This window comes from Schistocerca americana, chromosome 7 (assembly GCF_021461395.2).
Source record: "Schistocerca americana isolate TAMUIC-IGC-003095 chromosome 7, iqSchAmer2.1, whole genome shotgun sequence".
In the NCBI taxonomy this organism is placed as follows: domain Eukaryota; kingdom Metazoa; phylum Arthropoda; class Insecta; order Orthoptera; family Acrididae; genus Schistocerca; species Schistocerca americana.
Genome location: NC_060125.1, coordinates 455,564,279 through 455,708,457, shown reverse-complemented (window position 1 = coordinate 455,708,457; position 144,179 = coordinate 455,564,279). Strand labels below are relative to the sequence as shown.

At 41.8% G+C, this 144,179-nt stretch overlaps 1 protein-coding gene and 1 pseudogene across 1 annotated transcript; one reads left to right on the top strand and one right to left on the bottom strand.

The window, feature by feature from the left end:
* The first annotated feature begins 22,256 nt into the window (after nucleotides 1–22,256).
* LOC124623317 lies at nucleotides 22,257–22,374 on the top strand (annotated as a pseudogene).
* Nucleotides 22,375–38,958: 16,584 nt separating this feature from the next.
* On the bottom strand, nucleotides 38,959–113,073 carry LOC124623005 (myrosinase 1-like). Its single transcript, XM_047148796.1, has 11 exons — nucleotides 112,914–113,073; nucleotides 111,651–111,784; nucleotides 102,635–102,769; nucleotides 101,509–101,631; nucleotides 77,495–77,678; nucleotides 64,395–64,489; nucleotides 57,412–57,556; nucleotides 55,505–55,653; nucleotides 50,801–50,935; nucleotides 45,497–45,603; nucleotides 38,959–39,276 (listed from the first exon to the last, which is right to left on the bottom strand). The coding sequence occupies exons 1-11, from the start codon at nucleotides 113,071–113,073 to the stop codon at nucleotides 39,150–39,152; spliced, it is 1,494 nt and encodes a 497-aa protein (XP_047004752.1). The 3' UTR covers nucleotides 38,959–39,149.
* Between the last annotated feature and the right edge of the window lie 31,106 nt (nucleotides 113,074–144,179).

Here is a 144,179-nt window from a genome sequence, read left to right as displayed (position 1 = left end):
ATGCGTGAAACATTTTATTTCAGACAGCACAAATGTAAATCTTAATACTACGCTATGTATCATCGACAGTTATCTAAATAGCGGATTACGCCGGCGGGAAAAAAATCACAACGCTTAATTATAACTGACGTAAAGTAACGAAACTACCTGTGTCTAAGTAACGTACTTAAGTGATTAAAATTTCAAGATCACAGGTTAATGCACGCACGAGATAAGGCATTCCAATTGTGAATTGGTGGTACATTAATAACCGGTGTGACCGCCAGAATCTTGAATGCAAGCATGCAAACTTGAACGTATTGTGTTGTACAGGTGCCGGATGTCAGTTTGTGGGATGGATTTCCATGGCTGTTGCACTTGGCCGGTCAATACAGGCATTGTCAATGCTGTTTTGGGATGACACTGGAGTCCCATATGTGCTCAACTGGAGACAGATCTAATCACAGAGCAGGCCAACGCAACATGTCGACACTCTGTGAAGCATGATGAGTTACAACAGCGGTGAATGGGCGAGCGACATCCTGTTGAGAAACACCCCTCTTCCGGAATGCTATTCATGAATGGCAACACAACAGTTTGAATCACCTGGCTGACGTACAAATTTTAAATCAGGGTACATGGGATAGCTACGAGAATGCTCCTGCTGACACACGAAATCGCATTCCAGATCGTAACTCCAGATTTGGGTCCAGTGTGTCTCACACACAGCAGATTGGCTGCTAACTCCCAAATGGTCTCCTTCAGCCCAACACACTGTCACGCGGCAGAACCAGCTTTCATAGGAAAACACGATAGTCCTCCACCCCGCTCTCCAACGAGCTCTAGCTTGGCGCCACTGAAATCGCAAAAGTCGGTGGTTTAGGTTCAGTGCAGTACTCGCTACAGGACGTTTTATCAGTGCTGCCCTTGAAGTAAGCGATTTGTAACAGTTTATTATATCACTGCGTTGCCAACTGCTGCTGAAATTGCTGCTGGAGACGCAGTACGATGCGCCAGAGCCATACGCTGAACACAATGGTCTTTGCTCTCGGTAATACCAAGGGGCCGTCCGAAGCCCGGTCTTCTTGCAACTGTACATCCTCTTCACCACACAGTGGTTAGCACACTGGACTCGCATTCGGGAGGACGACGGTTCAATCCCGTCTCCAGCCATCCTGATTTAGGTTTTCCGTGATTTCCCTAAATCGTTTCAGGCAAATGCCAGGATGGTTCCTTTGAAAGGGCACGGACGATTTCCTTCCCAATCCTTCCCTAACCCGAGCTTGCGCTCCGTCTCTAATGACCTCGTTGTCGACGGGACGTTAAACACTAACCACCACCACCATCTTCACCACAGCTACTATCAAACAGGTACAGTAGCTACATTCCTGCCAATCCTTTCTGCAATAACACATAAGTAACATCCAGATCCTAGATCCAGTCTCGTTAAAACTCAGTGAGGTGTTGATAACGGTGTCTTTGTGGCCTTAGAGCCATTCTTGGCTAATGTCAACGCACCACATTCAATTTCCAGGGAAACTAACGCTCACGACCATGACAGCGTGTATTTAAAGCACATCTGATTTGAATCCTTATAGTTGTGCTATTAGCGCCACTCTTATGTGACTAGCATGAAATATGAATAAAGATTATCTTCCTGATATAGACACACGCCTACCAACTTTCGTTTATGGCACACTGATTTGAATCCTCATAGTTGTGCTATTAGCGCCACTCTTATGTGACTAGCATGAAATATGAATAAAGATTATCTTCCTGATATAGACACACGCCTACCAACTTTCGTTTATGGCACACTGATTTGAATCCTCATAGTTGTGCTATTAGCGCCAATCTTATGTGACTAGCATGAAATATGAATAAAGATTATCTTCCTGATGTAGACACACGCCTACCAACTTTCGTTTATGGCACACAAGTGTTCCCTAGTGTTGCGAATTTTTCTTCGCTTTTTTCGTCAGTTTGTGTGCCATACTGTTAAAATTTTACATAATATAATGTAAAAGAGTATAACAGACGAGACAGTGGCATCAGTTAACACGTCTGTGGACTGTCTCTGTGGGATTTTACGAACACCAATGATGGTCTACAGGACGCCCTGGTTCCCTAGCGACGAGGACTATTAATTAACAGCAATCAAAGATGCTATGCCACTGCCTTACTCCATTCCATTTGGCCTCGTATGAAATATATATTTGCGATGGTCAAAAGTTGCCCTTCAGCCCCAAGCACTCAGGCTGCTTTCTGTGTTATGTACTTTAGAAATGTGGATTATGGTCACATATGACGCTATTGGTAATTTGGTTTAACTCAGTTATATCATCTTTTGTGTCACTTCTTAAATAATGGTATCATTTACTCAGTTAATACTAGGCAGAAATCAAATCTGCATGTGGAATGCACTTCCTTGACTCTTGTGCAGAAAGGAGTGCAGTATTCTGCTGCATCCATTTTCAATAAGCTACCACAAGAACTCAAAAATCTTAGCAGTAGCCCAAACGCTTTTAAGTCTAAATTGAAGAGTTTCCTCATGGTTCGCTCCTTCTACTCTGTCGAGGAGCTCCTGGAAGAGCTAAAAAATTAAGCAAATCCCAGTGTTACGTTCTTGATTTTCTTTATTTAAACTAACGACGTGTCGCCTGAATATATTTCTTATATTTCATTTTATCTGTTTCTACAATCTACAACTGAATATGTTTCTTATATTTCATTTTATCTGTTTCTACAATCGTGTTGTAATTTCATGTATTGACTCGTTCCATGACCATGGAGACTTCTCCTTAATGTGGTCCCACGGAACAATAAATAAATAAAAAATAAAATCAACATATCTGTAGTACCAGATGATGTTTTTAAAGATGCGGTGGTTGGAATTCAGAATTTTGTCTCCAAAGTTGTTTACAAATACTTATGAGTTCCAACCAACACACCCTTGAAAATGTCATTTACTTTTGCTGTGGGTTACAAAGACCATATAGCCAACAACGGTTATATAGTGCCAAAAAAAACATAATCGCAAAAAAGAAACAGAATAGCAAGAAATTAGGAAGCGGACATATAAACATTCGTAAAGTGAAATAAAAGTTCGGATAGACAAACAACAGACACACGACGGCAGTGATGACAATGACACTGGAGCAGAATTACAAATAACCACTATACAGCAACACTATGACTAATATGTATATGCTCTTATAGTAAAAGACAAAACATGAAAGGGAAAACATCGTACATCATGCAATAAGTATAAAAATAGCTGAAGAGCAAAATTGCATATAAATTCGTAAAACAATGTGAGAAGTCTAGTATACAGACAGACGTACATATAATGATACCATCACTTTAACCATTAGCACAATAGATGATATTAGTGAGTTAGAGTAGTATTTTAATCATTTTCACGAAAATACGAAGAATTGAGTCCCAAGTAGATGGCAGCATAAACTTTCTAGACCTGACCATTTGAATAGTGAATAATAGACACAAACTTGAAATTTATAGGAAGCGTTCCACAGTACACACTTCTATCGGCAACTCCTTTTCTTGAAACTTACAGAAAATATATACTTACATGACTAAACATCAGATAATCACCTACAATATCCGTCTTGAACATCGAACGCCATTTTATAATAGCGCTTGCCAGGCCCTATTATAAAATTTCTACGACCACGAGCGTAGTAAAAACTGTGCTTTGTTTCATATTACTAGTATTCAGTACGAGAACAAAACCAGTCTTATTTGACGTCAATTTGCATTGGATAAGGTTTCTAATTAAAGTAGACCTTAAACTGAAGAATCTGAATAAATCTGACACGTGCAACAGATTCGTCAATCGACAAAATAAAAACTAGCCTAAAGAGCAACTGGCATTCTAGCTTCCAGAAAAAAATACTGAAATCTGCACTTAGCCTATATTTTGATTTAATCACAGATGGATTACTATTGGTATTTTTAGGTAATTCAGTGATGTGTATCTGTAAATAAATCACAGTTATGAATCAGAGGTGTCTATCGATCCTTTTATTCGTTTCACAGATACATTAACATCGCATGCGTTCCACTCACAATGATAACTTGAACCTGTACCATGAAATAATTCTTAAGATTTCCACTAATTAATCTACTTAATGAGCGCTAACGCTGAAGTGAAACCTAAGCAAGATTTATGGCAGAAGTGGGGTCCATAAAATGGCTGTCGTGTCCTGCATAATTTCTAATGATCAGTGAGTAGAACGAAAATGACTACAACGATGTTTGAACTCCGCTAGCAAACGTCTTTGAAATCTAAATCGATCGACAGTCTAAGATCTGGAAATCGTGAAAAAATTCTCGAAATGAAATGTTATACCGTCACGCATTCCGGCAGCCAACCTCACACCTGCAGCTATGCCGCCCCAGCCGAAGTGCCACATTTGAGACAACAGATCTTAGATCACGTAGCGAAGACGCGACGATCGACTATTTCGCACCATGGCGAGCGCTTCGTTTTCGTCCACAAAGCTTTGAACAAATGAACTCACATCTTTCTTCGCACGGGTCTTATCATACCGTCGCTCAATCACCGTATATCGGCCGCTTTCCGGTGCTGCGACGAGGAAATCATACCATAGAAATCATGGAAAACAGCGAAACTGGAAAGGTCTCTAGCCTCGCCATTCCCCAAGAAGAGCCTTGCAGACGTCATCTGCGGTTACCACACCCTCCGCCAGCCACCAGCCACACTGCCGCCGCAGCAGGTGCTGTTCCGCAATAAGGTAGGGTGCAGGGTTACATAGGAATAATCGACACAACGATCTACTTTGTGTGTGTGTGTGTGTGTGTGTGTGTGTGTGTGTGTGTGTGTGTGTGTGTGCGTGTGTTTTACCGCTGGTTTAAAGTTCATCTCTGAAGCTACCCTCAGTGTCCAGTTATCCCATTTTATTTACAGAACGTACGTTTAATGGGGTGACTAACAAAATGTAGTTCTGTACTCTTAAATGAAGTGTATGTCATATTCTGTGACGTACAAATCTTAACCACAACTGTACTGTCGTAGCAAACTTCTTTGATATGTAAATCTTTTGTGATTTGAGACTCAAAAGTTTATATATTTTTCCCTTACGCAAGGCATCTACAGTCAAGCGTTTATTCATCGTTAGGTAACTCACAAAGTGGTTTCCAGTAGGAAAATTTAGTATTTTCAGAAGCTTATATTTCATACTTTTGGCTGCGGTACATATTGCAGAATCGTTCACTACCTTAGTTTCCATGTCTAAAAATATCTCAAAGCTTTAAAGTTGTTTTTGTTATTTAAACTCGTGTACGTAAGTGTCAAGTTAGTATCTAAGAAATTTGTAAAACTTAATTTCGATATCGAAATATATATATCTCACTGTGGGCCGATATATCTGTTTGAAAATTTTTTGCTGAGAGAAAATACACGGAGCTCACGCCTTACGAGGTCAAATCCACACCAGCCGCCACATCAGACAACTGGTCTGCGAGAAAACAATCCGTTTTCAGTCAACTTTACAAGCCCCATGTGACTGCAAAACAAAATGACTAAGTTTAAAACGTTGGCCCTGAATACTGCTAACCTTTATCTTTACCCTTGTAAACAATCGCTGTACCACAGCTGTTACTGTAGTTACACGGAAATGAACATAAAAATTAATACGCATCTGATAAAACTGCTTGAAAATTCACAAGGTAGTACTTTACTGAAATCTTTTACTGGTATTAAGCCTCGGAACTTAAGCCGATATCATATTCACAAATACACTCTGACAACCATTGCGCCTTACAGTGGACATGAACATTGAGGGTAATTAGATTTACTGGCCTACTTGCGCGCACGGAAAGCTCCTCTGCTGCTATTAGGGAAAATGATGTTCAAATGGTTCAAATGGCTCTGAGCACTATGGGACTTAACAGCTGTGGTCATCAGTCCCCTAGAACTTAGAACTACTTAAACCTAACTAACCTAAGGACATCACACACATCCATGCCCGAGGCAGGATTCGAACCTGCGACTGTAGCAGTCGCACGGTTCCGGACTGCGCGCCTAGAACCGCGAGACCACCGCGGCCGGCTGGGAAAATGATGTGACTCTCAAAAATCTAGTATCATTTGCCGTACTTACGACGTGCAGTGCAAGACGGTATCTTGTCAATTTTCATAAATGCTTCTCAGTATTCAACTGGCAATGTGCAATCTCGTGTGCAAACCGAGTCGTGAAAGTAATTAAAAATGGAGAACTAATCTTAATGACTGAGAAGAATGACTCCAAGTTTAGCTATACTTCATTACGCCGTAACAATAAAACACCTTTTTATAAAATTCTCACACCTAGACAAGTTAGCAAAATGTTTCTTAATAACTCTCCTGTATACAACTGGCTTCCTGGAGACTTGATTCGACTATAAGACAAGACGATATGCTTCATTAGGAAATTTCTTCATCAAACTTCAACCATACGCAGTGTTCTAACAGCGGGAAGATACACAGTTACAAATATAAAAAAAACTTGACTACGTTAGATGTTAACTTTTATCATTCTTCCGTTAGTACAATCCCATTGCTCAATATCGTTCCTCAGAACACACAATTACAGAATCCTTTTATAAGTAACACTGCCCCCACTACAAAGCAGGTCGGCTTCCATCCTTTTTAAACCATGTGCATTGCCAGACTGATCATCATACTCTGTTATTACTACTCTCTGACTTACTCTGACAAATCAAATTTAACTTCTGTGAACAACGTCTTTGGTGTCAAACACACTCTTACAAAGACTATGAAAACCATATTACGGAGGTTGAGTACATTTATTAACATAGCGACTACATTCATAATTATGGCTAAAAATTTCCTGAAAATCGTCGTGGCAAATCACGTAATTCGTGGACAGATGTATGTCCTACAACGACAGTGTGCATGGAACAAACAAAATCAACTTAATGGTGGGCGTACTCTGTTAAGCAATAAACACTTAAGGTGAGGACTGTGAATTGATAACACACAAAGCTGAATTCACACTTCGTTTATCGACGACTGTTATGTCAGTAGCGATTACTGCGAATGGCCAGAAGATAACAGAGTGTAAAGAGCAAGGTTATCAGGTTTCTCTCAGCAACTCACAGATGCTTATACCAGCATGGTATCTTACGTCCGTGGTCACTTTCCATAAAATCTTTCTGGTAATAAGACCGTATTCTCGTAGCTATCGCACTAGCACTTTTTCTCGGAAAAGGAGCTTCCTATATTTTTCGCGTAAAAGTGTTATCAGAAAATCAATAAAGGTGAAAAGAATTGAGAAGAATACATTGCCTTGGCGCTGTTGTGAAACAAAGAAATTGATCTCTACTTCAAGAATTTCAAAGCGGAGCTTGAGAAAAAATTACCGGGGGATGGAGTTGTACATTAGGACACTTCTCAGACTGTCGCTTCCAGCCAGATCTGTGGTATAAGTCAAATGTATTTCATTATTGCATATTTAAATTATGTCATTCCCTTTCTTATGTGCTGCAACTTTTTCCTGAAGTTACGAAACTTACTCCTAAAAATGAAGGTTTTTACAAAAGAATAACATCTTCCAAGCTACGTAAAGGCCATGAACTTAGGAACAAATACTCTATTGACACTTAAGAGCGTTGCAATCGAGAAAATCTTACCAGTACTTTATTTAGTAGTCCATCTCTCACGTTATTATTTCACTACACAACAACAGTCAATAAGTGAAATAAATTCAAGCAAAACTATTATCAAGAACCAGGTTCAAAACATTTAGGAAGTGAAGCTATTCGAAAATAACATCAATGTTCATTTTCGAGACAAGTGAATTAGTCAAATTTAACAAAACTCATTTAATTTGCAAATATCCCATGTTCCACTGAATAAGACATTCTTCTGTTTCAAAGTACAACGACCGACGAAGCATGACATTAGCGTCTACACCAGGGGCAGTCAACTATTTTCACCTAAAGATCACTTTTGTCACTTACGTTGTGTAGCCGCCCTCCGTCGATCTGCTGTCAACGACTTCTCTGACGTACGACATTTATGTTGTTATGTATTGTATATACCTCACTGTTCGTTATATCTGCACCTCAGATGGAGCAGCCAGAAACATCTTTGCTGCAACGGCGACTAAATTTTCATGGTAATTAATGTTAACTTTTCGCTCAGTCGTTCACCCTCCATTCGTTGCTCTGTTACCGAAGACACGATGGTTAATAACGTCTTTGGATCTTATATATTAGTTGCCAATACACACTTAATTATGGAAACCAGTTCATTTTTTATTAACAACTCTCAATAATAATTAAATCATCATGAATGATTGCGTTTTGTATGGAGGGAAAAGGATGGTTGATCCTACTATCATTCTCAGCAATTACGGCAACTAAAAGCTCCGTGATTTTTATAGTTTGTCACTCAAATATATTATAGCAAGGACTATGGTCCATTACTGCAACCTACATCCTCAATTAATTGCTGGATGTGTTCCCATCTCTGTCTTTCTCTCCAATTTTAACCCTCTACAGTTCTTTCTAATACCAAGGAAGTTATTCCCTGAGATCTTAACAGATATCCTATAATTTTCTTCCTTCTTCTTCTTAGTGATTTCCATGTATTCCTTTCCTCTTCGATTCTGCGGAGAATCTCCTCATTCCTTACATTATCAATCCACCTAATTTTCTACATTCTTCTGTGGTACCACATCTCGTATGCTTGTATTGTTTTATTTCTCTTATTCTCCCACAATCCATGTTTCACTACCAAACAATCTGTGGTCCAAACTTACATTCACAGAAATTTCTTGCTCAAATTAAGAAAGCCCGTTTTGCCAGTACTAGTCGGCTTTTTGTGTCATCCTTGTTCCGTCCGTCATAGGTTATTTTGCTAACTAGGTAGCAGAATTCCTTAATTTCATCTACTTCGTAATGACCAATTGTGACGTTAAGTTTCTGGATGCTCTCATTTCTGCTATTTGTCATTACTTGCGTTTTTCTTTGATTTACTCTCATTCCATATTCTGTACTCATTAGACTATTAATTCGGTTCAGACAACCCTGTAACTTTTCTTCACTTTCACAGGGGATAGAGTATTTTGCCTCATTTTGGTGATGTCAAAATACTCTTCCTGACGACTTCCCACAATACAAAAGTGAACATGAACTATTGACGCTAGACAGCGTTACTTGGCTTCGCATATTGCTAGTGGCATTGCTACCAACTAACGAGAGTATACATTCAAGGGGTTCTATATTGGACTTCATTCTTTTTATGTTATGTTTACAGAAATGGCGTATTCTAACGAAGATGTAGTTGGTGCGCTGAATATCATTTATCTTATTGGTTTCGTGATGACACATTCTAAAGAAGAGACAGCTGGTTCGAAAACGGTACTAGCAACGAGTAGCCAGAAGTTACTACAGGCGGAGATATACTGAGATCGTCCATTTCAGGCGCGAAACGTTCCTCTGCGCTTGGAGGGACGAATTCACTATAGCGATCACGTGTAACCGACCCATAATCGTAAAAAACAAGTCAGAAGGGGTGTTTGTATAGGTTCAAATGTTATTGCTGAAATACATGTGTACCACATCTTTCGACACGAAATATATAACAGAATTCCTGGATGTCCGGAAATATCATCCTGTGAGCTAACGAGCATTGCGCTCTCATTTAAATATATGACCGAATGAGTCAGCCTACAGGAATTGTGAAACGAACCCTGTCGTCGAGGACCGCGTGCCACAAAGGTCGCAGATTCACCACGAGATGGGGAAATTCACAGGCGTCTATTGTCTATTGAGGTCTAAGCGCTGTAGTGTGCGAGTGAGACAGACGAGAAGCTACGCCATACGGAAACCCAGTGGAAGCCGTTTGTGGCCGAGGAAACGTAGCAGTGTTAAGCATGACTGACCTAAGATTGACTATAAAGGGAATCATTTATGGAAACTATTTAATTATGTAGAAATGCATGGAATGGAGACACAGTAATTTTAAACTACCATCATCCATAAATTTTCATGGTGATCTCAATGAAACTTGAATATTGATTATATGTATAATAGTTTAGGATTTACTGTTAAAGTGAAATTAACAACAACAAGGACCTGAATGCTAAAGTCTGGACGCTTTGGTCGATCTTAACGATCGATATTTCATATCGAAGAGCATCATTAAAATGGCAAACCTTGTAAATATCAACTCTGTGACTTTATTTGTTTAAAAGATATAGTACATTTAAATTATCGGTATTTTCAGTTAAGCATCAGATCATCATTTCTTCCACACAACACACACTGAACGATGACAGCATGACACCTTATTGAATCATTAGATAATTGAATATTTGTTGTAAAATTTAGTGCATTTACTTTCGTTCTTTATTTATTTATCAGAAAGCACATTGGTGCAAGGCTACTTGGCCTGGCCTCCAAAGGTAAGAAGGAAATCGTATTGGGTTTATGTAAAAGAATTTAACGTTTATTATGTATTGTATATTATTGTTACTTTATGTAAAACGTGAAAGTGGTCAAGTTTGATTATTTAAATATGTTAAAATGTAAAATAATGTAGAATAAGCTGTAGCCAATCAGATGGATGGCTTCAGGAAAGGGAACTGCCCTAGTCAGTTGAGCGAGGATATTCGGCGCGCGGGAAACGCCTGCACGGACGGGCAGAAAGGGACAGGCTTCAAATGGCTCTGAGCACTATGGGACTCAACTGCTGAGGTCATTAGTCCCCTAGAACTTAGAACTAGTTAAACCTAACTAACCTAAGGACAGAACAAACATCCATGCCCGAGGCAGGATTCGAACCTGCGACCGTAGCGGTCTTGCGGTTCCAGACTGCAGCGCCTTTAACCGCACGGCCACTTCGGCCGGCGCAGAAAGGGACAGTTTGGAGACACCAAAGGGTACTACAGCTCGGATGCAGACGCGAAAGCGGACGGTCGGTCTTTAGGCAGCTAGGAAGTGAAACGACTTAGAAAATTTCGCGTTGTATGGCATCGCAGAACTTCGTCTCTGAGCGGTGAGCAGCCGCGCGCACCTGGCATAGTTAACGAGGTGGAGGATCGAACTTGTAATTCACGATGAGATTCTGAATGATCGAACTGTGTCAAATGGACATAAACTCGAGTATAACAGTAAGTCTAAAAACGCCAACTTTCGCTACAAATTTGCTTTCTGAATAAACATTAAACATTATTCTAACCGAATCGCAACTGTGTGGCCTACATCATTTATGGGTCGTTAATATAGTTCCCTATATTATTATTGTTATTATATGTTATGTTAACTTTCTATTTCGCAAACTTGCCGTCCGCAGCTCGTGGTCGTGTGGTAGCGTTCTCGCTTCCCGCGCCCGAGTTCCCGGGTTCGATTCCCGGCGGGGACAGGGATTTTCTCTGCCTCGTGATGACTGGGTGTTGTGTGATGTCCTTAGGTAGGTTAGGTTTAAGTAGTTCTAAGTTCTAGGGGACTGATGACCATAGATGTTAAGTCCTATAGTGCTCAGAGCCAAACTTGCCATCAGCCAGACAATTTAACCAAAAGGTCACAAGTGTCTAATGTAGGGCGTGTAATGCGACACGTGCGGTTCAACCCCTAGACGAGTTTGAGCGAAGACATTTCGACACAGAGGAACCGCACGTGAGCCCAAACATCATCTGGATGTTAGCTCGCAATCTGGAGAATTATTTACATTCGTTTCACTTGTATGATGCCCAAAGCAGAATCATTTCCTCCACCTGATTTCTACACGAAATTCTAGACTTATCGATTATCACACTGCGGACAGACGACGCCTCGGTTAGTTCTAATGACAAGACAAATATCCGCCGTGCTCACATTATTGGTCATCAGAAAACCCATCTCATTTCGACAATGTGTTATTTCAGTCATGATACATAGAAATCTTTGACTAGACCATAGTTAACAAGAGATACAATCACCTATCCTGTAACACAGAAATAGCTCGTTAAGTATAGAGTAAAAATTAAACATACTACAAATCGAGAAAAGTGCGACCATTACGCAGGAAACTTTGACTTGACTACTGAGGCATAGAATTTTCCTTTAGTTATTTATTTGGTAGATGCAAACAATTTAGTAAACAGTTCCAGCTGGTGATACTAGCCAACAGGTAACTATAGACATGCCTCAGAAATAAGATGGATAGATTAAACAATTTTCACTGACGATAAAGTACGATTCGTAAATCGGAAGAATTACATCTGCGTTCTATACCCTTAGATTCTAAAATCAGTTTGGAATAGTGACAGCAACAAGCCCACACGCATTGACAGAACTCAACTCAAGTAGTACCAGGCAAAACCTTCATAAATAACACTTATATATATAAATAACGGGCAATCAGGTTACGGCGTCAAACTAGCCACCAAGCGACACCATGTGACGTGCACACTAATCGGATGCTCTCCGTGATTTCTCGTAAAATCCAGCGACCCACTGACAAACACTTGCTTAGAGAGCGCCGAAAGAAGGATGTAGCGAAGATTACTCTCAGTCGGAAACCCACGGGTATCACCCATCAGAGAGCATCGCGTCCAGTACTGGCGAAGGTCAGGCAGGACTCTAACCCGGCCCCACAATGGATGCAAACTACTTCGAACTTCAGTAACAGAGGACACGCCGAACACAGTGCGTCTTACCGAAGTAGCTTTTAATGAGCAATGTTCACCGCCACGACCAACACTCGGCCCTGCCAAACCCGCAGTGAGCAAAGGCAGAACTCTTCCCAAAGGGCAACAGCAGACGCTTGGCCACAACAGCAAGCCGCCTCACTTGCGCTCTTCGGTCGTGTCTCACTCTCCTCCTGTCCAGGTCGCCACAGTCCTTAACGACCTTCTCCTCTGACCTGCCCTCTACCGGCGACATTAACACTTCATGCGCTCTTGCGGCCAGATTGATTCCAAATCCGCGGGAATTGCTCGAAATTAAACGCAGGCACACGGCACAGGGGACAGATCTGGATACGGGAGCACCTCTACGCAGTTCACAACGGAACGTGGCATTTGAGGACGAGCGTTACATTTTTGAAAAATGGCACAACTTTACTGTCACACGAAAAGTGATATGTGAAGACGTAAGATGTACAAAATGGCTCTAAGCACTATGGGACTTAACATTTGAGGTCATCAGTCCCCTACACTTAGAACTACTTAAACCTAACTAACCTAAGGACATCACACACATCCATACCCGAGGCAGGATTCGAACCTGCGACCGCAGCAGCAGCGCGGTTCCGAACTGAAGCGCCTAGAACGGCTCGGACACAGCGGCCGGCACGTAACATGTCTGTGACGTACAGTTGTGCCGTTAGGGATCCCTCAATCACTAGCAAACGTGATCTAAAGTCATACTCCATGACCCTAAACACAAAGACTCCAGAATTAAACACCTCTGTGCCTCCCCGAAACGCTGGAAGAGTAGGACGTCTCCCCAAGTCGGCGCCATTCTCGCCGACGATGCTCAGCCGGAGAAGGGCACAACCGCCTTTGGTCGCTGAACTCAATGCGACGGCATTCACCAGCACATCGTGCCATTCTCAGCGCAGCCATTAGCGTTAGCGGGAAACTATGGGTGAAACGAGCGTCATGTAAAAGAAATTTGAGGACCTGTTAGACGACGATCAGCCTGGCTTTAGGAAATGCGAAGGTACCAGTGAAGCCGTTTTGAAGTTGCGCTCAATGACGGAAGAAAACCTGAAGAAAAATCAAGACAAATTAATAGGATTTGTCGACCTAGGAAAAGCGTTCGACATTGTCACATGGTGAAAGATTTTCAAAAGTCTAAGAAAAATAGGAGTAAGATATAGGGAAAGGCGGGTAATATACGATATGGACAAAGGCCTAGAGGGAGCAATAAGAGTGGATGCACAGGAACGATGTGGTCTTATGTAGAAGGGTATATGACAGACACGTAGTCTTTCGCGCCTATTGTTCAGTCCATACATCGAAGAAGCAATGATGGATATAAAAGATAGGTAGAAGAGCGGAATTAAAATTCAAGCGAAAGTGTATCAAAGATAATATTCTCTGATGACATTGCTATCCTCAGTACAAGTGACAAATAATCACAGTATCTGTTGAGTGGAATGAACACTTTAATGTATGCAGAATATATATTGAGACTAAATCGAAGAAAGACGAAAGTAGTGAGAAACTAAACGTCAGATTTGGTGATAACGAAGTAGATGAAATTAAGGAATTCTGTTATCTAGGCAGAAAAGTAGTCCAAGAAGGACGGAGGAAGGAGGATATAAAAAGCTGACTAGCACTGGCAAAAAGGGCTTTCCTGACCAAGAGAAATCTACTAGTATCAAATGTAGACCTTACTTTGCAGAATAAATTTCTGATAACGTAAGTTTGGCGGGGAGCTTCGTATGATAACGAAGGGTGGACTGTGGGAAAACCGTAACAGAAAACAATCGAAGAATTTGAGATGTCGTGCTACAGAAGAATGTTGGAAATTAGGTGGGCTGGTAATGAAACGAATGAAATAGAATCAACGACGAAAGTAATATATGGAAAACAGTGAAAAGAAGAAGGGAGAGAATGATAGAACATCTGTTAAGATATCAGGGAATAACCTTTATGGTATTAGCCCGGCTTGAGTAAGATTGGGTATGTCATGCCCGAGGTGTTTTGAAGGGCCGATTATTGAATGTCATAGTGTCCAGTGTCCACACAAATCTTACTGTCACAGCAGCTGGAGGTAAGAAAGAGGGAGGAAGAAGCAGAGTTTAGTTTATTGTTGCCCCAGTGTCAGAGGGAGATACACGTGTTCTAAGGTGGCTAGGGTACGTCACACCCGACCTGTATTACATTTTGAGCTATCAGCGAGTTTGTGAAATATATAGTCATTTACAATATTCTTTGAATGATTTTTAGATTTTGTATTTCTCAAGAAGTCTTATGAAGAAAATGAACGTCGGCTACAAGAACTACTGGAAGAAGTTTTAGAAAACTGTTCAAATGCCAGTTCCTGTGACTCCGAGAGCGAAGAAAGATTGACAAAGTTTCTCAAAGAAGTGAAGAAAGTGTTTAGGTGTAAGAGCATATTTTGCATGATTCGGAAGAGCCAAAATCAGCATTAGCGGCTCCTAGTGAGTGTCTCAAAAAAGTGAAGAAAGTGATTCGGTGCAAGAGGGTATTTTGGATGATTCCGAAGAGCCAAAACCTGTGTTAGCGGCTCCTAGTCAGTCACCTCAGGTACCTGGGATTTTTTATACGTCCAGTGATGGTACAAACCGAAGAAGGACTCTATTACGCTATGTGCTCGTACTCGTTCGGAGAATATTATTACCAATCCTCCAGGCGTAAAAGGTGCTGTAAAACAGTATGATTATATGATAGCGGAACAAACACTGGTAGCAGTTACTTCTGTAAAATATCTGGGAGTATGCGTACGGAACGATTTGAAGTGGAATGATCATATAAAACTAATTGTTGGTAAGGCGGGTACCAGGTTGAGATTCATTGGGAGAGTCCTAAGAAAATGTAGTCCATCAACAAAGGAGGTGGCTTACAAAACACTCGTTCGACCTATACTTGAGTATTGCTCATCAGTGTGGGATCCGTACCAGGTCGGGTTGACGGAGGAGATAGAGAAGATCCAAAGAAGAGCGGCGCGTTTCGTCACAGGGTTATTTGGTAACCGTGATAGCGTTACGGAGATGTTTAATAAACTCAAGTGGCAGACTCTGCAAGAGAGGCGCTATGCATCGCGGTGTAGCTTGCTCGCCAGGTTTCGAGAGGGTGCGTTCCTGGATGAGGTATCGAATATATTGCTTCCCCCTACTTATACCTCCCGAGGAGATCACGAATGTAAAATTAGAGAGATTAGAGCGCGCACGGAGGCTTTCAGACAGTCGTTCTTCCCGCGAACCATACGCGACTGGAACAGGAAAGGGAGGTAATGACAGTGGCACGTAAAGTGCCCTCCGCCACACACCGTTGGGTGGCTTGCGGAGTACTAATGTAGATGTAGATGTAGAATGTAGATGTAGATGTAGATAACAGACAGTATATTGAATACTGTACTTACACATACAAATAATCATATAAGGAATATCAGGGGAAAATATCCAGAAAATAAAGAGCGTTACCGTATGAACAATGCAACTGAGGAGGATTTGAGGGCATTTATGGGACTTTTGTACATGGCAAGCCTAAACCGCTCAAACAGACAAAACTTGAGCGATTTTTGGGGTACAGATGTTACTGGAGTTGAAATCTTTCGGACTACAATGTCACTGCGGAAGTTTTACTTTTTACAAAATTGTTTGAGATTTTATGATAAGAAGGCTGGTATAAGAGTTTTTTGATAATTTTGTTGAAAATATACAACAACACTATATGTCACTTACTATTGATGAGATGCTCTTATCTTTCCAAAGGAGACGTCCTTTCTGTGTACACACGCGAAACATACCAGCGAAATACGACATAAAGATATATGCTCTTTTAGATTCTGTATCCTCAAATTGGAAGAATACTCGAGAAAACAACCACCAGTCTATTACCAGCTTAGTAATAAAATATACGATATTGTAAACCGTTTAGCGGAGCCAATAACGAATACAAGTAGGAATTTGACGTTCGATAATTGGTTTACTAGTTACCCACTTATGATCCATCTCTCGAAAGAACATACATTGACTTCTGTCGGCACAGTCCGTGAAAACGAGAAAAATGTACCTGTTGTTGTTGTTGTGGTCTTCAGTCCAGAGAATGGTTTGATGCAGCTCTCCATGCTACTCTATCCTGTGCAACCTTCTTTATCTTCCAGTACCTACTGCAACCTACAAACTTCTGAATCTGTTTAATGTATTAATCTCTGGGTCTCCCTCTACGATTTTTACCCTCCACGCTGCCCTAAAATACCAAATTGGAGATCCCTTGATACCTCAGAATATGCTCTACCAACCGATCCCTTCTTTTAGTCAAGTTGTGTCACAAATTTCTCTTCTCTCCAATTCTACTCAATACCTCCTGATTAGTTATGTGATCTACCCATGTAATCTTCAGCATTCTTCTGTAGCACCACATTTTGAAAGCTTCTATTCTCTTCTTGCCTAAGCTATTTATCGACCACGTTTCACTTCCATACATGGCTACACTCCTTACAAATACTTTCAGAAACGACTTCCTGACACTTAAATCTACACTCGATGTTAACAAATTTCTCTTCGGCAGAAACGCTTTCCTTGCCATTACCAGTCTACATTTTATATCCCCTCTACTTCGAGCATCATAAGTTATTTTGCTCCCCAAATAGCAAAACTTATTTACTACTTTAAGCGTCTCATTTCCTAATCTAATTCCCACAGCATCACCCGATGTAATTCGAGTACATTAAATTATCCTCATTTTGCTTTTGTCGATGTTCGTCTTATATATTCTTTTCAAGACACTGTCCATTTCGTTCAGCTGCTCTTCCAGGTCCTTTGCGGCCTCTGACAGAATTACAATGTCATCGGTGAACCTCAAGGTTTTTATTTCTTCTCCATGGATTTTAATTCCTACACCGAATTTGTCTTTTGTTTCCATTACTGCTTGCTCAATATACAGATTGAATAACATCGGGGATAGGCTACAACCCTTACTCCCTTCTCAACCATTGCTTCCATGCCCACTCGACTGTTATACTACTCTCATAACTGCCATCTGGTTTCTGTAAAAATTGTAAATAGGCTTTCGCTCCCTGTATTTTACCCCTGCCACATTCAGAATTTGAAAGAGAATATTCCAGTCAACACTGTCAAAAGCTTTCTCTAAGTCTACAAATGCTAGAAACGTAGGTTTGCCTTTCCTTAATCTATTTTCTAAGACAAGTCGAAGGGTCAGAATTGCCTCACGTGTACCAATATTTCTATGGAATCCAAACTGATCTTCCTCGAGTTCGTCTTACCAGTTTTTTTTCATTCGTCTATAAAGAAGTCTGAGGGTATTTCGCCTGTTTTCTATATCTTACTCACTAGATGGTAGAGTTTTGTTAGGCCTGGCTCTCCCAAGGCTGCCAGTAGTTCTAATGGATTGTTGTCTACTCCTGGGTCCTTGTTTCGACTTAGGTCTTTCAGTGCTCTGTCAAACTCTTCACGCAGTATCATACCTACTATTTCATCTGCATCTACAGTCTCTTCCATTTCTATAATATTGTCGTCAATAACTTGTATAGACCCTCTATATACTCCTTCCACCTCTCTGCTTTCCCTTCTTTGCTTAGAACTGGGTTTAAATCTGAGCACTTGATATACATACAAGTGGTTCTCTTTTCTCCAAAGGTCTCTTTAATTTTCCTATAGGCAATATCCATCTTATCCTGTGTGATATGCGAATCTAGAGCCCTACATTTGTCTTCTAGCCATCCCTGCTTATCCATTTTGCACTTCCTTTAGATCTCATTTTTCAGACGTTTGTACTCCTTTTTGACTGCTTCATTTACTGCATTTTTATATTTTCTCCTTTCATCAATTAAATTTAATATCTCTTCTGCTACCCAAGGATTTCTATCAGCCCTCGTCTTTTTACCTATTTGATCCTCTGCTACCTTTACTATTTCACCTCTCAAAGCTACCCATTCTTCTGCTACTTTATTTCTTTCCCCCACTCTTGTCAGTCGTTCCCTAAGGCTCTCCTTGAAGTTCTCTACAACCTTTGGTTCTTTTAGTTTATCCAGGTCCCATCTCCTCAAATTCCCACCTTTTTGCAGTTTCTTCAGTTTTAATATGCCGTTCATAACCAGTAGATTGTGGTCAGAGTCCACATCTGCCCCTGGAAATGTCTTACAATTTAAAACCTGGTTCCTGAATCGCTGTATTACTATTATATAATCTATCTGAGATCTTCCAGTTTCTCCAGGCTTCTTCCATGTATACATGTATATAACCTTCTTTTATGATTCTTGAACTAAGTGTTAGCTATAATTAATTTATGCTCTGTGCAAAATTCTACCAGGCGGCTTCGTCTTTCATTCCTTACTCCCATTCCATATTCACCGACTACGTTTCCTTCTCTTCCTTTTTCTACTATTGAGTTCCAGTCACCCATGACTATTAAATTTTCGTCTCCCTTCACTATCTGAATAATTTCTTTTATCTCATCATACATTTCATCAATTTCTTCGACATCCGCGGAGCTATTTGGCATATAAACCTGTACTTCTGTGGTAAGCGTGGGCTTCATGTCTATCTTGGCCACAATAATGCGTTCACTATGCTGTCTGTAGTAGCTTACCAGCATTCCTATTTTCCTATCCATTATTAAAGCTACTCCTGCATTACCCCTATTTGATTTTGTATTTATAACCCTGTGTTCACCTGACCAGAAGTCTTGTTCTCCCTGGCACCGAACTTCACTAATGTCCACTGTATATAACTTCAACCTATCCATTTCCCTTTTTAAATTTTCTAACCTACCTGCCCGGTTAAGGGATCTGGCATTCCACGTTCCGATCCGTAGAATGCCAGTTGTCTTTCTCCTGATAACAACATCCTCCTTAGTCCACGCCAGAAATCCGAATGGGGGACTATTTTACCTCCGGAATATTTTACCCAAGAGGACGCCATCATTATTTGACCATACAGTAAAGCTGCATGCCCTCGGTAAAAATTACGGCTATAATTTCCCCTTGCTTTCAGCTGTTACAGTACCAGCAGAGCCACGGCCGTTTTGGTTATTGTTACAAGGTCAGATCAGTCAATCATTCATACTGTTGCCCCTGCAACTACTGAGAAGGCTGCTGCCCCTCTTCAGGAACCACACGTTTGTCTGGCCTCTCAACAGATACCCCTCCGTTGTGGTTGCACCTACGGTACGGCTATCTGTATCACTGAGGCACGCGAGCCTACCCACCAACGGAAAGGTCCATGGTTCATGGTTACTACATAAGTATATAGCCCTCGATTTTGGTTCCAGAATGACGTTACATTGATGTCCTGCGTACCAAAAAAGAAGATAAAGTTGTGCTGGCTTGTCAAATTAACACCATGATAAAAAATAGACCAACAGACAGGTGATAAAATAAAACTGGAAATCTTTACTTTTTACAATGCAACTTAACCTGTTTTGATGTCGCAGATGAACTGAGTGCCATTTACTTATGATGTTGCTCACAACAGCAAACGTTTGCCTATGACAATTTTTTATGGTATACTCATTACGGCTGCCATAAATGCCATCAAAGTGTACAGAAAAAATAACAAAGGTGACAAAACAAGCAAGAATCGCGTAGATTTCATTCGTAATTTAGGTTTGATCTGATAAATGACAGTCTTTGCTTTAGACAAGAAATCGTACATCTTCCAAGGGAAATTTGGAAGTGGATAGATGATCTACTGGGTGAAACTTTAACGTCAGCTCCAAAAGAGATGACTGGTAGATATGTCAGGTGTGGTGACTGTACTGAAAAAAAAAGACAGGAAAACAAAACATTGTTGCTCGAAGTGTGAGAAGCGACTATGTATGGAGCACGAGATTTTTATGTTCGGAGAATTTGCTGATTTGTAGGTGTAATGTTGGTGCTGAGCTAACTGATCTCATAATACCTTTTATTTTCTTTTTCTGTTTACAAATAGAAGATAATATCGTTATGTTGATTAATTGTATGAAAAAAATCTTAAACTCCTGAAACTTGCACTTATTCTGACAATATATAGACACAAAATTGTTAACGCTTTCGTGGCCACTTGTTGACGAACTGCCTATTGACTTCTGTCTCGGGTTCTTCGGCCGACGTTCATCTAATGATTTTTCTGACGTTTCGCCAGCACGAGTGGCTGGCATTGTCAAAGCTTCACTCTCCATTGCCGGTGGTGAACTGGAGGCGAGCTCGCGGCCGCAGACTATATGTACCTGGCGCGCCAACGTCCGAGGGCTTTTCCGCGGTCATTTCCGGTGCGGTTCTCCTCTTGCTACCTGCGACGGTCGTTCGCTGCAGTACGAGAAGCCACGATCCGTTTACCTTAAGGCTTTCCTCTTTCTTGTTCAAACTGTTCGCGTGTTTTTGGATTTCTACAGCTTCTCTGAACAAGCGCGTGTGATAGTGCTTCTCTACAGCCAGAACTTCCGTGTCGGCGAATTTTATTACGTGGTCGGTCTCATTCAGTGCGTGCTCTGCCACGGCCGATTTCTCCACCTGCCCCAACCTGCAATGTCGCTTATGCTCTTTGATCCTGGTGTTAATTGATCGTCCAGTCATTCCGACATAAACTTTTCCGCATGTGCATGGTATACGGTATATTCCCGACATTGCAAGTGGGTCTCTTTTCTCCTTCGCCGATCTAAGACACTCTTTGATCTTCCTTGTCGGTTTGAAAATCGTCTTTACGCCGTGTTTGCGCAATATACGGCCGATTCTGTCCGTCACTCTGGGAATGTATGGCAGAAAGGCCGTACCCGACATTTCTTTTTCTGGTTCCTTACTTCGGCGAGTGTTTGGCTCTGTTACACTTTTAATATAATTTTTGGAGTACCCATTGCTCCTCAGGACAGTTTCCAGGTGTTGCATTTCACGTTTGAGGTGTTGAGGCTCACATATTCGTCCTGCTCTCGTTACGAGCGTACTAATCATGCCTCTTTTCTGGCGCGGGTGGTGGTTTGACAGTTTGTGCAGGTATCGGTCCGTGTGTGTCGGTTTTCGATACACGCTGTGTCCCAGGTTTTCGCCGTCCGTTGTGACCAGCACATCTAGAAATGGCAGTTTCTTGTCCATTTCTACTTCCATGGTAAATGTTATGTTGGCATGGAGGCTGTTCAAGTGTCTCAGGAATTCACCGAGCTGTTCTTCACCATGGCCCCACACCACGAAAGTATCATCGACGTACCTGTACCACACCTTAGGTTTGCAAGTCGCCGAGTCAAGTGCCTGTGCTTCGAATTGTTCCATGAACACGTTGGCCACCACTGGACTGAGAGGACTACCCATGGCGACGCCTTCCAGCTGTTCGTAGAAATCGCCATTCCACGTGAAATAGCTCGTGGTGAGACCTGCATGGAAGAGCTTTATGATGTCTTGCGGGAACATGGAACCGATGTGCTCCAGAGCGTCACTGAGTGGCACTTTCGTAAATAACGATACAACATCACAACTGACCAGGATGTCGTTTGGCTCCAATGCACAAATCCCTGGCAATATTGGGTAGGAACTCGGATATGAGCCCAAGAGACTAGTATAATGTATAAGAAGGATAACCTGTCGACCGAAGAAAATATGAGCAGAGCGAACTTACTGAGGGCCAACGGGCTTGCCGCAGTGGTAACACCGGTTCCCATCAGATCACCGAAGTTAAGCGCTGTCGGGCTGGGCTAGCACTTGGATGGATGACCATCCGGTATGCCGAGCGCTGTTGGCAAGCTGGGTGCACTAAGCGCTTCTGAGGCAGACTGAGGAGCCACTTCATTGAGAAGTAGCGGCTCCGGTCTCGGAAACTGACATACGGCCAGGAAAGCGGTGTGCTGACCACATGCCCCTGCGTATCCGCATCCAGTAACGCCTATGGGCTGAGGATGACATGGTGGCCGGTCGGTACCGTTGGGCCTTCATGGCCTGTTCGGGAGGAGTCTAATTTTTTAGTTTAGAACTCATTGAGCACGGAAGTAACCCCATTTTGTTCAAAGATGACGATTGACACTAATAGGAAGCAGTAACTTCCTATCTGGGCTACTATTCCAACGCTATTGAGGCACGTAAACAAGATTAGTAATATTTTGCGACAGCAGTGGATTGTACGACGATATCAGTAAACAGAGGATGTATGTCGATGTAGAAAATTACTCAAGTCATTAATGGTCGTGTGAATGATAAATAGGAAATCTTCTTTTATATACTGTTTCGAACATATAATAAACAGTTTAATCAAATTTTGACCAAATGTTTCTACTCCAATATTTCGTGATCTTCCGAAAGTTAATGACTGTACATATATTTGTAGTGGTGCAAAGCGTACGGCGACAGGAAAAGAAATAATTACTAGACGTAGTGTACTCATCGTTAACTCTCCAATTGCAAATTCCGAATGGCAAAAGTGTAGTTCAAAAATAAAAATGCAGTTGTGCGATACAGAAGATAGTGTCAGCCTATAATATCTCGAGTAAAGGATGTTCGAACCAGAGTCTTGTGGGTCAGCTACTCTGATAGGCAGTGCACAATTGACTACACGGAAATACCTGATGTGTCGCCTAAAAGGTAGGCAGGAACGGTAATTAATATTTCGAAATATTCTGTGCTGGTGATGTTGGAAATCGGTCACAACTGTTAGTAAAAAATTTGGAAATTTGTGATAAATTCCTATGGGACCAAACTGCTGAGGTCTTCAGTCCCTAGGCTTACCCCCTACTTAATCTTACTTAAAGTAACTTACGCAAAGAAGGGAGGACTCGAACCTCCGACGGGGGAGCCGCGCGAACCGTGGCAAGGCGCCCCTGACCGCGCAGCGACACCGCGCGGCAGAAATGTTAGTAATTTCTCTGTGTAACACACATCTGTGTTCATTATTTTATTTAGCTGTCGATACGGTCAGATTCAGACTTACTTCGGCTCAAAAATCATATTGTCTTGTGTATTTTATTACTGTAGTGGAATGCCTTGAGACAATGGACACGTTTGTCATGAGACATACAATACCTAAGTAGCACATTTCTGATATTTGAATGAGTAGTCCCTGCAGTTGTAGAATACGCAAGTGAGCAGGTTTTAAAATTTGATAGTCTGAATGAAAAATAAGTACAGCTATGCAGTTTTTGATATTTAATTTTTCTTTGTATATTCAACTGCCACTCGATTTCGGATTTGCAGCGCAAAAATAAGCACAAAAGATGTTTTAAAACTACGTTATATCCGTGTCCTGCTTCATATAACAAATGCAACAGGAAATACGTATGATGCAAGCGTGCAGAGTAACATTTGAGGTATCTCGCAATATGACGGGCGGCAGCAACGAAGGACCGAGAAACGAGCGTCCGTCGTAATTTTCCGAATGCCGGTGATTTATGGCTGACCTGGCGAGAGGCGCTTCCAGAGGCAGATGCTGCTGTTATTGAAATCGGACTGCGCAAGGAGGGAGACTACCTCCCAGGAGGAGTTTCGGGTGGGGGTGAAGGAAGGCGTGGCGGCGGGAAGGAGGGAGAGGTATAATACCTGGCCTAGGGCGCGACCTGGCCTGGGGGGGGGGGGGGGGGACTGAGACCTGGCCATCTACACACGCAGTATCACTGGTTCCTGGCGAGCTCACGCTAACACCAGCAGATGAAAGTGTCTACTGCGAGAACGTACCGATCCCTTTGCTGCGTCGTCACTCCTTTCTTCGCAGCGCACACTCTGTGATTCCACGTGGTGACCCATACACCACAACCTCCTGGGAATCTATGTTACGGATGCTGCAATTCTTTGAGTTTGGTATACTCTTGAAAGTCTCAGAACGCTATGGACAAAGTTCTTTAAGGCAGTTTTGTGAGAATGTACTAAATTATTATATATTTCGTCTTGTCATACCACACTTTTCTGTCACACATGTGACAGGTAGAAATGATACTATTTTACTCGTTATAGTTAGAGAACACCGCAAGTGTTTTCATAAATTACGCTGTAGGAAGTACTGGAACCAGTCGTAAAATTATATTAATGATTTTATTGCACCGTTAATACTTTCGGGCCCGCTCACATCGTCAGACGGAAGTGTTTATTTCTTGGCAGGTTTTACATTCTTGTCTTCATGAAAAACTCTCCAGGTTTGATTCTCTATTTAGATCCACGGTGACCTACAATTAAAACAAATACGTAAATGTATCTTTTATAAAACGAATGCTGCTCAGATTCCCTCAAACCTGACTCTTTCTGCCTCTGTAGCATATCCCGCCAATCCCGAACAGACTTTTACAAGTAACTGCTACCTTTTGTTATGAAATGAGTCACCGATGGTGATACCTTTCTGCGTATTAGTTGGTAGAGTGTTTGGAATTATTCTCATATCGCCGTAAACTCACAGAATATCCAATTTTTCCTCGTTACCTATACCTCTTAATTCACATACTGTCTCAAGCAAAGACACTGTAACGACTGGCACACACTTCTCCTACGTCGAGAACATATCCGTATGTTGAGCGAAGTTCAAGCATTCAGCAGAGATGAGACTGTGTCTTGCCACTTAACGACGCAGAAACTATTTAGTAAGTAACTGATAATTAAAAGTCAAAATTTCACTGCATACATTAAGAAACGTGTTTTCATGAGCTCATTGTAAGAGCCTTCATATGTAACGAAATTACCTATATTTGTATTTAAAATGCAGTATTTGCTTTAATGTTTCTGAACGTAAGTGATACCAGAGTTACAAAGAGGAGAAAGTAATTCCTCCCAGGTGCTCTCTTATTTACCAGGACTTTTGTTTCTTTGCCTACCAGAGTTCAAGAGGAAAGCGGAGTTCTGCTGCAGCAGAAGTTTGCTGACATGTAAGTGTCTGTGACAACGAAAAGTTAATGCAAATTGCGAAGACAGCGTTACTGTGTGACAATGGCTTGTCGGCACCGTCCTCGAAAGGGAGTCCGACGAAGCAGCATAGATCGGGAGCATTGAGTGATGATTTGTAATAATTTCTGACTGTTGGTGAGAGGTCCCTGCTTGGACCCTCTCATAGAAATAAACTCAGTTTGAGTAGAAAGGGCAATGACAATAATAAAAGTAAACTCAGTGAGCACAGATAATGTAATAGCAAACTCAAGGAAGGCAAAACCAGCGGTCATTTCTTAATGTAACACCTGAAAAAGCCTACAATTCCTGTGTGATTGCACAAATCAATATTCCATGTTGTATGTGTGTGTGTGTGTGTGTGTGTGAGAGAGAGAGAGAGAGAGAGAGAGAGAGAAAGATATTAGCACAATTTCAGTACTGCAGCAATCGATAGCGTCTGCCGGACAGAGATTTAAGGGTGCTCCAAAGAGAGCAATAGCAAGTCGCAACTTCAGGTCTTAGTCAAGCAGAGATGAGTAAGGTTGGCAGCAAGAAGGGAGCTCCTCTTAAGATACTTTGGAGGACATCCGGGGCGAACGAAGAATGCTGGCTGATGTGCTGTTCTACGGGGCTCTGGCAGCGGACTTTATGGTCAATGGACGTGGTAGGTAGCTCCGCTAAGAAAGCGTGGCGTGGTTGGTGAGTTCACGTTAAATGAGCCAGAACGATACTAACTCTTTTATTTCAGCGTTAGGAAATCAGGATAGGTTTTAAATTAAGATGCATGTGTGAAATATTTTACAATCTTTTGAATATTTTAAGATATCGTGTGAAGCTTTGTAATGGTAAATCTCTGTGCTGCACAGGAGCACGATGAAATGGTAAGACACAGCTGGTAAAGCATCTTAAATTAAGATGCGTGTGTGAGATACTATTCGGTTTTGAGATTGGATAGAAAGACACGTGTGACTTATAGGTTCATTGTGCATGAGCGCCCAAGTGCCGAGAACATGGTATGTGTAATGTGTTTCCATGTTTTGTGAAATTGTTATATGTTCTGGGAGTTTTGTATCGTGAAGGAAGGGAATAGTAGTCAGGAATAGTAGTCACGACCCGAGATTTAAATTGAATAGTAGGCTAACAGGTGGACTTGGTGGCCACGTGGTAGACAGAGTGTAGATCCACCGTTTGCTTAATACAGTGAATTAGTTAGGATGGTAGAGAGTTTCTCAGTTTAACTGAGTAAATTATCAGTTGGCTTATAATAGTAAAGCACCCATGAGATTGACATTATTAGTATACTGTAGGGCGATTTTAATAATTATCATGTGGCCAATGTTTACGAAGGTTCCAACTAACACGTGGGTTCGATCTTATACTCCAAGGAATGCCACGTGCCTTGCGTGAATTAGCTTGTCTTATTAGCGTTGTGAGTAGCGAGAGCACTATTCCATTCTTGGACAGTTTCTCTTAGTTAAGCTACACGTGCGGCTCCTAGTCGGCAGTTTGCTTGAGGAACCCTCTTACTGTTCGAGTCTGAAAGGAGTTGGACTGCGAGGTAAAGTACCGCATTGTGCAGAAGGGACAGAGGCTGCACAGGACCAAATTCTGGTCGCTCCGTAGAAAATCCGCCGTCTTGAAGGGTAGCAAAAGAGACCCTCTAAGCGATGTGTAGCGGCTCGTTAGTGTGCGGAGTTTTCGGCCAGACCTCTGCTAATTTGGAATCGCGGAATGCACCTTAGCTCGGAACTTCATAATCAAGTCCCGATAGCGTTCGACTGTGCTGCAGTACTTGTAACTTGTTGCACCATACTAATCGTGATGCATGAAATAAAATCCGATGTGCAATAAATGTTTGACTCCTGCTAGCAAGTATTAGCATGAATGTGAATACATCCAATCCTCATCCATTAACTGAGTAAATTATCCATTGGCTTATAATCGTAAGGCACCAATGAGGTTGACATTATTGTCGAGATGTAAAATGTTGCAAACATCAAAATAAATTAATGTTTAATTCATTGGTTTGCTGTTATTCCAAACAATTAAAAAAGGATCCCATATTTATAATGAGGATGAAAATCAGAGAAGTAATTACCAGAGAAAGAGAGCATAATAAATAAGCTAGAAGCGTTAGATGGAGAAACATTTTATTAACCCTCCACATGACCAAGAACCTTTCTACTTGTTCCATTAACAAAGATATTTCCATGAAACGAACCTTCCCCGTAACAGGAGCCTTTCAAATATGTGCAGGAGTCTTTCAGTGGATCACAGCAAGCAGCGTCATATGAGAAAACGAGTGAGTGTATCCAGGGTTTGGACTACGTCCATTGTTGTAGTCGTGCTCTTTATGATAAGTGACAATCTGCTGCTCGACCAGCACGTCTCATGTTTCATTTTCAGGTTCCTATTTAAGTTCATTTTTTCACTGCCTTCGATGTCATTTGATAAGCGGTCACGTTTACAGCAAGGGAGCTCAGTGATTTCGAAAATAAAGATGTCAATTAATACGAGTCACTAATGCACCACATTTGTATCTAATTGTCTGACATTTTCAGAAGTAGAAAAGTCTCTACAGCAATGTAGGCTTCCAAAACAGAAATTTTAGAGACCAGATCGCAGTAGATACGCAGCTTGGTTACTAGTTGAAGCAAGGTTATTGCCATCTTAAGATCATCGCACATGTGAATTATAAAGTTCCAACGTCTGCCACATTGCTACCTGGCCTTTGAAAACATGGACGTAAACTCACGGAAACGACAGTCCCATGCAACCTCTAAGAATTTTAAAATAAAAGTCGTAGATTTATCATCAAGGCAGAGAGGTGACAAAAACGTCAGATAGAGCACATCAACTACTGTCAGATGTGTGATGTTGATACGGAGCCTAGGCAATAAAACTTCTATTTTGGAAGCCTTAATTTTCTTTTTCTCCGCTAGTTTCGGTAGAAAAATTTGGGAATTGGTTGTGGACATCGTGGAATATTCCCGCTTCAGCTCCTACAGCTTCATGAACTTCTGATAGGTAGCGGCATTTACACGGGTTTCAGAATAGGTCTGTGAAGGAGGCGCGTTCCAAGCAGAGAACGGTCACTCAGTTTCTTTTGGAGGAAAACCAGAGCGTCGCAGATATTCGTAGGCGCTGGCAAAATACACTCCTGGAAATTGAAATAAGAACACCGTGAATTCATTGTCCCAGGAAGGGGAAACTTTATTGACACATTCCTGGGGTCAGGTACATCACATGATCACACTGACAGAACCACAGGCACATAGACACAGGCAACAGAGCATGCACAATGTCGGCACTGGTACAGTGTATATCCACCTTTCGCAGCAATGCAGGCTGCTATTCTCCCATGGAGACGATCGTAGAGATGCTGGATGTAGTCCTGTGGAACGGCTTGCCATGCCATTTCCACCTGGCGCCTCAGTTGGACCAGCGTTCGTGCTGGACGTGCAGACCGCGTGAGACGACGCTTCATCCAGTCCCAAACATGCTCAATGGGGGACAGATCCGGAGATCTTGCTGGCCAGGGTAGTTGACTTACACCTTCTAGAGCACGTTGGGTGGCACGGGATACATGCGGACGTGCATTGTCCTGTTGGAACAGCAAGTTCCCTTGCCGGTCTAGGAATGGTAGAACGATGGGTTCGATGACGGTTTGGATGTACCGTGCACTATTCAGTGTCCCCTCGACGATCACCAGTGGTGTACGGCCAGTGTAGGAGATCGCTCCCCACACCATGATGCCGGGTGTTGGCCCTGTGTGCCTCGGTCGTATGCAGTCCTGATTGTGGCGCTCACCTGCACGGCGCCAAACACGCATACGACCATCATTGGCACCAAGGCAGAAGCGACTCTCATCGCTGAAGACGACACGTCTCCATTCGTCCCTCCATTCACGCCTGTCGCGACGCCACTGGAGGCGGGCTGCACGATGTTGGGGCGTGAGCGGAAGACGGCCTAACGGTGTGCGGGACCGTAGCCCAGCTTCATGGAGACGGTTGCGAATGGTCCTCGCCGATACCCCAGGAGCAACAGTGTCCCTAATTTGCTGGGAAGTGGCGGTGCGCTCCCCTACGGCACTGCGTAGGATCCTACGGTCTTGGCGTGCATCCGTGCGTCGCTGCGGTCCGGTCCCAGGTCGACGGGCACGTGCACCTTCCGCCGACCACTGGCGACAGCATCGATGTACTGTGGAGACCTCACGCCCCACGTGTTGAGCAATTCGGCGGTACGTCCACCCGGCCTCCCGCATGCCCACTATACGCCCTCGCTCAAAGTCCGTCAACTGCACATACGGTTCACGTCCACGCTGTCGCGGCATGCTACCAGTGTTAAAGACTGCAATGGAGCTCCGTATGCCACGGCAAACTGGCTGACACTGACGGCGGCGGTGCACAAATGCTGCGCAGCTAGCGCCATTCGACGGCCAACACCGCGGTTCCTGGTGTGTCCGCTGTGCCGTGCGTGTGATCATTGCTTGTACAGCCCTCTCGCAGTGTCCGGAGCAAGTATGGTGGGTCTGACACACCGGTGTCAATGTGTTCTTTTTTCCATTTCCAGGAGTGTAGTTACGGAGCCCTGGCAGTGAACGAAACAACTGTCAGTCGTTGGGCGGGGGGTCTTCATCATCGTAATAAGGCGCGCAAACTTGTCTGACACCCGAGTGCCGGCAGGTGGCACACAGCTGTGGCCCTGCAATGCTGGAACTTACGGACACTCTCACTCTCTGATTCGAAGGGATAGACGGATCACAGTCAAACACCTCATTGCTAGTGGGGTGACAGTCACCTTACAGTACCATGAGAAATGTGGAAGCTCTACTTCTCCACCGTTGAAGCCAGGCCGCTAACTGAAAATTTACACCGAAACTTCTCATTTGTTAGCAAAGTCACTCAGCAGAGGGGTGGAGCTGAATGCTAATTATCAGAAGATCGTGATGTGGAGTCTAGCCTATTGGCTGGCGAGAAAACTCGACAGCAGAAAGGGGATGTCAGAGTTGTTAAGAGCTGCCTTCTAATACAGATTAATACTGAAAAACTCGGAATTTGTTGGTTTATTTACCGCTGTGGCACTGGCCAGAATACTGCAAAAGCCATCTCATTGGCGCACAGAATCTCGTGCAAACTCAGAAGCGAGACTTAATCTCGAGAACGAGTAGAGAAACACTTCTCCCATGGCAGCCAACGAGAGGTGACTTCTTCCACTGGAGGTGACAACTAAGGGACTTCTTCTTCAGCAGTCAACGAGTGAGGACTTTCAGCTGTACTTCATGGAAGTTTGTGGTAAGGCCTTATGGGACCAAACTGCTGAGGTCGCCGGTCCCTAAGCTTACGCACTATTTCATCTAAGTTAAACTAACTTACGCTAAGGACAACACCCATCCCCGAGGGAGGATTCGAACCTCCGACGGGGGGATCCACGCGGACTGTGACAAGACGCCTAGACCGCGCGGCTACCCCGCGCGGCACAGATCATAGCACCCGCAGTCTTCCGCTCAATGACTTTCAGAATTTGGTGAGATCACGGAGGTTTAGGCAGAAGGGCGACGGGCATAGAGGCGTTTTCACTATTCACCCTCTGATGTAGCATACGTGTTATAATTAAACACCGAGCAGGGTAGCGTAGTGGTTAGTGTACTGGGCTCCCATTCGGGTGAATGATGGTTCAAACCCGCGTCTGGCCATCTTGATTTAGATTTTCGTCATTTCCCAGAATCGAAGGATATGGTCGAATGGTTCCTTTGAAAGGCGCAGCTCCTTTCCTTTTCCATCCTTTCCTAATTCGAGCTGTGCTCCGTCTATAATGACCTCGTTATCGACGGGACGTTAAACGCTTATCTCGTGTTTCTCCCCCTCCTACAATTAAACATTCTTTCGGCGTGATCAAGTAAAAACTGAGTAGGTACGGAGAGAGTGTACTTCTATAGTTAAGTTGTTACTGGACGATTTCACACTATTCCATTGTCTTCCGGTCTCTACGAAGACTATTCTGTCTTTCATGCAGACTGTTTGTTCATTCGGTCTTCGTGGCACTTCAGAATTTTAGTTAGATCTTTAATGTGTGATGTTCACGCAAGTTTTCTGGCAAGGCGCCGGCGATCGGTCGGTGGAGTGCCGTTTCCTGATTTTGGCCTGGAGATTTGCCAAGCTGTGAAGGCCGTGAGCTGCCGCCGAAAACGCGGGTGTCTAGGCTCGCGTAGCATGAGCAGAGTTCAGTTGTGTCTGTGTCTGGAGACAGTGTGGAGGCCTGTTGTAGTGCGTTGCGGACGGCCCCTGCGCTGCTGCTATCTATCGGCCGAGCGGGTTCGTAGGGAGGCGGCAGATGCCGGAACAAGAGGTTGCCGTGCCGTGGCAGTCACGTTGGACTGCCGTTTGAAACTGCACAGACAGAGGCTGTGCGTTAATTTTCTGATCTCGTTACAGGCTGGACTTTATGGTGACCGTGCTGGGCGTCTGATCGTTAAGTAGATTTTGTTATTCCTGTCACCGAGGCACTTGAGCTGTGTTCATTTGGCTGTGAGCTAGGCTGACTGCGTTTGCCCGTTGGCAGTACCTGGTAAATTACCACAAACCTGGTGAACTTTCATACAGTGTGAACCAGATTAACGCGTCGGCACGTCGCAGGTGTTGTAATCCTGTCCGATGAGCGTTCGGATTTGTGTTTTGTAATTATTGTGATACATAAATTTCCTGTTAACTGGAGAGAATAGTGAGCGCTTAAAACTGTCTTGTTGTCTTGCGACGATGTTATTTCGAAACTGTGTGGTCTGATGTATGTCAGTGTCAGTTCACACGTAATCCTTTTCACCGTGCGCATAGGGATTTGTATATTGTTTTGTATCCCACCTGGAAGATGGCGCGTGGATCTGCTTCTGAAAACATAAAGGCTGGACGAATGAAGGAAGCGAGTAGGAGCAGGTGAGCTAAAACACGTCGGTACTGCAAGTAAGTAAAGGGGGTTTACTAGTGTGTAAACATAAGAAATCTTATTACATAACTTTAGGTGAAGAGCACGTAGGTGAGAAGCCTTAGACCAGTCGTGGGTATTGCAAAGTCTTTATTCGAAACGAAGCTTAAGGGAAGTGTCGCGGCCATTGCTCTTGAAGAACTCCGCGAAAGTGGAGCGGCGCTCCTAGAACTGTCCAGCGTCGGCTAGAGGGCGCTGTGGTCGGCGAAGATCTTCCGCTCTCGTAGTGCCAACCTACGCTGTGGCATCGGAAATATGGACACCACATATTGTACTTCTGAAATTATTGTTTCTCATATTTTTGTTCTAGGCCGACGGTTTGCTGGTTATGGTTTCTACATAATCCTGAGTACCGGCTCGTCGGTCGTGCCATTGAATCTGTCTACCTGTATTATGTCTGTTAGTAAAAGGTTTTGGTATGAATCATGGGCAACCAAAGGAGCAGGTTAAAGAGTTGTTACGTTCCTGTACTTGAAACTGAGCCTTGGGTGTTAGACGACTTAGTGTTAAACTGTTCCTTTTGATTTTATAAATGTGTACCGTTGTTTCACCAGCTGAGACAGTCGCGTATACGAACAGTGATCCAATACTGTAAAATATTTTTTTATTCCAATCTTTGATCACAATATCAATTCCTTAGATGATGAACGGTTTCACTCCGTAGTGACCATCCTCAGATGTTTTCTACACAATGTCTTGTAGCGATAAGGCCATATTGACATTGTCAAAACTATATTTATATGTTTTTACGCTTACATGATCAGATCTGAAGGAGTGAATACAGTCTCTTGAAAAGACGTTAAGAGCATTTTTATCAGTTTTTTTTAAATAGATATACTTTCCGTTTCTTTTTGATGGTTGTAGATGTTACGGTATTCAGCCTAATAACAACTGCCTTGTGGTCGCTAATCCCTGTATTCGTCACGATACTCGATATCTGTTGTGGAATGATTTCAAAGGGAGAGTATCAATGGCAAGTGAGTGATATATACCACATAAATTAATAATTGATGATACTGATCCCCCATGGTACACAAAACGGGTCAGATGGATATTGCAGAAACAGCGAAAAAAGAATGCCAAATTTAAAAGAGCGCAAAGTCCTCAAGACTGGCAAAGTTTTACAGAAGTTCGAAATATAGCGCAGACTTCAATGCGAGATGTTTTCCACAACGAAATTCTGTCTCTAAATCTGGCAGAAAACCCAAAGAGATTCGAATGATACATAAAGCACACCAGTGGCAAGACGCAATCAATACCTTCACTGCGCAACAAAAACGGTGCAGTTACTGATGACAGTGCTACTAAAGCAGCGTTATTAAACAGGGTTTTCCGAAACTCCTTCACCAAAGAGGACGAAGTAAATATCCTGAATTCGGATCAGGAACTACTGTCAAGATGAGAAATACAGAAGTAGATATCCTCAGTGTAACAAAGCTGCTTAAATCATTTAATAGAGCCAAGGCCTCCGGTCCAGATTTTATAGCAGTCAGGTTCCACCCAGAGCATGCTGATACAGTAGCCCCATATTTAGCTATGATATACTAACACTCACAGAGAGATCCCTACCTAAAGACTTGAAAATTGGTCAAGTCACGCCAATACCCAAAAACGGAAGTAGGAGCAATCCGCTGAATTACAGGCCCATATCACTAACGTCGATTTGCAGTAGGGTTTTGGAACATATACTGTTTTCGAACATTATGAAGTACCTCGAAGAAAACGATTTATTGACACACTGTCAGCACGGTTTCAGACAACACTGTTATTGTGAAACACAACTAGCTCTTTATACTCATAAAGTAATGAGTGCTATCGACGTGGGATGTCGAATTGATTCCATATTTTCAGATTTCTGGAAGGCTTTCGATACCGTTCTCATAAGCGTCTTCTAACCGAACTGCATGCTATGGAATATCGTCTCAATTGTGCGATTGGATTCGTGATGTTCTCCTTCTAATAATTTTCGGGTATGCAGCCGGATTCCGTCGAAGGGAAATTATTAGAATAAGAAATACGCCGGGAATATTTCAGAAGTCACATCGTGATTTTCTGTCAGAAAGGTCACAGTTCGTAGTAACAGCTGGAAAGTCATCGAATAAAACAGAAGTAATATCAGGCGTTCCCCAAGGAAGTGTCATAGGCCCTCTATTGTTCCTGATCTATATTAACGATGTAAGGAGACAATCTGGGCAGCCGTCTTAGATTGTTTGCAGATGATGCTGTCATTTACCAGCTTGTAAGATCATCAGATGACCAAAACGAATTGCAAAATGATTTAAATAAGATATCTGTATGGTGCGGAAAGTGGAAATTGACCCTGAATAAAGAAAAGTGTGAAATTATTCATACGAGTACTAAAAGAAAATCGCAAAATTTCGAAGTTACACAAATCTGAAGGCTGTAAATTCAGCTAAATACTTAAGGATAACAATTACAAATAACCTACATGGGGACGGTCACATCGATATTGTTGTGGGTAGAGCAAACCAAAGACTGCGATTCACTGGCAGAACACTTAGAAGTTGCAACAGGCCTACTAAAGAGACTGTTTACACCACCCTTGTCCGCCCTATTCTGGAGTATTGCTGTGCGGTGTGGGATCTGTATCAAGTGGGACTGCCGAATCACATCGAAAAAGTACAAAGAAGTGCAGCTCGTTTTGTATTATCGCGATATTAGGGAGATAGTGCCACATATATGATACGTGAACTGGAGTGGCAATCATTTAAACAAGGCGTTTTTCTTCTCATGAAATTTCAGTCAGAAGATTTGTCCTCCGATTGCGAAAACATTCTTTTGGCACCCACCTACATAGGGAGATACGATCATCAATATAAAATAAGAGAAATCAGAGCTCGCATAGAAAAATGTAAGTGCTCGTTTTTTCGAGAGTGGAACAATAGAGTCACAGCTAGAAGATGCTTCATTGACCCTCTGTCAGGCACTTTATTGTGATCAGCAGAGTAATCACGTAAATGTAGATGTGTAGATGCTTACAAAGGCTACCATCAAATAATGTATGACTTTTTTTCGGATCAGTTCTCCTAATTCAAATGTTGGATCTGAATTTCTGTACTTGATTTAGCACACAAACTTTCTGATTTGGTGTCAGAGCCAGCTGTTTCTCTGGTATCACACTCTGAACGCTCCCAGTAAATTATTTATTTTCTAATTTGTCTCATTATTTTTTGCAGTAATGTGCGGAGCAGCATGACTCTGTGGTATCGGAATATTTTTCTCAGGGACACACAAGAAGGTCGTATGTGTAAAATGGGGCAGGTAAAACACAGTAAGGCAGTTGTTGAAACGATCGGCATTGTAAATTGTCGTAGCTGTGTTAGGAAAGAACCAAAGCTCCAGGCTCTAATAGAAAGCACTGAAGCTCAAATAGTTGCAGTAGTAAGAAATACATTGTTTTTTAATCTCTCATGAATGTGGCATTTGAAACTTACAATGTTTTTCATTTGATCTCTTGGAAAGATTTTAACTCTCTAAGACTCATTGAATTGTATAAGAATCGGACTGACGTACTGCGCCAGGTCAGATCATTTAAATGAGCCGAATGTTCATTTTCACTAATTTATTTCAAGAGACGATGAGGAACTATGAGGTTCAGTGATTGTAACATTTAGTAATTCGAGATTATAATATGTTTAAGTTCTGTTTTACGAGTATTTCAACGTTTTACTTAATGTAGAGGGACAGCATTAGTGGCAATGTGAACTTTCAGTTTATTACATGCCGTGTAAGATTTTTAATAACGTTAACAACCGCTAAGTTTTATGTGTTGCTTTTGTATGTCGAAAACTGAACTAGTTCCCTATTCTTAAACTCGCGTATGTCTATGTTGTGAGGTTAACCTAAAGAATGCACGTGGTGCGATTACGTGACGGCCATCCGATAACAGTCGCCAGACCCATCTGAAACCACGTAACTGTATTACATTTAACGGCGGAAGAGACTCGACTTACTAAATAACTGAAAAGAGACTAGCAATCAGACAGATTGTCAGGGGCCGACTGAGATGGGAATCGGAATTCGAATCTTCAGCAGCACCGGTGTCGCCGCTTGTATAGGCTCGCAAGGCGCCCCTCCCACGCGATCTCGCACTGTCCTCCTGACCTCGGCTCCTTCCAGAAGCTGCTGTACTGCTAGTTACGTGGTGCACTCTACACTTATCACGAAGATGCAGTTCCTACCGCTGCCTACCGTCCCTGCTGACATTAGGTTACTCCTTTACTGCCATACCTTGTGCAACATTATGCCCGTAGCTATAATATCACAGTACTTCACGGTACTGATTCGCGACACATACGTGACACTTGATCTCGTCTCGAAAGTGAAGCTAACTGATAAGGGGAAATTCCTTCAAATTTGTTTTTTAAACAGTCACGATAAATTACTCGTGAGCGAGCAATACAGCGAGAACATTACCTGAATATCTTCACATCACTCAAAATCAATTTTCACCAAATCATATTTCCAAACAGCAGCATTCTCTGAATTTGTATGCCTGTGTTCGGTTAGTTAATTTGAAGTCACTCAGCTGTGTAACCAACAACCGACTCCTTCACTTACATCCCACTGAATGCTGCCGGCAAAGACAGTGCTACTGACAACCAAAAATCACATTGCTTGTACTCAGAGCCTGTGCGGCGTAACATATCGACTACTTAAGACCTCTGATTGAAAAATATCCAGTGTCGAATAAAAAGAGAATTCACCTCACCTTCAATGAACACGAAAAAATAAGCTAGGAATCTTACAGAATATTGGGTGAAGTGGATAGTAGTTACTTATTCTGTGGATCCGCTAGAAATTTTTTGACTCTAAAACTTGATGCAGAGAAGAACTTTGTTAAAAATGCAATCAGACGTATATTTAAAGACGCGGAAGTACAGTTTTGACCATAATTCATTGTTTTAAAACCTGTACGTGGCTGGAGGAGCAATCGTAGAATGAAATCTTTTGTAGAAATAGTAAACAGCCAATCAGTCGCAAATTGGAAGGTTCATTAAAACCCTCTTTACCAGGGGCTCAACGCCTATAAAAACGTTTTCTTCAGAATCTATGTATCCGATTTGTTTGTATTTCTCAGCCAGACCATTTTTTCGCATTTTTGATAAAAAACATCTTTTTGAGGAAACTTATCAGTAAGCAGATACCTTGGGAAAGTTTTTGGGGCCGAAAATTTTGGTGCTGGGGAAATTGGGGAAGTTTTTGGTCTACATAGCCCTACTACTAACGCTTCCCTGATATTTTAGTTCAAACACACATAGCTAGTTTTCTAGATATGAACTAGGTGTCACTCTCTCCTCGTATCGATTGATATACCTTTCCTTTTGTTCGAGACATCAGGCTCACTGTCAAGATATCTCTCCGTGACATCACTATGAATTGTACATGCTCACCTCCGACTGTTTGGAATGTCCATCGTCTTTCGTGGTTGTACCTAGTTCTGAGGAGACCGCATGCAGGATTCGTCGTTTTAGTTGAAGCTTGCATTTGATGGATTTTATATTGCAGCAGATGTATTAAGAATGTCTTTTTTTTTTTAAATACGGAGGGTCTCTCGAAAACGTGTATTGGTATCGTTTGCAATAATAAAATGTAATTTAATGACGGATGGGCGGTTAAGGACATTCAGGAAGTCTAGGTAGAAAACCTAGGAACTAATTTTGTGTTCACCGTGGCGTAGTTGATAGATAAGTCGAGCTGCAATGTCTGATATAGGTGATTCGCTAATGAGAAATCAATATAACAATGAAAAAAGCTTGAATAAATCAGATGTGGTGCTCTTAAAGCAGGTTTTTTTTTATTTTTCTAGTCAAGCTAGTGCTTTTATTTACAAATTAAGAATTTTTGTTTATTTAGCAGTGCTATATTTTTTTGATTTGTACCATAATTTTACTGCCCTGAATACATAATTTCACCTCTTCTAGTTCCCAGCACTAATTACAAATAGTAGGTAAGATTATGATATTTTGGGGAAAATTTCCTAAACAGGAAACTGGGGGAATTATTTGTGATATACGGGGGAGATTCGATAACTCTGTTTGGAAATCGCTGATTCAGGAACGAGTGTCTGGTACAGATAGCAACTGTTCCGCTATCAAATAAGAGAAACGCCACAATGGGGACACGCTAAAAGCATGGCGTTGTGCAACATGTACATATTTAAAGTTCTGAGAATATATGTTCCGCCGGAGTGTCAAAGAAATGTCGTGAAATGACCACGACTAGCGGATTAGATTAATTACAGATGATGTGTAGGCTTTCGCCAGTCTCTCCACTAACAAGCATCTTTCGTAGCTACGACAGCAGAAGAGGAACGGATAGTAGTGCCCCGTTGTAACGTAGCTTGCAGAGTATAGATGTAATAATTTTGCTTATTGAACTGAAAAGTATAGGATTTATACTTTCTATTATCCACTCATCTTCAAAAAATGGGAAACATTTTACTCAATTTACTCTAACGTATTTTATGAACAGGAAGAAAAAACACCAGGTCTTGTCAGTGGTGAAGAATTTTTTTTGTTGACGAAAACAGTTATGTAATACTGGTTACCAAAGTGCTTCAGTACTGTTAATTAATATCATATATATAACCAGGTTCTCCTGAGACTCGTGTGTTGTTCAAAATGAAAAATTGGACATAGATGTTTCAAATATTTACCAGAGATGTATTTACAGTTTTAATATTTACTGGAAATATTCTTCTGGTACACTCATGTTCCTGTAAATATTAGCAAGGAAGCTTGTTGATGCTTTGGGTGTCCTCGTCCGTTCAGTGCTGTCGAAATCCACTTGATAAATTCCGAACTTCTGGCTGTAAGAAGAGAACAAATAGTAGCAAATAAAATCCGTCCGGCTAAATATTACAAGAGTTGGTTCATCACGTACAAACACCAGCGATGAAATATCAGTCTGCGTTTTTGTGCAGAATTATTATAAGAGTGTAACTTATGGCAGATGTCTTAAATCACTGGCGATAAAAAAATCGGTCTGTGTTTCTCTGCAGAATTATCGTAAGAGTGTAACTTATGGCAGACGTCATAAATTGACACACAGTGTAAAATAATATGTATTACATTATTATTACTCCGACTTTAAGAAATCCATAACGTCGATCAAGTTCATCATGTTCACTCGCTGTAAGAGTTATTGATCATTTTTTTCCATTTCTTAAAATCAATTAATGCAAACTAACTGAGATCTTGGTTCAGTTACTTACACACCTAAACAAAGATGCAGGTTAGATCGTATTTATATTTTGAAAGCTACATAGAGATTTGTAAACAGATGTTTCCAATAGATGCACATGCGCAGATATATAAGCGGGGAGAAATGGTACCAGCGTTAAATTCGCGTGCCTATCCAGAAACTTACCAAAGGTGTGGCGAGATAGACCTCAGCGAAGTGTGCAAGTACAGAAGGGCGCGAAAAACACGGAAACATATATACATAGAGGATGTTCGGAAATTCCCGTTACCTGCGCGACCGCTACGGTCGCAGGCTCGAATCCTGCCTCGAGCATGGATGTGTGTGATGTCCTTAGGTTAGTTAGGTTTAAGTAGTTCTAAGTTCTAGGGCACTGATGACCTCAGACGTTGAGTCCCATAGTGCTCACAGCCATTTGAACCAACCAAATTCCCGTTACAGTCTTATAGGACTTTTAGTGGGGAGTAAGTAGACAAACTTTTGAATTGGAACAGCTGTCCGTAAAAGTACCGTTTCCATTCTACAACCAGTGTAAAACATGTTGATAACGTGACGACTTTTACAAGTAACTGATTAGGGTTGACCTAGTACATCATTTGTTTTTACGGCTCCATTCATTAAAACCCAAAGGAATTGCTCGTATACTCTCTTCAACGGCATGCAATACAGCCTCTAAGAATTCGGTCTCTCCTTAGAGCACCACAGTCACGCCTACTGACGGTGAAGGTAACCCTTATCGAAGCCGTTGCGTAACTGTCCTGAAACTGGCTTGTGATGGAGTCGGACGTTGTGGACAACGATGTTGGTAAAGGTGACGAGCAGCTTCTCCATTACCGTGAATTTCGCCTTTCGAAAGGACCATGTCGGTGTGTTCCGCAACCGTGTACTCAGCAATGTTGCTCTAGCGTTCGCAGACAAATGAATCAAGCTCGAAGCAGGTCAGAGAGGTAGGATGGACATCAAACGAAATCTGCCGATTTCACGTAACCCCCCCCCCCCTACCATGACTAAACTGTTGCATACCTACCTAGAAATCATGTTTTCAAACGGCTGTAGCAAGGAAATGGTACACTTCGGACATGGGTTCCAATTCAAAATTTTGTGTACTCACAATGAGAATTTCCGAACGCCCTGTACACACCAACTCTCACTCTCTCTCTCTCTCCCTCTCTCTCTCTCTCTCTCTCTCTCTCTCTCTCTCTCTCTCACACACACACACACACACACACATACACATGAAACAGAGACGATTTAAGAGATAACCGGAAGAGATCGATTCTTCTCTGATCAAGAATATCCGGAATTGATCTCTAGATATCACGAGAGGTGGTAAGTATTGTGTTGACGGTAGGCAGGCACACTGAAGCGCCAAAGAAACTGGTATAATATTCAAATACAAAGATACGTAAACAGGCAGAATACGGCGCTGCGGTCGGCAACGCCTATATAAGACAAATGTCTGGCGTAATTGTTAAATCGGTTACTGCTGCTATAAGCAGTTTATCAAGACTTAAGTGAGTTTGAACGCGTTGTTGTAGTCAGCGCTCGAACGATGGGGCACAGCATCTCCGAGGTAACGATCAAACGGGGATATTCCCGAACGCCCAATTCACGAGTGTACCATGAATATCAGGAATACGGTAAAACTTCAATTCTCCGAGTCAGATGCTGCCGGAAAACGATCCTACAAGGTCGGGACCAACGACGCGTGAAGAGAATCGTTCAATGTGACAGAAGTGCAACCCTTCCGCAAATTACTGCATATTTCAGTGCTGGGCTATCAACAAGTGTCAGGGTGCGAACCATTCAGCGAAACATCATCGATACGGGCTTTCGGAGCCGAAGGCATACTCGTGTAATAGTGATGGCTGCACGACACAAAGCTTTACGCCTCGCCTCGGCCCGTGAACACCGACATCGGACTGTTGATGACTGGAAACCTGTCGGGTGGTGGGACGAGACGCGTTTGAAACGGTGGACGTGTACGGGTATGGAAGCAACCTCATGAATCCAAAGGCCCTGCATGTCAGCTGGGGACCGTTCAGGCTGGTCGAGGCTCTATTACGGTGTGCTGTTATGTGCAGTTGGAGTGATATGGGACCCCTGATACGCCCAGATACGACTCTGAGAGGTGAGCATCCTCTCTAATCATCTGATCACTTGCATCCATTCATGTTCATTGTACATTCCGACGGATTTCGGCTAGTCCAGCAGGACAATGCGACACTCCAAAAGTTTAGAATTGTTACAGAGTGGCTCCAGGAACACTCTTCTGAGTTTAAACTCTTTTTCTGGCCACCAAACTCCACAGGCATGAACATTATTGAGCATATATAGGATGCCTTGCAACGTGATCTGCACCTCCTCGTACTCTTATGGATTCATGGACACCCTTGCAGGATTCATGGTGTCATTTCCCTCCAGCACTACTTCAGACATTAGAGGGGTCCATTCCACGTCATTTCCCTCCAGCACTAATTCAGACATTAGACGAGTCCATTCCACGTCGTGTTGCAGCACTTCTGCGTGCTCGCGGGGCCCTGCACGATATTAGGCAGGTGTAATAGTTTTTTTAGCTCTTCAGAATAGTAACAGGAGAATCGGTCAACCAGGAGGCTCCAGTGGCTTCGAATCTAGATTAGTCGCTGGATGTCACCTGAGCGACCAATTCACCGGAACATCTCAGCTATACTAAAGCTATCAAAGTCGAATGTTGGTGATGTGACGGTGAAGTGGAAACGCGAAGGAACAACTGTTAAAATAACGTACAGTACATCTCAAGTGCTGACAAGCAGAGAAATTCGACCACTGCGGTGTGTGGTTGTAAAAATTCGCACGGAATCAGCGGACGCTGCCATCCATGTGCTCCAGAGAGTGTTATCAGCATTCCAGCTTGCACAATGACTATGGGTAATGGAATTAAAAAGAATAGGGTACAGCGGTTGGGCAGCTTTTCACAAGATACGCATTCCTGTCTGCGCTAAGCGACACTTGAGGTGACGCATAGAGCGACGCCACTGGGCAGTGGATGACTGGAAACCAGTGATCAGGAGTGATGAATCACAATATACGTCTCAGCATCCCGATGGAAGGGTTTGGCTTTGGCGAAATCCTGGAGAACCGTATTTAACATCGTGTGAAACGCCAGCAGTGAAGTACGGAGGAGATGGTGTTGCGTTATTGGTGTGTTTCTCGTAGTCAGCTGGTGGTCGTCTTCATGCGCTTAAGAAACTATTTTACTGCGTTGTGTACTGAGTACAGTAGAGGAACAGTTCGGAGAAGATTACGTACGTGTGACAGCGTACTACTTTATAAAACAGAGTCTTTGAGGCAATGATTTTAGGACAGCAAAATTCCTGAAATGGACTACCGTGACCACAGTGGCGACCCGAAACCAATGGAAAACTCTTGATCCATAACAGAGCGTCACTACTTTTTCTGGTTTCGGCTCTCAACGAAGATGGCCAACATAAAGGCGAATGATGGACACACACGATATTAATGCCCTCTAAAGGCTGTCCGGATACATCTGATCAGATAATGTACGCTAACTGCGCTATCCGTAGGTGTTCCTAGGAGAAGAGATACGCGACCGTAATAACAGGCTGTTGAAACAATATAATTTCGTCCAGCGGCTACGGAAAGAAACAACTACTACCGAACAGTCCTGTATATCAAGGTATTGCTACAGCTCTCCCTTACGGTACTGTAGGATGCGAAAGGATAACGAACGGGTGCGAAATATGCTATTTGACAGGCGCCTACCAATTGTTGCCGATTTCAGCCGAATGAGGAGCGTGAAGAATTTATGGCGAAAATACCTATTCATCGTTTCAAATCTTAATAAGAAAGAGTTTCACCAGCCCGGATGTCCGTACGTGTTAAGGAACTTTTTCCGCGACGGGGAGCCTCACCGGCCCCGGATCGAATCCGTTCAGCAAGTTCAAACGAGTAGGAGCGGTGTGCCGCTTTACATAGATGTGTTTTCAGGCGGTTTCCCACAACTCACTAGGTGAATATCGGACTATTACCGAAGTTTCGCCTCATTTACACGATTCACAAACATTTATAAATATTTTGTTCACTTTCGCGTGACTAACGCTGCACGTAGACAGATCGGGATCACATATTCCGTCGTCCTGGGGGCAACGGGTTAGCGACAAGAGGGGCATCTGGCCACCATCTAATCTAACCGTGCCAAATTCGTTAGTAAATATGGCGACCTTATTCAGTATCCCTACCAATATTCAGTAGCTGCGATAACTAATAAGATACAGGTTTTGTTTTACTTTCAAATTTTTTAAAAAATTTATCCAATTTCTGTGATTTATTTACTACAATCATAGATTTCATTTGTTGTGTGTAATATTTTTTTCATGTAACGTGATGTGACTAGGGCCATCAGAGCATCTCCTATTTCGTACCAGGATATTACGCATAGAGTACCTTATTTTACATAATAATTACGCAAGAAGCGTGTACGAGGGTAACGAGTGCCTACAGGGACAATGCTATTCATTATCCTTGGTTTAGTAGATATGTCATTAACTGTTTTCTGAAGCGGAAGGTATTATCCAGTTCTCACTCCAGAATCGGGTCCCTGTTACTGAGAAAGGCTTAGAGAAATTTGCTGAACGATGGAGTGGGACCGAGAGGACTTTGTTCTGATAGGAACGGGTGTTCCTGCCATGTTTTTCAGACAAGAGCGTTGAGATCGAGGACAGAAATTGACGACAGTGTACTCTAGTAAGACAGTTGAGATGGAAATTTCTGTGCTTGTCTGCACTCTTCAAGGATAACTGTGCATATGTTGGTGAAATATGGTCAACGAATCGAACACCACAGATATAAAGGACACTGGCGTTCATAACCAGTTTCAGGAACGGTGAGAAAAGCCTTGTAGGATAACAAAGCTGTAATCAATAATTACAAGTATGTGTTTCATTTTCGGGTCAAGAGGGATGGAGAGATGCTGATACCTTTTTGCACATTTTAGTTACGTGCTCAGTCCAATTTAGATTATCACCTATTAAATACTCCTAGAAGCTTTCGTGAAGGAGAGAAGTCGATATTTTTCCCATTTAGGGATAAAAATTATATGGATTCTCGATAATTTGCGTTAATGAGCGTAGCCTATCAGTAACGCTTGGGTTTTGGGTAGACTGAGCTTTAACCTTATAACCTGCTCCCGTTTTGATAGCCAACGCAGGTCTGTGTTGAGATTCTCAGCAGCTGTCTTGAGGTTTATTGGTTTACATACAAGTGGAGGTCATCAGCGTACGTATGGTATTAGCAGCAGGACAAAACTGACGGTACATCATTGACATTCAACCCTCGTGCCGGAAGTGACGCATTACTGGCGAGACGTCAGGTAAAAGCTAAACCATTGCAATGAACTTGGCGAGAAATTTAAGATGCTAAGTTTGGCAGATAATACCCCGAGGTCAACAGTACCTAAGGCTTTGAAGAAGTCTACGAAATACATGCAGTCGCCTCTGGTGCAGCCATGGCAAACTTCAAGTCATCTGCTACCTTTATTAACGCAAAAGTTGAGCCTGATTGGCATTTGGCATCAGTATAGTTCTCTTTTCAATAATGCTTCATTTTTATTAAACAAATTTACAAAATTGTGAGATTTGCGATGTACAGGCAAAAAAAAAAAAAAAAAAAAAAAAAACAGAAAGGTAATTATATGGGTGTGGGGAGGGGTGTTTGGGATATAGTGGATAGGGGTAGTTGTGCCAGGGTATCAGATCTGTACCTATCGAGTAATAAAGCTAAAAGTTTCTTAATTATATCCGATGCCACATGAAATAACAGCGGCTTACCTGTAACCAGAATTCCATTCGAAGTTATCCAGCAGGCTCCAAGCCGTATATCCTATTACGTTTGCCCCGTCTTCGTTAATAGCTTTCAACAGCTCTGCGAGGTATTGCTGAAAAGATAATGTTGTCTTCAACAATAATTTGCTCTGATCATCAGACTCAAAGCACAATAACGAAACAAGTAACTGATATTTTCTTATTAATGTACGGGTTCCTGGCAAAATGCCATTTTACCAAATTTTGATAAGAACTTAAAATATTCTCTACACTTCTTGCATTTCTTTATCGTAATATTAACCAGTGGTGTAAGCGAGTATAAGCACGACATTGAGCATTATGAGACGTTTCCAGACTTGTATTTTGTCAAAGGTAACAAAACTTTAAGATTCAAATTACAATTAAACCAATACAATGAAATGAATACCCTCAGCTGCGTACAGGCGTTGATATACGTCAACGGGGACGGTTGAAAATGTATGCCCCGACCGGGACCCGAAACCGGGATCTCTTGCTTATATGGCAGACGCTCTATCCACCTTTTTTTTAATTTTTTAAAATCTTTGATCTCATTTAATTCAATGTTGTTCGTTGCAGTTGTTCGGTGCGGTTGTCCCAGGACACGAGTTCAAGTCAGTGTTGAGCCGTTAACTCAGTTTTTATTACAGAGGGCAGCTAACCCTCTGACCGAACACGCTGAACAACCGTGCTGACATCTATCAGAGTCACCGAGGACACAGAGGATAGTGCGACTGCAGGGACTTACCTCTGTCACACCTGCCGTGAGATCGTAATTCCCAACTTATTGTCCCGCACTATATTCGTAGTGCCCCTGCCCATTACACTTATAACTCGCTGCTGTACCGATTCCTGTAAGAGTTCGGGAAATGCGTGTGCATCTGCACAGAAGATAGTGAAATGGCCGGTGAGCCATAACTATATATATGAAGATGGTATCTGTTCTTTCGGACATGTCCCCGTTGACGTATATCAACGCCTGTATGCAACTTAAGGTATTCATTTCGGACATTTCTGAAAGAACAGATACCATCATCATATATAAACCTTAATATTCATTTGCTAAGTGATGGTGGAAGGTCTGGGAACATCACGGATAATCAGAATTGTCACTTAATATATCATGATAAAAAAACATTCTTCATAATGATGCTACAGGCTTTTTACCGTAGCTCCGAAAACAACCTTGTTGCTGTGAAATAGAGCTGGATATTTTAAAATATACATTACTCGTCATCCCTTCGAACTGCAGTGTAAAGAATGATTTCACAATAGTTAATAATTCCCTTGATCACCGTCTAGTACGAAGCAATTATTGTGATATGAAATTAGTTTTTAATGTTTGGACAGTCCACTGGAGATGAGTACGTTATTTTACTGCTGAATATCAGTAATTTGACGGGAGCCTGAAGTATTTTGATGTACAGAAGATAGTGTCGATTTCAGCAACTTGTTATTCATATTCAACAGGCAATATACGTTATCGAGGGTGTGGGAACACCGCTACTGAACACTACACGTACAATGTTCAGTCTGGACTGTCAGCTGAGGAGTACACTGATGCTTACAAACTACAGATCTAGCGATATCTCTTACCAGTAGCACAAGTAGCAAATGTTAGCTTGGGAACATTAATAATCGTCTCTTGGACGTGAATGTTTTAAACAGCATCAGGCTGGTCATCCTATTTGAAACCTACACATTCAAGGACGCAGTAATCCAGAGGTTACATGTCTCAGTCCTATTTGCGTTACGTGTATACCTCAGATTGACGCGCAACTGATAACACGGGATCGTGAAGCAGTCAAACGTTTCGGTAACTTATGAAGTGCGTACAAGACGATTCGCAGCCGTCCTCAGTTTAAAACTGTAGTAATGGATGATAAGAGGGCGCATGCATTAAACGTAAAGTTCTTCCGCTGCCTAACTAAATCAAACAAATACGAATCTATCAAACACACTGGAATTGACTGCTTCTTCCTTATACTGAAAGTAGACAGCCCTTTTATGAAACGATGCAAGGGTAGAAAGAACACAATCCCAATTTTGTTTATAGAATTGTTTTTATCATGTTTATAGAACGTTTAAAATAAGTCTCTCTCCAAATACCAAATATATTCTGAGTTGTCCAATTGGTTAACAATAAATTCTCTTGATCAGCAGCGGGTAGATTTATAACAGGTCAATATACAGATAGTAGTAACGAATACGCTGACAGCAGTAATTTTTAAGGAAGAATAGGGTTTAACGTCCATTCGGCAACAAGGCCATTAGAAATAGAGCACAAGCTTGAACTGAGAGGCGGAAGGATCTCACGCATGTTCTTTGCAAAAATAACCATTCCAGTAATTACTCTCAGCGAGTCATCGAAAAAGCTAAGTTTCGGTTTCCATTGGGATTTCAACAAACTCCCCCAGAATGTATGTCTAGTGACTGCACCACCTCATTCTCAGTTAAACTGAAAAATTAATGCTCTTACAAAAATATAAAATTAATGCTCTTACCGATTAAGCTATCGAGGCCCGTCTCACGACGCTAATTCTCAGCTTTTCTTCCGTCGTTAGCTCTCACCTACCTTCCGTAAATTCTCAAATGGTTCAAATGGCTCTGAGCACTATGGGACTTAATATCTGTGGTCATCAGCCCCTAGAACTTAGAACTACTTAAACCTAACTAACCTAAGGACATCACGCACATCCATGCCCGAGGCATGATTCGAACCTGCGACCGTAGCAGTCGCGCGGTTCCGGACTGAGCGCCTAGAACCGCGAGACCACCGCGGCCGGCTGTAAATTCTCCAGCATATCTATCTCGATTGCACTCCTGGACGTAGGATATTGTAAGGGATCCCCTAGGCCATGCCAAAGCTATGCGGGACAATTTCTGTGAGGTATGGAAGGCAGCGAATACTCTGTTCAGGAAAGATAGGAAAAGGATGTATAAACGTAAAAAGGCCAAGAAAAACCGGAAGACTGCTGCTGTATTACATCACGGTGAGGCAGGAATTCCTAAATCAGATGTAGGATTGTAAGGCACACTCAGGAGCAGATATAGATTCAAATCACAATTCAGTACAGATAAAAAGTAGGCTGAAGTTTAAGAAGCTAATCAGGAAGAATCAACACGCAAAGAATGAGTGAGATACCGAGGTGCTAAGGAATGAAGAGATACGTTTGAAGTTCTCTGAGGCTACAGATAATATGATAATGAACAACTTAAAAGGCAGTTCAGTTCAAGAGGAATGGACGTCTCTAAAAAGGGCAATAACTGAAGTTTGAGATAAAAACGTAGGTACAACGAAGTTAACTGCGAAGAAACCAGGGGTAATGGAAGAAATAGTTCAGTTCTTCGACAGAGGAAGCAATTACAAAAATGTAAATGGAAATTCAGGAACACAGAAATAAAAGTCGCATAGGAAATACATAGTAAGTGAAGGGAAGCTAAGGCAAAGAGGCTGCATGAAAACTATGCAGAAATTAAATAAGGAATGATCATCGGAATGACTGACACAGGATACTGAAAAGTCAAAACAATCTTCGATGAAATTAAAAGCTAAATCTGGAATATTAAGAATGCAGTGGAAGTTTCACTGTTAAATGCAGAGGAGAGAGCGGATAGGTGCAAATGGTACACGAAAGTGCGCTATGTAGGGTTGGAACTGTCTGATGTGATATATAGAAGAAAAATACATAGAAGGGAAAACAGTAGTAGATGGGAAAGGATTTCGGATCTGGTATTAGAATTTAAAAGAGCTTTGGAAGACTTGAAATCAAATTAAACAGAAGGGATGGATAATATTCAATGGGGTGTAAATGGTAGCAAACTGACTGTAAGCTTTCGGAAATCATCCACACAATTCCGAAGTTGCAAGAGGCGAAAATCGCGAGAATTATCGAACATTCAGCTTAACAGCTTAAGAATGTAAGCTGCTGACAAGAATAATGTACAGAAGACTAGAAAAGTAAGTTTTAGATCTATTTGATGACCATGAGGTTGGTAATTTACACCATGTAAAAGAACCTAGAGGGAACATTAAATGTGGAATTTCAAGAACGGGAACTGTTCAGCGGTATGAACGCTCTAATGAGTGTAGGATATGGATTGAAAGTAAATTGAACAAAGAGGAAAGTAATGGAGAAATAGCAGGAATGGAAACAGCGAGAAACGTAACAGCAGAATTGTGGACCGCGAAGTAGACGAAGTTAAGGAATTCTGCTGTCTAGGCAGCAAAATAACCCATGGTGGACGCAGAAAGGAAGACATGAAAAGCTAAATAAGACTGGCAAAAGTGCATTAACAGCCAAGAGGAATCTGCTAGCGTCAAACATCAGCCTTATTTTGAGGAAGAAATTTCTGAGAATGTACGTGCCGAGAACAGCATTGTATGACAGTGAAATATAATCTGTGGAAAAATCGGAACAGAAGAGAATCGAACCATTTGAGATGTGGTACTACACAAAAATATTGATAATTAGGTGGACTGATAAGGTAAGAAATGAGGAGGGTCTCCGGAGACTCGACGAGGATAGGAATATATGGAAAATACTGACAAGGGAAAGGGAAAGGAACGAAAGTTGGATTTAATACCCGGTGACATCGAGGTCATTAGACACGGAGCACAAGCTTGGATTGTGTCAAGGATGGAAAAGGAAATCGACCAGGTCTTTTTGAAGAGACCATCCCCTCATTTGCAAGGGACGATTTAGGGAAATCACGGAAAACCTAAATCTGGATTACCTGACGCAGGTTTGTATCGTCGTCTTCCTGAATGAGAGTCCAGTGTGTTTACCAATGCACAACTCCGCTCAGTGGCAGGAAACAGGGACAGGATGACTGGACATCCGTTAAGACATCAGAGAACAGCTTCTATGGTACTGGAATTAGCTTTAGAGCGTAAAAGCTGTAGAGGAAGATAGAGATTGGAGTACATCCAGTAAATAATTTGTGACGTAGGTTGGCATTGCTCCTTGGAGATGAGGACGTTCGCACGGGAGAGGAATACGTGGCGGGCAGCATCAAACCAGTCAGATATTTCATACTTACAAAAAAAAAAAGGTAGGTATTGGCGGAAGTAAAAGCTGTGAGGAAGACCTGCGAGTGGCGGCATATAGTTTTAATCGACCAGGGAGTTTCGAAATGTCGCACCCCCTGCTGCAGAGATATTTATTATTTAAACATAAAATCATAATGTCTAATTCTGCTTTTAGTTAGCTTCTTTGTTCTTAGAATATCACATTTTTCTCGCAAGGAGATATGAAACGTCGAAGTTACATATGATTAATTCGTACTTACGCCATAATAGCTTATGCGTCCTTCATCGTCGAGTTCTCCCGTATCAGCGTACCCGTTCTCCGCGATAAAGATTGGGTAGTTGGCATATCTCGAGGACACCCAGTTCACAATATTACGGAAACCCCACGGCACAACCTGAAGAAGTAATTAAACAAAAATTATTAGACAAGATTAAACGATGAATGATATGAAATTACTATGACGGTTTAGCCTTTTCCTCACTTGTGTTGCGGTGGAGACGAACGAGGGCTTATGGTACTTATGCCTGGGAGAACAAAGGAAAGGTATAGAAACGTAACTCGAAAGACTTCCGTTATTTGTGGGCACAAGTACCCTGTGCCAGCGGACTAATAGCATAGCTGATTGTGATGCCTATTTGTAGAGGAAAATTTTATTTACATAATGTGAATAGTTAGTGGAAAGAGAAATGGTAATCGTTTACTCGATGCGGATGGTGCTAACAGCTTACAAGCATTACATATCTGTTCGAAGTGCACGTCACTCTCTCAGTGGCATTTGGAGATGTTGTTCACTAAAAGTAGAACACTGTACAGTATTATTCCGACTGGAAATAGTTTCTGTTAGCAGCAGATTTCGAACCAACTTAACTGTGTAGACAACACCACTCATGGATGACCTCAAACAAGGAGCCGCCGTCTAACATTCGTGAAGTTCACGACGTTTCCATATTGGTGACTGTAGTATAACACGAAGAAATGTTCTGCTTTGTGAGCTAATAGGAAAGCTGCTTTTTCATCATCACAGGCTAAAGTGCATCATAGGTGTCTGTCACTGATCAGCCAGAACGTGGTATACAAGCAATGAGGCCTTGGTAGGTCGCTAGAGCGAGCTGGCATCACATCTGCACACATAACTCATCAACTATTTCCCGATAATTCCAGGAAGTGGGTGATGAACTCTGACGCAACGTTCAATCATATCCCAGATGTGTTCCATAGTGTTCAGATCTGGTGAATTAGGGAACCAGTTGCTCATGTCGTGGTGTTAACATAGGCACATGCACGGGTCATCGGCTGCGGAGGCCCGTCCTTAGGAGCGTTCGATGCACTGTGTGTTCAAATACATCTGTTCTCTCCCAAACATTAAAGTTTGATGTTGGTTCCGCCACAGTACGCCGCCTGTCCTGTTTTACCAGTGTGCCAAGCCTACCTCGTCCGACATCTATGATGAGGCGTCTGGACATAGTTTCACCTTGGGTTCGCCACGTGTTGAAGACACTCACCACAGCACTCCTAGTATGCCCTACAAATCGTCCAGTTTCCAAAATGCTCGTGCCGGCCCTTCGGGCCATCAAAATCTGCCCTCAGTAAAACTCAGGTCGCGCGCCTCCTCATTCTACACACGGACAGCATCTCACTGATACTATACGCACCGTCTGTGTGTCTGACGAACAGTCATTCCTCGCCAGGTGACACTGCTATCGCCTGGACGGGCTTTTATCGATAGTAGGTCGGAGGTGAAAATGCTACAAACGACTGTTGCTGTGATGTAATATATTTCATTTGATGAAAAAGGCATAACGTAAAGATATGAAAAGATGACAAAATTGTATATATCTGCTATATGTGTGCAATATCCACGAATACGGCCTTTACACCGGTTCATTTCGTCTCCAGTTTAACGCGAAAAATTCTCTGTGTAGAAGTGTAACAGCATCATGATACCACAGCAGGTTTTTCTTGATAGTATTAGAATTAGGAGCCCTACGGAAAGAGGTCACGGCACAGCAACGACGTTGCCGAAGGGCACACCATCGAATCAACGTCAGCATTGTACAGTGATCAAAATAAATGTTATATTGATCTTTTGGCTACACCAGACATAACAGGAAACAAAATTTGACATCGTTTTGTCGAGTGTAGTTATGAGAAAACAAAAAGAAGAAGGTAAACACACTTCCACTAAGTAAACTTAAACAGATAAAGAAACCTTACGAAAGATTCCATTGCGGACACTACATTTTCTATCAGTGTCAGTTGCATAACACATTGTTTATGATCCAGTTTGCCTTCCTCATAGTTGGAGACACTTTTGATTGTGGTTAGGCATATTCCTTACCAGACTTTCCAGAAGAGTCTGCGGGATATTGTACCATTCCTCTACAGCGCCCCAATGATGCCCTGTAATGTCTCAGACTGGACAAGATTACCATAGACGATTCATCCTTACAACATGACTGACCCACTTTGATGAGGGTTGCACTATACCACACAGTTAGGGTGTAAACGTTATCCTTGTTGCCTCCACACACAAATATCAGTATTTACAGCATGGAGACTAACATAGGTCTCATCAGAAAAGATCTCTGTGTCCCTCTGCTACATAGTCCTGAAAGAGAGGTTTCGTGTCCATGCCCGAACGCGACTGTAGAGGGGGATCCTTGAAAAGTCTTCTGGCAAGTAATTCCTCCTCGTTGCGCTTATTTCGTATCGTTTGTGTCGACATCTGCACTCCTGTAGCTGTTTGGAACTGCCATCATAGATGTGTTGAAGGTTTCTGCCTGTTGTTACACGCAGATATACCTCGTGCACACCTGTTTTTTTTTTAATTTTTTATTTTATTCTGAGGCCACTTCTCTGACAATCCTCACTTGATTCTGTCACTAGATTGTTCCAGATTCTAGAGAAATCACTTTCACTCACAGTAACATTCGATGCTGTTTCCATCTTTCTCATACCCTTATCATACACTATTGCTTTTCGAGCCATCCTGACGCAATACAACCCTTGAAATGACACACAGAACAGGTGCTGCAATGTTTACAGGTGAAACGACTGCACATACTGCCCCCTCATGATAGAAACAAAGTCTGTTTCCGCTGGAACCACATTACAAACAAACCAATTGATTGATATCGTAAATTTTTTCTGGATGAGAACGTCAGTATTAAGGTTTCGGCGATATGCAACATCTATTTTGACCACTTTATTGTTTTCTTACTCTACAACGTTCAAATTTAAAATCTGATCGAGGACAATCTGTCTTTTGGAAACTTCACGTCGTTTCATCGTTCATCAGTCCATTACTCTGCCACATTCGTACAGCGTAAATATACTCCGTAAGGATTGGGACCGAAAGTCATTATTTTTGGTCATCCTACGTTATCATTATTATAAGCCTTAGTACCAGTGTCCACTTAGGAATAGATTTATTTCGTACGACAACGTGCCTTAGTTACATTGGTATGTGAATCAATTGCTTTTGTGCAGAATGCACGCTCTTACGAAGCTTCTTGACGCACGTCGATAGTGTACCCCTACATAATTGAAACCCAAATGCTAGATATTTGCCTTATACAGGGAACACTTTTACCGGTACAAGTTTTAATTTGGCAATATTTTTGATTAAATGACATGTAGCAGTCTAATATAGCACAGTGCTGTTTAAAGTAGAATAGTGTAAGTAGGCTGTTTAGGTTTTTTTATTGATAACGCCACGTAGCGCTCTATATGAAAATCACTGACTGTGCTGTGTGCAGTCTGAGGCTGGTCGGCATTGTTGCAATAGTCGCTATTGTAGTGTTGGGCAGTTGGCTGTTAACAGCGCGTAGCGTTGCGCAGTTGCAGGTGAGCCGCCAGCAGTGGTGGATGTGGGGAGAGAGATGGCGGAATTTTGAGAGCGGACGATCTGCTTGTGCGTCCATCAGAAAGAGTAAATTTGTAATATTGGATATCATGGACTGATATATAAGTATTATGACTTTTGAACACTATTAAGGTGAATACATTGTTTGTTCTCTATCAAAATCTTTCTTTTGCTAACTATGCCTATCAGTAGTTAGTGCCTTCAGTAGTTTGAATCTTTTATTTAGCTGGCAGTAGTGGCGCTCGCTGTATTGCAGTAGTTCGAGTAACGAAGATTTTTGTGAGGTAAGCGATTTGTGAAACGTATAGGTTAATATAGTCAGGGCCATCCTCTTGTAGGGATTATTGAATGGCAGATTGCGTTGCGCTAAAAAATATTGTGTGTCAGTTTAAGCACAATCATGTATAATTTTTCTAAGGGAACGTTTCAATAGTATAACCCAGAATTATTATAATAATACACATTTGTTAGCTATGAATGTTTCTAGGCTCGAATATCGATACTTGATGCCGGCCGCGGTGGTCTAGCGGTTCTGGCGCTGCAGTCCGGAACCGCGGGACTGCTACGGTCACAGGTTCGAATCCTGCCTCGGGCATGGGTGTGTGTGATGTCCTTAGGTTAGTTAGGTTTAAGTAGCTCTAGGTTCTAGGGGACTTATGACCTAAGATGTTGAGTCCCATAGTGCTCAGAGGCATTTGGCATCGATACTTGATAGGCTCTTACGTTTCCATGACATCTTACACTGTCTAGGAAGAGGGTTTACAGCGCCATCATTGAAAGGTAAATAAACAGCACGGAAGATTCATGGCGAGTAGCTATAGAAACCAAGGAGAATAACCACCTCTCACGTATCACTATGTCAAAATTAGATAGCAAAACTACATACATGGAAACACCTTTCCGATACTACTTTCGTGAGAAGAACTTGCGATGGAACGGATACATGAAATGACTGTTAATTAGTGCTGCCTACACACCTGACAATTGCCAGAGCGCAGGTGGGAGCTACCTGCGGAGACTGGAAATCATATTTTCGTTTCGTTTTCTTTTTTTTTTTTGGGTGGGGGGGGGGGGTGAGAGGGTGATTGTGAAACTCACCTTGAGCCAGATGGCGGAGCTGCTGGGCCAGGTGAAGTTGATTATCCGCAGAACACCACAGTCAAGATCCATTGACGGCGAGTGACCCAAAGCTGCAGATATCACTAGCATTGTTGTGTACGAATTCAGCCCGAAGAAATCCGCAGACCCTGCCGGTGAAATGTCAAATTATACAGTTTAAAAATTAGCTCAGTGACCCTTTATTTTAAAATACGTGGTAATGAGTTCAATTATATATGCGTCTTAAGAGTGGTGGCGTATCTGACTTAATGTCAGACGATACGTTAATATACTCCATGTATTTCTTTTCACATGTAGAGGTAGTAATGTAACTGAATGGAACAATATAAAAAGCACAGATCAATGCCACTCAATTGAAGACTGTGGTACCATCTAAGTTTCGTATTTCATTGTTTCAAACTTACAATAGCAATATTAAATGAATGTTGGGAATGTGAAAATCTCAATCAGTTTACTCAATGTTATCTGATAATGTTGTCAGCTTAGTCCGAATGAAAACTAATGCCCAGACTACAATTTCTCACAACACCATACAATAGAGCAATAGTAATAATTAAAGTAATCATTGTAATGCTGTCAAAAACATGCTAGCAATGTGTGTTGTTCAGTAATTCGAATGTTGCAAAGAATCCGACTCAGTGACTTACAGAAGGCGTTTCACAACGTTCCGATGTATAGAGGAATTTATGTCAAACGAATTATCGTCTGGAACTTGTTGCTGTAATTCATGAAACCAATTTTTGTAATCTGTCTTAAGAAAATTCGAAGATTTTTATTGCAAGTTTAACTATGTACAATTCCCACAATACGTAGAGACCTTTTCTAATTGTTATTTATTATATAAGCACTAGTGGTGGTAGCCACAGTAAGGGAGTCTTGGGTTGAATTCCGTGACGTGTAGCCTGTGTGTGTGTCACTGTATCAGTAAATTTGCTAACATACCAAAAGTGAAGCGTTGTACATGACTTAAACATTAACAACCGGTAAAAAACGTTTTAACAATGCCAAAAGAACCAAAGGACTTTTAAGGACAGTCATTTATATGTTTCGGGCATCTGGGCTACAACCATTCATGCAAGGGCAAGACTAAAGTTGAGTATTATTCGATGTATGTGTATGAAGGGTGATGTAGCAATATTTTATGCTGACATACTAAGTGTCGCGAACACTTAGTGCGACAAACTGAGTGTATAGAAACGGGTACCAATGGGTAGAAATCAATATTTCAAGTGGTACAAGCTGTTGAATGAACAGAACGACTCTGGCGCGTGTTTTGTAAGCTGATGAGATTTAATGGTAAGTCATCCGTTATGTGTTTATGGGCCAATTCTTGAGTCAATCAAAGTTTTCAGTTCATCAATAATTGCTGACGAGGGTACAGTACATGTTGCAGCCAACTACATCTGCCTCATTACACCGGGCACCACCTGGCGCTGTGTGGGTTATGGTACTTCTGGTTCCACTAACTGATCGCCCTCACCCACCTTCCCTGATCCACTCGGGGATGGCGAGTGGGAAGAAGGTGCTTGAACAGAAACATTGAATATGTAGTGTAGCGGAATATCATCCTTGGAACGCTCAAAGAATACGCACAGATACGTTATGGGACAGAAGTCATCCTAAGTGGCATGCACTAGACAGGCGAACTCTTATTAATTGAGACACAAAGAATTAAGGACCACAGATATATATCTTAGTAACATCAATGATGCAGAAGCAAATAAAGCAGAGGCAGGCTTGTCATTTTAACATTAAGCGTTCGTAGGTAGACGTAGTGACAAATAAGATAAAAACGTAGAGGACCTCATAGGAGCAAAAGGAAACACGTAGGACGGGACAGAAAAGAGACTGCCTGGTTTCTGCATCCTCTGGTGCAGGTGACTGACCGTTGATCATCCGCTTCTCCTCCTCTGTGAAGCTGGGCAGCCGAGACCTGGGTCGACCCTCGGCTCTGCTGTTGTTGTCCACACGTTCTCGCACCACTGCCGGGTAGTCGCCGTCCACGTATATAGGGTTCGCGTACAGGCCCAGCTGTAAGGTGTGCATAATGCAGCCGCTGCTTAACACAAACTGAAGTATCTTAGTGAAGAGCAGTTGGGAACTGTTATTTTGATCTAGATCCTACGGTTAAATGGTTCAAATGGCTCTAAGCACTATGGGACTTAACATCTGAGGTCATCAGTCCCCTAGACTTAGAAACTACTCAAACCTAACTAACCTAAGGATACCACATACATCCTTCCCCGAGGCAAGATTCGAACCTGCGACCGCAGCAGCAGGGCGGTTCCGGACTGAAGCGCCTAGATCCTATGGTTAATCTGAAGTAATTTCCATTCCCGTCACCTGTCCCCATTTCACTAACAATGCTACATCACAACCCTGTACTGCCTTATGTACATATTTTCAAACCCACCATTAGTGTCTCTCTTTCTTTACCTCTCTCACCTTTCATTCCCTCAAATACAGTTTCTGCTAGTGACTTGTTTCGTAGTCCAAACATATGATAAAAATGGATGTGTTTGTGAGTGTGTGTATGTACGGTGATACTCAAAAGCCGCAGTACACCCTGTTATGTTAAGAAATCTGCAGGAATGGGGGAACCTGAATATTCCAGTAAAGTATGGGTGAGATGGTCTATCTTTTACCATATGTACCGAACATGGCCCCATCTTGAAATCGGCTATCTGGAATCTTTTTCTTAAATGGAAAGGGGCTCGTGTTATATATCAAATAACATCGGCATTTTCTGAGATGTTCATTCTTTTAAACAGATTCGAAGTAGTTGTTATAGTTCAAAAGTTACAACACTTTTTTGTTACAGGTAACTGAAGATGGCTTTGACCAAGGAGTAGACAATTGAGGTCATTTTGTTCTCTGGAGAATGGTAATTCCGAGGCATGGCGGCAGATTTTAACAACCGGCACCCAGAAAGACAACACAGGTGAATAATTCCAAATTCTAAAAAACTGGGACGAGCTGACAAGGCACAGTGTGGCCGCCCAAAAAATGCTGCTAACGAACAACTTAAAGAACGGTTTTGGTGTCTTTCGTGAACAGCCTACACTGCAGCACACGACGTCTGTCAGCATAATGTTGAATCAGCCACTCATCGATCGTACGAATCCTTCGTGCTTATCAGTTCCATCCATTCAAGAATCACCTCCTCCACCACCTAACAGAGAATCACCCGGACAGACGTATGTAGTTTTGCGCTTGGGCCCTAGAGCAAGTTCAACAAGATCCCTCTTTTGTACACGATATCTTGTTCAGTAAGGCAAACGTTTTTGTCAGTGGTGAAGTCAACTGTCACAGTCACAGATACTGGAGTGACCAGAATCCGCACTGGATGGATCCTTCAACGGTAGTTGATGAGGTAAAAGTTATGTTGTGTAGAATATGGGGTACCAGCGAGTTGGACCCATTTTCATTGCCCATAACCTAAATTGTCAACGATACCTGTAAATTCTGCAAGAAACGGTATTTCCGTTAGTTCTGAATGTAGATGGCAGCTTTACCCCTTAATTTCATCAGGATGGGCAACACCATACTACGGAGCAGTTTTTTGTCAGTGGTTAGATGGTAAATTTCTTGTTCACTGGATTGGCCGACGTAGTTCTGTGGAATGCCCACACAGAACATCTGATCTCACACCACTTGGCTTTGGGATCACTTGAAGAACTCGAATGTGCAGAGAAAATAAGAAGCAGACGTCATCACACGTTCTCGAGCAACCTTAAAGAATCGTGTGCCTGCATTTCTGCGGAAACGTTCAGCTAGTGCATGATTATTGGATCCAGCGCCTTCATATGTGCGTTGACCGAGAGTAATTCGATTGAGACCACATTAAATGACTGTCCCTTACGAGAACAGTCCAGCCTGTAATTCCAGCTGGAATGATTTGTTAACTTTTGAATCATAATTGCTACTTCCAATTGGTTTATAGAAATAAAGTTGTCAGAAAATGTTGATGCTACTTAACATATCACAAGAACCCTTTTCAATTAAAAAAAAGACGCATTCAATATGGTCGATTTCTAGACAGCGCCCATTTTCGGTACATGCCGTAAAATATAGACCGCCTCACCCTTACTTTAAATGAATATTTTGACTCACCCTGTACAACCACTTACGTCTAGAAAGAGTCACTGTGAGGTAGGAACCATCTACCTATCAGAGTGGTTGGGGGGGGGGGGGGCGGGGGGGGGAGGTTCGTAATTAAAAAGAAATGTAGTCCACGATGCACGAATACTCAGATTTTATTTATGCAGTATTTGAGAATGACAGCAATAAAGTTTCCAAATCGTTTCAAAGCTTTGCGAAACAGTTTCTCGCTGATAACCCCCAAAAATTATGAATGGATAAATGTTTATCGCTTACTACATTTTCCCCGTTTATGCAACAAATCTACCGCATCAGGCGCCACGTTTAATTATTACTTCTTCGCTACTAACTGTATTCAGAAGTTTGCAGGCAGTATTCATATAAACCAGTTAATATAGTTGCAAAATTATATTATTTTACGACACACACTTCAGGTGAAATGACTCCATAAACACTGAGATGATTAAAAACTGCTGCATGATGTCTAAAGTTTCAATTTATTTCTTTTTTTCTGCTAACTCCATTCGCAACCACATTTCGCATGCATTATCCAAGTATGTCGCTGAATGTACCTACGTAATACAATCTTACGACTCATACTTAAGGAGATGCCACATGATAAAGCTCGAGCTGCGGGAAACGAATCTGGAGGGCGAAATTAGCTAGACATACATATTAAATAAGTGCACAAATATGTGGAATCATATTTAATATATGTGACATGTGCGGATGCGGACAAAGTCGCGGGTAAAATACTCTTCCTAAACTTGTGGATAGATTTCAACCAAACATGGTACACATATTACTTATTCTGTGGTAATAAATAATGTTAGGGTAACAACCAGCAACCCACCATTTCCGTGGGAGGGATAACTGGGACAGAGAAGGGAGCGGAAAGAGATGGAGAGACAGACTGGGGGAATGAGGGCGTGGACACTGATATGGTTGACGAGGAGATAGACACACAGAGACGGAAGGAGGAGATGGAGAGAGAGATGGAAAGGATAAAATGAACAAGGAAACGGAAGAGATGGACAAAGAGAGTGAGAGGAGGAGATGGACTAGTAGAACTGTACTAAATGCATACCCAAGCAATGCTCGGTACTCAGCTAGTAAGGTTTTTCATCAGCATTATGAATTGTATGATTTTTAAATTAGTATGGGTATTATTATTATTGGAATCCTCTATCTCAGCTTTCACATTTACAACAGAGGCGTAAGTAAGGTTCAATAGAGTGTGCTGTGTATAAACGTGAACAGGACATTGGGTCTTTTGCACATTGTTCAGTTTATTCGACATGCCTAGAAAGGTCGTTTCGAACTTAGAATATGCACGCATTGTTACCTGAAGGCAAGCAGGTTGGTGAGCACAGCAAGTTTCCGAATTGGTGTGCACTACAGCAACGTTATACGAACATTCAGTCACTGTTGCGAGACAAAAGCCATAGAAGATTTGCCTCTTGGTGCCCGTGCACAGTCAACAGCTCGCAAGTAGATTCCCGGAGCAGAACGCAACAGAAATGAGCACCATCGTTTTGGAAACAACTGCAACGGTCTTGACGACCCTCGCAGTACACAAGTGATTTCACACGATAAATCCTGTCTCTATATGTCCGTTACCAAAAACGGTACGAATCTCCCAGTAAGGTGGTGCTTGAAGAGCAGGGCTTGGGAACACGTGGAAAAGATCCTGAATCTGTGGCGTCAGGTTCTCTTCACTGATGACAGGGGTATATGCCTGACGCCTGAATACTGCCATAAAAGAGAGAAAGCCACCCCAGTATACCATTGCATGTTCTACGCAAGCAATTCACTATGTTTAGCTCAGAGGTATCTTGGTCATATTTCGGCCCATAATCAAGTGCAGATGTCGAACGATTTCACCACTGTCGACGCTAATTTGAGAGCTGTACAGTATCTACACAGTACCATCGAATCTATTATCCAGCGCGATAGTATTTTGGCGATTGATTGATACTTTAAGATAATACATAAGCACATTGAACCTACTTCATGAACACTTTCCTTTAGCAGACAGTATCAACGTAATTCAATAGCCTGCGGTACTTCCCGCCAAGAACCGGAGTCACCATTTGTGAGACCAACTGAAATTTGCAATACAGCGTTTGCTGGAACGCTCCTGTCACAATAAATGGCCTGACAACGGCCTATGTCTAAGAGGTGGGGAAGCTTCAGTAGCAACTTGTGTACCATTCTGTGGACAACACGCTAAGGAGGATCCAACCAAGTAACAATATTCAAGGTGAGGAAAATGGTATTCAGTTTTACCTAAGTAATTTCCTTATAAGAGATGTACAAAGATGTGGACTTCCGAATACAGAGTGCTTTTTTTGGGGCTGTTGTGTTCTTTCCCTCGTTTCCGTGTCATTCCTCCTAAGACAATGCTCTTTCAACAATGCTTCTGCTTTTCCTGTGCCTTGATCTTGACTTCATCTCAGTGTTTCTGCACTATTCTTTCTTAGTTTCACTACTCGTTTTTCACGTTTACAGCTTCTAAACGTAATTCTTTTAGGATTTATAGAAGAGTTTGTAACAACAACTGTACGTATAATAATTTTTTCTTCTGATTTTCGATAAATTAGTGTAAGCAATGTTTTGATTTCATTTCTTTTTCTTTTCGTGTCATTATGTTAAAGAAACTGTAAGCAACTTTCGATGTGAATATTAATATTTATGTCAAATTTCAAGCAATGCTATAACAGAATTGAAGTGTAACCCATGTTGAAACTATTGTAAGATGTTAAAGTTGTACTTGTGCGTCTGGTCCATACGTAGGCAATGTATTAGGATATGTAGAATGCAAAACCTCGGGTGAATACCCTGTCTGTAGGGGAGCGGTAAAAAGTGGATGGCAGGCGAGCGCGGGAAAATGCACACGGGCGCGTCACGGCATAACGGGCTCAGCAGTAGTAGTCGGAGTTGGGCATCGGTCTGAGAAACACGCTCTGGATCGAGGAGGCTCTCCTGGAAAACGTGATTTCATTGAGCCTCGGATGGGCCGTTTCCGACGAATATACAGCATGGCTATATTCCATAGGCACTAAATGGAAAAGGATTGCGACGCTAAGAAGAAGCAAAGTGCCGATACATCAAGAGCCATAGCTGTGATTGTATGTGTGCTGTGCGCCTCGCCATCTCGCCTCCCGCCAACCGCCGCATCGACACGAACAGGTTGAAACATTTAGTACTGTATTCGTATGGACCAGTGTTACTTTTGTTCCTGACTGTTCAATAACAACTTAACTTTTACCAGAAGTGTCCTATCATTTAATTATCCTCATCACTAACCTAGACAGGGTCCTTTCCACATATGCAATCCGAGTGTCCCGAAATGAAGATTTAAAGTTTATGTTAATAAAAATTACCTGCAGACCTATCTATGCTAGAATAACGTTTAAGGAATTTTATTGTTAATGAATATACAAGTAAAGACCATAGGTCTGACAAAGTTGGAAGATAATGTTGAAATTGGTTTAGTAATGAAGTTTAATTAATTTGAGACAAAAATAATGGTAGTTAAATAAGCAAGAAATAAGACAAAAAGAGTAGTAATTCATATATTGGAAACCTTGAGTGCTTAATGAGTTAAATAGTTAAAGAATTTCAATACAGTGACCATTACAGTTTCAGGGTCCCCCCCAAACCGTCCCCTTTTATTTTTTATTCATCTAAATTCTGAAGTGTACTGAACTGATTTGACCAGCAAAGTTAAAGTCAATATAAAACCAAAATTTATTAGTGTTTTACCTTTTTCAAAATTGATATTGTGTGTGTGTTTCGAAAGTGCTTTTTCTAGAGAAACCTATGCCCGATTTTAATCAGATCAATAGACAGTACGAAGTTTGTAGTAAATATTATGGTGTATTGTTGTGTATTTATGGCTTGTTCATATTAATACAAAAAGGGAAATTATTAGTTCAGTAGATTTTCTGGTTATAATATTTACCATATTATGCAGTGTCATTAAGTGTTGTTTTGTATGAACGTACTTCAACTTGTACTGGGAAGAAACTCAGTTAATGCCTAATTAGGCTGGCGACCGTATTATTAACAATTTGGTATCATCTGCTGTGTTGCTTCTTGTCCGTCTTAACGTGTAGTTGCACTTCAGACTTGCTTGACGTATCATTGTTGTTACTGAGTGGGTGAAAGTCTGATTTTGCCTCCATTCTGGTACACTCGGTCAGCATATATACCAAAATCCTATCTTATAAGGTGAAGCCCGTCAACTTACCATAGTACAGGCTTTAATAAGTAACGTGCGCGATAGCGTAGTGTTACAAGTTGTTCCGCCAATTGAATCGCAAACCTTTCTGAAATCTACGAACGTCGCTAACAATGTGATACTTCTGTGTGTCATGTAAGATATTACATAATTACGATTCAGTATTAGTTCAGCATATCAATGTGCTTTCCTGAACCCTCCCCCATTGTTTTATTCTGTCGCTTTTATTTGAAAGTAATTTTATTAATTTCATAAGCCTTATTCTTAGGTTACCAGCTCCCCTTGAATCTAAGGACCCTCCTTTTCGTAGTTATGCATGTGATACAAAACCTTGTTAGAATTTACACTTAGAATAGTATATTAATCCATGGAAAATGCTTTATTATATCCTAGCAACCATTAATACTAAGGCAGTAGACCTTTTAACAATAGAGGACTGTTTCATTCAAGGATTATGTCGATAGACGAGCAAGACGCTCGAGCTAAAGACAAACAGAGTATTTTAAAATGAAGTTATCGTACCTGGAACTGGAACATACGTTCCTGAGCCTCCAAAGTCTCTTCCAGGTCATTGTACGGTTCGAACCAGTCACAGTTCAGCGTGATACTGATTTTACCTGCAAAAGAGACGTATATTGGAAACACCAAAACACAATGCAGTATTTTATGATCGTTCTGTGTAACTGAAAGGGGAAATATAAACTGAGATCAGACAGATACACGGTGAACAAACATGCTTTCCTATCACATAGACGAAATAGTATTATGATGTGTTGGATATCGGTCTCACTAGGACCAGCAGTTATCAAGAGATAAGAATTTCACTAGCCATCTAGTGTAAACGTGGCCACGACGTCTTATAATGCGTGTTTGAAGACTTTCAAGATGAAAAAGAAGTGCAAGAATTGAAGCTGTTAAACCCGCACCTAACGGAACAGCCATTACGCTCTTTCTTCCGGAATAAATAATCACCACACGTTTAGGAGCCCACAACCATATTTCATCCGATGAAATCCCACATGTCTTTGTGGAGAAACGTTTTCAGGAACGTATCTCAGAAGATCTGTTGTGTAGTACGACAAGTAGTGGCTTGGCTGGGCCTAATGTTACCGCACTGTCGTATCGGGCAACGTTATGTGCACTTTATAGAAAGAGCTTCCAGCATTGTAGGAAAAGGTTCCTTTGGCTACAAGAATGGATATGTTCTTCCAGCACGAAGGACCCTTTGCACATTCAAGTTGTCAGGTGACATAGCAACTAAAGCTTACTTCCCATAGAAATTGTCACGATTCTTGAACTCCAGTATCACCAGAACTTACTCCTTTACCTTTTTACCTGTGGGGACGAAAGATGGAGTCTACAGAGGGAAAGAAAATACAAAAGGTGAATTGATCGTTCGGTTATGAATAACTTTGCCGTGATAAAATAATACCAAGGTGGCATAAGGAGAGCAACACTAGGATTTGTCAAGAGAATTCCTAAATGCTCTCAAGTAGGAAGTGGAACATATGGAAATAACATTTGAATTATTTGCCTTTGCTTCTCTCCTACGAGCATATCGTTGGGTTACACCACAACCTGTAACCACTGAAACTGAATTCCTGGCATATGGAGTGTTTTCTTCTAATGAGTCTGTAGTACTATCTTCCAAAGTATTTGGTATACCTCCTGAAAGCCATTATGCAGCTGAGTAGATAGCACAGAACCTTAGACCACACTAGTGTGCGGTGTTGCGTGCAGGAACCTCTGTTGGAACCTCACGACGGCACCACAAGTGAAGACAGTCAGTGTCAGGAATCATCATGTTTTATTGCGGCGCCCCACCGGGAAGTCATTTATGTCCGGGCACAGAGGCGCTCAGACAGTCCCGGCCCAATCAGCGACCACCTGTAATCATCGCTAACGACGACAATGTCGTCATAGCATAGGTCCGGCTCCGTGCTACAGAACTGTACTCTGAATTCTAATCACGTTAAAGGCAGTTACACTCTGATATGAAACAACGGTTCAGTGTCAGAATCAAGTACACGTCATTCTTTGGACAATAATTATTAGAAGCGTAAGTACTTAACATGCGCAAGCGTAAATAAATTACTAATAATTTGTGTCTGTGTTGTAATATCTGCCCGACGTCTCACTGAAGCAATCTACTTGCTACGCCACAAGCGTCATGGATGATACAGATGTTGGTGTTATGTAGGGTGAGGACGGGTGACCATAGGTGATGAGAGCACTCCACGAATCGTTTCACGCAGTACAGCGAGCGAACATAACAATGAGTTTTAGCACTTCCTGCGTTAACTGTCAAGAAACTAACGTAAACACTCCACTTGATCGCTTAGTATTTCACTTCAGTATTAACCGTGGAATGAGCTATAATCCAGTAGATTGCATTTGTGCACTTCGTCGCCATTAACAATGGTTTTTGTACTGAATTTGATGCTGAGTCAATTTGACACAATGATGATGCAGAAAGTGTGGTGTAGAATTCTATTCAGACCCCCATAACTTTATCGCATGTAGATATCATTGTTTTCTTAGTAACTGATAATGCCCAAGATCCGAAATCAGCTGATACAACACAAGTGAGAAATGAAATTTTCTTTTGTTTTTTGAGTTCTGCTTGACGTTGAATTTTTCTTTGTGTAACTACTTACGTATGTTTAAGTTAGGAGTATTTATGGTATCTAAAGTATGCTTCTTCATCTCAGAGTAGCACTTGTACCCTATGTCATCAGTTACTCCATGGATGTGTTCAAATCTCTGTCATGCCCTACAGTTTTTACCTTCTACAGTTCCCTCTAGTACCAAGAAGGCTACTCCATGACGCCTCAACACATGTCCTATCATCGTGTCCCTTTTTCATGTCAGTGTTTTCCATATGTTCCTTCATTCGTCGATTCCGCAGAGAACCTCTTCATTCTTTATCTGTCCACCTGATTTTCAACATTCTTCTGCAGCACCACATTTTTAACGCATCTGTTCTCTTCTGTTTCGGATTTCCCTCTGTCCATGATGCATTAGCATACAATGCTGTGTTCCAAAAGTACATTCTCAGAAATTTATTCCTCAAATTAAGACCAATATTTGATGTCAGTAGATTTCTCATGGGCAGGAATGCCCTTTTTGTGCCTAATAATCTGCTTTTTATGTCCTTCTTACTTCGCCCGCCATGAATAACTTTGACTACAAGGTAGCAGAATTCCTTAAATTCGTCTGCTTCGTAATCCCCAATTTTGATGTTAATTTTCTCGCTATTCTTATCTATGCTAAATCTCATTAATTGTAATTTTTCCCTGTTTATTCTCAGTCCATAATCTGTACTCATTAGACTGTTCATTCCATCCAACAAATCCTGTAATTTCTCTTCATATTGACTAGGGATACTAACCTCATCAGCGAATCTTGTCATTGATAGCCTTTCGCCCTGAATTTTAATCACACTGTTGAAATTTTTTATGTATTTGTAAATCGTGTATACGATTTAACTACTCTGCGCAAAGGAATTAATATCGGTATAAAACCATAGAAATTTTGAGAGAGAAGCAGCTGAATGTCATTAGGTATGGGTGGAAAAGCGTGTAACGTAGTTAGTTCGATTCATTAGTGGTTCGATTAGCGAGAGAGGAACAAAAAGTTGCGTTAAAGGACATTAATAATTATTTATTGGAGAAGAAGGAAAATTGAATTCAGTCTGCCCTCAACTGAAGCTATAAAGTCTACATACGAGTCCGCAGTCATGTTCGGCACTTTATTCATAAATGTGAATGCTGACCGCACATTTCGCCAGTTCATTAAACATATAACGATACTCGCATCAGATACTCTTCCTGGTCTGATGATCGATGATGCTACACATAAACAAGGTAGAACATTATTTAAAAAGGGCATTCGTAGTAATGGTGTTGTTGTAGGAAAAACTGTTGGAGACGTTGAAGTGTAAACACGCAGTAAGGCCAGTTTAGTGTTACTAGTAATCATTATATGATCTCCTATTTGTTTGAATAAAATTTGAGTGAGCTATCTATTGAAATGGAACAGGTGTCTGTATGAATATAGTATCCATTCCAGCTGAACATCCTGACATAAACTGTATTACATAAATTTAAATCTCTGAAACTGCCAAATTACTCTGATAACCACTCAATTATCAGTCTTCTAGAAGCTTAACTGTGTATTTCGTTATGTTTAAGAAGGAGGAATTGCCATATTGAATACTGCAGAGACAGTGGGAACAGAGACTCCAACAAAACTAGCCATATTTATCACAAGGTAGGCGCAGCTTACTTACTTGTACGTCTGATAAAAAAAAAAAAAGAAAGAGTGAAACCAAAATCAGCACATCAGCAGTCTCTTGTATGCATTCAGAGAGCAGGAACCATTATTGTTTTGAACGGAAAGAGAGATTAAAGACTGCCCTCTGATATTTAACGAAACAAGTTATTTTAGGATCATTCTCATAGATGAAATATTTAATAAGCGATTCGCTAGCAAACTGTTTACAAGTTTTCGACCTTACCCAATTACACATGAACAAATACACATTTACGAGCCCTAAGCTTCTTATTTTAGTACATACAACTGCAAAACCCTGTGTGTGTTTCATATGATTACCCTGATGGAGAAAATTAGTTGAAAGCTGGACACACCTGTAAGACAGGAGCTGAATTACTGTGCACAAACGAAATTATGGCACTAGCTGTCGAACCTAAAGTGGGGAACTGCACAATATTAAAATAAGATTAAATGAAAATGTTAACTGACACAAGTTTCAAACGAATACATTCATTTATTCAACCAAATACTCAAATATGAAATACATAGGACTATCTAACAACCTCAGTTAATATTTCAAAGATGCACTGCATGGAATGTACTACGTGTATCTGCTGGTTCTCAGGGCTACTTGAAAGTCCTGATAGCATGCCCACCGAGCATTTTCATAATTTTCCTAAATCGCTACAGGCGAATCCTGGGATGGTTCCTTTGAAAGGGCAGGTCCGACTTCCTTCACCATACTCCCCTAACCCAATGAACCGATGACCTCGCTGTTTGGTCCCTTCCCCCAAATCAACCAACCAAAACATATCCGTTTGATGCAACTGTAATTCTAAAAATGATCAATGTACATCTAACAAAACGAACACAGTGACTATGGGCTGTCGGTTGGACTGGGAAGTGCAAGCGTCTGCCCATAGCACTACTGGATTTGAGACATATCTGCAGTGCCTTGACTAAATTCTGATCAAGGGTTTTTCTAAGGTGCCGGTGCTACTACTAACGCTGTCCATAAAGTATCTGCATGAGAAATGCAGAGCATTTCCGTCATAGCTGTCTCTCTGAAGTATGGAACATGGAGCGCTGTTCCACCTACACGAACACTGAACCGTGAAGGAACTCCTAAGTCCATCGCCGTCTCCATCTTCGGACGAACTCTTCCATGCACACCCGCCTCCCTCTTCAAACTCGGTCTCCTTTCTAGAAGAACCGTACAACCTACTATTTTCTTCCTGCCAAACAAGACATGACCGCTTATCAATGAATAAGAACACGTAGCCCACCAATGCTATGATTGCTTCGTCCGCAAAATTCCCACCAAGAAAAACACGGCAAATTAAAAGTGCAGTGACTCTTTGATCAACCCCTCTTTCCCTAAAAGCCTCTCTCTGTGATCCGTGTTCATCACACCACAATCATTTCCATCAGCATTCTTGCACCCATCAGAAGTTCTCAGAAAGTAAAAACTGTACTGGAGCCGAGGCTTTTATTTTCGTGCTAGCTGCGATTTTTTAGGAAAGTGTTAGACTGTTATTTACTGAAGGCAGTCTACAGAACATGGCAGAGAGCTGGTCTCCCACTGACAATAGTTCGCCACCTAGGCACTACTTGGCTGCTAGGCTAGTGACGAGCAGTAGAACTGATCCCGCAGGGCAACTTTCATGGAGACAACACCTTCCCCGTGAGAATGTCAGAGACTTCGGCGGCTTTTAAATTCTGCTGCTTTGTTTCGTCCCACACTGTTTTGTCTGTGACGGATCCAGTGTGTGCCCCTTTCCCAAGCTCTCTCAGAATGTGAAGAAAAAAACGACCTGCATCATGTTACAGGTATTTAGTTAGAGGCCAGCATGCAGAGTCACTGCAGTCGATTTCGCTAACATTATGCTTGTTCATTATCCTCTTAGTAGAGCGTCATTCTCATATTAAATGAAAATGGCCATACCAGTGGCTTGCCATAGATCTTAGTATTGTAATAATGTGGAAAAATGGACTGTGTTTTCCTTGTTTCATAGTACCGATAATCGAGTAACACAGTTCCAAACTGTGTTTCATAAACCACATATTTAGTACAATTGCTGTGTAATATCTTCTGTACTCACTCATATATTTTGTCTAAGACACGTCATTCCTGAACTAAATTAAAAATAGTTCCAGTCGCCTAGTTCAAAGCAGGGTTTTCGGGGCCGTAAGGGGTCGTAAGGCAAATGTTTAAGCTGGAAGTCCCCGTCCAAGAAACGTGGAAACTGGTCCGGACAGTTGTCTGTTGTAAGGCACCGTTTTCGAGTTGGTGTTGCGCACTGGCACCGAATTGAATCCACCTCGTGCACATTGATCCAACTCAGGTCAGACCTGAATGGAACAGAAATACAAAAAATATGCGCGTGCCGACTTTAATCCTCCGAGATCTTCTGTAGATCATACTCGTGTCTCAAGTGGCGGGAATAAGGAATTCACTATTGGTTCCAGTATATGTTGAGTAGTGGTGTTAAAAGTGTAAGACTATGTTCAGTGACGGGAGCACTAAGCGTGAGTAGTGTGCAGGCTGCATGAGACATTCTACGATAGTGCGGAGGACAAGTTTAGTGTGAAGACAGTGTGCTTGTAATGTTACTTGAGTATCTTATGATTTGTTCTGTAGTCTCCGCTTGAAGGGGTCGTGACTTTGGTGTCTTGTATTATGGGTTTTTATGCTCTTGGTTCAGCAGGCCGTTAACTTCTCCAGACATTATGCTTGTTATTGGGGTCTGCCTGCAGGAGTAAAGAATTATGAGCTGTCAGAAGTGAATAATTTTCCATGCTATTTGTTCAGGTCTTCCATGCGTTAAGGGTATTAATTTAAAGGGGGGCATAACTCTCAAAATAAGAGTGTTTGTATTGTGTCCTTTGGTTTGGTTGTCTGGTTTCTTTTTTTATGTTACAGTGTACTACGAGCAGCGGGCACATTCAGCTCCGGATTGACCAAAACAGGGTGCAGCGCCTTGATTGAAATATGTTTTCGACGCCGTTAGCTCGGCCGGCTACGTTCTGATGAGGCTCGGCGCTACTTGTGTGTTTCCTGTCAGGGTCGATGCTCGCCCCAGTAGTTAACAGAAGTTGGGTACTCTCTCTTGTAATTATTTGGAGATTCTTATTGTTAATGTGTCCTGGCTGCTCCAGAGTGCGTCCCCTATTCCTACTAATTGGGTCACTATTGTATTAAGGTGTGTCATCCGTTGGGGGTGTGGCCGCTGTTGCGTGGAACTTGAACTCACTATTAACATAACTGTCTTTTCTGCTTAAATATTGTTGTTATGCTTGAAGGGATTTCACAAGTGAGTTCAGTGGCATACGTCACTGTATAATTGCAGGAATTACGTTGCTCTGTGATCTGTTTTTCAGTCTAAGGTTCCCGTTGGGGAATTAGCTCTTTTCCGTAATATTTGTTATTTAATGTTCTGTTCTGTTGCTTGTTTTACCAACGAGGATTTTGTTTCGGTATATTCCTGTTAAATTTGTGGGCTATTATGCTTGTAATCTACATTTATCTAGGTCTATTTGTTATTTAGTTAAAAGGAAGGGTCTTCTTGTAACGACTGTATAAGGTTTTTAAATATATTTGTTATTGGTGGTTATTGGAAGGCCGGTTTTGTAAAAGATTTTGTGAAACTATTTTTGGGGACATTTGTAATAAATCATTGTGAACTACAAGCCTTTGTCTGTGTTTCCTTATGATTGCCCTTTGTGACGGTTTGAGGATTGCAAATTTTACGTCACACTAATATTAACAGAATTAATACACCGTCAGAATGAAATATACGAGGGTTGAAACTTAAATAGTGGCAACTACACTCCTGGAAATGGAAAAAAGAACACATTGACACCGGTGTGTCAGACCCACCATACTTGCTCCGGACACTGCGAGAGGGCTGTACAAGCAATGATCACACGCACGGCACAGCGGACGCACCAGGAGCCGCGGTGTTGGCCGTCGAATGGCGCTAGCTGCGCAGCATTTGTGCACCGCCGTCGTCAGTGTCAGCCAGATTGCCGTGGCATACGGAGCTCCATCGCAGTCTTTAACACTGGTAGCATGCCGCGACAGCGTGGACGTGAACCGTATGTGCAGTTGACGGACTTTGAGCGAGGGCGTATAGTGGGCATGCGGGAGGCCGGGTGGACGTACCGCCGAATTGCTCAACACGTGGGGCGTGAGGTCTCCACAGTACATCGATGTTGTCGCCAGTGGTCGGCGGAAGGTGCACGTGCCCGTCGACCTGGGACCGGACCGCAGCGACACACGGATGCACGCCAAGACCGTAGGATCCTACGCAGTGCCGTAGGGGACCGCACCGCCACTTCCCAGCAAATTAGGGACACTGTTGCTCCTGGGGTATCGGCGAGGACCATTCGCAACTGTCTCCATGAAGCTGGGCTACGGTCCCGCACACCGTTAGGCCGTCTTCCGCTCACGCCCCAACATCGTGCAGCCCGCCTCCAGTGGTGTCGCGACAGGCGTGAATGGAGGGACGAATGGAGACGTGTCGTCTTCAGCGATGAGAGTCGCTTCTGCCTTGGTGCCAATGATGGTCGTATGCGTGTTTGGCGCCGTGCAGGTGAGCGCCACAATCAGGACTGCATACGACCGAGGCACACAGGGCCAACACCCGGCATCATGGTGTGGGGAGCAATCTCCTACACTGGCCGTACACCACTGGTGATCGTCGAGGGGACACTGAATAGCAGCCTGCATTGCTACGAAAGGTGGATATACACTGTACTAGTGCCGACATTGTGCATGCTGTGTTGCCTGTGTCTATGTGCCTGTGGTTCTGTCAGTGTGATCATGTGATGTATCTGACCCCAGGAATGTGTTAATAAAGTTTCCCCTTCCTGGGACAATGAATTCACGGTGTTCTTATTTCAATTTCCAGGAGTGTATTGATTCACAACCGATACAAAAGAGTTACATGTTTGCACCTGTTACTGCCCTTCAAAATAGTCACCAGCGTTGTATAGAACCCGTTGCCAGCGATGTGGAAGGCGCAGTATACCGTTAGCAGAGCATATTCTGTTGATGGTGCGAATGGAGCTGTCTACTGCCTGTCGAATCTCTGGAACAGTTCCGAAGCGAATCACAAGAAGTCGTTCCTCCATCTTCGAAATCAAATGAAAGTCTCAAGGACTTAAGTCCGAGGAGTATGGTGGATGGTGCAGTACTTCCCAGCCCCATCGACCGGACAGAGCACCCACAGCTAGCGCTGTGTGCGACAGCGCATTGTCGTGCCAAATGATGGGTGGGTTGCGCAGAAAGTGTCGCCGCTTCTTTCGCAAAGCTGGTCGCAGGTGATGCTCCAAAAACGAACAGCATGCTCTTCTTCTTCACAGATGCGAGGACGACCTGCCCCATGCATGTCTGCTACAGTTTTCCGACCTTCGTTGAAGGCTTTCACCCAACGTGCCACTGTTCTGTACGGCAATGCCGATTCCCCGCACGCCTCTTGAAGACCTTGATGACACTGTCGTGCTGTACGACCTCTGGCACATACAATCTTGATGAAACTTCGTTGTTCCTGTTCAGAGGACATAGTGACACCGTTACGCTAGGCTGCTCGCTCACAAGTGACTCTGTTTCCCTAGATTGTGCGCACGCAGGTGACATAGGACGGGCGAGTCCATTTGCTCGGTGCTAAAGTAGGTACGTCAACAACGTGTGCTGTCAGCGACAATAGTAGATTTCATTGCGTAGTGTCTCCACAGCAGATTGCCACTATTTAAGTTCAAGCCTCCGTAGTTATGAGTTTTAATAAGTTTATGATGCACAAAATATCTAATCTCGACTTTTGTGACCAAGTGCTGTGAAAACTGGTGTCTGGCAATTATTTTTACCTACATCTACATCCACATTTATACTCCGCAAGCCACCCAACGGTGTGCGGCGGAGGGCACTTTACGTGCCACTGTCATTACCTCCCTTTTCTGTTCCAGTCGCGTATGGTTCGCGGGAAGAACGACTGTCTGAAAGCCTCCGTGCGCGCTCGAATCTCTCTAATTTTATATTCGTGATATCCTCGGGAGGTATAAGTAGGGGGAAGCAATATATTCGATACCTCATCCAGAAACGCATCCTATTGAAACCTGGCGAGCAAGCTACACCGCGAGGCAGAGCGCCTCTCTTGCAGAGTCTGCCACTTGAGTTTGCTAAACATCGTAACGCTATCAAGGTTACCAAATAACCCTGTGACGAAACGCGCCCCCCTTCTTTCAATCTTCTCTATCTCCTCCGTCAAACCGATCTGGTACGGATCCCACACTGATGAGCAATACTCAAGTATAGGTCGAACGAGTGTTTTGTAAGCCACCTCCTTTGTTGATGGACTACATTTTCTAAGGACTCTCCCAATGAATCTCAACCTGGTACCCGCCTTACCAACAATTAATTTTATATGATCATTCCACTTCAAATCGTTTCGCAAGCATACTCCCAGATGTTTTACAGAAGTAACTGCTACCAGTGTTTGTTCCGCTATCATATCATCATACAATAAAGAATCCTTCTTTCTATGTATTCGCAATACATTACATTTGTCTATGTTAAGGGACAGTTGCCACTCCCGGCACCAAGTGCCTATCCGCTGCAGATCTTCCTGCATTTCGCTACAATTTTCTAATGCTGCAACTTCTCTGTAGACTACAGCATCATCCGCGAAAAGCCACCTGGAACTTCCGACACTATCTACTAGATCATTTATATATATTGTGAAAAGCAATGGTCCCATAACACTCCCCTGTGGCACGCCAGAGGTTGCTTTAACGTCTGTAGACGTCTCTCCATTGGTAACAACATGCTGTGTTCTGTTTGCTAAAAACTCTTCAATCCAGCCACACAGCTGGTCTGATATTCCGTAGGCTCTTACTTTGTTTATCAGGCGACAGTGCGGAACCGTATCGAACGCCTTCCGGAAATCAAGGAAAATAGCATCTACCTGGAAGCCTGCATCTAATATTTTCTGGGTCTCATGAACAAACAAAGCGAGTTGGGTCTCACACGATCGCTGTTTCCGGAATCCAAGTTGATTCCTTCAGAGTAGATTCTGGGTTTCCAAAAACGACATGATACTCGAGCAAAAAACATGTTCTAAAATTCTACAACAGATCGACGTCAGAGATATAGGTCTATAGTTTTGCGCATCTGCTCGACGGCCCTTCTTGAAGACTGGGACTACCTGTGCTCTTTTCCAATCATTTGGAACCTTCCGTTTCTCTAGAGACTTGCGGTACACAGCTGTTAAAAGGGGGGCAAGTTCTTTCGCGTACTCTATGTAGAATCGAACTGGTATCCCGTCAGGTCCAGTGGACTTTCCTCTGTAGAGTGATTCCAGTTGCTTTTCTATTCCTTGTACACTTATTTCGATGTCAGCCATTTTTGCGTTTGTGCGACGATTTAGAGAAGGAACTGCAGTGCGGTCCTCCTCTGTGAAACGGCTTTGGAAAAAGGTGTTTAGTATTTCTGCTTTATGCGTGTCATCCTCTTTTTCAATGCCATCAACATCCCGGAGTGTCTGGATATGCTGTTTCGAGCCACTTACTGATTTAACGTAAGTCCAGAACTTCCTAGGATTTTCTATCAAGTCGGTACATAGAATTTTACTTTCGAATTCACTGAACGCTTCACGCATAGCCCTCCTTACGCTAACTTTGACATCGTTTAGCTTCTGTTTGTCTGAGAGCTTTTGGCTGCGTTTAAACTTGGAGTGAAGCTCTCTTTGCTTTCGCAGTAAGCTGGTCTAACAGCTCTATAGAGCAGAAGCAGTTGCCTAGCAAAAAGTCTTTCAAACCCTCTTCAAACTGTGCTCTATCCAAACCCAAGTTTTTAATGGTTGCTGGCAGTTTATTGAATGTTTGTTCTTGAATACTGGAGGCCCTTCTGGATCAAAGTAAGTAGTTTTAGAAAGTTCTGTAATTCGTTCTTATTCCTAGTATTAAAAATAGAGATATGTTATTTGCAACATAACCGGCCGCCGTGACCGAGTGGTACTAGGCGCTTCAGTCCGGAACCATGCGGCTGCTACGGTATCAGGTTCGAATCCTGCCTCCACCATGGATGTGTGTGAGGTCCTTAGGTTAGTTAGGTTTAAGTAGTTCTAAATCTATGGGACTGATGACCTCAGATGTTAAGTCCCACAGTGCTTTGGGCCATTTGAACCATTTGCAACATATCTCATTATGGAATAAATATACTGAGAAACAGAGGTTAGAGTACACAGTTCCTTGAACGAATTTCTAAACGAATTTCTACATGATCTTCTTGAATTTACACCACAAACATGTCTTATTAATGCCTTTGACTCTGAAAAGTTTTGCCCGGTTTGACGAGTTACCCCAGAATATGATCCCATATGACACGATAGAATGAAATTAAGCAAAGTAAGCAAGCTTTTTTAATTTATATCTGCTACATCTGACGTCATTCGCATTGCAAATACAGTCTTGTTTAGGCACTTCAGCAATTCAGTGGTACGCCCTTTGCATGCGTGACGTATTCCATCGGCGTGTGCCACTTTCGGAATCACTCATCCGGGGATTCCAGAGAACGACAACTGAAGTAGATAAAAAGATGCCACCTAAGGTAAAAGATCGGTTTCTTCGAACTATATGTCGATAGACAATCAGACAGCGGCGTTTCTGGAAGCGATAATGATACAAGCGACAAAAGTGACTACGATTTCGATTTAAAAATGTAAAATATCGAATCCAACATTTCAGTACGTCATTTCGACTTCTCCTTCTTTATAAGCGACCTCACAATGCTTTATACCCGATGTTTTACTGGAATCTTCTAAATTTATAGTTTTTGATGTGTCAAGTAGGTAATTTCAACTCAGATCCCTGCTCAGTAATCCAAACAATCTATAAAGAACACCGTTTTGCAGAGTTTTATATCCAATGTTCTGTTATGTCCAGGTTTTGAAGCGAGTTGGCCACTTCACGGCGGATTTATCACGAGGACCGACGTGCCGGCCATCCTTGATGTGGTTTCTAGGCAGTTTCCCACATCTCACTAGATCTATACCGGTCTAGTACCAAAGCTCCACCTCAGTTACACAATCCGCAAACATTTAGAAAACTTTCGCTCACTTCCATATGAATAACACTACAAGCAGACAGCTAGGCGTACGTAGGTTCAGTCTCTGGGGATAACGGGATAGCAACGTGAAGGGTATCCAGTCACCCCTTAAATTAACTATGCCAAATGCGTAAATTACGTCGCCTACCCTGCACTGACGCGGGACAAAGGCATAAGAAAAAGAAGAAGTAGAAGAAGGAAGATGAGAGCAGGTGAATTGCTGTGAAGCGTCTCGACCTACCATTCTGCGTGGGGCGGTACTGCTCGTCGTAGAGGCGGTAGACCATGCCGTGTGCCCTGATGACGGTGTGCGACGCCAGGTAGTCGCCGATGCCCGGAGCGTTCTGTGAAGGTGCCTGACTGCCGCTGGAGGCGTAGCCGCGGGTGAACGTGTACGGCTCGTTGAACGTCAGCCACCACTTCACCTGCCAAAGAGTCGTGGTCCCACAACAACATTAGATACAGTGGCCCTGCATTCTAGTGGTAGTAAATGTGGTTTGATTTTTAACATATTATAATAAACGGTTATACTAATTGCTTTTACAGATTTTTCTTATTATTTTCCCTGTGTTTTCCTATTTTAGTCCAAGTCTTTTTTTTACTTATGTCAGTGCGCACCTGCCAGAGATTTTTGTAACAACAAGATAAAAGCTGGCATTTACCTAATAATGAGTGATACAAGGAGATACATTCTATTTCTCAAGTCTATATTTGCTACATTAACGAAGGTAGATATATGGGTTCAATAATAAGTGGCACTTCGAAGCTAAAAGTTGACTTCGGTGCTATCTGTAATTTGTCGGTTGAATTGGCCGGTGCAGCTAGCTCTCTCGATCGCTCGTTCTTCACCTACCTTGCGTGTGCTTGGCAAAGGCCTTGCCGCAGTGGATACACCGGTTCCCGTGAGATCACCGAAGTTAAGCGCTGTTGGACGTGGCCGGCACTTGGATGGGTGACCATCCAGCCGCCATGCACTGTTGCCAGTTTTAGGGGTGCACTCAGCCTCGTGATGCCAATTGAGGAGCTACTCGACCGAACAGTAGCGGCTTCGGTCAAGAATACCGTCATAACGACCGGGAGAGCGGTGTGCTGACCCCACGCCCCTGCTATCCGCGTCCTCCTCGGAGGATGACATGGCGGTCGGATGATCCCGGTAGGCCACTCGTGGCCGAAGACAGAGTGCTTTTGCGTGTGCTTCATGGCAGTGAGAAGATATCAACCAAAGCCGTTTTGGGTTCTCAGTTTTAACAAATTCAAATGAGTGACAGTTGTGTGGCGTCGGGAGAATTGCCGCAACGATGGACTGGCCGATGAGGATCTTGCCGTTCTCGCATCTCACCGTTCGCCTACAAGGTCGGCTTTCCTTGCGTTATGTGAAATTTTGTGGTGGTTTGTGGAGGACTGCCTGCCTTCGAACAACTTTGGGTGAAATAAGACACAGTCAAGTAACAGAAGTCAATGCTGTAATTGCAGTACTTTGTGTAAGTTAAAATGTAGCCCATGTGAAAACCTTTGTTCTGAGAACGGGTAGACGTATGAAGTTGAAATTTATGACACATACTGAGGTCTGTGGTTCTTTGGTGTTCCTAAAATAAGGAAGCTTCTAAGTCAGTGCAGTCGTAAGACACAGCCCTTCAGGTTCTATGTTTTGCTAATCGCACACTCACTCATAAAAAGCTGTTGGTTACTTTCCGTTCATCTAGAATCATAAAATTTTGCTAAAAGAACGGTTTTATACACACATAAAAAATTTAGCATCATCTCAGTTCTGAGAGTTCCAGCTCCTGTACAGAAATTTGGAATAGAGATCAACATAAACATCATTCCCGCCCTTTTTATTGCTCATGAAAACCACATATTGCATGTTGTGCCACCACACAGCAAGACCTTCAGAGGTAGTGGTCTAGACTGCTGTACACACCGGTACCTCTAATACCCTGTAGCACGTTCTCTTACATTGATGCAAGCCTGTATTCGTCGTGGCATACTATCCACAGGTTCATCAAGGCAGTTTTTGTCCATACTGTCCGACTCCTCGACGGCGATTCGGCGTAGATCCTTCAGAGTGGTTGTAGGGTCACGTCGTCCATAAACAGCCCTTTTAAATCGATCCCAGGCATGTTCGAAGGTGTTCATGTTTGGAGAACACGCTGACCACACTAGTCGAGGGATGTCATTCACCAGATGTGCACGATGGGGCGCGAACTGTCGTCCTTGAAGACGAATGCCTAGCCAATATGCTACCGATATGGTTTCACTGTCGGTCGGAGGATGGCATTCCATACGTTACGGTGCCTTCCCTGACCACCAACGGCGTACGTACGCCAAAACAGCAGGGAACCTCCACCTTGCTGCACTCGCTGGACAGTGTTTCTAAGGCTTTCAGCCTGACCGGGTTGACTCCAGACACGTTTCCGACGATTGTCTTGTTGAAGACATATGCGACGCTCATCGGTGAAGAGAACGTGATGCGAATCCTAAGCAGTCCATAAGGCATCTTCTTGGACCTATCTGTACCGCGCTGTATGGTGTCACGGTTGCAAAGATGGACTTCGAAATGGACGTTGCGAGTGAAGTTGCATAATGCAGCCTATTGCGCACAGTATGAGTCATAAACAACGTTCTGTGGCTGCAAGGAAAGCCCTTAGGCGACCTGAGCGAGGCATCTCATCGACAGTTCCTGTCTCTCTGTATCTCCTACATGTCCAAACAACATCGCTTTCGTTCACTCCCAGACGCCTGGACAATTCCCTTGTTGAGAGCCATTCCTGGCACGAAGTAAGAATGCGGACGCGATCGAACCGCGGTATTGACCGTCTTGGCATGGTTGAACTACAGACAACATGAGCGGGTGGAACGACTGGAACTGATCAACTATCGGATCCCCTTCGTCTAATAGCCGCTGCTCATGCATGTTTGTTTACATCTTTGGGTGGATTTAGTGACATCTCTGCACAGTCGAAGAGACTGTGTCTGCGATGCAATATCCACAGTCGATGTCTATCTTCAGGAGTTCTGGGAAGCTGGGTGATGCAAACCTTTTTCGATGTGTGTAGAGCAATCAAAGGAAAAGATCCGAAAAGTTAATTGGTAATTATATCGCACAAAGGAAAATATTATTTTGTCATTTGTTATCCTACGTCAAACTTGAAAATAAGACAGTCAGTACTTCTGCATTCAGGCGGACTTCGTCGCAATGGAGAAAGTCAAACATCAGGCACAGAACGAATTCAGTGCTCATACGACGTCTTTGGGAATCTATCCATTATCATATATACATGTTGTATGTGAAACAAACATTCGCTGACTATTCTGCGAAAGCTTGTTTCACATATAGCATAAAAATTCATTCCAAATAAATGATTATTACTGTAAATTGAGGCCAACGGCCTTGCAGCAGTGGTAACAATGGTTCCCGTCAGATCATCGAAGTTATGCGCTGTCCGACAGGGCTAGCACTTGGATGGGTGGTCATCTGATCTGCCGAGCGCTGTTGGCATAGGAGGGTCCACTCAGCCCTTGTGGGGCAAACCGAGGAGCTGCTTGATTGAGGAGTAGCGGCTCCGGTCTAGCAAACAGACATACGGCCGGGAGAGTGGTGTGACGACCACATGCCCTCCATATACGCATCCAGTGACGCCTGTGTGATGAGGCCTGTTGAGACGGAGTTAAGTTAATGTAATTTGATGTATAAAGCCACCACGCTCATTTTATGTTATTTTTTATTGATTATTTTTAATTATATTTATACATTTGTGGTTGTATCATATTTTGCGTACATTCTTAGTGCTACTGAAGTGTGTCTCCGAAGAAATGTTTTTGTGTAGTGCTGCTAAACTCCCAGTTTTTTTCGTGTAGTATCACGTGAAAAATGTGATACACCGTATTCCCGTTATAATCTCGTCAGGCATTCCCCGTAATAAATAAACCAACTACTGAAGTAGGGCTACCTTATTAATATTGCGTTTATATTGTCAATACAGTGACGTGTTTACTTAACCGCTATTAAACAGAATATCAGAGCGAACGTGTCGGCGGACGGTCCCATCGCCACAGACAAAAATCCATTTCCTAATTAAGTAGCCTACACTTTCGGCACAAGCCTCTTGCTTAATAAAATACCTACAGATGTTTTGTTTTCCGTAAAGTGCGCCAAATATTTCCTACGTAACCTGTAACTAGGATGTCTCTTACATTGTATATTTCAGTGACAAAATTCTGCACAAATATGGATAAGAACCAATTTCTAAAAATATGAACCAATTTTAAGAGTTTGGGCGTGCTCTTAATTATGAAAGTGGAGCAGCAGATTGCAACTCACCATCACTCCTGCATTATTAAAATGAATCCAACATTACACAGTCAAGACACAGCGTGGATCCTATACAAATTTAAACCACTCATTTAAAGATGCCAAAATACAGTATTTTAACTAAGAAAGCGATATGAAAGGGAACGATAACGTGAAAACCGTATTAGCAGAGGCGAATGGGTAGCAAGTTGCTTTTGAGGTTTGGAGAGTGTATTTGAATCTGCCAAATATATCATGCTCTTCACTAGCCCATCTTAATTCCAATTCCTCCAGCGTTAGGCGTGCCTTAAAGTAGACGTGGACGTAGTCACCGAACGAACTATGAAACACGCAGTTACGTAAATGGTTAGTCACACTGTCACTAAGCGACCATAAATATAGTCATAGCTGTTGTATTATCCGAAATTTTCTGGATAAAGGATCAGGGCTTGTGAAGTCTGGAGTATTGAGCTCTTTAAATTCCCTGTTGCAGTAACGTGGTGAGAGAGACCGACTGCAAACTTAGGACATTGGGTGGCCGAGGAGCGGATTTTTGGGACGTTACCCTGAATTCCTCCAAGGAGACTAGAGCCGCGTGACGATGCTGATGCAAGTAATGGCGCTCCCAGACAAGGGTACCATAAGACGCCTTCTCAGACCTGTGAGAAGAGGTCCCTGGTTGGTAGCCAGAACGCCCTCGGGATATCATAGAAGCAATCACAGAGAAAGAGACACCGCCATATTACCGTACACAACGTGGGAACGAGCTGTATTTTCCACCAGACGAATTTTAGCCAATCGGGATGAAAGCCCATCTAGCACCAACTTCTAATCAGTTTGCAGAAATACAACAAGCATCTTTGGAGAAATTTCTGGGGGCGTCACCTGCAGTTATGAATGTGACGTGAAATTCTCGTCTGCCACTGTGGCAGAACTATGAATTGTACCCCTCCTCCAGTAGCGTACAGGAGCGGTGAGGAATATAGGACAGTCAGTTGTTTTAGGGGACGTGGTATTCACAATTCGGTGGATGTTTCGTTTCGGAGATATAGAAACGTGTCCGTCCCAGCTTCTTTCGCTGTTCTTTTCGAGTAAGTGTAACGGTTAGCATTTACCCTGCTTTTCCTCTGAATAACTCATTATTTGCGAGTTTATTTCACGACGTGAATTTCCTTTTTATAACGGATTTCTTGGACTGTGATCATGGTTCGATCTTCTCCAGTATTACTGCATTTGCGAGCTGCTCAGACTTTGAAAGTTAATTGGCTTGTTAGGTAGCAGTCTTCCAAGAGCAATCAGGTGCTGTCACCTTTTATTGAATGAAGTCAATATCGCCACAATTTTTTTTTTCAAGACCAGTTTCTTTCTGCTTGTGATTCCGTGTGGAGTAATTCTCTTATCCATGACACAGTGAATTGTCGCTGTGAATTTCCTTTGATCCGTGAATCGTATTACTTTTCAATCAATAAATTAATAACTGACTTGAACGAATTGATCTATTTCTTCTGTTGTACAACCATCTGACGAGGCGACCCTCATATAAATGTTAACATGTGGATCCATACGGCTGAGTTATGCACTCGCTGTGTCAGTATTCGAGTATAAAACATGTTACACATTCTGGAATATTTTTTTAGTTACCAGGAAAGATAACTTTCCATTCCTTTTGTTTATAAAGGTTTAATTGTTTATTTATTGGTAATTAAACTTCTCCTGCACCTGTACTGAACAATCTGTGTGATTACCACTGCCAGTGTCGTCCTCTGGGGTCGCATATCTACAAAGCGTCGAATAGCTTGTAAAATCAATTGTGACTAGAGCCTGTAAGTGTGACAGGCCGCTTGCATTCACAACTACCGACCTCCAACGGCTCAAACGAAACTTGAAGAACTTCAGGCGCAAAAATGATAGCATTACAGCGCTGCTGGGATTCTAATTGAACGGATTATCCCATATTAAATTGTACCAGGAATGGCTAAAGAACTCACATTCATCTATATATACATCTGTATCTACACTCCGCAAGCCACATTACGGTTTGTGGCGGAGGGTACTTTGTGTTTCAGCGTCACTTCTCTCTTTTCGTGTTACAGGAAGGATTTCTGGTGCGAAGAACGATTACCTATGTGTGGGCTCGAATCTCTCTAAGTTTGACTTCATGACCTTTTCGCAAGATATACGTAGGACGAAGAAACGTACTGGTTGACTTCTACGAAAGTACACATTCGGAACCTCAAAAGCAAACCATGTCGTTATGTAGAATATATCTCTCTTGCACAGCAGTTTGTTGGGCATCTCCGCGACACTTTCGAGCTTACTTAATGAACCTGCTACGAGCGTGCTGCCCTTCTTTGTACCTTCTTCATTTCCTCTACCAATCTATCTCGTACGGATCGCAGAATACCGACAATATTCGAAGTATTGAACTGGAATCCTCGGATGAAATACGATGCAGTTCTCCCGAAACACTGTCGGGTAAATTTAGAGAACATGCACTCGACGAATCCTCTTCTAAGTATTTTGGTGTGAATCCCAGAATAGATACGAAATTGTTGATGAAGATTCATCCTGCTGCCACCCGTCGTATACCTTAAGAACTGTACGTGTAAGAGAGATTGCGTTGGATACAGAGGCTTGTAGACAAATTTCCATCGCTCAGTACAAGGAAAGAATAGAACTGACAATAGCTAATACTGATGAACCGAACAGTAGCTCGAAGAGTATGTACAGGGTGTTTCACAGTTTTCTGAAGATTTCAAATTTAAATAACGCTCGCTAAAAGCAAGATACGATGAAGGTGGCACCGTCTATTACTAGTGCTGCAAGTCACATTTCATTGCATTTTGAGATCAGTAATCATGTCATACTAATCCGAGGGCCACGAGGAAGACATTCAGAGACACGTACATCACACCACATGACACTGCAGGTCTTAGGAGTGCCAGAACTCGTCTCTGGGGCGGGGGGGGGGGGGGGGCAGCTAGCAACATTTCGAGAAGAGTTTAATAATTCTTCACTGCGTGTTTAAATGTAAGCAATTTCTCAGTAACACAAAACAAAATTAAGGCCTTTGGCTGGTACATCTCGTTGGCCCCGACTGACCGGAAAACAACATCGTACGTCCGCGGACGAGTGCAATTTTTGGCTATGGTGAATCTATCGTGAGCATAAAACATGCCTTTCGTAAGCATTTCAAAAATCAGCCGTGATATTCAATTCCCACTCGTAGAATAAGATTGAACAGGATAAGGAATTTCCGTGTAATTGCCGGTGCATCGAATCGAACGTAAACCGGGCATCGGAGCACAGTTCGACCTCCGGAGAACATCGAACACGTGCATAGCAGTTTACAGGGAACCTCTCGCCGTTCATTAAGACACCTTGGTTCCAACAGGACGGTACGACATGCAACACATCCAACAAGGTCCAATAAGTACTCCGTTAAGCGTTCGGTTAAGGCATCATTTCCAAAGGCGCTGGTATCGAATAGCCGCCTCGCTCGCCTGATTTAACCGTTCCAGACTTCTACCTATGCGGTGCCCGCCCGGCTAGTTGCGCGCTCTAACCCGCTGGTTCCCGAGCGGGAGCCGGCCGGGATGGCCGTGCTGTTCTAGGCGCTACAGTCTGGAACCGCGCGACTGCTGCGGTTGCAGGTTCGAATACTGCCTCGGGCATGGATGTGTCTGATGTCCTTAGTTAAGTTTAAGTAGTTCTAAGTTCTAGGGAACTGATGAACTTAGAAGTTAAGTCCCATAGTGCTCAGAGCCATTTGAACCAACCCGAGCGGGAAAGCGTGCCGGTTCCCGGCACGAATCCGCCCGGCGCGTTAGTGTCGAGGTCCGGTGTGCCGGCCAGCCTGTGGACGGTTTTTAAGGCGGTTTTCCATCTGCCTCGGCGAATGCGGGCTGGTTACCCTTATTCTGCCTCAATTACACTATGTCGGCTACTGCTGCGCAAACACTGTCTTCATGTATGCGCACACCATAATTACTCTACCACGCAAATATTTGGGGTTACAATCGTCTGGTATGAAACGTTCCCGGGGGTGGGGGGTGGGCATGGGGGGGGGGGGGGGGGTAAGGGAGCGAAGGGGGAGGGGGGCGGGTGAGGTAGGGCAAATCCACTGTGTGCTGAATGGCACAATAACACTGGGTTCGGTGTGGAGGGGTGGGGGGGTGGACTACTGTGACCTTTTGTGGGGTTGTGAACCACTGAGGGCTACGGCGGGATCAAGTCTCTCTGTCGTTTCTAGGTCCCTGGTTACATACACACACCTACGACACTATTTGAAGGCGAGTGCGTACTGCCACCGGCCGAGAAGCTTGTAACGGTTGAAAGATCAAATTCGCGATGAAATTTCCAGAATTTTTGCAGCTGTTATAAAAGATGTGTTCAATAACTCGTCGAGTGTTGCGTATCCGCGAATGGTCGTAATTGGTCCCGTGTACAGTCTCATAAGTAAACTTGAATAAATGTTGTACATTGTGTAAAATGTTCGGCTTTGTTTCGTGATTAGTTTGTGTGATACTGAAATTTGAGATCGACAAAACATTGTGAAACACCCTACAGATCTATGTAAAGATTGACTTTATGCTACCTCTCATGTTATTTCATCCAAAACTTTTAATATCACATTCTTATTATCGTCAGTCTGGCTTAAATTACCGACAATACTGCAACGATAACGGCTCCGTATACGCTAAAACTCAACATGGGGTTGTGTAATTGCAAAGTAATATACAGCACATTATTTGGCAGAGATCCTCCGCAAATTGAGTAACTATTGTTTCATATGGAAGCAGAAAACCGTGCCGTAGCACTTCGAGTAACTGGCCTAAATTCGCTGTCCGAGGTTCAAAGACTTTTGCCGTTACTCTGTGCTGTTTCATGTATGTCAGAAGCACTTTATCTACCTCTGATACTCGCACCCTCCAGTTTTTCTCAGTACATGTCATGCAAGCTTCCAATCCTCTACTGATGCACGTGTTCCAGTAATACGAGGACAATCATGATATGAAGTTACATAACTGACGAAACTTTTTTTGCAAGTCGCCCAAATTTCAAAAGAAGTCAAAGCTCAGTTTTCATTTCAGTACCAAGGAAACAGCCCATGCAGATGTTGTTCGGTATTATTCCGATTTACAATCTTTTGTGACGCGTGAATTCGATAAAAATGGCGTAAATACGTCAGATGAAATTTGGATTTCTTCCTCATCGTTTTCTTCCTTGTAACTCAGCCTCCCAGGTAAATTCACATACATCCCTAATATGCAAAGTGTGGATTGTTGGGGGAAAAAAAGTCGTATCATAACTTAGTGATGTCCTCCAAACCGAAGTAACCTGGATTAAAGTAGACGTGTTTAAATTAGGCGTACCACGACTCTATATTAAACTACATGACATTCATAGACAGTAACAAATGACTTTGTTATGGCTTTATTAAAACTGTAAGACGTACAAGGGTTGTCCAGAAAGTAAATTCCGATCGGTCGCTACATGGAAACCACAGTGAAAAGCAGAAACATTTTATTTGCAAGAGTTAGCTACACTTTCCGGATACTTTTCTACATAGTCGCCGCTCCTGCTTAGAGATTTGTTGGAGCTTTATACCAAATTTCCAACACTATTTTCATAGAAGGCAGCCACCTGTGCTTTCCGATAATTGTCTACACCGGTCTACAGCGCGAAGCCTGCGCCCAAGTGCTGTCTTCGTATACAGCGTTTCATGTGAACAGAGATGATACTCAGGACGAGCCAATTAGGGCTGTGGTGTGGGTGATCGAACACTTCCCATCGAAAAGGCTGCAGGAGTGTCTTCACTGCCCCTGCAGAGTGCGACTGAGTATTGCCATGAAGGAGGAAGTGCGTGGCAGTTGTGTTAGGTGGGCTGCATTCAGTAAGGTGAAGCCTGTCAGCGGGCCCTCCTACTTGGCGGGAGACATCGTTGTTCTAGGCACCTTTACTCGCTCACAGTGCTCTCACAACTTAAAACAGGTTGTTGATGCGATAAACGGTCACACTAGAGACACTATCCAACACAGTTGTGCAAAATTTCATCGGGCTTTCACTATGGTGTCCATTTAGCGACCTATCGGAACTTACTTTCTGGACAACCCTCGCATTTCCATGATTTAACTTTCATCTTGCTGTGGTGTTTGTCTACATTAACTCGATAATGAAAGCAGTTCATAATATCACTGTGACCTTATTCGAATTATAGTTGCATTGTTAGGAACCAATCTTGAGACATACGGTGATCTTGTTACCATTTAAATGTAGTGTGGTTTTCAAGTTTCCTAAAAAGCGTAAAACATCCACATGAAAGGCAGTCACATAAAATGAAGATGTCAATAACACTTAAGCCACGAGAAGCAGTAGCGGTCAGAGATTCGCCCGCTTGTAGCCAGTCTGTTGACCTGTGTTGTGTGTCCCTATCCTGCCCAGGTATTCAGCATTTCAGACTGCTAGGTAACCTTAATGGATAAACATGCGACAATACGCTGCCACCGGTAGACTAAGGCGACGACTGTCACGTGCAATAATTATGAGTAGAGCTATACATTCTGAACAATACCTGGCTGGACACTGTTCACTTCCAACATAAGGTACTGATCAAAGCTAAAAGGTGGTATGACTTTGACCCAAGTATTTCTAGTTCCTCACCTGTGCTTGCACATTGTGACACCTTAGTGATAGTCTCTTCTTCCTGATTCTCAGGACGGAAAGAAGGTCAGCATCGGTCTTAAAATCGTCTGTCATTTTTATCGAATTGCAGATCTAGATTTCAATTAATAGTGCAGCTACCATGACTGCCTATAAATCACTGATGAAGCTGCTCTGTCAGTTTAGACCTGTAGTGCAACGGAATAGACAAATGACATTACGACCCATGCTGACCTTTCTATCCTTCATTATATTCCCCTGCGATTTTGGTTCGTCCACTAAGACATCCAGTGAGCAGTTATAGTGAATATCACTCTTTTCACTATAGTTAAATGTTCGTGTGATGTCTTCACATTAACATACTTAGCACGTGGCTAAGCATAAAAGGGTTTCACTGCAGTCAAGAAACACTGTCTTCGGCTACGAATCAAAACGTCCAGTGTCCAAGCTTCGATCCCAGACTCTGTTTAAATTCTGAATAAAAATTGTCACTATATCGGCCGAAGACATAGGAGAAAGCCGTCATCCTCCGTCTGCCAATAGCCTTGTCAAACTGAGAGGAGAAGTGGTCACATTTCGGAGCACTTAGCCTATGAATCAAAAACTGGCCTTCGAATGAGGAAAAATTAGCAGCGACTAAAGATATTAGGATAAAGAAGACATGGAAGTTTTTGCATGAAAGGGGTGGTCGTCTACGAAAATGTCAAACAATCTATATTCTCTTTTCGGCTTAAAATGTAATCTGGGGTGTCTACTTTACTGCAATGTTCGTCTTATGTTCGTAAAACCCGGGTTATCGGATTACAAGGGAATTTGTGATGAATTGTCTCCAGAAACCGTTCACTGCCGGAACAAAATTATCGAAATGTAATTTCAACGACGGTCTAAGAGGAATTATGGAAATTGTCAACGAACTCAAACTTGAGCTCGTGTCAGCCTGTTACAGCTTGTGCAGCAAAGCGGACGAAAAGCATTTTGAGCTTGCAGAGCAGTAGATGACAGAAGCTGCCAAAGAGGCCTGCAGGACTACCGTGGCCACGAAGAAGACGGAGGAGTACTTCCATTTGGATGTAGGAGGAATGAACCTGTAATTAGAGGCTGCACGTTAAGAGCACAGCGTTGTATGGAACTGAATCACGGTCCGTAGGAAAACCGGTGAAATGAGAACAGATGCGTTAGAGGCTTGGTTCTACGGAACAGAGGATGGAACTTCGACTGAGTAGATAAAAAAGATGATGCTTTCTGCAGAATTGTCGAGGAAAGGAAGATATGAAGGACACTAAGAACAACAAGGAACGGGATTACAGGACATGTGTTAAAAAATCTGGGTATAACTTCCGTTGTACTAATAGGAACAGTACAAAATGGAAACTGTAGGGAAGACATAGGTTGGATTACATCCAATGGATAACGGAGGGTGTGGAATGCCAGTCCTAGTCTAATATGAAGAGGTTGGCACAGGAGAGAAAGATGTGGTGGGCCGCGTCAAACCTGTTAGCAGACTGATAACCCTAGTAAAAAAAAATGGCAGTTAGGCATGTGTTCAGTAGCATGCAGTCAAGGAATCTTAAGAAGTGGAAGTGTGAAGGTTTCCAGGGCCAGTGCTAATTTGTTTAGAATCTTTTTGATCATTGCATCGTGTTGTTTTGAAACACAGTCACTATCAAACATGTGTCAACCGTTTTGCAGCCATCTTCTTCAAGGTGACCAAAATGTATGCTCTGTAAGGTTGGTCGCATACACTGTTGTTGACACGCTATCATGAAATAGGTTTATCTATGTTCTGACAAAACAGTAGGTGGGCCAAGATTTTCGCTGTTTGTGAGGCACTTTAGTCTTTCTGCTGTGCTCCAATACAATACGGGGATTGTTTTTCGGCGTACGTCTGGATATTCGGTTATCATACTGTACATGAGCAATTGAAACTCTCCATCAAACAGGCGCACCGTTTTACCATATGATGACACCCTGCGTTAGTAACTCTTATTAGAGCAGTTCATCTTGCTAAAAGTACATTATCTGTCTGTACCTTAATCTAACTAGTGCTTACAAGATTCTCGGGCACATTTAGGTGCGGCAGGTGAAACTAGTGACAGAAGTTCTCTTACCTTTTTAGGTCTCAGTATGTTCTATTTAGCTTTGTATTTATTTCTGGAGTATGTAGCTCTTATAATCAATTAATAAAATTTCTCCTCGATTATGTTGGTATCTGTAACGGTAAATGCATTTATTTCTAACAAAAAGTTATTTCTTTGGCTGAGACTGTAAATCTGATGATCACATAGCTATGCACACCTTACGTTGCTTCGATGACTCGATTATGGATGGTCACGAGGAACACAACAACAACAGTCCTGTGTTTTATGAAATTCAACTAGATGAACGCACACAAACACATACGTGAAATGATCTATTGACTATCCCGACATATCTAATTCATTATTAGGAAAATAACGCAAAACCGTGAAGATATTTATTTGAGAACTTCCAGCATGCTGGAATAATTGCTGGTCAACAACTTCTGTTAATCAGTGCAACAAACTGTTTATCTTAGCCTCTGGCATGATGTACACGTAACTTATGCAAATATTTTATCCTGTAACTCCTGTTATAATTTTATTTTGACAAGAGCCTATACCAGTGGGCATATACAATGTACTAGTACGCTAAATGTAATCTGGCTAATATCTGAAGCCATGGCTTGAGATAATTCTTGTTTCGTCAATTTTATATATGACAAGAACCACTTGGCTAATCTCATGTACTATCACGTGATGTAACAAGGCCCACTCCTTCCGAAGAAGATATTTTTACAAATACCGAAACATAATCCAAAGGCTAGTAACTGTTTGTTTTGCAACTGGTGGGCTGGATCTTTCAATCTCTTCAAAACCTTCGATGTCTTTTCTAGAAGTACCAGGCAGATGACCCTGTCCAAAAGCTGTCTGGAAGAAGGACCCATATGTTCTTAAAAACGGGTGACGCCACTTCTACCCGTTTGTCCAATACACAATGATTGACAGGATCCTCATTGCCATTTACATATGCCTAATTAATTATATTTACCACCCTCGTGACCCCCTTCCCGACTGCCAAGCCTATGTTCCAACTAATACATTAGATGCCCAACCATTTAGCGTTTGGTCCCCTATATTGCAGCATTAGGTACTTTTTGATATCATCTGCCCGTAGTGGTTTGATCTACCTCTGCTATCTGTACATTCCGAAACCCAACGACTGCTTATAGCCATTTGCCAATGCAACCTGCTTCAAAATGTTTAACCGTTTATTAACTTTGTCATCATTTAGAGGCAAACTCTACAGTCGTACTACCATAGAACAAAAGGAGGCTAGCTTGTGTCGAATGGGATAATTGAAATCATTGCATATTATAGCATCAGACTGCGTTGGCTTCATAAAAATTGAGAAGCTAAGGGTCTGATGGCTTCCAGTAATAAGCAAATCCAGAAAATTCAGTTTACTATGTACTTCAACTTCCAACTTGTACTTAATCATCTGAAGTTGCTCACTAAATAATTTAAAAATGGAAACAACTTTATTATAGGGCCCTTCACAATCATGATGACATTATCAACGTAGTTGTTGTGGTCTTCAGTCCTGAGACTGGTTTGATGCAGCTCTCCATGCTACTCTATCCTGTGCAAGTTTCTTCATCTCCCAGTGCCTACTGCAACCTACACCCTTCTGTATCTGTTTGGTGTATTCATCTCTTGGTCTCCCTCTACGATTTTTACCCTCCATGCTGCCCTCCAGTACCAAATTGGTGATCCCTTGATGCCTCAGAAAATGTCCTACCAACCGATCCCTTCTTCTAGTCAAATTGTGCCACAAACTTCTCTTCTCCCCAATCCTATTCAGTACTTCCTCATAAGTTATGTGATCTACCCATCTAATCTTCAACATTCTTCTGTAGCACCACATTTCAAAAGCTTCAATTCTCTTCTCGTCCAAACTATTTATCGTCCATGTTTCACTTCCATACATGGCTACACTCCATAGATATACTTTCAGAAACGACTTCCTGACACTTAAATCTATACTCGATGTTAACAAATTTCTCTTCTTCAGATATGCTTTCCTTGCCATTGCCAGTCTACATTTTATATCCTCTCTACTTCGACCATCATCAGTTATTTTGCTCCCCAAATAGCAAAACTCCTTCACTACTTTAAGTGTCTCATTTCCTATCTAATTCCCTCAGCATCACCTGACTTAATTCGGCTACATTCCATTTTCCTCGTTTTGCTTTTGTTGATGTTCATCTTATACCCTCCTTTCAAGACACTGTCCATTCCGTTCAGCTGCTCTTCCAAGTCCTTTGCTGTCTCTGACAGAACTACAATGTCATCGGCAAACCTCAAAGTTTTTACTTCTTCTCCTTGGATTTTTCTTTTGTTTCCTTTACTGCTTGCTCAATATACAGATTGAATAACATCGGGGAGAGGCTACAACCCTGTCTCACTCCTTTCCCAACCACTGCTTCCCTTTCATGCCCCTCGACTCTTATAACTGCCATCTGGTTACTGTACAAATTGTAAATAGCCTTTCGGTCCCTGTATTTTACCCCTGCCACCTTCAGAATTTGAAAGACAGTATTCCAGTCAACATTGTCAAAAGCTTTCTCTAAGTCTACAAATGGTTGAAACGTAAGTTTGCCTTTCCTTAATATAGCTTCTAAGATGTAGAGTCAGTATTGCCTCACGTGTTCCAATGTTTCTGCGGAATCCAAACTGATCTTCCCCGAGGTCGGTTCTACTAGTTTTTCCATTCGTCTGTAAAGAATTCGTGTTAGTATTTTGCAGCTGTTACTTATTAAACTGATACTTCGGTAATTTTCACATCTGTCCACGCCGGCTTTCTTTGGGATTGGAATTATTATATTCTTCTTGAAGTCTGAGGGTATTTCGCCTGTCTCATACATCTTGCTCACCAGATGGTAGAGTTTAGTCAGGACTGGCTCTCCCAAGGCTGTCAGTAGTTCTAATGGAATGTTGTCTACTCCCGGGGCCTTATTTCGACTCAGGTCTTTCAGTGCTCTGTCGAACTCTTCACGCAGTATCTTATCTCCCATTTCATCTTCATCTACATCCTCTTCCATTTCCATAATATTGTCCTCAAGTACATCGCCCTTGTATAGCCCCTCTATATACTCCTTCCACCTTTCTGCTTTCCCTTCTTTGCTTAGAACTGGGTGTGCATCTGAGCTCTTGATATTCATACAAGTGGCTCTCTTTTCTCCAAAGGTCTCTTTAATTTTCTTGTAGGTAGTATCTATCTTACCCCTCGTGAGATAAGCCTGCACATCCTTACATTTGTCCTCTAGCCATCCCTGCTTAGCCATTTTGCCCTTCCTGTCGATATCATTTTTGAGACGTTTGTATTCCTTTTTTCCTGCTTCATTTACTGCATTTTTATATTTTCTCCTTCCATCAATTAAATTCAATATATCTTCTGTTACCCAAGGATTTCTACTAGCACTCGTCTTTTTACCTACTTGATCCTCTGCTGCCTTCACTACTTCATCCCTCAAAGCTACCCATTCTTCTTCTACTGTATTTCTTTCTGCCATTCTTGTCAATTGTTCCCTTATGCTCTCCCTGAAACTCTGTACAATCTCTGGTTTAGTCAGCTTATCCAGGTCCCATCTCCTTAAATTACCACCTTTTTGTAGTTTCTTCAGTTTTAATCTACAGTTCATAACCAACAGATTGTGGTCAGAGTCCACATCTGCCCCTGAAAATGTCTTACAATTTAAAACCTGGTTCGTAAATCTCTGTCTTTCCATTATATAATCTATCTGAAACCTGTCGTTATCTCCAGGCTTCTTCCATGTATACAGCCTTCTTTCATGATTCTTGAACTAAGTGTTAGCTATGATTAAGTTACGCTCAGTGCAAAATTCTACCAGGCGGCTTCCTCTTTCATTTCTTGGCCCCAATCCATATTCACCTACTACGTTTCCTTCTCTCGCTTTTCCTACTGACGAATTTCAGTCACCCATGACTATTAAATTTCCGTCTCCCTTCACTATCTGAATAATTTCTTTTATTTCATCATACATTTCTTCAATTTCTTCGTCATTTGCAGAGCTAGTCGGCATATAAACTTGTACTACTGTCGTAGGCGTGGGCTTCGTATCTATCTTGGCCACAACAATGCGTTCACTATGCTGTTTGTAGTAGCTTACCCGCATTCCTATTTTCCTATTCATTATTAAACCTACTCCTGCATTACCCCTATTTGGTTTTGTGTTTATTACCCTGTAGTCACCTGACCAGAAGTCTTGTTCCTCCTGCCACCGAACTTCGCTAAATCCGACTATATCTAACTTTACCCTATCCATTTCCCTTTTTAAATTTTCTAACCTACCTGCCCGATTAAGGGATCTGACATTCCACGCTCCGATCCGTAGAACGCCAGTTTTCTTTCTCCTGATAATGACATCCTCTTGAGTAGTCCCCACCCGGAGATCCGAATGGGGGACTATTTTACCTCCGGAATATTTTACCCAAGAGGACGCCATCATCATTTAACCATACAGTAAAGCTGCATGCCCTCGGGAAAAATTACGGCTGTAGTTTCCCCTTGCTTTCAGCCGTTCGCAGTACCAGCAGAGCCACGGCCGTTTTGGTTAGTGTTACAAGGCCAGATCAGTCAATCATCCAGACTGTTGCCCTTGCAACTACTGAAAAGGCTGCTGCCCCTCTTCAGGAACCACACGTTTGTCTGCCCTCTCAACAGATACCCCTCCGTTGTGGTTGCACCTATGGTACGGCTATCTGTATCGCTGAGACACGCAAGCCCCCCACCAACGGCAAGGTCCGTGGTATCAACGTATCTTTTATAAAAAAATAATGTCATTAGAGAAATCCTGATTTAGATTAAAAATTCTTCATAACGCGTATGTGTTCTTAACATGATTTTTGAAATTTCAGAAATATCATTTCGAATATCTGTTACGAAAGTATTGAAACGATATGTTCTGGACTTTTGGCATATGCCTAAAAATTTGGTAATATCTGTATTGATCAAGAGTATAACTTTGGTTTTCTGTAGGATCATTTGAGAAAGGGTCCCTGCTCGAAACTAACCATCGAGTAAATTAAAAAGTGAAATTTGTAGCTTTGGCTAGTTTTTCGTTGTACTCATATTTAATTAAAGTCAAACCCCCTTTGCACTCTCATGCAGTCGTATCGTAAAGCGTTGAGAAGAGAATGCACTCTGCCCTTTAATTATTTATATAGCAACGTCACACATTTCGTCAACATGTATATGTTTGTTTGTGAGCTATATAATCGTTAACGTGTTACAGTTTCCGCAGGAACTTCATTTTAATTTCCTCTATCAGAAGGGAACTAACATTCGACGCCTACTGTAATGAAAACGTTGCTGATATCTTACAGAACTTCAGCGATTTGTCCATTCTGGTTTTATTTTTTTGTCTTTAGTGTTTTAGCCACGTACTACTTATTACAATCCTCAGGAAGACTCACGAAGTAGTTAGGCTATAATATTTTATTTTTTTATTGCAAGGGAAAGCTCATATTAACATTGAATCAATAATAACAGAACTATTATATATAATCAAAGAAGAAACAATCTCTTCCTTGTGCGCGCCCCCACAGAGTAATGCTATCCTTCACTGTGCGTCTACGGATGTTCTGCTGGCGACTCCCACACATCCCCCCTCCGATAGAGCGGAGCTCCGGGAATGTAGCGGCGCCCAGCCCATGTGTGTACTGAAGTCATTGGTTGAACTTCTTCAGCTTCTGTTGCTGATAGTGACGGTGGTGAGGTGGTGTCATCCTGGTCCAGTGGTGTGGAAGGTGGCGCTTGGTGCCTGACCTCTGTGTCCTCTCCAGTCGGTAACATATGTGCAGCTCTGAGCCGTTCCAATGATACCACTTGACTCTTTCCATTTACATCTATCTGTATGGTATGTTCATCTAGTGAGAGCACTCTGTAAGGTCCAGAATATGGAGGCTGCAGCGGTGACTTGACAGCGTCCGTTCGTAGCATCACATGGGTACATGAGCGTAGATCTTTGTGCACGAACGTATTTACCGCTCCATGTCTCGAGACAGGAGATGGGCGAAATCTGGCCATATGCTCGCGTACCATTTGCAATGTAAACGGCAATTCGGTCTGTCGTGCCCCGTCTTTATCGATGAAGAATTCTGCAGGCAGTCGTAAGGGTTCACCAGAAACCAATTCTGCAGTGGATACCCCTAAATCCGTTTTCAATGCTGTGCGTAGGCCCAACAAAACTAGTGCTAACGCTGACGATCAAGACTGGGCATGGAACATTTATGCAGCTTTTAATGTTCTATGCCAGCGTTCCACCATCCCATTGCTTGCTGTGTGGTACGCTGTGGTGCGATGATGTTGGAACCCGCACAGATTGGCCAATTCTGAGAACAATGTCGATTGAAACTGACGCCCCTGGTCTGTGGTGACATGTAAAGGGCAGCCGAAACGTGCGATCCAAGATGAGAGAAATAAGTGTGCCACCGTTTCTGCTGAAGTATCCGATAACGGAATCGCCTCTGCACATCTGGTGAAGCGGTCCACCGCAGTGAGGAGATAACGGTATCCTTCCGACGGCAAAAGCGGTCCCACGATGTCCAGGTGCACATGTGTGAAACGTTGCGTGGTAAGTGGGAAGTTTCCTACCTCTTTGTGCACCTGTCGTCCCACCTTGGCCCTCTGACAGTCCAGGCACGTTTTTCCCCAATTACGGCAGTCTCTATTTATACCGGGCCACACGAATCTGTCTGTCATTAGTTCGACGCTGGCGTTTATTCCCGGATGAGCCAGTCCACGGATGCCATCAAATAATTGTCGTCGCAATCTCTCAGGTACGAACAATCACGGTTTTCCTTGGGATACGTCACACAAAACTCATAAGTGTTCACCCGTAGGTTGTATTTGTTGCAAGCGAAACCCGGACGTACTATCACGAGAGAATTTAGCAAGTTGCTGGTCTGTTTCCTGTGCTGCAGCAATTTCCTTGTAGTCAATAGTCTGAGAGATTGTTTCCAACTTAGACAGGAAATCTGCCACGACGTTCTCAGCTCCTTTTATGTGCTGCAGGTCTTTCGTAAACTGGGCGATAAACTCGAGTTATCTAAATTGTCGTGGTGAGCAACCATCCTTGTTCTTACTGAAGGCGAAGGTAACTGGCTTCTGGTCTGTGAAAACAGGGAATGGTTTGCCTTCTACTTGCGGTCGGAAATGTCTGATGGCTCCATAAATTGCCTGTAGCTCCCCATCATAGGAACTACATTTTACTTGTGATGATGTAAGCTTGCGGGTGAAGAAACCTAGGGGTGGCCAATTGTTTCCAACCTTCTGGTGTAGAGCTGCACCTACTGCTTGCTGGCTTGCATCCACAACAATCGCCAGTCGAGCTTGAGGAACCGGATCTGCCAACATTATTGCCTGACGTAGACAGGTTTTGATCTTGTCGAATGCCATCTGCATCTCTGATGTCCACTGTAAAGGTTGTTTGCCCACTGCATCCTTGCCGACTAGTGCTGACATCAAAGGCGCTTGAATGGCCGCCGCATTAGGCAGATGTTGTCTGTCCAAGAAACCGGCGTAGTTGGCGATAGTCGATGGGGGAGTAATCTCTTCGATAAGGTCGAGTTTGTCTTGCAGTGGGCCGATACCGGCTGCTGTCACTGAGTAGCCCAAGAATGGCACCTGACGTCGTCGAAGTAAACACTTTGATTCATTGACCGAAATACCATATGCCTCAACACGTTGGTAAACAGTCCTTAGATGTAGTTCGTGCAATTTCTCAGACAACGAAAAAACCAAGATGTCGTCGAAGTACGCGAAGCAATGTGGTAAACCTTTGAGGACTTCGTCAATGAAACGCTGCCAACTTTGTGCCGCATTTTTTAACCCGAACGCCATACGGAGGTATTCGAATAAACCGAATGGTGTCGTGACAGCCGTCTTCGGTATATCAGGAGGTGCGACCGGTATCTGGTGATACGCTTTTTTCCAATCAATGACACTAAAAACGGTCGCGCCTGCGAGTGCGTGCGTAAAATCCCTGATATGTGGTATCGGATAACGATCGGGGATAGTACGAGTATTTAGTGCCCTGTAATCTCCGCATGGCCTCCAAGTCCCGTCTTTCTTCTTTACGAGGTGAAGTGGGATTGACCACTGTTTGTCGGATCTACGGACGATTCGCGAGCGTAATAATTCTTCGAACTCTGCCTTCACTGCAGCAAAACGATCCGGAGCTAAGCGGCGTGGGAGTTGAGACATTGGCTGACCGGGTGTAGTCCTGATGTGATGTACCGTATTGTGCTTTATTGTCTGCCCACCAGACATGGATTCGCAGTTTCCTACTTGTCTGCAATCAGACGTGGACATAGGGTTTCTTCCTAGGGTGCCTCTAATGCACTGTGTCCCCCGTCGAATGCTCACTGAGCTAATAGATACCGCAAGTGCATAATGAAACAATATTGCGTCTGACACATTGGCAATTACGAAAGTCCATGGTAAACTTTCATGGAACCCGAGGTCTACCTCTATCAGATGTTTTCCATAAGTCGCTATCGACGTCTGGTTTGCTGCTGTGAGTCTCGACTGAGATGGAGGGAGCTTCACATCACAGTTTCTAACAGGCAATGCACTAACGTCCGAACCTGAGTCGACTAGATAAGCACGGCCGGACTTAACGTCTGTAACAAACAGCCGATGGGACAGTGAAGGTAAAGAAGAAAGATTACACACCCGTAGCTGCCCCTCGTCGATCTCACCTCGTAACAGTAGGAGATGGTGCTCGAACTCGCGACCAGCGGCGCCTAACGCCGCCCGCTGTCGCCATTTGGGTGATTGCGGGGTGATGTGCAGCGCGTCGCCTCGCTTCCGAATCGTCGATGCTACCAGCAGATACGCTCCTGAGACACAATGTCGTCTTCCTTGCTCTTCTTGTTTGTGCCTGTCTTGCCTCCGAGCAACGTCGATATCTGCTGCTTCAATCCGTCAACTTGTTTTCGTAGGTCATCCAGTTGTTGAGAAACGTCCGGCTGTTGGCGTCGTTATATCGCCGCCGTTTCCTGTAAGTTTGTACTGTTGTGTTCGAACATCACCGTCGACGTATGCGCTGCGTCTAACGAGGTGTAGACCTTGTGCGTCTGACAGCGCCACAGCCGTTCTAACTGCCTCTGTCAACTGCACACGCCATACATGTTGCAGTGTCGTATCTGGAAACTCGGTGTCGTTGAATAAACTTCGCAGGTGCCGTCAAAATTCCGAAGGTGACTTATGTCCTCTCTTTTCACCGTGCAATACTTGCTGAATACGTTGTTCCACCGGCAGACGTAGTCGCTCAGTGATTACTTAAAATGCGTATACTTTTGCGTGGCGGGCGGCTGAAGTATTATATCTGCGCTGATCGTTGCTGTTTCATTGTCAAGCGCACTAACGGCAATCATAAATTTTGTCTCTTCGTTTACAATGCCATGATGCTGGAAAGTCAGATCAAGCATTGCAAGCCACAGGTATGAACTGCGGTGGGCGTAATTTCATCTTGCTACTGTTCTCTGTCGAAAGGCCGTTACTTGATGGTGCAGAAAAATTCAACACAGCGTTTTCTCGTTCTTCAATGTAGCGTAGTAATTCCTCAATGTTCTTTAGCAAAACGTCGCGCCGATCCGTAACACTCTGTGTGCCGCGCGGACTCGCCGATCTCCTGGTAGACGAAATTGAACTGGGCTGCATTTGTTCGTCTACAGCGAAATTCTTTATACGGTGTCACCACTTTAGCCACGTACTACTTATCACAAACTTCAGAAAGACTCACTAAGTAGTTAGGCAATAATATTCTTTTTTTTACTGCAACGAAAAGCTCATATTAACATTGAATCAATAACAACATAACTACTGTATATAATCAAAGAATAAACAATCTGTCCCTTGTGCGCGCCGCCACAGAATTATGCTAGCCTTCACTGTGCGTCTGCGTATGTTCTGCTGGCGACTCCCACAGTGTATTGAATCACAAACATATGAAGGCAGAGTTTTTCAGCTGTTTTGATACTTTTATAGTTTATTAGCCTTTCTAACGCACACGTTTCAGCCATCGGAATGCTATATAGAATTATTTTTGTGAATGGAAATTTGACGATCAGTGAATAGAGATTACATTAACTGACTCTCCCGTCGCTTCGAGGTAGAACAACTTCATAATTTAGAATTGAAACACAATATTGTTGATGTTCTACAGTATGAATTTATTTCGCTAACCGGTTTCCAGCTTACATCAGTCAGATGATGGGCTTGGCAGCAGAAATCAGGTTAACGAATTAATACTATTCAACGTCCACCATACTGTTCTCTTCATTTTATATTAATATTAAGGAGTTGGTATATCTTCTCTGATTTAACTTAATCAAGGAATATTTTGTATTACTTGTAGCTGGGGACTTTCGATACAGAGTTCTTAGAGCTCCTGTGAAGTGGTTGGAAACACAGCACAATGCACAATGCACCTACCAAAAAGCCTTTACAAAATCATTAATGTAATACGAGTCTCAAAGGCAGAATTCTTCCATCTTTTTATTGCTTGTTCTGGTGTTAGAAACAAAACAGGTACATATTTGTCGTCTTATAAAATGTTTATAGATCAGATAAATGAAACCTTCTGTCTCCCTGAGCATCTCCCGAATAATTGTATCATAAAATGTATGTGCTGCCTTCTACAGTTTCCGCAGTTAATTTGTTCATTCCTAGTCCTATTTATCCAATAACAGTGATGTTGACATATTTCTCTCAGTGGTAGAATAATTTTTACCCCAATGGCCCCAGTCCAGAATTTTTCCTCATCTTCCCATCCGAATTCACTGATGCGTATAGGAACGGCAGCTTGCGCTCCTTGTACATCAGGGTATATCAACTAGTTCCGCACTTCAGTCCACCCATCGTCCATTACGCTAGCTCCCTTTTAAGTATTTCTATCAACTTTATGTCCCAAATTTTAAACACAAACTTAGTTCGTCCGGCTCCTCACAATTTCTTCCTTCGAATTTTTCGTCACTGAAAGGCGCAAGACTGGAGACCTAAATCACCTGTGGAATTTTTGTAATGACGAGAACTTTATAATGGGAAGAAAGTTGTCCCACCTGTCTTACTTCTGTCGTTAATACTGTCGACTACATTCATACTATGAATATCTTAGCTCCAGTTTTGAATGACTGATCACGTGAAACCGCCTGTGTTAAAGAAGAAGGACAGGTTTTGAGTACGGATCAACTCACTCTGTCGCCGAAGTTGTCAAAGAGCACCCTGGCGTATTCGAGGAAATAGTCTGCGAGGATGGGGTTGGGCCAGCCTCCTAAGTACTGCAGGGCTTGCGGAAGGTCCCAGTGGTACATCGTCACCTGCAAGAGAAAGACAGATGTGACACACGGCGATAGCTAGATTATAGACTTTATAAATTTCTAGAACATACTGGATCGTTTTTATACTTCAAACGAAAACTTTATGACAGCCGTTCACACAACGTAAGTTACTACACTGAATTACGACAATGATATTCGACTAATCAGGCTAAATTAGTCTAGTCAAAAATTAAAAATTAACTGAGTATTCCGGCAAAGAGTATCCATAGCACAAAAACCATTGTCGACTCTCGTGGAGGAAGCTTTCAGACACATCAACTCGGAAAACGAAGAGGGAATATGAGTTCATGGCACAGTACGAAGCACCTTCTTTTCTGAACACCAGGAGGTTTTCGTTTTTAGCGCAGTTAAACTTTAATAAATACAAGTATTACACAAAACAAATTTTAAATTAGATTTAAAGATCAATCACAGTGAGACTGATATAATGCTTAAACAAAACATCAATACTTATGAAAACAGTAAATGTATTTTGGGAATAGGGTAGTTGAAGATAGAGAATGGATGTAGGATTTGAAATAAACAAGTAGAGTAAAACTGTCTTGAAGTGGTGTACTGATTTTGGTTATCAAAGCTAAGTTTCAAACGCCTCTGAAAAGGAAAACTTACAAAAAAGAGATATGGGTTTTTCTCCGAAAGCCACTGGAATGTGAAGACTGCTCAGCCAGCAACAGAGGATGTGTGATGGGTATCACCATGATAAATTGGAAAAGAAACAAAACTATCATGGAACAAACTGGAGGTACATTACGAACTGAACGCACAACGTTGATAACATATCCGACAAGAATATGTTGAAAACCTTCTAGCTTTATGTGAAGAACGAACAAGAAAGGGATAAAACAATAAATAAAAATCAGAAAAAATTCAGCAGGTATAGTAATATATATTACTTGCCACGTTAACATTTAAAGGATAAGCTAAAAAAAACATTTTAATGACTAATTACACAATTACCTCAGTATATTTAGTAAACTCATACCATTGGCTCGATGCCATTCTCCAGCAACAGATTGATGAGATTGTTGTAGTAATCAATCCCTGCCTGATTAGTCACGTCCAGGTCCCCAGTAGGCAGTATACGAGACCATGAGATGGAGAAACGGTAGACCTTTGCCTGCAACAAATAGTAGAGTTCAATGTAAGCGATGCTACGAGAAGCCGAGGGGGAAATAATCAGCATTACGTATCTCTTGAATATAATGTGACTTACTACAAAGATCTACATCACTTTCTATTGAAAGCAAATTGTTTTATCCTTACATACAACTATTACATGTATAGGACTGGAACAAATAAATGATTTTGCTCAATTATTTGAGAATGGGATAAGTGAAAACATCCACTCCGGGGACAGACATACTGTGTGTGGTGGAGGATACATAGTCAACCACCTTCTTGTTCTGTCATTCCCCACATCCCATTACACTCTGTCCCACTCATATACCATTATAAGATGGTACAAGCCCTAAACTAGTTCTGTACCCTAAATATGTAACAGAATTTATGGATATTTAGCGTCGGGATCATTACGTGAGATTTATGTGGGAAGAAGCAATACATAGAGTAATTAGAGGTATAAGTTCACATTTTCTGATCGTTACACCTTCATATGTTCCAACTTCAGTGTGTAAGTTATTTTTTCTCTGTGTTTAACTGCTTTCCTGCAAACGTATCACATAACTTCCTACCTCATGTTTTCTGTGCTGTAGTAACTGCACAAATAAGTGTAATACACCCTGTGAGTATAGACTTCACGTTTTGCATCCACGCGTGAACACATCAACAACTGCAACATCTGATCCGCTGCTCAGGGGAAAATAAGTATTAATGGCTTGCTCTTGCCACATGTGCTGCTTATAATTACAAACCAACCTAAGAAATATTATTCCTATTGGCTATAATTATTGGGGATCTGCAAATGAAGTAAATATTAATGCAATATTGGTCAGTACACTGTCTTCAGTCACAATAAAATTATATGCGTTTAGAATCCTGACTCCCTGGATATGGGGAATATTTACAGAACACGGGGCCTTTGAAGCTGGGGATGAAAGCTAACACAATGAAAAACGCGTTTCTGTATGAGCGAACTATATTTCGCTAATGTTTTTCAACAGATCTGATCCCGGTGGCTGCACTACAAAAAGCCAGATTTGTGTAGTTAAACGATGTTGGTGTTGTGGCCTTCAGTCCTGAGACTGGTTTGATGCATCTCTCCATGCTAATCTATCCTGTGCAAGCTCCTTCATCTCCCAGTACCTACTGCAACCTACATCCTTCTGAATCTGCTTAGTGTATTCATCTCTTGGTCTCCCTCTACGATTTTTATCCTCCACGCTGCCCTCCAATGCTAAATTTGTGATCCCTTGATGCCTCAGGACATGTCCTACCAACCGATCCCTTCTTCTAGTCAAGTTGTGCCACAAACTTCTCCCCAATTCTGTTCATTACCTCCTCATTAGTTATGTGATCTACCTACCTCACCTTCAACATTCTTCTGTAGCACCACATTTCGAAAGCTTCCATTCTCTTCTTGTCGAAAGTATTTATTGTCCAAGTTTCACTTCCATACATGGCTACACTCCCTACAAATACTTTCAGAAACGAGTTCCTGACACTTAAATATATACTCGATGTTAACAAATTTCCCTTCTTCAGAAACCCTTTCCTTGGCATTGCCAGTCTATATTTCATATCCTCTCTACTTCGACCATCATCAGTTATTTTGCTCCCCAAATAGCAAAACTCCTTTACTACTATAAGTATCTCATTTCCTAATCTAATTCCCTCAGCATCACCCGACTTAATTCGACTACATTCCATTATCGTTGTTTTGCTTTTGTTGGTGTTCATCTTATATCCTCCATTCAAGACACTGTCCATTCCATTCAACTGCTCTTCCAAGTCCGTTGCTGTCTCTGACATAATTACAATGTCATCGGCGAACCTCAAAGTTTTTATATCTTATCCCTGGACTTTAATACCTACTCCAAGTTTTTCATTTGTTTCCTTTACTGCTTGCTCAATATACAGATTGAATAACATCGGGGAGAGGCTACTACCCTGTCTCACTCCTTTCCCAACCACTGCTTCCCTTTCATGCCCCTCGACTCTTATAACTGCCATCTGGTTTCTGTACAAATTGTAAATAGCCTTTCGCTCCCTGTATTTTACCCCTGCCACCTTTAGAATTTGAAAGAGAGTATTCCAGTCAACATTGTCAAAAGCTTTCTCTAAGTCTACTAATGCTAGAAACGTAGGTTTGCCTTTCCTTAATCTTTTTTCTAAGATAAGTTGTAAGGTCAGTATTGCCTCACGTGTTCCAACCTTTCTACAGAATCCAAACTGATCTTCCCCGAGGTCAGCTTCTACCAGTTTTTCCATTCGTCTGTAAATAATTCGTGTTAGTATTTTGCAGCTGTGACTTATTAAACTGATAGTTCGGTAATTTTCACATCTGTCAACACCTGCTTTCTTTGGGATTGGAATTATTATATTCTTCTTGAAGTCTGAGGGTATTTCGCCTGTCTCGTACATCTTGCTCACCAGATGGTAGAGTTTTGTCAGGACTGGCTCTCCCAAGGCCGTCAGTAGTTCTAATGGAATGTTGTCTACTCCCGGGGCCTTGTTTCGACTCAGGTCTTTCAGTCCTCTGTCAAACTCTTCACGCAGTATCGTATCTTCCATTTCATCTTCATCTACATCCTCTTCCATTTCCATAATATTGTCCTCAAGTACATCGCCCTTGTATAGTCCCTCTATATACTCCTTCAACCTTTCTGCTTTCCCTTCTTTGCTTAGAACCGGGTTTCCATCTGAGCTCTTGATATTCATACAATTGGCTCTCTTTTCTCCAAAGGTCTGTTTAATTTTCCAGTAGGCTGTATCTATCTTACCCCTAGTGAGATAAGCCTCCACATCCTTACATTTGTCCTCTAGCCATGCCTGCTTAGCCATTTTGCACTTGCTGTCGATATCATTTTTGAGACGTTTGTATTCTTTTTTGCCTGCTTCATTTACCGCATTTTTATATTTCCTCCTTTCATAAATTAAATTCAATATTTCTACTGTTACCTACTTGATCCTCTGCTGCCTTCACTACTTCATCCCTCAGAGCTACCTATTCGTCTTCTACTGTAATTCTTTCTGCCATTCTTGTCAATTGTTCCCTTATGCTCTCCCTGAAACTCTGTACAACCTCTGGTTTAATCATTTTATCCGGTCCCAACTCCTTAAATTCCCACTTTTTTGCAATTTCTCCAGTTTTAATCTACAGTTCATGACCAATAGATTGTGGTCAGAGTCCACATCTGCCCCTGGAAATGTCTTACAATTTAAAACCTGGTTCCTAAATCTCTGTCTTACCATTATATAATCTATATGATACCGTTTAGTATCTCCAGGTTTGTTCCTTGTATACAACCTTCTCTTATGATTCTTGAACCAAGTGTTAGCTATGATTAAGTTCTGCTCTGTGCTAAATTCTAACAGACGGCCTCCTCTTTCATTCCTTAGCCCCAATCCATATTCACCTACTACGTTTCCTTCTCTCCCTTTTCCTACTGTCGAATTCCAGTCACCCATGACTGTTAAATTTTCGTCTCCCTTTACTACCTGAACGATATCGAATACATTTCTTAATGAAGTTTAAATTAGATCAGCGGCGTTTAGAGTCAGTTGTAGGAAATCAGTTAACAAGATCCTGCATGATGTTTCGACAAATGTCTTAGATAGTACTCACCCGCATTTCGTTTGAGACTTTCTGACAAATGAGTTTCAAATCGAACCTCTTGTTTTCCGCTAGAGGATATTGCATCAACGCGACACTACGCCAGCCCACGTTGATGTATATGTGGATGAGCCTCTATATAATAGGTAGCTGCAACGGTGGACTAGAAGGGGTGATCATGTCTTTTCGTCGGATCTGGCTACTGTACATATTGCAAAAGGCTTATGTAAAGTCATAGGTGTAGGAAACCTCAGCATAAACTTAAAATAGATTTGTTAGTAGAGTCAAAACTGAGCTCATCATTTAGCATACAACTGGGATGTTAGAAAGATTGAGGTAACCTTTCTTCGTCCGTAGTAACCCATGCACTGACAATGGATATCGTCACAGCGAACAGATGCAATGAGTTGTACATGATCTGGAAGTAAATTATGTTGATAACAAAGTAAATATTCTTTCGCAATACTGGTTTCTAAACTACGACTTATGATGCTTTGAGGTTCTATATAGTTGGTTTTCTACGCATTTGATGCTCCCTACATCTCTGCGCTCTATGCACAAAGTGTCTGTTGCATGTACGTAGCTGGTACTCTGGTCATAAGCCACCCTTTAACTTCCTCCAAAATCATAGTTTAGCTCATTCGATGTATCAAATCGAGGGTAATATCCATTCTCCTGAAGTGAGCCTGGATTCGAACTGGAGAAATCGTAGTGACTTCTCTGATAGAGACGATTCAGCACCATATTACACCTTAGGAACCCTGACTGATGTACACTAAGGTGGCAAAAGTCATGGGAATGCTGCTAATATCGTGTCGGACCTCCTTTTGAAGGGCGCAGTGCAGCAGCTCGACGTGGCATGGACTCGGTAAGTCATTGGAAGACCAATGCAAACATGGCGAGCCACGCTGCCTCTACAGCTGTTCATAATTGCCGGCCGGGGTGGCCGAGCGGTTCTAACCCCTACGGTCAGGAACCGAGCGACCGCTACGGTCGCAGGCTCGAATCCTGCCTCGGTCATGGATGTATGTGATGTCCTTATTTTTTTTAGGTTTAAGTAGTTCTAAGTTCTAGGGGACTGATGGCCTCAGAAGTTAAAGTCCCATAGTGCTCAGAGCCATATGAACCATTTGTTCATAACTGTGAAAGTATTGCCGATGACGAATTTGTGCACGAACTGCCCTCCCGATTATGGGCCATAAATGTTCAAGGGGATTCGTGTGCGGCGATACGAGTGGCCAAAGTACACGTTTGAGCTGTTCAGAATATTGTTCAAACCAGTCGCGAACAATTGTGGCCTGGTGACACAGTGCATTGTCATTCACAAGAATTCCAAGGTTTCTTGGGAACATAAAGTCCATTAATTGCTACAAATAACCATTTCCAATCAATGATCGGTTTATTTGGATCAAAGGATTCAGTCCATTCCAACTAAACACCACCCACACCATTGTGGAGGCACCACCACCTTGTGCAGCGACTATTTGACAACTTTTGTCAATGGCTTCGTAGAGTCTGCGCCATGCTCGAAACCTACCATCAACTCTTACTAATTAAAAATCTGACCAATACACGGTTTTACAGCAGCCTTGGGTCCAACCGATATCGTGTCGAGTCCAGAAGAGGCACTGCAGGCGATTTCGTGCTGTTAGCAAAGGCACTCGCGTCGGTCGTCTGCTGCCGCAGCCATCAAATTTCACAGCACTGTCCTAATGGATTCATTAAACGTACGAACCACAACGATTTCTCGGGTTACTTCACACATTGTTGCTTGTCTGTTAGCACTGACAATCCTGAGCAAACGCTGCTGCTCTCGGTCGTGAAGTGGAGGCCGTCGGCCACCACGTTGTCTGTGGCGAGAAGTAATGACGGAAATTAGGTATTCTCGGCCCACTCATGACACTGTTGATCTCGGGATGTTGAAATTCTTAACGATTTCCAAAATGGAATGTCCCATGCATCTAACTCTGACCAGCATCCCATGTTCAAAGTATGTTAATGCACGTCGTGTGGGCATAATCGCATTAGAAACCTTTTCACATAAATCACCTTAATACAAATGACATCTCCGCCAAAGCACTGCCCTTTTACATCGTGTGTACGGTGTTGCCATACATCATGAATAAACGGTTTTTTCTCAGAATAAATTAGAGAGATCGACTGCCCCCAAGGTTGGCGACATCTGACGGCTGCTTTTAGAGACGCGAGCACGCATTCCGACAGAGGGCGAACATGTAGGTATGCCTTTACGCATCCGCCTGATCGCCACAGGCAGAACAGTATTTGCAGAAGGCGCGGATTTCGATAGAGGACGCTCCTGTGAAGGCCGCCAATGCCCGTGCGTTTCCGCGCCAGTTTTTACAATAAAACTGACGCCGGGAACTTGCAGTCTCCAGTGGCGGACACTCATCTGAAGGTCGCTGGACGATTGCCAGCCCAAATACTGTGGCACGAAGTCAACCGACTGCCATCCCGAAACCTTTTCGAATATTCAGTACGCCGGGAAAGCTTCAAGAATCACATGGTGCACTTTGGTTATTTTAATTCCGTAATACCATACGAGACTCCAATTTGAGAGTAAGTCATCAAACCAAGCTAAAATTTCCCGAATCCAAAAGCGTGTAATACGAATTACTTGCGGTGCGTAGTAAAGAACATCCTGTAGAGACCTGTTCAGTGAAATGAGAATACTTAAGCTGGCTGTCCAGTAAATAATATCCTAAATGTAATTTGTCATACAGAACACATAGGTTTTTCAAACAAACAGCCCACCTATTAGAATAAACTCTAGGAAAAAGATTAATATACATACAAAATTAAAAAAGAAAAACTTTGTCCAGGGATGTATCCAGTACCCAGTAACACCTATTTTCAGCACTGTATAACATTGGCTGCCAACAGTTTACAGTTTCTCAAAAGCCTCATGAACTTGTTCATATAATTAACTAGTGTACTTTGTGTTCATAATATCAAATAACATGACCGTTAAGTAAAATTGGACGTCAGGACAACTTCAGTGCTGTGATGCGATTCTGTAACTATCCGTTGTACACTGTATTCATCTTGAAGATTCGGAACTACAATAGTCTAAGAATTTCCTTCCACGGTGGTTTTGCCTTTTTTAGTGTTGCCTTGTAGATGAAAAGAAATTTCTGGTTTTTTTTACTTATCAACAACCTTGATCACGTGGTTACCTAAGATGCAAGGAAGGAATTTCTTTTCCAAACATACAGGGTCATTCAGCTGCCCCTACTGACGTTTTATGCAACCAGAACTGTGTATCTGACCTTCAGAAACCACGGGCGAGATTTTCATATTCTCTCGTTCGCTACACGCAAACTGTAAGTCCTACAGAAAAGTGAACAGGACTTTCTCTAGAAAATTTAATTTATTTTAATTTTATCCAAGAAAAACGTACAAAAGTAACCTTCAAATACACCTCCACCCACACAGTCCACTCTCACCAGTCAGGTTTTCTAGTATTTTCTTAATCGCACTCCCTCCTACAACACTACAAAAACTTGTGACTGCAAGAATTATTTTCCCACCATAATCCAACTTGCTTTGCTCTTCACTGACTGGCGTTATTACGCCACCGGCATTGTGGAGAAATTCCTAGTTGTAAAACTGACATTAGTGTAAATTTTATCTCACAGTTTTGCAAATTTTAACAACGTAAAATAGACAATTAAACCATCACAATCTTCAGGCCTTTTGACTCTGAAACTACTATGGTTGCAACGGTTAAGTTTAGATTTAGTCGTCACAGTAATCAGTTTTACCGTAACGTATTGGTTCAAATGGCTCTGAGCACTATGGGACTTAACATCTGAGGTCATCAGCCCCCTAGAACTAAGAACTACTTAAACCTAACTAACCTAAAGGACATCACACACATCCATGTCCGAGGCAGGATTCGAACCTGCGACCGTAGCAGTAGCGCGGTTCCGGACTGAAGCGCCTAGAACCGCGTGGCCACGGCGGCCGGCGCGTAACGTATTAAAGTCGTTTATCTTTCATTACACTCACGGGCACGTTTCAATTATTAATGTTAACGGAGGGGCTGACAATGCTAGAGGCGTAATAGCCCGATCAATAGAGACCAAAAAACGGTCGAATATCGGCAATAGTTTGGTTACTTGGAAATATTGTGTACGTTGGTAGGAGGGTGTGCCGCGAACAGCATATTAGAAATCCTGACTAGTGAGAGATGAGTGTAGGCGCTGAGGTGTGTTTGTAGCTCACTTTTGTACATTTTTGTTGAATATCCCAAAAGGACAGCCTTCAGTGAAAACGTATCCCAGTAAAGATTTCAGTACAATTTCCTATAGAAGCTACTGTTCGTTTTCTCCTGTAGGACTAATAGTTGACGCTTAGCGTGCGAGAGAATATGAAAACCTCGTGCATGGTTTTTCAAAACCAAACATAGACTTACTGGTTGCATAAAGCAACATCGTTAGGGGCAGATGAATCACCCTCTAAGTTATATAATTTCGATAATATGATATTTTCTTTATTCTTCGTTCATTAGGTATGAACGATAGGTACATGTGCCTATGATGAAAAAAATACATTAGGAATCTCACAAGCTTTCTCTCTATGACTGCAGAGACATTATGAGGTTAAAACTATATTTTGAGACAAAATCTGATGATCAGCAACTGTACGCTTTCACTTCTCGTCCTTCATTCGAAAGTCTTCCACCATTAGTAGCCATAATAGCTAGTTCTCAGCCGCGCACAACCGCGCATTCATGTGTTAGTTTTTTTCGGCTGTGGAGGCAGGTTGCTTGACCCAGCTAAGTGGTTGGTGCTTTCATGTGCGACGTTAGAGAACAGTCTGCTGTTGGGGAATTGCCCCTTCAGTGTTGATACTCCAGTTGGCAACAGCCTAATATAGGTGCGATTGGTGGCTTTGACCTTGAGCAACAGAAAAGTAGGACTAAATTTCGGCTTACCATTCTCTGATACAACTGTTAGGAGCAGGACTTTCTGTAACTGCTAGTTACAGAAATTAGCCGGCCGGAGTGGCCGAGCGGTTCTGGGCGCTACAGTCTGGAACCACGCGACCGCTACGGTCGCAGGTTCGAATCCTGCCTCGGGCATGGATGTGTGTGATGTCCTTAGGTTAGTTAGGTTCTAGGGGACTGATGACCACAGCAGTTAAGTCCCATGGTGCTCAGAGCCATTTGAACCACACAGAAATTAATGTTTAACTACAGAGAGAAAGAGTGCTCTACGTTTGTCTCGCTCTCTTATGCACTCACCCCCAGATCCTTGAGAGCCTGCACGTCCTCGGCATACTTGTGGTACGAGTCACAGGCCACGTCTCCATTCTCCCCGTTGTTGCCGTACTCTGGATGTTCGTGCAGCATGTGGTCCCATATGTTCTCTCCTTTGCCTGTAAAGTAATATGGAAGCTTACAACAGAAAGCTCGAGTTAACACTATACAGTGGTACAATGCATATTATTGATGTATATTGTCCATGCAGTTATCAGCATATATGTCACGTAGGAAATGCATAACACAAATGCTGACTTTAATAGAATCTGGTTAACGACTGGATTCAGGCCAAGACCGTGTTCAATGTAGACAGATGTGCATTGGTTATAATTGCATATTCAGCTACTATGAACATGGGCATGGACTGAAACCGGTCGCTAAATAAACTGTATTATAGTCTGCGTTTATATTATGCATTTCCTGCAGTATATTATTGACACAATGGATCTTATGGACAAATTTTAACTTCCGTGCGTAAACCTTTTCTATCCAGTTCGTGGAACGTCACGTCTCTATCCACCCACACACTCTAATTGAGACACTTCTCGCCCAGTTCCTACGACTTAGAAAAAGGAAAAAATTCAAGAAATGACTTATCGGTTCCTAGAAATACACAAGCACTTACCCTTTTAAATAGTGTCCAAGGACGAATGGTTAATATTCTGGGACGTGAAAAACTTCATATGGAGATACGTGCACTATCCCGAACGGTTTCCAAGATGATACATGTTTACGTACATTGTTATTCATATCCCTGAGTATTAAGCACATCGGAACTTTTATATGTGCACATGTACAGCAGTTAGTAACCACTTAAACGTGCAGTTTAAAAAGAAGCAATTCAAAAATGTGTATTATTAACCTACTCACCTCTAAGCATCATCACACACTTCACATTACAGTTCACAATACATGTCTGAATATCACATCATCAACTGCAGTGCGTTTGCACGCTCAAGGGAAAACGTGTTGCCTTTCTGAGAGCCTCTGCACCTTCCCTGATGGGGACAGCAGCGTCCGTGTGGCCAAGCACACCCTGTATACTAATTTTTGGGAGTAGCTTTATTCTCTTAAAAGAACGTTACTTTTTTGTTAGAAGTGTGATTGTGGGTACTGTCTCTCAGCGCAAGCCTCAAGATACGTGTAAAACCATGGAGCATCAGAGTAGCAAGGCAATTAATCTGTCATATCACGAGCCTCAAAACCTAGTCTGCTCGAGACATTTTTGAAACTTTTGTCACTCACCATCCTCGTTCCAGGCGCCCTCTATCTGGTAGGAGGCCGTGGCTGCTCCTAATAGGAAATCTTCGGGAAACTGGTTCACCGCTCTCCCGTTGACCCCGTGGATGGCTGCCAAAAGGCAAGCGAAGCTCAGAAGCTCCACGTACAGTGTCGTAAGTGCCATCGTGCTGCGTGCCATACCAATTACAGAAATTTTCCTTGCCTTATAAACCATCCCTTATCTGGCAACACTTTCTGAGAAGAATTCGATATAGGTGATAACATCCGGCTCTTCTTGTGGAGAGACAGCCGGTCAACGACTGTGAGTGTTGCGACACACTTATCGGACTCATGGAAAACTTCTACATAATGTTAAACAAAACATTGCATGTAATCTGTCGTCATCTTATCTCTAGTATGTGCACTCAGTGGAAGTATCACTACACGTTTTTAATCTCTTTCGACCCTATCAGTGACATATTTATCAGTTACTTAGAAAATTAATTTTTTGAAGGGAGAAATATACTTGCGGAAGAAGTTGTTTATTGTAGGAGACAGTGGACGGCACAAAAAGGAAATGACTGGGATGCTGACGAACAAAAAAAGCTTTTTACTCGATTCCTTGAGGTAAGAAAAGGTCAATACCCTAACTAATGGAAGGCATTAGGAAACAATCAGAAACTGCATGGGTGAATGTGTATAGACTGTAATGTGCGGATACCTCTTTGTATTACTGTGACCTGACGAAGAAAAGAACGAGGCTTTTTGTGCATTATTGAAAAAATTGCATACTATTTAGCAACTGCTTTTCTTCATGGACCTATTTCCTTCTGGATGTCTAGTTTCATTTTTACGTTTCGAAAAAATTTCTGTCGGTAGTGACTGGAATACATTTTTGAAATTCTGAAGGTGGCGGAGGTAAAATGAAGGGAACTTAAATGGAATCGAGACGGCAGTTATGAGAGTCGAAGGACTTGAAAGGAAAGCAATATTCGAGAGGGAGTGAGCCAGGTTTTATCCCATCCCGAAGTTTCCCAGTCTGTAGAGTGAGACAGCTGCAAAGGAAACCAAAGAAAAATTTCGGATTGGAGTTATTTTTCAGGGGACAGGAAAAGAAAAAATTTAATTTTGTCCATTGCTGTCAGTGTTGCTTCAGCGACTGTAGTACTGTCATAAAATGAAAAATCAATTGCCTTAAGTCACAAACCATTATATTTATTTCGATTCACGGTGAACTTTTAGCCCTTTGGCTTCATTTTCGGGTGCTTCATCAGTGTACATCATTTTCCTGCTTAAAGTTAGTATTGGTCTTGTTGATATTGGTTTATTACAAGTTGGCAAACTGTGATTACTGTTTTTACATAACTAAGACAATACTAAAAAATCAATTAATGTTACATGTGCTTACACGGTTTTTAAATACAGCGTGACTATTAATATACTCTGCGTGCTACAGCACATTTGTGAATACAATTCAGTACAAGTCAACATACTACCTTTCAACAAACACACATGTGCTGTTATGACTAAAAAGATACAAAGATGTTAACATTACTAATTACACACAGACGTCATTTTTGAAACCATTATTTGTATAGATATCAGATGTGACTAAATGTTATGAGGTGGTTGTACTTTAAATGTTTATTTCATTTGGGAAAAAGTTTATTTTGAAATTGCTGAAAAATTGTGGCTAATAAATTCTGTTCGTACGTTGAACATGTTTTCGAAAGATTTTCTTTGTGTACCATTATTTGTAATTTTTTAGTAGATCAAGGTGTCTAGCATTATTTTCTATGTAAGTGCAGTTAGGCTGTTATGGATATCAGTTTTTATCGATCAAGGCACATTTGCACAGCTATTGTGGTTTTGTCAAAATGGTTGAGTCTGAAAGCATCAGTACTCTTTTTGTAATTTCAGTGGTAAGTTCTTCCCGATTTCCTTTTTCGAATGCATGGGAACTGTTACACGGTAACTCGTATATTCCTCTGTTTTCTGCTCATGTAGAATGCAGGGCAACTGTTACGCTGCGATAGTTATATATACCATTGTGTGCTATTATTGGGATGATTTATGTTTGCTGCGTCAGGCAAGTGGATATCTATGTTTGGTGTTCGTAGACAAAGATATTTTTATATTGGTTTTCAAAAATATTTTTGCAGTTTTGTGTGATGCTGCGTCTAAATAGGAAATGTTTGTGAAAATTTACGTTGTGTCAGTTTTTTCTGTAATGCTTCTATTACTGATATTGGCTAATATTTTCTAGGAAAGTTTGTCAGTTTATGTTACTAAATGCCTTTTACTTATTTCAATTGATTTGATTGTATCTGTTTCTTATGTTAATGATCTTGGTTTTGAAGATAATGTGTGTGCCTGTTCAACTGGACCTTATGGCAACCCATCTGTGACTCTGAGTGAGTTTAGATGATGTGACGATCTGCGTATTGTAGAATCAGTGTAGACTGGTTTCCCGTAAATTCCTCGACGCAGTTTTCTGCCTACCTGACAGTATTAGTAATTTGAAACATAGATCTCTCCATTCCTCGCTGGGAATCGCTCAGGATCTTTGTAGTTTTTCGATTGTGAGTCGAAATTTTCCTTGGTTGGTTGGTTGATTTGGGGAAGGGGACCAAACAGCAAGATTTTCGGTCTAATCGTATGAGGGAAAGATGGGAAAGGAAGTCGGCCGTGCCCTTTCAAAGAAATCATCCTGGCATTTGCCTTCAGCAATTTAGGGAAATTACGGAAAACCTAAATCACAATGGCAGGGCGCGGTTTTGAATCCTCGTCCTCCCGAATGCGAGTCCATTGTGCTAACCACTGCACCACCTCGCTCGGAGTAATCTCCCTTGGTGTATATTCTTTTCCCTTATCTTTGTTATTGTTGCATGGTGAGGGAAGCCCCTCGCACCGACGTAACAACCAAACAACTGATTGCTGAAAATACTAATGGTTCTGTGCATAATAGGTGTTTACACACTTGGACTGAAGATAGACACACGGTACGAAAGTGAAGTACTCGTGGATCAATGGTGATGTTGACATTAAACATAATGAAGTAGTCAATGGCAACGAAAACCGCCGCTGATGACGCTGCAGTTCAAACTATTAGACTACACCATCCGAGCAGAATATTACGTTAGCAGATGACACCATTAGGAAGAGGATCATCACGTATATAAACGTACTAAATTGAAACAGTTTGGAGACAGATAGCCGAGCATTGCTCCAGAATCCTCGTTCCATACGGTTAAGGTGAATAAAATGTTTAAGAGTTCGGTAATTCTCTCGAGATATAATCATGGACCATTCACCAATCATCTTCACGAAATACACATGCGAAACAATCTGTTTGCACATAGAATCCATGCAGACAAGCAGCAACAGTAATCAAACAACATCAGCGATTAACAATGTCTACAATAATCCCGTTGTGTCAAAGTAGCGTAACACTTCTAAAAATAATTACGAAATTTGTGCATAGGTGTATTCTTACCCTTACCTTCTGTCTACTTGAGAATATTTCAAAGGTGTGAACAGAGAGAGAGAGAGAGAGAGAGAGAGAGAGAGAGAGGCAAGAGAGCGAGAAGTTATAGTGCTGATAAAGGTGAGGGAGTGTTACCCGAGCAGCAAGCTGCATCAGCTGACCATCCGGCCCATACATTTAGATGGGATATTACGTGAGGTGTAGAGTGTACAATTTAAAACAGTTGGTTGAAGGGAACGCTTAAGATATCACCATCTGGAACCTTTGAGTGCTCTTGCCCGCGTAGTAGATCGGAAGTTGCATCGTAGCGGCAAGAATGTTGGCATGAGCAAAAGAACAGCTTGCCAGAAGGAGGACGCTCTGCTACTGTTTGTTCCAATCAAGTGGTGTAAAGCTTTTCTGCTAAACGTGAACACGTATTCTAACTTTTGTAATACACTTTGCAGAGGATCCTTGCAAACAAGCGCAGTCATGGCTTCGAATGACTAGGCAGTAAAGATTAACATTCAGTGTTTGAAGCCTAATTTAAATTACACGGTCAATACCAGAAAATCTCTGGCAAGAACCATAGAAATAAATCACCCTAGTTCTCATTCCCCGAGAATTTTGCATCACAGTCCACAACCGCCCAATCACCCCAACAAAAATACTAAAAGACCAGAGACTGGCAAAATATGAGAAACTAACGTGGTATCATCACCTATTAATCCCACAGAAGAACGCCCACAATAGACAAACTACTGATAAGCCGAATATGGGGACGAAATCTATTTTTCATACCTACAAGACCCTCATCTATCTCATCCATAGCTAGCCCACGGTTGTGGGGACCTGCACCCTTCCTTAATTTAACCACCGCCACAAAATCCTAGAGCGTCATGCTCTCCGACTGGTCTTTCTCATTTGTCTATTTTTCCACAGCCATCTTCTGTACCAGTCATCGAATTTTCCCATCTCTTTCGACACGTTGAATACCTAGTCCTCTTCTAAATTTTCCGTAAACTTGTCTCCCACAGCCAATAATCTGCTCCATTCTTGAGAAGCCCAGCTAGCTGTTGCACCTGTATCAACATGTCCCAACTTCCCTCCACCTCCATGCACTCTATATCCTTTACCAACAGAATTTCAGCTGCCTTGCTCTCTGACACCATGAACTCGTCCTTGACATCTGCATTTTCTTCCAACTATACTCAACAACACAGATCCCTTCCATGGCCTCGCTGTCACCACAATTCTATTCCAACAACTGCGTCCCATTTCTCAGTTCGTTCCCCCAAAGACATCCCTCAGCTATCTGTATCCAACATCCTCCCCAGTACATACCACATCCCAGTTCTCTCTCACATTTACCAGGAACCCATCCCTCCATCTAACAGGCGCTGCTCATGCATGATTGTTTACACCTTTGGGCGGGTTTAGTGACATCTCTGGACAGAGGGACTGTTTCTGTGCTAGATTATTCACAGTCACCGTATATCTTCAAGAGTTCTCGGAACAGGGGTGATGAAAAACTTTTTCTGATGTATGTATTTTAACTCACGCAAGGTACGCAGAGCCAGAAAAAAAATTATTATTTTATATGTACAGTTGTAATGATACTTTCGAACTTCACATTTTCTTTTTTCGATAAGGGGGAGACTCACATAATATATGAAAACCTGATCGGAATGCTATACAAAGGGAAACCTCTGTCAAACATTTTTACCTTTTGTCTTTCTTCCTTCTTGCGTTATTTCCTTGTCTTTTCTCCTCCTAGCCTCTGTCTGTACCACTGTCTGTAAACTTTTAAGTCCCTTATGATGATAATTACCATCAAACAGACATATCACACTGTACTTTTCATTTTATCTGGCACTAATGCTAAGAATGTACAGAATTTTTAACACCCATAATTTTGAGTGACTTTCTTATTCTTGATCAGGATTAGCTGGTTTGTATTTGATGTTTAGCGACTATTGTGGGCATCTCACTGAGGTAACTGAAACTGCAGTGATTATAAAAAGCCTGCTCGCTGAATTACATAGGAAGTCCAAATCCCTAGTGCAAACAAGATAGGCGCCATTGAAATATTTAAAACTCATCGTGATTGAATAATTAACCAAGGCAGCTACTTGTAAATCATATTACTTCGTTTTCCCTACGTTTGTTTCGAACCGTTAACGTACCCCACGTCTTAAAAAAACGCGTTACAAAGATTACAGTTTATTTTCAAATGGAACAACTAATTTTACAAAGATTTACCTTGTAGTATTTTTTAAAGTTACGTCTGGAAGCAATGATATCATTTACGTGTTACAAATGTTCAGGAGCATTACCAAGCTTCAGACTGTACTCGGACTCGTGCTACATTTTTTTTGCAAATATCCATGGACTTACTGCATTCATTTCTGTTGCTATACTGCCCTGTAGATCGCTCAAAGTTGTCGGAAGGAGAAGCACATAGGCAGAGTCCTCCATGCACATATAAAAATAGAATCTAGACGGCACTTGGTAGGGTGAGTTGTAGATTGACGGGCCAGTGTGCCAAGTGGCACACGGCTGGTCAGGAAAACTGTTTTATTCAGCTTCAAATACACTTCATGTCTTTAGTAATATGAGGCAGAGACACTCCACTCAAGCGACCCTGGCCATCATCGGCTCACAGTTGATGGGTCCAGGTAAAGCGATGCACGCGTAGGCAGCCTGCGCTGCTGACGTCTGGTCAAGCAATAGCCGGCGGCCTGACAATAGCGCTCTCTTACTTCTACTGCTATGGTTTCCCGTTATGAACGGACTCTGCCAGCAACTCAGGTGCCGCTCGCGTCCGCGGCAGAGGCAGGTGAAGACTGCTGTGAATGGCGAATGACGCGCCGCCCACTGGCAGAAGCCTGGCCACTGCAGATGCTATGGGCAGCTCAGCGACACTGTGAAGTCACCTCCCACAGGTGGGCGTAGTGCAGGAGGCAGCTGGCTCGACCCAGTGCCAACCCATTGCCTGCAGCTGTGGTACCAAGTCACCTGCTGATATAGCATGGACATGGCGTCGTGATGGTGTTGCTGGACTCCGAATGAATCTGATTGAAGATACATTCTTATTTATACAATTCTGAGGCGCACTTGTTGCACTATTATGCAGCACACAGTGTTTTAGCTTACAAAATGAGCCCTTCATTGGCATAGGGACACCTACATGCCCTCTTCTGTTATACCGCTGCGAGTTGCATGTTTGGCCAAACATGGCTGTCCCATCTTGCAATTCTTCTGCACATATTTTGTTCTAACCTACTGTACATACCATCCCGCAGCTGATACTACAACACTTTGAGGTTGCTTCCTCACAAATTCCACTAAAACTGAGTCGCGACACTACAAAACTCACATACAATGAGATCAGGTGATCATCGAGGCCAATGGTGGAATAAAAGTTGCGAATGCCTATTTCAGAAGATCGGCAACTGAGGCAGCTCATTATTCAGAAACGTTCTTGTATGCACATGGCCATGGCATCCTTGATACATGAAAATTCAACATGTTTTTCGAAGTTGCTTAAAAGGCGTAATTTCAAAATTATGTAAATAAGTCACTTCTACAAATGCTTCTTCCGCGAAAGACGAACAGGCCGTAAAAGTTTTCTAGGAAGATTCTGCGAAACACAAGAAGGTTTTGAGAGTCTTTCTCGTGCTCAACTATAGTATGTGATTCTCATGTTCATATTCTCAAGCTGCGGCGGTTCACTTTTCCGCTTAAATGGAATGTTCCCTCATCACTGAACACTAGACATAAAATTTAATCTCCACATACGGAATGGTTTCACTAAAGTCTACACATTGTTTTTTACGAACACTTTGAAGGGCTAGTAGCAACTGAATTCTATATGATTTTAAACACAAATATCACCCCGAAACAAGCCAAAAAAGCACCCGAGAAACTACCGACTCTTGGATTACACGACGAGTAGATCACTGCCGACGGCGTGCAGAAACTTTGTTGATACATTTAGTGCCTTGGAAGTGCACACCGCGGTTATCTGCGGATTTCCCCTTACAAAAACAATCAGTGCCTTGAATCTGTTGATGCCAAATCAAATGCTGTGCGATATAGGAAGTGTATTCTCGGATGAATATCACGCTGCACTGCTCCAGCGGAATTGGATCTCTTGAACGAAAACGTAACACTGTTTTTGTTTCGGGGTTGTCACTATCACGACGTACTGCATATGGGGTACTGTACGAGCAAGCTAGCTACTTTGTGAACCACTCACTTAAAATTGGCTTCAAGGTAAACTTTACGTTCGACGTCTAAGGATACACGTTTCAGAATTTCGCCTCTAGTCAGGCCTGCAATAAAATTTTAATATATTTTAATATTCCATTTTTAAATAGTGGCGTTCACTTTTCTAATGATATAGTGTTTTTCTGAAATTATAAAAATATTTCCGAATATTAAAATTTTTCGAAATATGAAAACACGTTCAAAGCCACAGCATGGTCATGTACCTAGGAACATATATGCTACTGAAATTTAAAAGCGTTATAATCGAGAAAATTTTCTGAATATTGTATGTAATCATCCATCTGTTACATTATTGTACGACAACGGTACAATAATCAGTGACTGAAATCAAATTAACCAGAAGCATTATCAAAGAACAGCTATTTTGAAGTAGAAGCTATTGACAACTAAGACTAATTTCCAAGTTATGGACAGCTGTAATTTCTGACACATTAAAGATACTAAGTTCATTTGTAAGTGTCACTTGATCTATGGTAAAAGACCTCCCTCCGCTTCAAGGCACTAGCTGGTACATGACCAATAAATAAAGGGTTGTATAAATAAATCATATCATTTGACTTACCATGAATTGTTTACCTGAAGAATTAACTGCGTATTCCAAAAAGATTTAACATATTATGTAGCACATAAGTGTGTAGAACACGAAATATTTACAAATGCCGCACAAAACGCAACGTAATATCTAATAGCAACAAAAACTGCTCATGGCAGTCAGTAGCGCACATTCACACATTCCTTCATGTGATTCCAAAATGTCAGTAGGCACCGACCAAAAAATATCATATACTTCTAGGTGCACTATCCTCTAGTTATAACTTTCCTCCCTCCCTTTTCCCCCTCCCTCTTTATGATAACGCAAATGATGAGAAAGGAGGTACTGTAAGGAGAAGATCTAGGAAGAAAATCCGTAAGTAATTCTTACATAGGAAAAAATCATACACGATGGGAAAGAAGGACTTAATTTATTTCAGTCCCATTATTACTGCACTGTTATTTGTAACATACTTGCTTCAAATACTTTTCTGCCACAGCTTTTCATTCTCTGGCTCATTTTCTCTGATACCTTGTTATGTCACAAGAGCATTCCTCGTAGATTATAATGCTAGACTCACCGTTCCATCAGCGAAGAAAAGCGATGAAGAGGGAGTATCTACAACGTCATCTACGGATAAGAAAAAAAATTATCTCGTCATCGTATCTGATGCCATGGATGATTTTTCGCCTTCTGTGCGTACCATATGTAGTGATGGGGCACCCCTACATGTTCGTCATTAAATATCACAGTCGATGTCATCCATAAAACCATATCACGGCAGATTAGTGCCGTTTTGCAATGCCGTCTTGTCTTCAAGATACGAGAAACCTTAAACACAGCACTGAAGATCATCTCGAATTTCAGATGCAATCTTCATCTACATTTACATTTATACTCCGCAAGCTACCCAACGATGTGTGGTGGAGGGCACTTTACGTGCCATTGTCATTACCTCCCTTTCCTGTTCCAGTCGCGTATGGCTCGCGGGAAGAACGACTGTCTGAAAGCCTCCGTGCGCGCTCGAATCTCTCTAATTTTACATTCGTGATCTCCTCGGGAGGTATAAGTAGGGGGAAGCAATATATTCGATACCTCATCCAGAAACCTGGCGAGCAAGCTACACCGCGATGCATAGCGCCTCTCTTGCAGAGTCTGCCACTTGAGTTTGTTAAACATCTCCGTAACGCTATCACGGTTACCAAATAACCCTGTGACGAAACGCGCCGCTCTTCTTTGGATCTTCTCTATCTCCTCCGTCAGACCGATCTGGTACGGATCCCACACTGATGAGCAATACTCAAGTATAGGTCGAACGAGTGTTTTGTAAGCCACCTCCTTTGTTGATGGACTACATTTTCTAAGCACTCTCCCAATGAATCTCAACCTGGTACCCGCCTTACCAACAATTAATTTTATATGATCATTCCACTTCAAATCGTTCCGCACGCATACTCCCAGATATTTTACAAAAGTAACTGCTACCAGCGTTTGTTCCGCTATCATATAATCATACAATAAAGGATCCTTCTTTCTATGTATTCGCAATACATTACATTTGTCTATGTTAAGGGTCAGTTGCCACTCCCTGCTCCAAGTGCCTATCCGCTGCAGATCTTCCTGCATTTCGCTACAATTTTCTAATGCTGCAACTTATCTGTATACTACAGCATCATCCGCGAAAAGCCGCATGGAACTTCCGACACTATCTACTAGATCATTTATATATATTGTGAAAAGCAATGGTCCCATAATACTCCCCTGTGGCATGCCAGAGGTTACCCGCGAAAAGCCGCATGGAACTTCCGACACTATCTACTAGATCATTTATATATATTGTGAAAAGCAATGGTCCCATAATACTCCCCTGTGGCATGCCAGAGGTTACTTTAACATCTGTAAACGTCTCCCCACTGATAACAACATGCTGTGTTCTGTTTGCTAAAAACTGTTCAATCCAGCCACACAGCTGGTCATATTTCGTAGGCCCTTACGTTGTTTATCAGGCGAGAGTGCGGTACTGTCAAGGAAAATAGCATCTACCTGGGAGCCTGTATCTAATATTTCCTGGGTCTCATGAACAAATAAAGCGAGTTCGGTCTCACACGATCGCTGTTTCCGGAATCCATGTTGATTCCTACATAGTAGATTCTGGGTTTCCAAAAACGACATGATACGCGAGCAGAAAACATGTTCTAAAATTCTACAACAGATCGACGTCAGAGAAATAGGTCTATAGTTTTGCGCATCTGCTCGACGACCCTTCTTGAAGACTGGGACTACCTGTGCTCTTTTCGAATCATTTGGAACCTTCCGTTCCTCTAGAGACTTGCGGTACACGGCTGTTAGAAGGGTGGCAAGTTCTTTCGCGTACTCTGTGTAGAATCGAATTGGTATCCCGTCAGGTCCAGTGGACTTTCCTCTGTTGAGTGATTCCAGTTGCTTTTCTATTCCTTGGACACTTATTCCGATGTCAGCCATTTTTTCGTTTGTGCGAGGATTTAGAGAAGGAATTGCAGTGCGGTCTTCCTCTGTGAAACAGCTTTGGAAAAAGGTGTTTAGTATTTCAGCTTTACGCGTGTCATCCTCTGTTTCAATACCATCATCATCCGGGAGTGTCTGGATATGCTGTTTCGAGCCACTTACTGATTTAACGTAAGACCAGAACTTCCTAGGATTTTCTGTCAAGTCGGTACATAAAATTTTACTTTCGAATTCACTGAACGCTTAACGCATAGCCCTCCTTACGCTAACTTTGACATTGTTTAGCTTCTGTTTGTATGAGAGGTTTTGGCTGCGTTTACACTTGGAGTGTAGCTCTCTTTGCTTTCGCAGTAGTTTCCTAACTTTGTTGTTGAACCACGGTGGGTTTTTCCCGTCCCTCACAGTTTTACTCGGCACGTACCTGTCTAAAACGCATTTTACGATTGCCTTGAACTTTTTCCATAAACACTCAACATTGTCAGTGTCGGAACAGAAATTTTCGTTTTGATCTGTTAGGTAGTCTGAAATCTGCCTTCTATTACTCTTGCTAAACAGATAAACCTTCCTCCCTTTTCGTATATTCCTATTAACTTCCATATTCAGGGATGCTGCAACGGCCTTGTGATCACTGATTCCCTGTTCTGCACTTACAGAGTCGAAAAGTTCGGGTCTGTTTTTTATCAGTAGGTCCCAGATGTTATCTCCACGAGTCGGTCCTCTGTTTAATTGCTCGAGGTAATTTTCGACTAGTGCACTCAGTATAATGTCACTCGATGCTCTGTCCCTACCACCCGTCCTAAACATTTGAGTGTCCCAGTCTATATTTGGTAAATTGAAATCTCCACCTAAGACTATAACATGCTGAGAAAATTTATGTGAAATGTATTCCAAATTTTCTCTCAGTTGTTCTGCCACTAGTGCTGCTGAGTCGGGAGGTCGGTAAAAGGAGCCAACTATTAACCTAGCTCGGTTGTTGAGTGTAACCTCCACCCATAATAACTCACAGGAACTATCCACTTCTACTTTACTACTGGATGAACTACTTCTAACAGCGACAAACACGCCACCACCAGTTGCATGCAATCTATCCATTCTAAACACCGTCTGTGCCTTTGTAAAAATTTCGACAGAATTTATCCCTGGCTTCAGCCAGCTTTCTGTACCGATAACGATTTCAGCTTCGGTGCTTTCTACCAGCGCTTGAAGTTCCGGTACTTTACCAATGCAGCTTCAACAGTTTACAATTACAATACCGATTGCTGCTTGGCCCCCACATGTCCTGACTTTGCCCCGCACCCTTTGAGGCTGCCGCCCTTTCTGTACTTGCCCGAGGCCATCTAACCTAAAAAACCGCCTAGTCCACGCCACACAACCCCTGCTACCCGTGTAGCCGCTTGCTGCGTGTAAAAGGAAATTATTTACTGTTTTCCTTCACTAATATATTCAACAAAGTTAAATATCTGGATTGGTGTGTAGTAGAATAATAATATACTAGGTAGACAAGTAACAGTAGCATAAAAAAATTCTCAATTGCAATGGTTTTAAATTTCAATACAATGATTGTTCCTAGGCTAATGGTCATGTAGTACGTTGCAGAACATTCTTGCACTTCGAAAAACATTAATATTCCGGAGTAGCTTCTGTAATTTCTGAAAAATAGTGCAGTGGTTAAAAAAGGAATGAAGTCGTTTAAAAATGGAGTTCGAAAATATATTAATCTACTATTACAGGGCGAAAGTCTGAGATATGTACCAAGATACAAAACTTTTCATTATAGATAGCCATGTAAAGTTTCCAATGCTTATTTAAATAATCTCCATAGAATGGAAATGGCTATTTATGTAAATGTGTTTTAAGAGCTATTGAGTCTTTTTTTTCGTTTTTATCAGCAAGATCTGCAAAAATTTTCTTGAACGCTGCACAAGGCGAAAAAACGTAATTTGCGTTACGTTCAAGTGTCAATCTACCAATTCTGACAGTATAAAGAATTAGCTTAGGAATGAATGTGGAATTTATACAAATTATAAATAGACGAATGAATTATGTGTAATATAAGCGGTCCTATTTCTACGGAAATGATCAAACAAATAACCACATTTTGATTGAGTGCTGGACATTGTAGCGGACGAAGCTGTCTGATAACAGTGAGATATTTGGAACACCATAAAGAACCAGAGTGATTTACATTACAACAGTGAAACAATAAATAATTTGATTTCAGATTGTGATAAGTACTTTCTTAGCTTCTGTTTAATTGCAGGATGTATTTTACTTTCTGCACAAGGTCATGGCTATAGGAAGTAATATTACAGACCATCCATAAGCGGCAATTAACAAGGGATTCGCGAGTGCTACAGAAAAGGGGATCAGATCGTGGCAGTAGAAGCACCCTCCGCCACACGCCATCAAAAGGCTAGCGAAGAAGTGACGTAGATGTAGACCGTCGTGGTATGTCACGTTACTGATATTTCACAAGTAACAACTACGTTCGGTCTGTTTATGTACAAGAAACAAAATGTTATTTAAAGTCGTCGTAGTTACCCGTCAATGAACAAATACTATCGAAGAACATTTGTGGTACGTTTTACCGTGAATCATAAAAAATTAAGACCTTCTACTACAATGTGTTAAATGATGATTACGTTGCTATACAAAAAGATATTTTGTACAATAGAATAGATTTTCAGGAGCATCGCAGTTAATTTATATTTTGCCTTCGGCACGGGATAAAACAACTTAGTATAAACAAGATCAGTTTGGACTCTGGAGAAATGTAGGAAACTCGAGGCAATTCTAATCCTACGATTAATCTTAGGAGACAGATAAAGGGAAGAGAAACTTATCTTTATAGCATTAGTAAACTTAGAGAACGCTTTTGACAAAATTGACTGGAATATTCTCTTTGGAACTCTGAAGTTATCAGGGATAAAGTAAACGGGGCGAAACGGACGGCATTTATAAGAGTCGAGGGTAATGAGAGGGAAGCAATGGATGAGCAGGGAATGAGGCAGTGTTGTAGCCTATCCCCGATGTTATTCCATCTGTGTATTGAGCAAGCGCTAAAGGAAACCAGATAATATCACTTACTCTTAATACTAGCTCCTCCTCTTCAGTTCTGATTCTATCAGTGGCTTTCTTCACTATCAACTAATTTGATTTTATTTTGTTATGTAACTACATTTTCGTTGTATTGTAATTCGTTTGCTTCCAGATCGGTGTTACTATTCTTGTGTGTCATTAAGTAATTATGCAGTTCATAACTGTTCTTGAAGACGTTGTGCAGATCTTTGGGAGTGAGGATCTGGATGTGTCGTGACAATGCAGGTTGGAGTTCTTGGATGGTGTGCGGATTGCCGTCATAGGCTGTTCGCTTCAATGTACTCCATAGAAAGTCAGGGGAAACGCGGAGGCCAGACTCCTCGAGAGACGATGCGTTCATCGAAGGTGTCCTTTAAAAAGTTCATCGCCTTGTTGGCGGTATGTGCAGTCACCCAATCCTGATGGAACCAGGCATTCACAATTTCTTCCTCATTCAATTCAACTAGGAAGGGGTCCAGGGCGCAGGTGCAGTACCATTCTGCACTTAGGTGGGTCCTGAAAGAAGATAGGTCCAATAATGAGTTTATGAGTCAAGGCGAACCAAACACCAACCTTTTGATCATACAGTGGGGACACCTTAAATTCATGCGGACTCTCCGCAGTCCAGACACGACTATTCTGTTTAGTCATGTAACCGGAGAGATGAAACCATGCCTCATTCGTCAAAAACGTTGTGTCAAGAATCCCCTCACCATTTTCCTGCAGGAAGGACAGAAATCAGTTGCAAAAGTTCACAAGCAGCGGGCGATCGTTGTCTCTCAGTTCATGAGCGACCGACATTTTGAACTGGGGAACCCATGCATATGTGGGATTGCTGAGCTAGTCGCCTACCCGATTTCTTTGGACTTAGCAATATCATGTCTTCCACCTCCGTCACCTTCTCTTCGGTTGTGGATGTGGGAGGTCTGCCTGATTTTGGAGCATTATGAACGCTTCCGATATTCCGAAACTTGGTCATGTGGTTCCATACAGGATTGTGGCTAAGCATCTTCACTCCTAGAAACTTCGCTCCAAACGCAGCTTGCACTGCTTAGGTAAACTTGTCTCGATTGCGAAACGCATGCTCCTCAAGAAACACTCTTTGTTCAATCGTTAGCACGATGACCTGGATCACAATGATGTCACACAAGACGTTGGTCTCTGCCAGAGCACTTGCCCGCGAAAGGCAAAGGTCCCGAGTTCGAGTCTCGGTCGGGCACACAGTTTTAATCTGCCAGGAAGTTTCATATCAGCGCACACTCCGCTGCAGAGTGAAATCTCATTCTGGAAACATCCCCCAGGCTGTGGCTAAGCCATGTCTCCGCAATATCCTTTCTTTCAGGAGTGCTAGTTCTGCAAGGTTCGCAGGAGAGCTTCTGTAAAGTTTGGAAGGTAGGAGACGAGGTACTGGCAGAAGTAAAGCTGTGGGTACCGGGCGTGAGTCGTGCTTCGGTAGCTCTGTTGGCAGAGCACTTGCCCGCGAAAGGCAAAGGTCCCGAGTTCGAGTCTCGGTCGGGCACACAGTTTTAATCTGCCAGGAAGTTTCATATCAGCGCACACTCCGCTGCAGAGTGAAAATCTCATTCTGGAAACCTGGTATATTACCAAAATCAGAGTGTTTCTGAAGACGAATAACGCTTCTTTTTTGTCTTACAAGATTTCTGTCTTACTTGTGTAATTCATTATTCTTTTTGCTGAATTTGGTCATAATTTAGCTTACTCTTAAGGGAAAACAGCTTTGAAATATGCTAAGGGTTTTATTAATAAACCTGTTCTACTTTTAATTCATGTCACGAGCACTGTGTGTATCACTGCTCTCCATTTATTTAAGAATATTCTAAAACACTCAGTTTTTGGCTTACTTGCCACCATCTTCGCTTCATATTTAGCAAATTTCACATCGTGATCAGTATTAACATATAAAGTAAGGCATTGCTTGTCATGGATTGGGAGATCATTAACTCTTGGTTTTGTAGAATAGTTTCGTTTCATAGATCATTCCTTAAAAACATTATCAATGGCTGTTTTGAGCAGTGAGGTACCCAAGATGGAAAGTTTACAGCAGGGCGAGATATCAGTGGTATGTTACTAACTGAAATGAAACCTGACTCGAAGGGTTTATAGAAAATCTGAATTAAGATCACCAACAACAAAATATTCCGATTGCGTTTTACTGCTACATAGGCCAACAGATCTATAACATATTGCAATTGTCTGTAGGTGCTACTTACTACTGTAAAAGAAATAATGAAAAATCAGGTAACCAGCTGCATTAGACATATTTATCAGAATTGTTGACCTAGGTTCCGAACGTTTAAAATTATCATCTTCAGAAGGAGAGCGTGACACCTAGAAATTACAATTTGATTACAGACAGTCCAAGGAAAACAGAAATAGCAAAAGCGGGTAAAATACTAGAAGCCAAGAGTACACGCTCAATTGTTACATGTAGCTTCGAAAAGATAACGTAGTTGTGGTAGCTTCCGTATAGATGACCCCATGTGTATAGCACGGAATACGAGTTATAACACAAGTAAGCACCCTGACCTGCTTGCATGAAATCGATTCACAAACAAAAATCACTTGTGATTAAATGTGAATAATCATGTTTAGTAGCTTAAGTCTAATAATTGACAAAAACAGTGGGTTCTTATCAAACACTTTAAGCATGCCGTTAATACTGTAGTCCGTTACATAAAATATTTTACGAAATAAATATGGTAACTAAACATTTAAAAACCCTTTTCTTTAAATTCATTATAAGAGAAATTTTGTATAACATGTAACGTCCTTCAAACAATTACAGTTCCAATTGGTACGTCTCTCTTTTCTACCAACATAAATTGTGGCTTTAGGTGCATGAAATGTATAGCTAAACTTTATTTTTAATCTAAAATAAAACATGACGCCTTATAATATCTGTTGATACTGAATTCGTTACTTCCCAAGACTATCGTTTCACAGTTGCTGTTTACAGCTGAGTTCAACATTTCTTTTCTATAAGAAAAATTATGTCTACTTCTATTATGTCTACTTCTATTACATATGCTGCTCCACAAAATAAATTATAAATATCTGTGTTCTTAAACTTACGGTAATTTTAAGTTTGTGGTCACTTGCCGTATCTCTATACCATTGGTTACATAATATTCACAGAGGCAGATTATGTTCACTGGGTTTGGTGACTAATGCAACAAGCAGTTCTTTAATTACTTTACTTCTCAGTCCTTGAATACTTGATACAATAAACACTTATGACGTTTCATACCGTCTGATGCATAACTCGTGGGAAATAAAATATCTCCTGATTGCCGGAATTTTTTAATTCGTAACTCTTTATATTAATGCAGTAGGCTAGAATTATGCAGTTCAACTTATTCTCAACCCAACTGGAGGTTTGTTTCAATCATAACCTCTTTTATGTCTTCTATCCCAGGTAATCTGAAAAGGTGCTGCACCTTACAGTGGCACGGCAACTTTCGTTGCTTGGTGACGAAAAGGTGCTACCTGTCAGTTACGATATGCTACTGCAGTAAAGCCCAACACATACTGTAGCTACCGTACATTGTACATTTCCGAAGATATAATCAATATGCAGGTTCTGTTTTAACGCTCGATTGTCGAGGGCGTAAGCGCATTGGTAGTAGTAGTTTTGGTAGTATTCATGATTATAAAAATTTTGTTATTGCGGTCTTGTTTGCTATTTTGCTGACATAGCAACCCAAAGATACTCACTTTCCATCATGCTTTCACAGCAGTTGAACTTTGGTCCTAATAAGATTTAATGTTAGAACAGTTTATGATTTTTCACTAAAAACCCACTTACGAAATTTCACTTTTAAAGAATAATTGGCTTTTGGACTAGTTCCACATAACACTGTTCCATAATTAGTATCACTTTCCACTTTAAAATTGCTTTTAACCTAAGTTACCATATCAGCTACTTTAGCATAGTGGTCCACCGTAGCTGTGCTTGAGGAACAAAGATAATCTTTGTCTGTTGATTTATAACTGTCACTTGAAAACTTACTTCGCCAGTAAATTGCTAAAACTTCGTTTATGCAATGTTACGAATTTAGATTTATCTTTTGTATACCTGCCAAAGAAAATCTCAGAATCCTAATCGGCGTGATGTATAGTTCATAAAAAATCACGTCCGTGCATTCAATATACCAAAGATAACATCATCCCATATAATTTGGTCTCCCGTTTCATTACGCACACTTCAACTTTAAAAGACCAACTTCACTTAATCCACGATATATTCCACTCAGAATTACTTAGTAACAATTATCATCTTATAGACTTTTCGACTTAACACTTCCAAATCAATAATTTCACTTTTTATTCACTTTACTACTGTGAAATCACACAGTTATAAATAGCCACGTATCATACATTAAAAACGTGGATGAGCAAGTTCGCACCCACCTGTGACCAAAGCTGAACATGAAATCCCTCGGTCTTTACAGTAACAATTCCTTACAAAATATTTTCCAGTTTGTAACATTCTTCTTTTTTCCATTATTCCGGCAAGGTTGGGCGAGTCGCTTCGGGGTGTCTTCTTTAGAACTCGACCGTCGTTGCTACGTTTATGATGGGCAAGAACTCTGACTACGTGACGACGGTAGGACCTTTCCCTCCGCCACTGCCACACCCTTGCTCGTATCATGAAACAGAAATAAACACAAACATTTCTTCCAGTGTTACAGTTGTAATAACAAAATATAGATTATTTTTCCGAATGTAAACATTATAACAACCTACAGCCTCGTACATTCCATGTGTCACGTGGCTGGAACAAATCGGTGGTACAGCGCTCCAAACACTGTATCTTCACATAACCCCGCCGCCATCTACGTGACACGTGAATTTAGACTAATGTACTTAATACTGAAAGCCTTACTCAATACTTGTCACTTTGTCATTTTTCTTCTTATAAAATAAAATTATGCGATTTACACTCCACTACGACCTTACTCTATATAACAGTGACGCACGCGTCGTGAAATGTCCTCACAACTGTCTTACATCGCACAACACACACCGAAAGTGTATTTTCTGCTCTTTCCCGTACGTTACTACAATAGTCCTCACGGGTATAACCCCTTGGTTATCTTATCTGGTGTGGCCATGACAATATACATAGTTCCCATGACCTACGCCCTTTGGTATCAATTCACTGGTAAGTATTTCTTAAACTAAATCAAATAGACACTGAGTTTTGCACATAAAGTCTTATTGTTTGATGTTCTTTAGTATGAATTACTATCGTGCTTATTAGCTTGTTGGTCATTTATAAGAATACATTTTTGTTCTCATTAGTTTTAAGCTCAATTATTAATATTATACATTAATCACTAATACCCTATCCTTTGTGCTATTTTATAGATTCTTTTCTATATATGTACGTACATTTATAAAGTTACTTTCGCATGTTATATTATTTGTAGTGTGGACTCTGGTAGAGAATAGCTTTGACCAGTACATCGTGGTTCCTTCATTATACATGCACATCTATACGGTACCCCCACCTCAAGGCATGAGGTTTGCTCTATAATTAATCCGTATGCATCTTTTGCAGTAAAATACAATTCACACAGCTGCGGTTTGCTTCATGTTCCATTGTTGGTCCTAAACCAATATTTTATCTTAATCCAATGCACCGTTACAATAGTGTACTTATAGGTTCTTGTTAGTATCTACAACTTCATTACTACTTGTACTAATTAATGGTTACTACTACAGCTTGAGAGGGATGACCAGCTTCATCAATTCTTCATACCTTAACCAACCCAATCATTATGATCAGTTTATGAGGATCCAATGCACTCGCAGTTGATATCCTATCCCGAAACCTGCTTATATCTAGTCAGGTTGGACATGATTTTCGAAGCTCCTCCATATACTCAACTATTTTCCTTTACAGGGCTTACTAACTTAAGCATTTCAGTTCGTTCCCCACTTTTACTTACTACTAGATACTTCGTAACCCGAATAAATTGTATGGCATACTAACAGGAAAAGCTCATTCCCATACTTTATATTTCCTTGCAACCAATCCCTAACTATGGTTTTACATCGTGTACAGGAATTTGAACTTCTACTGCTTAAGTGATTCTATGTTTCTTTCCTTATTTCCTCTAGCGAATATCCTTCAGCAGTTCATATTCCAAAATAATGATGATGAGTCCTAGTCAGTGGGTTTCCCTAGTCTCCATTTAAATTAAACTACACTCTTCAATTTCCATTTGTTTCCTTTCTCGTGCGAAACACGCGGAACCACGTCGACTCTTTAGCTAACATAGTATCAAGCGTAACCCTGTATGGCTGCATGTTATCCTTACTACACAGAACTTTGATTTATCCAGAATTTGCGTCCCTTAATACCACACCTTTCACATGAAGTATTTCCAGTATTTCTCATGGTCCGTCATTTTTATAGTGAAACTTGTCCATTCTCTTATTTAACTTACAGCTCTTATGGTGCACTTTCACCATTATTAGGCTCCAACTCTTAACTGAGCTACTCGTGGCTTTGCTTTTAATCTTTCCTTGACAGGTTGATTGGTTGGTATTTCTCCCTTATCGCGCAAAGGTGGCCACCTTACCATAGCTTTTGCTGCTACTACCACAGGCGCCAGTCATGTGCTTAAATGTGGTAACTCAGTCAATATTTCTCAAATTCTATTGCTAGTTCTACTCAACTACTATGCAGTTTAACACAGTATGTTCTACAAAGTCTTCCCAGTACTTTTATCAGTCTCCCAGAACTATTCCCCTGTGGATGAAATTTAGATATCCTAACATGTTTTATACTACGATTTGCTAAGAATTGCTTAAATATTGTGCTCACAAATTGGCTACCATTATCTGATAGAGCTCATTTGGAAGTTGCGTAGTTTATAAAATAATCCCTTTCTGAATATCTGATCACAGCACGTGAGGTAGCAGCCTTTAAAGGATATAATCGAACGTATTTGCACCAACACCCTAGCACCACTAACACATACCTGTAACCCCTTTTTCCTGAGGGTAACGGACCAAAAAAATCCAATGCAAGTAAATCCCATAATCCTTCTGGTATTACAGGAATCTTTTGATTCTATATGGTACATTCATATCTTTCGTCTTCTGACAAATTGAGCAACCTCTTAAAATTGTACCTCACTAACTTGGCCACATTCTTCCTATAATAAAACCTATTTAGATGCAATAGACATTTCTTTATTCCAAAATGATCGTATCCATTATGAACATAATGAATGAGTTAGGATATTACATGTTTTGTTACATAGATTCTCCACTGCTCTTACTCCACGTTTTCCGTCCAGTATAGTGTTTCCTCATGCCATTTCCAATGACCTGACTTCTCCTTGGCCCATAGAATTTTTCCAATAAGTTTATCACATCCCTTACATGACTGTCTCTGTCCTGTTCCTTCATAGTTAATAGCGCCAAAGCCTTTTCTACTGCGGCTATAGTTTTCGAGTGTATAAAATAATTGTGAAATTCCTTCCCTACCCCTTCTATTTCGGTTTGTTCATTTATACCTACTGGTAGCCATGTAAAGCAATCAGTACTATATTTGTAACCCATTCAACATATTGTGTCTCAAAGCTGCATTTTGTAAAAATAACATCCACCTCAATAGTCTAGGGTGTAACAATCTGCTATGCATCAAGAAGGATAGAGCCTTATGTTCAGTGTATATAACTATTTTTATACCTGACAGCAAGTATCGAAAACACTTAAAACCCCCACACAATAGCAAGCGCTTCCTTTTCTGTAACCGAATAATTCATTTCGTGCTTGCTTGGCACCTGACTAGCAAAAGCTATACCTCTGTGATTGCCATGACTGTTGTCGACATCGCCCTGAAAAATTTCACATGCTATTCCATATGAGGATGCGTCCTTGCACATTTTGTATGTCTCACCCATTTGCAAATGGTGCAACACCTTAGCATTTAATAACTCTAGATTGACAGCATCAGATACTTCTCTCTCCTTATCGCTCCACTTCCATATCGAGTTTTTGTTCAGTAAATGTCTGGACGTACGATTTTCAAACCCTTCAAACATCGTCTATAAAAACCTATCATTCCTAGGAAAGCTTTTAGTTGTTTCTGATTTCTTCAGCAAGGACACTTAGCAATCAATGGCTGCTGATATATCACGAACAGGTTTGATTCCCTCTGTATTAACCCTATGTCCTAAATATTTCACTTCATTTGTTCTAATGGTTGACTCACTCAGTTTTACTACAATTCCGTTTTCCAGAAATTTCTGTACTACCTCCTTCAGTGTTTCTTTGGGTTCCTTCCATGTCTTGCTTATAACCATTACACCATCCACATAAAGTATTATTTTGCATTCTAGTTCCGGACACAAAGTTTGATCTAATGCCAGCACAAATTCACTTACTGACCAATTCAAACCGAAAGGAGGAGCGTCCCTCAAAGAGGAAAACTGAGACTGGTCTGGAATCTAAATGTAATTTAATTTGCCAATATACCTTGTAAGATCCATACAGCTAATATATTTAATTCCTTCTAGTTAACTAACATTTCTTCAGTGCGTAAAGGTCTATCTCGTTCTGTCTCAATTATTTTGTTTAATGTGCGGCCGTCCAAATTGACTCTTACATTCCTACATGGTTTCCTTGCTATTAAAATCGGACTGTTATAGGGACTCAGAGATCATTCTGTTATACTTTGACTAATCATCTTATTTATTTCATTACTAGCAGCTTCTTTGAATGCAAAAGGGATGGGATTCGCGTTTTCGAGGAAAGGATTTTCCTTCTTTATTTTAAGCTTACATTCGTAACCCTTTATCATTCCCGGTTTGTCAGAAAATATTATGTAGTACTGGTGTAATAATTCAGCTAATTCCACCTTCTTTGTCTCAGTCAAAATATTACTATCCTTTACCTTTTCTTCTATCATTTGATCAGTTGTTTTAACCATTTCTGGATTGTCTTTTGTACCCTGGTCAACTCCAGGATCCTCATTTTTAACACTGATACAAATTCTCAACTCTTTACACTCATTATCATCTTTAATACACGGTCCCATAAAACGTATTACTGCTAACTTACCGTGAATGTGTAAGCATACATTTTCATTTTCAAAATCTGAAATGGCTTTTTGCTCACTTATCAAATTTATCCAAGTAGAAGTTGAACATTAAAATTTGGTACTACTAAAAATCTATGGGTAAATGCGTAATTTGCTAGATTAAAGGTTAACATCACCTCCTCCGTCACTGGTTTCCCTCTGTTCCTGGCAATTCCAATAATGTGTACTCCAGTAACTGGAAATATTGGATAGGATCTCTGTTGCCTATGTTTCGCAAACCATTCTTTACGCATTTATCGCTTCATCACTCCAAAACAATAGCTACTGGCTGCCTGTCAGTGTGTCCTCCTACTACAGGTTTGAAAACTGTGTTCGGTTGTTTATCCTCTTCTAATAATTCTTGCCCCATTACTTGTCCCTGACAATTAGTTCTCACTCTGAAAATTTTGGGCCGTACTTGCCTCCTATTGGTCCCAAGGTGTGGCCCCTCCCGCAGGACCATCGTCGTTTCCCGCATTTTCTATGACTACCATACCTATTAGAGATCCGTCCGGGTTCCTATTTCCATTCCCCTGGACGAATCTTTAGTACGAATTTGATTTCTATTCCCTTTATTGTAAAATTTGTTTCCTTTTACTTCACAATACTGACTATTTCTAACCACATATTCTCTTCTCATTCTTCCTCCACCATTATTAAATCCGTTTTTCTGTTTACAAGGCCAGTCATCTTCACGATCCTTCCCGAGTATATCTACCTGCTCTGACTAACTCAAAATTGCACTTACTCGAGTCCGTTCTCTACCAAACATCTTTTTTCTTACATGAGTGTAGTCGACTGATAATCACTTTAATTGTCATTTGCTTATTGATTCAACCAATTACTTGACCTTCTTTAAGTGCCACTCAAAGTATTTACACAATCCACCCCATTTTCTACCATATGGTTTAGGATTTAACAATTCTAAAATGAGTTTCTGCTACTCTCCTTCTGACCAGTATTTCTCCTTCAATAAATTACAAAACTTTTCCTAATTTGTAAATTCATATCGATGAAGCACTCCCCATTCTATAGCCTCGCCAGCTAAATGTCCCATAACTAATTGTATTTTCTTCTGATTGTTCCATGAACTTGGGAATGCTCCTTCAAATGGTCTTAAGAAAATAACTGGATATAATCCACTTCCTGATCTGGATACTGGGAACTTATTATATTGTCTTACGCCTCATTCTAAACTAAATTCGTCCCACCAATTTTTAGCCAAACTCGGAGACTCTGTATTGTCAGTTCCTTATACTCTTACACTCAAGCTTTCCCTAGGATGATTTCCTTTACTCTCACCTCTAAAACTATTTGTACAGTTATCATTGGATAGTTGCCCAAATGTTGTATCATTAATTATAGACACAGTCTCACTCCAAATTTTGGTGATTCATCAACTTGCTTCAGGTTACAGTGCTGTCCCTGAAGCTTGTTGATCCTACTAAGATTATTTACTTTTAACTTTACCTTTTCTAACGGTCTCATATCTATATCTGTTTGTCCTTTCATAATTGCTACTTCATCTAATAAAAACTCTACATCTCCTTTCACCTCCCTTAACACTTCTTAATGCAACCCACACCCGTCAGGTTTTATTTCACTCAAGGCATCCGATACCTCTTGCAATAGTGTACTAATTTCATTAGTCACATGTTCTGCTAAGATTTCTACCTCCTCATCTATTTCATGACTTGTGTTAAATTGCATTCTATTAAATTTGTTAGTTAACCTGTCTACCTGCAATTTGAATTGCACCTCTTCATGCTTTGATTCTTCAATATGAGTACGTACCTTTTGGGCTACTTTGTCAGTTTTAGCATGTAGTATTCTCATACTATGTATGAATTCGTCTGACAGAGCATCTCCCACCTGAAGTATCTCGGCTTTTAATTCTCCGTTATTACTAGCTATCTTATTGGACAACTCAAGATTGTTACTATTTATTAGCTACATCATTTTATCTAATTTAACAATTAATGCTTTCATATAACCTACAATAGTTGAATCTCTGTCTTAATATTACTGTATGCACTGACTTAACAGAACTTCCAATCACATGCATTTGCCACTAACACCTCTATAGTCATAATGTTGACATCCCTTTCCTCTACAGATCATTTATTTGATTAATATTCAATTCTATGTTACCCTTAACAGTCACTGGATTCAACTCACCAGGTTTTTTTATATCAAATACTATACTGGATCTGCGATTCGTGTGTTCGTCCTATGCACCTCGTCGTCGCAGCTGTGTTGCCCGCTAACTGCGCCTCAGCTGCTGAGTCGTGCTACAAGCGTTGTCTGCGACTGCCTACCTGAGGGTGGTTTACCCCGAGCCGTCGACTGCGTCTGCGATGCGACGCCGACGAACTGCTAACACCGACTGCGACTGCTATGCGAAGCCGATGTATTGCACCCACTGACCGATTACGATGCGAAGCCAACGATTTCAGCACATCGACAGAGTAAAACCCCGTATCCTCGTCCAAATGGTTTCTTCTTCTTTATTCTTTATTTCATTTTAATTGTAATGTCAACTAATACATCTTACGTAAAATAGACGCACATGTACTGAATACTGTGAATCTAGATGAAAATATTGTTAATTTCATCATTTATTAATAGATGGGAATACTTTGTTCTGTGTCATTGTGAAATCAAATTCAAATTTTCACATTTACTACAATTAAACTCTAAAATGAAAGGAACAATGTCAGCCACGTGGATGAATTTGGTTCGTAAACTCAGATGTTCGTAAAGTTCGAAACAAAACAGTATTGTTTAGCTAGAGAGTTATTAGCTATAATTCAAAAGCAGGAGTGTATCGAGATCCTATAAAGATGATCAATAAAAACTGTAATTAAACGACATTTGTATCAGTTGTTTAGTTTGATTCTGTCATTACTGAGGTGCCTGATTGCACAAAGTTAATCTCCAGTGTCATTTATTGGATTTAAGATACTTTGCATATGATATATTTGTCTTAAAAGAAAGGGACAGCCAACGAGCTGTAGTTAGTAAAAATGCTAAGCATCACAGGCGAAGGTAAAGAGATGAAATATTATTTTTAATGTGCAGCTATGCCAAGACGCGCGTCCAGCGTTTAAATACTCTAAATAATCACTATGGCCCGCTGGGGGCAGATATTTAAAATCATTGCCGCAGCGCTTGATAGCAAGAAGCTGCGAAACAGAGGAAAGAACAAACTATCTTTTGTTAAGAAATATTCTAGAGACTTCATTAACTCTGGTACTTTTGGTCGCCGATATGTTAAGGCGTACTACATAGCATTGCTACAAGTTGTATTTTTATTTTGTGTAAAACTATGTGAAACGACGAATAAACGTTTCCGTAACTCGGGTGTAGTTGTAATGTATTTACGCACAAGCAAGGACATTTAATTTTTAGGAAGAAACAGACCGACAAAGCAGCGATTATTGGACTGCGCCTTCAACAAAAGAAATATCTGATGTAACTCATGTATTCATTATATATGTGTCAATGTCTAGAAGTTTAAAGCCTATTTGTTCAATATATATTAATATTTTACGATACAGTAATTTTCTTCTTCTCCTTTTGTTTTAAAAATCAAAAATAATGTTCAAAGTGTATATGAGCTTTGTTACAGGTTCTCTCTTTACTACGGTGTCTCGGTTGTATTTGGGAGACCACTAATGTGTTCAACTTCCGATCTGTTAATCTTTCTCTGGCGAAATTCCACTAATTTGTTCTCATTTCCATTTTTATATTCAATAAGTCCGTTAGGAATTTTCACCGAAGATTCTGATTGCCTGAAGGCAATCCGGGTCAAAAGATCAATTAAGAAAACTCTTCGCGTAATCAATCCGTACGCCTCCTCAACACAATCGAGAACCGACGCGTCGGTGATCAACTAATAATCTTTGTCTCTCTTTTCAAGTCGTACTAGAAAACGGCCACACAGGATAGCCGTAAGTACGCAATCTAGTGTTCGGTTGCATTTTGCCAGTAACTATTACCAACCAACAGTGACAGAATCACTATTGTTATTTACTACTATTTCTTATACAGAATAATCGAGTTCCTAACGCCAGAACAGTCAGATATTCAGCCAACAAGTAGAAACAGTATGTGACCTAGAATTATCCAACCACTATTAAAATTTGTACGTTCCAGCTATTATTAAAAGTTGAAATTTCGGAAAAACTAAGTAGAAGGTGTTTCCATTAAGCCTCGCAGTAGAAAGAGGGTGGGAGGGGAGGGGAAGAGGGTGCATTATGCCCATCTTTTAAAAAAATGTAATCCAATCACTTTCTTTATATTTATAAAATTTGGAAAAAACTATTGTTATTTATGAATTCTTCTACCAGGTTTCATAAATGTTTTAAATTTTTCATTTAAACTTAACCCAAAAATTTAAATCTTAGCACCCTGTGCAACAGAATGAAAGGATACCTTCTTAGAAATTCCCCAATTTCCTCTCATTGCGACACATAAGTTTGAAAGTTCCTAAAATATGTCTACATCCTTCCTGTCTAATGGAGGAAAAGCGTGGCGCCCTTGCAACGTCACCTTTCGACTCGACGACGCTTGAAACAGCGGGGAGTCGGCACATGGAGAAAACAGACCACAGCGCAGATGACGTTTAAAGGGGGTTAATGATATCACACTGGCACCAAATTTCACCACATTATTTACGGAACTCCATCGTGGAAGTTCAGACAATGTGAAGGCAGTCACCACCCACTTACTCAGATTTCACCCCCTCTTTTGATGTTTCTGCGGTTGAGGTCAACAACGATAAGCCCAGAGTTGAAATCAGTCGATTTTCTTATGAGTGGCCGAAGAAAACATTTCACAAAAACCGCAGCTCTGACTCCGCACGGAAAGGCATCAGGGGATGGCGTAGAGGACATCAGCGAAAGCACCATTTACCGTGACTTGTTGATTCCTACATCTTTTTCTCTCGAAACAACATTTTGGAGTGGAATATGACTAAGTGCTTGACAACCTTTGACACTTCTGAGATCCAAGGCCGTTCATTCCTTATTCTAAGGGCATTATGGGCGTGTAGTACCATTAAACGCGGTCGTTACATTGACACATGCGGGAATAGTACGACGTGCACCTAGGACCCCCCATTTTGGCAAAACCCTCGATGCCATCCCTCCCTCTTCCAAACTTACTGACAGCTTTAAAAATGACGGTGCTGAGACACAACCTGTGAAGTAGTCCAAGGCGCCAGCACGCACGCAATTACTTGACACCTCTGCCTGCCTGCTGGCTCCTCGGACTACTTTACAGGTTGTCTCTGTACATGGTAATTTTTAAAATAGTCAACAAATATGGGGGGAGGGGAGGAAGGCATTGATGGTTTTGTCAAAATGGTGGGCCTTAGAACAATCCATTGTTGTTTCACTCACACATGTGCCAACGTCGCACCCCCATGTGATCACGCCACAGGAGGATGCGTACTAGGAGAGGTGAAAAAGAATAAGCACCCTTTACTGCTTCAGATGACCTTCAAATTTCGCAGAAAGATTTTGAACAGTTGCTAGTGGTTCCAGCCTGTACACGAGAGCAAAATCTGCGCAGAGGTGCACTAAAAAGTTTGCGAACATGTTTAGGGAACACAGCCCTACAATATCCTTAGACAAGGTTCGAAACAGCTGGAGGAGGTGGGGGCGTCAACAGAGTCAAAGGTTTTCAATAACGTCTCCTGCTACTCATCATGGGACTGTGAACTGTCGTTTCGACCGCGAAATATTTGGGAATCAACTGCTATTACTTGAGGCTTTATTGCGTCGATTCCTTGCGGCGACTTTGTCCACCCAAACCACGTGATTTCAATGCTGGGTGTCGTAGTGTTGACCTTAGTCGCAGAGACATCAAAGGAATGGGTGAAATGTGGGTAGGAAGGGTTGTGACGTTCTTCCCCTCGGTGAAATTGCGAAGAATTGTAGTGAAATTTGGTGCCAATGTAGTACCGTTAAATCTTTCTAACCGTCACGTCAACTTCTGAGCTGTTGCATTTTCTCCCACGTGTCGACTCTTCGTTGTCTGAAGCGTAGTCGAGCCCAACGCTGACGTCACAGGACATCACGCCTTGCACCTTTACAGAGGGGATGTGTAGGCACCTTTGAGCCATATTTCAAATTTATGCGTCGCGGTGGGAGACAATTAAGTAGTTTCGAAAAAGTGATACTTTAATTCTGCTGCTCAGTGTAATAAATAACGTTAAAACATCGCACAATGCACTACGTTCCTTATTAACTCAAGACTGACGCGTTTTGCCGGGGTATAAAGTCGTCAGATTGTCTGGAAACATAAAGAGTAACCCGATATGATCCTATCCCTCACAGCAAAGTGAGAATTAGAAAACGGGCCGAATGAAACGACACAGCAATTTATATATAACGGATCACTTAAACAATTATAAATTTATTGCCAAGATGCATCCTTCAATTACAAGTACGATACCAAACGAAATAAACTGAAAAGCAAAACCATAAATACAGACTGGAGAACAACAACGGGAACAGGGAGCGGTAGAGAAGAAAAGAGAAAAGGAGAACACCAGAGAGCCGTGGTACTTCATGAGCATTGGTGACAACAGCCACAGCAGTGCAGGAGAAAACCACACGCTTTAAATATGACCCCTGACCAAAACGGCCCTTGAGACCCGTTCGCACTCACACAGAGCAAATGTATGTGAATGATAAGAGCACGAGCCAAGTATTGGGCTAGAAGTCATGACAGGCAATAGTCGGCGCTATAAACGCGGTGAAATGTTATACCAGCTAAAATTTGTAAACAATAATGGTTCAAATAGCTCTGAGCACTGTGGGACTCATCTTCTGAGGTCACAAGTCCCCTAGAACTACTTAAACCTAACTAAGCTAAGGACATCACACACATCCATGAACGAGGCAGGATTCGAACCTGCGACCGTAGCGGTCACGCGGTTCCAGGCTGCAGCGCCTAGAACCGCTCGGCCACTCCGGCCGGCTAAAATAATAATGAACAGTTTGACAAATAAAAGTAAACTGTACTAAAATATATGCAGTTCTGGACGTACAAGAGCAAAAAGTAAGTGTGGAAGCCTAAACAGTAAGGTTCACAGGTGCAAGCGCATTACAATAAAATAAAGGTAAATGTAATAATAAATGAAAAGACTGACAAACATAAAGGTAAAGAGAAACAAGGAAAATACAATAAAACATGCATGATAAGTAACAGATGTCTTGATCGTAAAGAACAAGAGATACTAAGAAGCCACAACTGATTTAAGAATTGGAAACATGGCATCATAGAACATGTGATTTTTTGTGGAAAACTGTTCATCAGATAACATATCATTCTTAGTGCATGGATGTTTAACAATTTTAATCTCTGCCATTGGGATCGTGTGGTAAAATCATTAGGTTCCCTAGTGTGGATGGCTGGTAGCTATCAGATTTAAGGTATTCCGGAAAGACGAAGTTACGTTTAAACCGAGCCTTCCTTCTGAGCAGATGTCCTGAAACCTGGTTTTAAATGGCCTGGAAAGTTCAGGTTGCTTGACAGTCATAGCACTCAACTTCAGTTAAGGCAGAGGGAGCACACGTTGGAATATGTTAAATTTCTTATATTTTAACTGAGAAAAAGTTTAGCTAGACGATGAGACGCATCACCTTAAAATGTAATAACGGAAAATTTACAGTTCCGAGGTGCATGTTTAAGAATAGTTTCTTGATCACATGGCGAAATGTTTTGAACATAGACTGTTTGTCAATCATGGGAAGGCTGTAGCCTTTAGTAAAAGAGACATATTTAAGGTTTTTCAATTCCTTTGCACCAGATTCACCACTAAGAGAAGTATAGGTGATATGATGTATAACAGATCTGAAGTAACTGATCTTGTAGTTATGAGGATGACATGACGTGGAACGTATCACTAAATTCCTCCATAATAAGGTCACTTTAAACCACGCTACAACGGAATGGGCTGATTTTTAATAGTAAATGTCACTTCCTTCAATGAATATCAAATTCGCATTTCCCTGCTCGCGACCATACTTACACTTCAGTAACTCATTAAAAACTTTGTTGTGAATTAATGTAATCACCCATTAATGAAACTTGTGTTTTTTAGATTTTTTTAGTAGTCATAATGCCCTCTCCCCCCTCCTTGGTATGACCATTACTGAAAGAGCGATGATATTGCTATGAGAGTTTCACAATATATTTTGAGGTTATGGGCCCTAGATACACATCATGTACATATTTGAATAGTATATAGTTAACATAAGTCATCAAGAATTAGCGAATTTTTTTTTCAGTTGTTATATGGTA

Coding starts and splice junctions, on each gene's coding strand:
- LOC124623005 (XM_047148796.1), bottom strand. CDS start 113,073: ATGGCACTTACGACACTGTACGTGGAGCTTCTGAGCTTCGCTTGCCTT. Junction 101,632..102,634: donor AGAATGGCATCGAGCCAATG/GTATGAGTTTAC, acceptor TTTCTCTTGCAG/GTGACGATGTACCACTGGGA. Junction 50,936..55,504: donor GCTCCGCCATCTGGCTCAAG/GTGAGTTTCACA, acceptor TTACTTCTTCAG/GTTGTGCCGTGGGGTTTCCG.